Source organism: Carassius auratus, chromosome 44 (genome assembly GCF_003368295.1).
Source record: "Carassius auratus strain Wakin chromosome 44, ASM336829v1, whole genome shotgun sequence".
NCBI classification, from domain to species: Eukaryota; Metazoa; Chordata; class Actinopteri; order Cypriniformes; family Cyprinidae; genus Carassius; species Carassius auratus.
In genome coordinates, this window is record NC_039286.1 from 15,403,632 (window position 1) to 15,547,810 (window position 144,179).

General features: G+C 37.6%; 2 protein-coding genes and 1 pseudogene across 2 annotated transcripts in view; all 3 read right to left on the reverse strand.

The window, feature by feature from the left end:
* Positions 1–7,315, reverse strand: part of LOC113062651 (carcinoembryonic antigen-related cell adhesion molecule 5-like) — a 12,964-nt gene extending 5,649 nt beyond the window's left edge. The window contains exons 1-7 of the mRNA XM_026232649.1: positions 7,160–7,315; positions 6,913–6,966; positions 6,167–6,451; positions 5,314–5,595; positions 3,313–3,582; positions 816–1,094; positions 1–183 (exon numbers count right to left, since the gene is read on the reverse strand). The exon at positions 1–183 is cut by the window's left edge and continues 72 nt beyond it. Coding sequence (XP_026088434.1) covers positions 1–183; positions 816–1,094; positions 3,313–3,582; positions 5,314–5,595; positions 6,167–6,451; positions 6,913–6,966; positions 7,160–7,208 — 1,402 coding nt within the window. The 5' untranslated portion in view covers positions 7,209–7,315. The remainder of the gene's footprint in view (positions 184–815; positions 1,095–3,312; positions 3,583–5,313; positions 5,596–6,166; positions 6,452–6,912; positions 6,967–7,159) is intronic.
* Positions 7,316–14,139: 6,824 nt separating this feature from the next.
* LOC113062652 (glutamate receptor ionotropic, kainate 5-like) lies at positions 14,140–91,528 on the reverse strand. The gene is made up of 20 exons (XM_026232651.1): positions 91,344–91,528; positions 58,534–58,707; positions 57,435–57,599; positions 55,722–55,819; positions 55,051–55,216; positions 52,946–53,124; positions 52,419–52,472; positions 49,045–49,206; positions 48,239–48,391; positions 44,373–44,477; positions 43,903–44,010; positions 42,627–42,830; positions 39,728–39,841; positions 38,674–38,783; positions 38,400–38,573; positions 35,126–35,291; positions 30,051–30,276; positions 21,181–21,309; positions 15,868–16,034; positions 14,140–14,959 (listed from the first exon to the last, which is right to left on the reverse strand). The coding sequence occupies exons 2-20, from the start codon at positions 58,655–58,657 to the stop codon at positions 14,348–14,350; spliced, it is 3,216 nt and encodes a 1,071-aa protein (XP_026088436.1). The 5' UTR covers positions 58,658–58,707; positions 91,344–91,528; the 3' UTR covers positions 14,140–14,347.
* Positions 91,529–130,560: 39,032 nt separating this feature from the next.
* The window catches only part of LOC113062653 (glycogen synthase kinase-3 beta-like), a 19,082-nt pseudogene continuing 5,463 nt past the window's right edge, over positions 130,561–144,179 (reverse strand).

Consider the following 144,179-nt stretch of genomic DNA (forward strand, 5'->3'; position numbering starts at 1 on the left):
GGCCACTGTTCGTGATCTTAGCCTTGTTAATTGTAAGGACTGCATTGCTGGAGTTCATCGATGTACCGTTGTGTTTCCATGAGTATGTACTGGGAGGAAAAGACTCTGCAGAGCAGGTTATTTTTACAAGTTCTTCAAACTTCACATTTCTCTTCCCATCAACCTTCACGTTCTCTGGACCATCTGTGGGACATCGGAGAGATTGGCTCAGTCACATTTACATCACAGTCGGTAACAACACAAGCAGAAAGCAAACATGATAGGCTCATGTTTAGACAAGACAACAAAAGAAAAGTGATACAGGAATCACACATGTCTCTGTCCCCCAAAGTGAAAGACTTCCCAAAGTGATGAAATCTCAGCCAATCAGAATGCTTCATTTTCAGCAATGAATATAACAGGTGAATATAACAGGTGGATTTATGATCAATGAGATTTCAGTAATACAATCTGAGAAAACATAAAATTATACAAATTTTGTAATAATAAATATTTAAACTTAAAATAAATTATATTATTTTATATCTTTAATTTAATCTAATTTAATTTAATATATATATATATATATATATATATATATATATATATATATATATATATATATAAACAATGTATTAATAAAATTAAATACATTTATTAATTATAAAATATAATGTATACAATACAATGTGTGTAAATTTAAACCTTTTAAAATCACGTCTGGTTGAGTCACAGTGAATTCATGTACAAATAGATGTACTGTATGAGCGATCACAGTGAAGAGCAGATCACATAAACTGTATTACTATTGAAACTATCCTCTCTTGGATACTTACAGATGATGACCATCTTATAGGTGCTTTCGTCTTGGTTGACTTTGTTCTTCAGCTGGCACTTGTAGTCGCCCGCATCCTCTCTAACAACTTTAACGATGGTCAGAGTTTTCTTGTCGGCTGAGAGAATGACACGGTCACCAGGAACCAGAGGTTTGTTGTCCTTCAGCCATTCCACGCTTTCGGCTTTTCCAGTGGCTGCCGAGCAGGAGATGTTGACCGCGCTGGTGCCAGCGATGAGAAGTGATGAGGAGCTGGAGATATTTGTACCAGACAAGGCCTCTAGCAGAACAGAACAGACGAGAAGACAAAAAAATAAGTGACACTGTCAGATTATGGACCCTCAACGACAGACATAATGTGAGTTAGCAGGACAGAATAAAGTTTAAGTTATTTCGCTCACCAAAGCTGCATTTATTTGATTAAAAACAAATGTTTGCTATTTGAAAATATTTATAAAATATATTCAAAAATATATATATAAAAAAAACAATCCTGGTTGGGATTTCTAAATTAACTTTGTTTGCCCATTATTACCTGAAGTTAATTAATTACTGACAAGTAAACTGACCAATAGCAGGGCTTGCGAGAAGGTGGGATCTACAGAGAATGGTTAAAGCAATAGAAATACAATACATATCATGTATAAGGACTATAGAGAGCACATCAATTAGAAAACAAAGCCAAACCTGGACATTTTAGGCAATTAAGATATCTGGCCACCCATAGACATATCTTATGATCTGGCTGAGTGAGATAACCTCTCAACAGCTTCATTCACCAAAGCATTTACAGTACTTTTTAACCATGGACTTTGTTCTGGCACTATCCTCTTGTTTGTTCAGACATCATTACTGTGGAATGTACCAGTCTGATTCAGACACATTGCATTCAGCGAATACCTGCAAAATTACCGTTCAGCACACATTGTCTTCCTCCTTTACCGCCTGTGTTTTTAGTTTCGGGTGCAATGCAAACAGCTGCGAATTAACTACCTCAATTCATCTAGAAATACTTTCGAGAAATGCATTTGTAACCCAAGAGAATTCTTCAAATAAGATCTTGTGAAATCTGATTTGCATGAACGGTCTGCATTTAAATTTTAAACAAAATCAGTGAAACAAAAACACATTGCAGTTAGAAATTTAAGATGAACCTTGCACTGACAGATCACTTCAGTATTCTGGAAGTGAAACCTTAGCCGAGCGGTACCTGCCTTAAAACGTATGTGACTTCAGACGGTTTGTACTCTGCTTTCTTTAGACTGTGGTTTTCACACATGTGGAAACACCTCAGGGGAAGACAGTTCTTTACAAAAGCCACAGAGCCTGAGACCACAGGTTCAGACACCGGGTAAAATCAATCTGCCCTCAATCACAGAAAGCAGAACATTCCTGAATCCTCCACCCACTAATGTGAGCGGATGCAGACCTCAGAGTGAAGCAGTTAAACATGTTCATCTTTTAAAAGCACTTGTAAACCAGGAAGCCATTCTTGGTGTTATTAAAATTATAGTTCACCCATAAATTAAAATTCTATCAATGTCATTCCAACCTTGTATGACTTTCTTTTTTTCAGTGTAACATCAAAAAACTAATTCTGAAAAGCAACCAGCTGATCTTTTTTTCACGCAATTACAATTAATGAGGACCTGAAGCTTTCAGGCTTTTCAAATGATGAAAATGCATCTTGATCTTGATTGATTAATAAATTGTAAAGGACTATTAAACATTTAAAGAAGAGCTAAGCAATATGTCAAGAATTTTGGGAGTCTCTGCTTAAATTTCTATCTGCTCCTCATTTCGAACCTTCCCACTCGTTGTACAGTAATTGCATTGGAGAAGTGCAACTAGCAGCAATTCAACTTTTGTGTTCCAGGGAAGAAAAACTTGCAGGACTGGAATGACACAAGAACTTAATAACTTAGAATTATGTAAACTAACCCTTCATTATTTAACAGAGATCTCAAATCTCATTTCAGTCTTGTTTCCATCATCCTTTCAAGGCCAATATACTTGTTCCTCTTCCAGAGTACTCACATTTTTTTATATTTTTTAATCCTTATCTCACTTCTTGGCAATGAAGACACCGTGGTAAAGCATGTCTATCTCTGTTCTGCCCCACTGCTAATCAAAAGATTTCAACGGGTGTCTTTACTAACTTACACTCTTAAAAACAATGGTGGTTCTATGCAGACTCTTAACAATTAATTTTTTTTACTGGATTGTTCTTTGCAGAAAAAATAAAGTTATATTTTAAGTAAATATGAAAAAAAAGTTGATCATCATCAACTTATTGTCAATGCGATTTGAGAATAAAAAATAAATAAAAATAATTCTCATTGCTTCTTATTGGAACCTATTTTTTAATAGTGGACTGTATGCATTTGCATTTATTCAAATAGCAGTAGTAACAGAAGCAGTAGAGAAACAATGCATGGTTGATGCAACTTCCGTTTGTATACAAAGCATCTGTACATGCCTTTAGACTTCTGACTTACCCATAACAGACACCACAGCAACCGGCGATGAAATGTAGCGGTTGGTCTTCGCATTGTAGGCCACACAGCTATAGTTTCCACTGTTTGTCTCATCTAGATTGGTGAGGGTAATGCTGGAGGTGGTCTTCAGAGGCATCTCCCCCCCATTAAACATCCACTTGAGCTGAGCAGGAGGGTCAGACTGGGCAGAGCACGCCAGTGTTAAGTTAGAGCCTTTCTTAAGAAACGAATCTGTTGGCGTTTGTGTCATGATGATTTTCTCTGGGCCATCTAGACAAAGGAAAAAAGAAGAAAGAAAAATGCTGATTGAAAAAAAAAAGAGGCACAAGTAAAGGTTCATAAAAGTACTCGCTTTAGAGATTTTTGATAATTTTAAGATTTTAGCAAATACAATTTTAGTTTTTGAAAACAAAGGCTTAACAAGAATTTAAGTTTTTACTAGAAGAAAAACAAATGTTGTGTCATGTCACAGCATTTCACATCCTCCATTTTATCAGGAGAGTGTAAATGTTATCTTTAAATCAGGAGGATGTATTTTGACTATCAGGATGTGGTTACAGTTCAAATTTTGGCCATTGAATCTTTCTGCAACTCAAAAATGTTTTTAGAAAGCGTTTATAGTCTAAGACTCCAGATTCTGCTGCACTGCATTCACTTCATGACCAAACCATGCACGTCAAAGAGATTTAATCTGGATCCGTTTATAATCTAAATGCACACATCCATAATCAAACACTATTCGAAAACATTCATCCTCTTCCTGCGGTTCACAAGCTCATTCACAAACATATTTTATCTAAGCTCAGGCTGCATATTTTCTACACCTGCAACAGAACTTGTCTGAACTAGAAAGTATTTTCTGATCTCTGATGTTGTGTGCTTTCTAGTGCACACCATCTGCAGAGACAAAGATCGTAGACAGTAAAACAAAAGACAACCTTAACTTATCTGCATCAGTAGGTGTATCAGTAAGTTTCTCTGCAAGTGTTTGTTTGTGCAGACATGTGTGAATTTGTGTGAAAACACATAATCAGCTTCATTGTAAAATCAGGTTCATTATATAACATTTCCATCATTGTCTTAATACAATAGTTCAGCCCAAAAATTTAAGTTGTGGCATTATTTACACAATAACACAAAGAACTCGCCTTCGCCTTTGGAAGAGAGCGAAATGTAAATCCTGTTTAAATTATAATCTTCCCCTCTGCTTAATCTTACATTTATCCCATATTCACAGAGCCGATCCTCCCTATGCGCTAAATATGCAAGCTGTGTAGGGCCCCCGAAACACCAGGGGGCCCCTTGCTCTAAAAGATGCTTTAATTTTTAATTTTTGTTTCGTTTTTGAATTTGGCCAGTGGTTATGAAAACATGAATGATCATTTCTTCAACAACCAATGATCCATTCTACATAAAAATCAGTCCAATCATGTAACGTAAATGTCGTACAGTTTTGCGCGAGATTTAAAAAAACGAGGTTGAAGAGTTTCTCAAGCACTTTTCGCGAGTGTGATTCGAGACAGACAAATGTGTTTCATCCATTCTTTCACAACCAATCATAACCCATGAAAAAAACCATCCCGCCTCGTCCTGCCAACACAGTTTTGCGTAGGGCCCCAGAAGTCCACGATATTGCATATTCGTGCTGAAAAAATGGTATGTTGTGTAACCTGGACAAAAACTAGGTACAAACAAGAGGATTTTCAGTTAAAAACAACTAAAATTGTAAACTGTTCCTCACACAATGCTATAGAATGGCTTCTAAATGCTTGTAATATAGTGCAGAAGTTGTATGCACCACTTACAGTGCTTATTTTTCTTTAGACCTTTTTTTTGTCATTGGTTGGAAAGTATTGCATAAATGTTAAAGATTACATCATGTGGGGTTGGAATGACATAAGGGTGAGGTATCAATGACAACTTTTTGGCTGAACTGTTCCTTTAAAGGCATTTGTGTATTTGTCTCAGACTTAGCATGTGTGGGTGTGATCAGGTACGTACAGATCACGGTGAGATTGAAGGGAGCACTCGTCCCTGACTCCAGTGCGTTCTCTGCAATGCAGAAGATGGGTCCTCGCAGATCTGTACGGCGAACTTCAGCGATATTTAGCACATTGCCATTTGCGTTTAGCTGTACACGTGTGCCATCCACCACCAAAGGGTCGGAACCGTTCTTCCACTTGTATGTAAAGGAGCCTTTGGCAGAGCAGGTAAGAACCACGGTGCTGTTGAACTCTACTGCTTCCGGTACATTCGATGAAATCTTAATGTCAGTTACGGGTTCTGGAGAAAAGAGAAGAAAACCATGGATTGTGTTCAATCAGAAAAATCTTTGTTCTTGCTTAGACTTTCCCAAGGAATGAAACCGTAGAGAAATCTGAGGTTAAGTGCCTTGCCATAATAGTGACAGGTCATGACTTGCTTTTTGGGGCGATCCAACCAACATCCTTTGGATAACCAACCCTGAGATTTGACAACATACATCAAGAGAGCCTCCTAGACTGATCTAAAATCTCTGTCAACGTTTGATCTTCACTCACTGAATGAATGTCTTTAAAATGAATCATGTTACAATCATAAGTTAAAATCAAGTCATAAAATGAGTCATCACTACCATCCACCAGGGCTGATTCAATCATATCATTCATTGTTCTCAAGGACCAAATACAAACCATTTTAGTTATTCTGTGCAACTCTTTGAAGAACTACTGTGAAGTTCACTTTTAGTATTTAATTAATGCTCTTAACAAATTTGTGTGGGACTTGAACCTTCTTCATTCACCTGCTCAAACATTCACCACCATAGAGTCTAGTTTCTCACTGTAGACCTTTGATTGCACTGGACAGTACTTACCAAGAACCACAAGATCAATCCGTCCATTCTGTTGCTTTCCCTTGAGAGTGACTGCAGTGAGAGTATATTCCCCTGCATCCTCCTTCACCAGCGGCCCGAGCTGAAGCTCACATGTCGTCTTATTGTAGATGACTCTGCCTGTGTATTTCTCATCAATGTCTTCGGTGTTTGATGATAGAACGTTTGTGATTATTGGTGTAATTCCTTCAACTTTGTTTAAATTCCATGCTATGGTTACAAAATCCTGTGTTGAGGTGATGGTTGTCTTGAAGGTCACATTTTTACCTGGTCAATGAAGTAAAGAGAAATCTAAACACCTTTGCTAAGTTCTTAGAAATGCATACAAGTATTTAATGAATAGGTTTATTTAATTTTTTTAATTTTTAAATAATATTTTGATTTAATGAACCAATGGTGATGCAACCATCTATTGAAAGTATGCTCGAATACTATCCTTACACCTTGAATACACACATGAGTACACAACAGGTTTTCTTGTCACATAACAACAAAATGGCTTGGTTATACCACATTGAATTTGATTTGGCAGACTTTTTTTTTTTTTTCAAATAATTTCCTAAAATAAATAATAGGCTATACAATAATAATTGTGGCAAACTTCTAAACTACAAAATTACTGAAAGCATTATTTTTTCCCCCAGTTTTACAGACTATTTAATGATTAGCAAAATCATTTTAAAATAAATAAAAACACACCACAGACCATAAACCATAGATCGACTCACCGACAACGCCGTTCATTTTGTCGGTGACCAGCAGACCTCCCTCGGAGCAGCATCCTATAAGAGGAAGCATTTTCAGTCAGGACACGAATAAAACTACACCTTACACATCAAGTCCTGGTGTAGGCTACGGTTTAATATCTTTAAATGAAATTTAGATAGAAAAATTTTAATTTTGGAAATTTAAAAATAAATGTCTAAAAGTGCTAAGTGACATTTTTATCTTTGTTAATTAGTGTTTTTAGCTTACCGAGAGCGGCCAAAATGAGCAAAGGCAGCCAAAAGTTAGAGAAATCCATATGGAGAGATGCGAGTCCCTGGAGAGACAGACAGGAATGTGAGACGGTGTGAACTCTCTGTAAGAATTTGAGAAAGCTACCACTACACGCCCAACCAGTTGATCAGAAAATCCCGCCCAGTTCAACCTGTAGTGGGCTACTCTTCTGGTGTCATCGTTTACTGTAGTTCATTAACATTGGGAAACATTGCCCTCTAGTAGGCTACTCATTTGTCATTGGCATTTTGTTCCTGACCACAAACAAGCGCACAGCATGTGCCTATTTGCATAAAATACTGAATCAGTGAATGTAAACAAACTGTCAGTAGCCTATAAATAATAGGCATTAAATACGAAAGCACGCAGAAGATCAGGCTAACATGTTAACATTGAAATATGTGCACGTAAGAAAAAACATGTAAAAATAAATAAATCAAATGTATAGCAATATAGGCCTGCAAATATAAATACAATTAATAATATATCAATTCTATATAAAATATGTAAAATATACAAATAAATGTGAATAAAATTATATATATATATATATATATATATATATATATATATATATATATATATATATATATATATATATATATATATATATATATAACCTGCTTCATACCCCTTGTTAGGAATCATTGCATTAGACAACTTAAAACATTTAACTCCTACAGTATGTAATTTGGGGATGAGGAGTTGTATTTCTGGTTTCTACTGACTCCTAGTGTCAAAATGAGACTCTTCATGCTTGCACATAGGAGTGGCATAAAAAAGGAAAAGCCAAAATTCTGTCCTAAGTTAATAACTGGCAATAGTGATCTGATTGTTAAAAGCTTAAAGGAGCTAAAAAAACAGTGATTACATTTCTTTTTCTCCATCACATGCAGCATCTTAGATCAACACATTTATATCTGTTCTCTATTAATCTACCACCATGGCATCATGAGATACAGTGACAGACTTGTCTTTTACCTAGTTGTCTCTTTGGACATGCACTCCGAGATATTGATAAATAGTGTTTTGGGACTTCAAATTTCTTATTCTTTGATAAGAAAATGTGATGATTCATCTGTGAATTCTATATTGCATTTGCCCACCTGCCACATGCTGCAGTTCTTCCTCATCCATCCCTCAGTCAAAGGACACGCAGCTGTGCTTGTGTGGCTCTGCAAGAACACCTTACAGACACAGATGCCCGTGAAATACACAACCGTCTAGGAAGCTTTACAGGTGTTCACACTTCTTCCAGGATCCCCTGGAGAGATGAATGACATGGAATAACACTGCTGGCAGTGGGTCTGCTCAAGAGTGAGCTGAAACTGAAAACAATCATCTGAAGATAACATATTTTTGTACCATTTTCTGATTTAAACGGGGAAACTCTCTTTAATGACTTAGTTCTTAGTTTTTAAAGCAATTGTAAGATTTCAAGTAGTCCAGTGGGATAATATACCAGTCAAACTCCACCTTAAGCTTATTGTTGCATCTTGTAATTAAAAAGGGACTGAATATATATACAGTATTGTTCAAAATAATAGCAGTACAATGTGACTAACCAGAATAATCAAGGTTTTTCGTATATTTTTTATTGCTACGTGGCAAACAAGTTACCAGTAGGTTCAGTAGATTGTCAGAAAACAAATGAGACCCAGCATTCATGATATGCACGCTCTTAAGGCTGTGCAATTGGGCAATTAGTTGAATTAGTTGAAAGGGGTGTGTTCAAAAAAATAGCAGTGTGGCATTCAATCACTGAGGTCATCAATTTTGTGAAGAAACAGGTGTGAATCAGGTGGCCCCTATTTAAGGATGAAGCCAACACTTGTTGAACATGCATTTGAAAGCTGAGGAAAATGGGTCGTTCAAGACATTGTTCAGAAGAACAGCGTACTTTGATTAAAAAGTTGATTAGAGAGGGGAAAACCTATAAAGAGGTGCAAAAAATGATAGGCTGTTCAGCTAAAATGATCTCCAATGCCTTAAAATGGAGAGCAAAACCAGAGAGACGTGGAAGAAAACGGAAGACAACCATCAAAATGGATAGAAGAATAACCAGAATGGCAAAGGCTCAGCCAATGATCACCTCCAGGATGATCAAAGACAGTCTGGAGTTACCTGTAAGTACTGTGACAGTTAGAAGACGTCTGTGTGAAGCTAATCTATTTTCAAGAATCCCCCGCAAAGTCCCTCTGTTAAAAAAAAGGCATGTGCAGAAGAGGTTACAATTTGCCAAAGAACACATCAACTGGCCTAAAGAGAAATGGAGGAACATTTTGTGGACTGATGAGAGTAAAATTGTTCTTTTTGGGTCCAAGGGCCACAGGCAGTTTGTGAGACGACCCCCAAACTCTGAATTCAAGCCACAGTACACAGTGAAGACAGTGAAGCATGGAGGTGCAAGCATCATGATATGGGCATGTTTCTCCTACTATGGTGTTGGGCCTATTTATCGCATACCAGGGATCATGGATCAGTTTGCATATGTTAAAATACTTGAAGAGGTCATGTTGCCCTATGCTGAAGAGGACATGCCCTTGAAATGGTTGTTTCAACAAGACAATGACCCAAAACACACTAGTAAACGGGCAAAGTCTTGGTTCCAAACCAACAAAATTAATGTTATGGAGTGGCCAGCCCAATCTCCAGACCTTAATCCAATTGAGAACTTGTGGGGTGATATCAAAAATGCTGTTTCTGAAGCAAAACCAAGAAATGTGAATGAATTGTGGAATGTTGTTAAAGAATCATGGAGTGGAATAACAGCTGAGAGGTGCCACAAGTTGGTTGACTCCATGCCACACAGATGTCAAGCAGTTTTAAAAAACTGTGGTCATACAACTAAATATTAGTTTAGTGATTCACAGGATTGCTAAATTCCAGAAAAAAAAAATGTTTGTACAAAATAGTTTTGAGTTTGTACAGTCAAAGGTAGACACTGCTATTTTTTTGAACACACCCCTTTCAACTAATTGCCCAATTGCACAGCCTTAAGAGCGTGCATATCATGAATGCTGGGTCTTGTTTGTTTTCTGACAATCTACTGAACCTACTGGTAACTTGTTTGCCACGTAGCAATAAAAAATATACTAAAAACCTTGATTATTCTGGTTAGTCACATTGTACTGCTATTATTTTGAACAATACTGTATATATATTTATTTATATATATATATATATATATATATATATATATATATATATTTGATTCCAAAAGAGAAGTTTTGACTTACTGTCCCATAATAAAAAAAAGCACAACAATTTCTGTGGAAGTCGCAAACTCAATTAGACTGACCAAATTGAGACATCACATGCAAATGAATTATTTTTGCCACAGCGTTTAGACCAACACATTTTTACCTAAAAAATTTTCGTTTTATTTTACTTAGGATATTGATTAAAAACCCACTTGACTGTAATGTCAGGGAGCACACAAGGGGAACAACACATTTGAGGTCAAGTATTTTAAATGCATGATTACAGCATCTATCTCTCTGTAACGTTCTGACCCTTACACTGGGACTAGAAGACATTGTTTAAAAATAGATTTTCATTTTGTCCTATTATGTAATTTCCTTTAAACCAATCTTGCTCTTTTCACTTGAAATAACGGTCTGTGCTTCTTACCATCTTCTCTCATTTTGCTGCCCTAACTTTACCCCAGACACCCAGAAAATCACATAAAACACTGCACTAGCCTGAGAATATCTCAATGAAGCCACTGTCCGTGGGTAATGCTTCTGTCAACCACTGGAAGGCAGGTTTGTTCAGATTATTTCACTCTGTTGCAAAGCAGTTTAGTCATCTTCAAGGGTGGACTTAACCATTAGGCAAAGGTTGGCGACCGCCGTGGGCCCTGAAAAGCCAAGTGCTCCCTAAAATGTTTTTCATACACGAGATACACATTAAGCTCAGACACACAAACAGTTGCGGTTATTACCACGACAAAAATATGCGTATATGCATTGAACCTGCTTCTTGTGTATCACCAGTTTTGTATTATACTGTATGTTGATTGTTTTAAATGCTGCTTACTCATTTATGAAAAGGACCCAAATTATTTTTTTGGGTTGAAAAGCCTATAATCCTTAGGTGTATAAATGCATACTTTCCTTTTCACATTTTTTTTTCAGTTTCATTTAAACATTTTTAATAAAATTAAATGTATTTTATAGAAATTTGATATTTTTCCACACTTTTCTCATTCTCACTAATTCAAGATTTTATATGAATGAATCTGAACGGACCCACTGTCTTCAGAAAAGTTTTCATGGTATTTACATTTTATCTAATAACGTAGCTTATGAGCGCAGAACTGCTTTGTTTACTGCTATATTTCTGATGTTCCAGAGGCGCCTCCTACTGGCTGAGAATGAATGTGCATTTTCAATAATCCCATCTGCAATTTTCGAAGAAAAAAAATGGTTTAAAGGCTCAAATGTGAGGTTAATCAATTTATAATTTACTTTGTTTTTGTGAAAACCTACATTTCAACTGTAAATCAATTGCCATTTCTTGGTCTACAACATGAAAGAAAGCCATTGATAAAGGAACATGAAAACTGTCAAAACACTGGACTCAACTTTGGGGCACCATTGAGCATCACAACAACAACAAAAACACCTCAGGTTGATCCAGGTAAATATGTGCAAAAGTATAGGGCCTCATTTCTATATTTTGCCTGGGGCCCCCATATTTACTAAATCCGCCCCTGATCATCTTATCATTTCCCTTTAGCTGCCCTTATGTAATTCATAACCAAATGTCAGGTATACTTGAGAATGAGTGGGAATGATTTAACATCATTAAATAAAAATAAAAGTCATGTTTGTATGCCAACTCTCAGGAGCAAATAAAACAATTACTTTAATATTGTACAATTAAATATTTTTGGTTTATGCTATATACAGTATTTGATCTATACTGTATATAATATAAAGAGGAAAATTAGGTTATGTGGAGTGTGCTTTTGGACCAATAAGATTTCACTATGGGCGGTGCTCCATGGCAGGACTTCTTAAGGATTGGTTGTTGGAAAGGATAAAAGGATAGAATATAATTTTACAGGAGAACGTAAAAAAAAAAAAGTAAAATACTGTCTTAATTTCTAGATGCAGCATAGAAATGAAAATGATCAATGAAATTCATTGCATGTCATGGTTACAGGTTAGTCTAACAAATCCATAACTAACATTGCAAAATTGTTCCAAAGTATAACAGAATAAGATAGAGAGAGAGAGAGAGAGAGAGAGAGAGAGAAAACCTAAGCAGTTTATAAGCTAACAGAAACAAACAAGGGTAAAAGTCACAGTTTGAATCACCGTTTTATTCCAAACATGTGTCTATATAGTTAACGAAAGAGGGCAACAGTCCTCCTACATAACCCCACAGTTTTATTGGAATATGAATAACAATATAATCTGTATCATTTGCCTTATTTTCTTTACTGTGGGTGTGATTCTTCAAGCACTGGTATAGAAATCTTTGAAAATTAACGAGAAATAAAAAAATCACCTTTAATTAAAAGGAAAAAAAAGATTTTCACATTTGTGTCTCTCTTTGACACATACACACTCATTCTCACACACAATCATAAAGCACCAAAATATGAATGATATAGTGCTGCAGATTCTACACAGGGCTGCTATGTTTACACTTTGGACATACAGTAAATGGATAACTGCATCTCACAAGCACCCAGACAGCAACTTCCAGTGCACTTCAAAAAACCATTCATGATAGAGGCTCATTTTGTTCGGTCATGAAAAGCATCATTAACCGTCTTCTCACATAAACAGATAAATGCCCCTTCAGATGCAAAAAGGCTTTTCTGTCTCATCTTATTGTTGTTGTCACTGTTTCTCCGTGTTCTTGAGAATTGCAAAATACTGAGGGAAAGCTGGTTAAAGTCAACATGAAATCGAAACAGATCCTATTTAGTTTCTTTACACACATTCCTGGTCTTACTGTGAACAATTCCCCAGTGCATGTTAGGGAAAATGCTAAAAATTGTAACTTTCTTGTTTAGTTGACATCTTCGAGGTTAATAATAACCAACTGCCAATTTGGCATTAATATAGAGTACTGTATTAAGTACAGTAATGCAGCCTTTTTAAAATCTTGCCAATAATTAGCTCAGTAATTCAGTGATGGTTAACAATAATAGAATGGAGGTTATGGCAAAAATAGCAAACAAGTGTTGATTTGGAAAGCAGTGTTACCAATGGGATTTGCTGAGACGGTCTAAAGGGTGAATCTTACTGTACACTCCATAATCCAATGACATTCAGGACAGGAACACACACTTTTGGAGTTTTTCATCCCGTCCTACATTCCCCTGCTTGAATATCCTGTTTTGACTGGAAAGGTGTCACGTTATGGAAGTAATCTGGGTTTTTAATGCCTTTCATGTTTATTTTAACCTTTAACAGTTGGTGTTTAAAATGAGAGACGGAAACCAAGTGAGTAATCTTAGAGGTTGAAGAAGAGGAAAACCAATTCCTGACCACAAAACCTCCCCAAAAAATCTATATACTTTATCCTCCGAGAAATTAACAATAGGGAAAAACAGGTATAGTATTTTTTTAAAAAAGGACTGAAAGAATTAATTCAAAGAAAAGCTAGAAAGGAAAACAAGCAAGAGACATTCAGGCATAAAAATGAATAGTAACCCCAAAAAGAATGAAGAAATAAAATAAAATGAATTTGCGTTTCAGTTCAATGTGCACGTTTTAGGTGCAGACTCCTCCGGACTCTCATAGGAGCGTAGTCCCCCATTAAAAAGCATGAAGAAGATCCACACTTCTATGCAAAACGAATAGCTGCCCTCATAGTTTTCCTCCACCTTTCCCTTTATGACATGTTGCATAGCGTACTTTCACAGGATATGCATTACATAGTCTCAACAGCGTGCCAAATCTCACTGGCCTTCTGAGCACTTCTGCAAGATGTGGTGTTAAAACCAGACACTTGTACAACAAGCGGTTGGCTGAATCATCTCGCTCTCACTCAGTGTAATTTTGCATCCAAAAATGGCCTTTATTTGCAGTATCCCAGAGGTCACTTTGACAGAAGGCGTGGGCAGAGTGTTTCCGTCTGTCCTCCAGCACTCATTTACATTATATTTTCGTCCCGACAAAAGTTTCCTTACTCTTGTTCTCAGTCCTGCTGGCAGAGGAGATCAGTGGAGGGAGTTTTAGTGGGCGGCAGCGGCCTTGGAGGGGGTGTGGGTTTGGCCCTGCGTGGGCTGTCTGAGCCTCCTCCCTCGCTGTCAGTGTTTGTATTAGAGGTGGAGGTGGGCGGCGGTGGCAAACGAGGGAGAGAGGACGTGGCGGAGGCCAGTGGTGAGATGCGTGAGCAAGACGACGTAGAGCGGAGGCTCTGGATCCGTCGGCACTCCTGGCACACCCTCACGTGTGTGCAGCCGCGGGGCACCGCCGTGGAGACCAGAGCAGGTGTGCTACCGGGGACACTGGCGCCGAGAGGATCCTCCAGCAGTCGCTGGGGGCCAGGGCCCATTTCCGCAGCGCCCCCACCAAGTCCCGGCCCTGCTGCGGCGCCAGTTAACGGTCCTGTCCCGCTGTAGAGTTTGCCGTTGCTGAGACGCATCTCCCGCACGAGGCGCATTTGACGAGGAGCTCCTAAAGGGAGACGGGCCGGGTGCCGGAGGATGCCCTGGGACGAGAGGGGTCGCCGGCGCCGCAACCGTGAGTTCTTTTTACAGGAGATAACGTCTCTGAATTCAGTCATCATTTCCTGACATACCGACACCTTAGCGAGGATCAAAGAGGAACAGAGCGGAAAGAGTCAGGAAGGACATATATAAGCAGAAAAGACAAAAAGTGAAAGCAGAACATCATTTTCTGTGTGCATCACTATTCGCATCTCATACGGAACCCTTCATTGCGCCCAACAATATTTGAAGGCCCAATAACACCTACTCGTTATTTACTTGATAATATAATAAAATATATTTAAATACCCATGGAATTATAAGGTTAATAATTTACATGACCTCCAGTTCTATATTAAAATTAGGTGACATCACATTTTCTGGTATTTCAATAAAAATGAATTCTGGATCTTCAAAGAGGGGTTGAGTTTTATGTCTTATAAATCATTTTGAGTCATCCTGAGGCCCCCTTGGAAGTTTGCTGAGGCCCCATAGTGATTTGGTAGAAAGCGACTTACAGTGCATTCAAGATACATACTGTATATCAGTAAAGTGTTTGCTGTGGCTAATGGCATGCTTTACCACTTGATCTACAGAAAAGATCTGCATTGAAGAACGTTTTCATAGTAAAGTCTTCAATTCAAGAACTAAGTCTTTATTTTTTCCATCTGTCTAGTTGCATGAGCAAACAACAAAAAAAAGTTTCCTTTCCTTTTTCTTTCTCAACTTCAGTCTTAAAAAATTAAAATTTTCTATTTAATTGAATTAACATACTAAAAATGGTTTATACTGTAATAGCATTCATGCATAGTCCAAACAACTTGTCCCCCTTTTTCCATCCAAAGCAACTTACATGCATTTCGGGGAATCAAACCCATGACCTTGCTGCTGCTAAAGCCTTGTTCACTGTTTGAGCTGCAAAAATACGAGCAGCAAACTGACTGAGAGCTATGGAACGGTTACATCACAAACACAGATGGCGTAACTGGGTGGTGTTGTGACCTACTCGTGAGTGTCTGTGGTTTCGGATGGGGCAGGAGTGAGGGCGTACCTCATCTGTCTCTGCCGAGCGGCGTGTGGACCACACAAACTCCATAATGGCTACAAAAACAGCTATTATGAGCCCACATATCAGCACAACAAATATCCCGCCGATATTCTCCATACCTAGACCTGAAAGAAAAACAAAGAAATGTGAGCAACACACAGAAACGTCCTTCCATACACACACACACACACACACACACACCCATACACACACACACACACACACACTGTGGATCTGATTAGAGATCTGCATTCCCGCAGGATTCCAGAGGGATCCTATTAAACTATAATTCAGAGATGTAGGTGTGTGCAGGCGCTATTCCTTAGAGTTATCAGTGGAAGCATGACGCCAGGTGGTTTGAGAAGTACAATTTTTTATTTATCTTTAAAAATAAATAAATAAATAAATGTCTGAAATGATATTTTTCCAATGAACTGATTAAAATAATAATAATAATAATAATAATGAGGGAATGAGACCTAAAATGTGCAGGACTGTGTGGAAAGAATGTCATTAGCCACTGGGAGTATAAAAGGAAGGAGAAATATATTTAAAGAAGAAGGAATTAATTTCTATTTGATTTTACACAATAATCAACTTTCATTCTGTGTTGGGTCACTGTTTAAATTTTAATCTTGAAGCAACAACAGCTGAGAACAGACAGGGATTGTCACCGTCTCTTAACCAGGATTCAAGTGGTTTAGTTGCCAGTGATACAATTAATTAATTCACTTACAAAGAAAAAACTCATTAAAAAACGTTGTGTGAGCAAGAATAAATGGAAACCCAGAATAACTCTGGGTTTAGCAGTACTGAATCACAAAAAACAAAGCTCATATTATTTGACATTTTCTTGCAGACCTGTAAATAACCCTGAGAGACTGTAAATGTCACTTTCTGGTGAAGCTTTGCGAACCACAGAAATTACAAAGACACACATGTGTGTTCATGTCTGTGCACCAAATAGCTACCATTTTCCCTCCAAAACACATGACTCTACAACATACAGAATGCAAATGTCACTAGACCACATAAATAAACACTCACAGTATTAGCAGAACTAAATAAAAAATTTAATTAATGCATTTAGCAGACGCTTTTATCCAAAGTGACTTACAGTGCATTCAGGCTATCAATTTTTACCTATCATGTGATCCCGGGGGAATCAAACCCCCTCTACCAATTGAGCTACAGGAACACTGAGAAGCAACTGTTATTTGAATCAGATTGATGTAGTATATCTTATATACATCATTAATTACATCATTTATTACATCATTATAAAAATATAGAGAGCGACAGGAAATCAAATCCACACCGCCAATATTTGTGTGTTTTGAGGAAAACTTATTTTTTATATATATTTCACAAAAAAAAATAGATGTTCATTTGAAGAGCAGGATATATTTAGGCAGGCTAGGGAAGGCTGCTGCAGGTAAACAAACCACACCATGCAGACACTACATGGAGAATTCCCACACTTTATGACCAATGAATTTCTATTATCCATGTTTGTTTATAAAAATCATTTTGACATTGCACTCACAAATAGTCATTTATAACCAAATGGAAACTTCAGAAATGACGTAACCTTGACATTTTAAGATTTTCATTATTTCCAAGAGGAATTTCCAAGAGGAATTTCCAAGAAGAAACAGTCGAGCAACATAGAAGGACAGCAGCTTGTGAGTGTTTTGTCTTGTTTTCTCATCAGACTAGTGTGTGATCATCATTGCTAGGAAAGTTTTTGGTTTAAATTGTGTGTGTCTTACCCTGGTTAAATACGTGCTGAAAGTGGTGCTTGGTTTAGCGTTTGCCTATCGCGGGACTGCCTGGTTTCGATCTGCTAAATAGTGAGGCGTGTCCAGCTGACTTCAATTACAGGTAATCAGGCTAATACAAAGCACTAGGTTTCACCGCGGCAGCGGTCGCGGCAACCCTCGTGTGAACCCTCCTCGTGTGAAGACCGACGAGTGTAAAGACAATCGACTCTACCTGCGCGACTCCACCGAGCAAGGACACCGACTGGGCACTTGAGTATTGCTTTTCTCTTTCTTTACTTTTTGTATAGCCTCTCAAATATATCTTACACTTGTAGTCACTATGTGCTTTCAGATCTCTACTATCACTACTAACACTCGGAGAGCACGCTATGTATGTCGCAGGAAGGCCTGTCTGACAAACTTACGCCATGTCCCTCTGACCTCTACTACTATGCTCTCTATTCCAGTTGGTCTCTGGAACTGCCAGTCTGCAGTTAACAAAGCAGACTTCATTTCTTCTATTGCTACTCATTCCGGTCTCAACCTCATGGCACTGACAGAGACTTGGATCAAACCTGAAGATACTGCCACCCCTGCAGCCCTCTCCACTAATTTCACTTGTTCCCACACTCCTCGCACCACTGGGAGGGGTGGAGGTACGGGTCTCCTTATATCCAAAGAATGGAAATTTGATCTTCAGCCATCACCTACAGGTACTGGTTCATTTGAATCACATGCCATTACTGTAACCCACCCTGTTAAAATCCACTTTGTGGTCATTTATCGTCCCCCAGGTCAACTGGGAAACTTCTTGGAGGAGTTGGATGTGCTGCTATCAAACTTTCCTGAAGATGGTACTCCTCTGGTACTGCTTGGTGACTTCAACATCCACCTAGATAAACCCCAGGCTGCTGACTTCAAAACTCTGCTCACCTCATTTGATCTCAAGCTAGTGTCTACTACAGCAACTCACAAATCGGGCAACCAACTGGACCTCATCTACACACGCTGTTGCTCTGTGGACACCTCTTCAGTTGCTCCACTGCACACCTCTGATCACTTCCTCATTACTGCTAACCTAGCACTTACTCCTGAAGTGGCACACACTCCAACGCAGGTCACCTTTCGACGGAACCTACGCTCACTCTCTCCATCTCGCCTATCTGCTGTGGTTTCATCCTCTCTTCCACCACTCTCTCAGTTTTCTGCTCTGGACACGAACAGTGCTACGGACACTCTTTGCTCCACTTTAACATCTTGCTTGGACAACTTTTGCCCACTGTTGTCTAGACCAGCACGCACTGCCCCATCTGCCCCCTGGCTGTCCGAGGTTCTCCGTGAACATCGCTCTAAACTAAGGGCTGCAGAGAGGAAATGGCAGAAATCAAAAAACTCTACGGACCTCAGTGTGTATCAATCTCTCCTCTCTTCCTTCTCTGCAAATGTCTTCACAGCTAAAACATCCTACTACCACAACAAAATTAACAGCTGCAGTGATGCTCGGACACTCTTCAAGACTTTCTCTTCTCTTCTTAATCCGCCGCCTCCGCCTCCTCCATCGACTCTTACAGCGGACGACTTTGCAGCTTTCTTCACAAATAAGACAAGATCCATCAGTGACCAATTCTCCACACCGCAGACCGAGGACAACTTCACAATGACGGATGCACACTCTTTATCCTCCTTCTCCCCACTCTCAGAGATGGACGTCTCCAAAATTCTCCTGTCCAATCATCCTACTACTTGTCCACTTGATCCAATCCCCACTCACCTCCTTCAAGCGATCTCTTCTTCAGTCATACCTTCACTTACTCACATTATCAACTCCTCTCTTCACTCTGGAACATTTCCCTTAGCATTCAAGCAGGCTCGGGTAAGCCCACTGCTCAAGAAACCATCTCTAAATCCAGCGCTTCTTGAAAACTACAGACCGGTATCCCTTCTTCCATTCATTGCAAAGACACTTGAGCGAGCTGTGTTCAACCAGCTTTCTATGTTCCTTGGACAGAACAACCTCCTGGACAGCAACCAATCTGGCTTCAAAAGTGGCCACACAACTGAGACTGCTCTGCTCTCGGTTACTGAAGCCCTGCGACTAGCAAGAGCAGCTTCAAAATCCTCTGTACTCATCTTGCTGGACCTGTCTGCTGCTTTTGACACTGTTAATCACCAGATTCTCTTGTCCACCCTCAGAAAGATGGGCATCTCTGGAACTGCTCTCCTGTGGGTTAAGTCCTACCTCTCTGACAGATCCTTCAGTGTGTCTTGGAGGGGTGATGTTTCAAAGTCACACCACCTTGCTACTGGGGTTCCTCAAGGCTCAGTACTTGGACCACTTCTCTTCTCCATCTACATGACATCTTTAGGATCTGTCATTCAGAAGCATGGCTTTTCTTATCACTGCTATGCTGATGACACCCAACTCTACTTCTCATTCCAGCCAGATGACCCGACGGTAGCTGCTCGCATTTCAGCCTGTCTGAGTGACATTTCTAGCTGGATGAATGACCATCACCTTCAGCTTAACCTTACAAAGACTGAACTCCTGGTGATTCCAGCTAACCCATTGATTCATCACAACTTCTCTATACAGCTGGGCTCGTCAACCATAACTCCTTCGAAGACAGCCAGAAACCTAGGTGTTGTGATGGATCATCAATTAAGCTTCACTGACCACATTGCTACAACGACCCGGTCCTGCAGGTTTGCCTTATACAACATTAGGAAGATTAGACCCTTCCTGTCAGAGCAAGCAACCCAACTTCTTGTCCAAGCTCTCGTTCTCTCCAGACTGGACTATTGTAATGCTCTCCTGGCGGGCCTTCCTGCATGTACTGTCAAGCCTCTGCAAATGATCCAGAATGCAGCAGCGAGGGTTGTCTTCAATGAGCCAAAAAAAAGCTCATGTTACTCCTCTCCTCATCAGGTTACACTGGCTACCAGTAGCCGCTCGCATCAAATTCAAGGTACTGATGCTTGCCTACAAGACGACCACTGGCATGGCACCAACTTACCTAAACTCACTGGTTAAATCGTATGTGCCCTCCAGAAGTTTGCGCTCTGCAAGTGAACAACGCCTTGTGGTGCCATCCCAAAGAAATTCAAAATCACTCTCACGGACCTTTTCCTGGACTGTGCCCAGCTGGTGGAATGACCTCCCAATCCCAATTCGTACAGCTGAGTCTTTACTAATTTTCAAGAAACGTCTAAAGACTCATCTTTTTCGCCTGCACTTAACCTACTAACACCAGTACTTTTCCTTTTCTTGTCTTTGTTCATTTAATTAAAAAAAAAAAAATAATAAAATAAAATAAAATAATCCTGGCTATGCGTTCTATACTAGACTAACTGAGACTTGTCATGGCACTTGTATACTGTTGTTGTTCTCTTGTTGACCTGACTGCTTCTATTGTTCTCATTTGTAAGTCGCTTTGGATAAAAGCGTCTGCTAAATGATTAAATGTAAATGTAAATGTAAATGAATCCAGGACCGTTAAATCTCACTCACCTTTGGCTCGGTGGTCTTCTTCTTTAGGACACTTTCCACCCTCCCACCATCGACGCTTTAGGATTTCTAATCTGTTGTTCTCTTGCAGCTGCAGTATGCCTAATGTAATCTCATCTCTGAATGGTGAACCTGCAAGAGAGAGAATGAAATTGGCTAGTTTAGATGGTCAATCTACTGGACTCCCAGGGTTAACAGCTGACAAGTGTCCAAAACCACTCTATAACCTTATGATTCGAGTTCCAGAGAGGTTAGATTAGCACTGATACACAAAAAGTAAACAGTTTAGCAAATAACACATGCATAACACGTTTATAAGAAATGAGCCAAACCAGTGTTGCCCTCTTAGCATTCTGGTTTAATGTGTCAGATTGCTAACTGCTAAGACACGATAAGTATGTCTTAAGTCAACTAATGTTGTGCAAATGAGTTAAATTAGCCAGTGTCAGAATGAAAATGAATGTTATGATAGGTTAATCCAAATTATTTAACTTGTTAGAATAACATCAGCCTTCGTTAAACATTACTGTATCACAACTAATCATGTCACGCTAATGACGATGTGATGTGGTAGGATGTGTTCATCAAATTAAAAGATGTTAATTCAAATTAAACACTGCAGATATGCACTGTTCTGGATCAGCTGTCACTGAATGTTACTTTATTTTTCATTCAAAGGCTGGGAAAATTAAGTACCTTACAGGTGCACATCTTTGCACCCTAGCATAATAAGCTCAAAACATTTATTAAATGAGTCAATATCACTTACATCAAGCCCTGTGTTTAAAATTGCAATTTTCTCATGTCATGTAAACTTAGAAATATACAAGCTTTTATAAAACTTTTGCTTTCTTACCAACCCTTTTAGAAAAAACCTGCCTGTGGCATTGCTTCTTTCATGTTTCACACTACTTTCAAAAGTGAGCTGTCCAGTGAGTGGTGCTGAAAACATGTTCAGTTTTATCCTACCATGCCATTTTAGTATGCTTCTGCAAGTCTTTGAGCTGTTTTATTGTGCTGTGCATCACAGGACTCGTACCCAAGTGCTCTGCGTCAATTAACCAGGTGAGCTAGCGAGCAAGTTTACATCAGAAAAACAATATGGAGCTAATTAAGTGAGGCAAACTTACAAATCATGCAATATGGTAAAACGTGCAAAAAAATGTACTGGCTTACAAATCGTGCAATATAGTAAACGTGTTTTGAGGTCAAACCATAATATTGTGCAAGGCTATTTTTAATTGATAATCTCCCCCTGTAATAATTTGTGAGAAAAGAATACAAATTGTTGGTGTTTTCCGCTACTAGTGATAATTTCAGTTGTAACCTGCAGTGGATTGTTATTTATAGTTAAAGGGGGGGTGAAATGCTATTTCATGCATACTGAGTTTTTTACACTGTTAAAGAGTTGGATTCCCATGCTAAACATGGACAAAGTTTCAAAAATTAAGTTGTACGTTTGAAGGAGTATTTTTGTTCCCAAAATACTCCTTCCGGTTTGTCACAAGTTTCGGAAAGTTTTTTTCGAGTATGGCTCTGTGTGACGTTAGATGGAGCGGAATTTCCTTATATGGGTCCTGAGGGCACGTCTGCCGGAAGAGCGCGCGCTCCCGTATAGCAGAGCACTGAGAGCACAACAGACTTCACTGATCAGAGCGAGAGCATCGCGAAAAGTCACAAAAGAAGTGTATTTTTGGCTGCCAGGGCAAGACAACCCTGCACAGATTACCAAAGAAAAAACAGCATTAAGGGACCAGTGGATGGAGTTTATTTTTACAGAGCATCAACAGAGTTGTGCAAGTGTTTGTGTTTGTTCCCTGCATTTCGAAGATGCTTGTTTTACAAACAAGGCCCAGTTTGACAACGGATTTGCGTATCGTTTATTTCTCAAGGATGATGCAATCCCAACGAAAAAGGGTCACGATCGTGTGATGGAACCGCAGGCGGTGAGTAAAACTGCTTCAAATATCTCTGCCTCCTTGTTAGTGCGTCCGCCTCCCATGCCGGAGACCCGAGTTCGAGCCCCGCTCGGAGCGAGTCGTTGCTGCTGCTGCTGCTCTCGTTCAGTTTCAGCCTCGGGATCTGATTCTGGATCATAAATAAACGGCTGAATCTGACTGTAAGCCATGGTTTGTTTTGGATGATGGTTTTTCCCTCACGATAATGTCACAGCTTCCACATGCTCTCAACGCAAAAGCCTACTGGCGCTCGTGATTCTTTAGCTCCGCCCACACGTCACGCCTCCAGCCGGTCGTGTTTTTTCCGGGAAAAATCGGAACAGACTATCTTTCTCTTATGAATATACAGTGGTGTCAAAAGTATTCACATTCATTACTCAAGTAGAAGTATAGATACTAGGGTTTAAAAAGACTTTTGTAGAAGTTGAAGTATCAACTCAAGCTTTTGACTCAAGTAAAAGTGTAAAAGTACTGGTTTAAAAAAACTACTTAAAGTATAAAAGTAAAAGTAATGTAAGGGAAAAAATGCCATTAAGAACAAAAGCTTTGGCCGTGCCACAGGGGCCTATTGTAAACTACACCACCTCCTCAAAAAAAAAAAAAAATAATAATTTTCTAAAGGCCATAATGACTATAATGTTATATTAAAATGTTCATGTTAAAAAATTTGGGATGCACTAGGCTTCCTGTTTCAGCCGCATAAATGTCCATTGAAAATGAACGCATTTTAGTACAATGCAAATACATTAAAGGACTAGAGATATGATGACTAGTTGCCAATAAGTATTGTTACGGTGCAAAAAGTCAAACTTCAGAGGCATGTCATCAATAACCTTTAATGGAATGTAAATGTACATCCAAGCTTAGCTGCAGGAATCTGCGATGGCAATGGACAAGAACATTAGTGCAGGCTTAGTAACAATTACATTATAGTGCTGTCAAAATTAATGATTAATCCAAGTGATTAATCAAAAACTAAAAATGAAAAATAACTCATAATCCTGATACATTCTTGATTGATAGCTTCTTGTATTTGGCACATACGTCTGCTATGTCCAGTGTTCGGGAGGTAACGATTTACAAAGTTGGTAAAGCCTAGTTATCACAACATTGTCAATCGCATGATCAATCGCAAAATATGATAATTTATTCAAACGTCTCGCTACCGAACTACCTACAGTAGCTTCATTTTTGGAGGAGGAAGAGAAAGCACCCATTTGGTAAATGAGCCAGTGAGAAATAAAAACTTTTAAGTAGGGTCCAGTGCCTTTTTGATACTTTTAAAACAGTACCGGTGCCTAAACGGTGCTGAACCGATACTTAAAAAAAAAAAGAACCTAAAAAAAAAAACTATGGATAACTTTAAAGAACATTACAAGTATTTTAAATAAATCCATAGCTTTCACCTTGGATGCTCTCATTTCCCAAGTTGTGCTTCACTTAATCTAAGGTTAATAAATGTATTTCATGATCTGGGTCATTATTTAATACAAAACCATACATTATGTTTCTACTGTCTCTCTGTCACTCTCTCTGATATTTAGTTAAGATGAGTGCTGTCTGTCACTGTCTAATATCAGTTCTGTGAATTACTGTATGCTCATTCTTTATAAAGTAGCAACAATGTCGTTTTTAAAATACAGTACTGTGCAAAAGTCTTATGGAAAAGAAAAAAAAAATAGTATTTTAACCCCAAAAAAGTTTGCCATTAGTTTGCGATTTTGAATGCACAAGCAGTTTGACAACGGTGAAATGAATGTTTGGAAAGGTAAACTGATATTTTCTACTGACACACTACAGCAAAATATATAAATAGCCGAACACCATTCTTTTAAGTGGAAATACTAACGTGCCTAAGACTTTTGCACAGTAGGCTATATGTATAAAGTACGTATGATTAAATTAAGTATATTTAAATAAGTGTAATTAAAGTATGTGTTCGTTCATATGTGTTAAGGTCTAGATTTTCGCTGGAGGAAACGGCTGTGGTGTGATGAGCAGTGACAAGCGAAAACTTTACAGTAGATGAGAAACCGACTGCTTCTTCGTGACCTTTTGTAAACTGTATTTATGACAAAGAACTGTCTGCAAAGATACGGATTCTAACAATCTATCGATAAACACACACCTTGAGTCCTCTGTCTCTGTTTGAGCTCACGCTGCTCCGCCGCAGTCTGCAGATTGAACAGCGCGCTGAAAAGACGGGGAGGAGACCGGTCTGACGCCGGTTTCATATGAAATTTAAGCGGACTGACTCTGAGGCGATCGGATACCGGTTCCATACCCAGCCCTACTTTTAAGAAATATATTTTTTGATAAACGAACCAAACACTGGCTTTGTCCTTGCTAGAGTGTGATTTGTTTCATGTGCAGGTGTGATGGATCGTGTACAAACCAATAGGGTGTCAGAATGGTATATGTTTATACTTCTCATCCAACCACAATCAAATTCACTCCATCCGGATGGCGCGATTTATCTGGATAGGTGTTTTTTTTGTTTTTTTTTTAATGATGACAAGGCGGAATGAAAACAAGCCGAAATGAAATAGCAGTAACGAAGCTATTTTTAAAATGTAAGGAGTAGAAAGTACAGATACTTGCGTGAAAATGTAAGGAGTAGAAGTAAAAAGTCGGCTGAAAAATAATTACTCAAGTAAAGTATAGATACCCCAAATTTCTACTTAAGTACAGTAACGAAGTATTTGTACTTCGTTACTTGACACCTCTGTGAATATAATACAACTAAAGACTTTTTGGAGTTATGAAGGATGCAGTACTACTCTATAGGTACTCAAGATTAACAGGATATTGAGTGAAAACGAGCATTTCACCCCCCCCCCCCCTTTAAGATTTTGAGTAAGTAGAGGCACGTTTTTCCAACAAGATTATGTCATTGCTAACCTTATTGTTTTATATCTTATAAAATTAGTTGCAAATACGTATGTTTGTTAACAAGAATAAAGCTGGAATTTAAAACAGCATGGTTTTGAAAGGTCACCAACTGGATATTGCATTGCTTGGTTGTAATTACATTCTAAGCTTGTCATCTCAGGTTATAAGGAATTTCTTTCACCTTCCAGTACTGACATTTTTTGAGAAGTTTAAATATTTGTTGTTTTATTAGAAAATTATCTCACCGAACCTCACTATTTAACCTGACTATTCATCACAAAAGCATATCCAGGACATTAAACATGAAAAGGTATCCACAAACAACTTTACTACAATAATGCAATGAACTTTTTGACTGAAATAGTATAATAATCTAAATAGAATATCTATCTATCTATCCATCCATCCACCCACCTAGATTTAATATCTAATATGAACTAAAATAAATGAATTTACCAATATATTCAAATTAATATTATACAACATTAATAAATGCTTAACTTAATTTTTTTTCATAGTTTATATAACTAATCTTTAACAAATTGATCCTAATTGTGAGGCGTTATAGAAGGAGGACATTCGTACTGTACGGGTGTGAAAGAATAATCAACTAGTCACTTTCATGTTTTACAGTCTGACCCAGTCTGAGGACACTGTGGTGACACCGTCTGCACTCCAGGTTGCTATGGAAGCAGATGGGGGGTGTCCATGTTGACCAGCTTCTTCATGAATGAGAGGATGAGAGGGTTTTATCACTTGGCAGCAGAACTTTGGACGGCGACCTGAAGAGATGAGTTCATACGGGGAGGAGGGAATGAATGTTTGAGCTCCTGGAAGACATTCTATGACCTGGAGGTAGTCTTTGAAGACGGATGCTGCTCCTGGGCACTCATTTCAAATCTAGTTACGGGATCATGCGATTACAAGCGTATGGTGATATTTTGGAGGAGGGTTTAGGCTAGTGGTCATGAGGTTGTTGGACTGATCTTCCTGGAAGGCAGAAGATCAAAAACCGCAAACAGCACTTCCAGTTTGCTCAACACATCTATTCACCTACTGTAGGTACAAGTTCACCACTGAGGTTTGTGAGTATTCATAAGCATTCCTGCTTCATTATTCCTGTCTCATACTCTCATAATCTTCTCTGCTAAAACAAGATTGTCCTCTACTACTTCTCAACATTTTGGAGCCATCATTTCGTTTTTTCATGCATAATGGGAGAATTTGAAATGTTGCCTTTGCAACCACCTGAGTTTATTTAACTAAGTTTAATTTGAAGTACTTAAGTTAAATTGCTTAAACTGAAATGAATATAAATTAAACGAAAAGGATATACAGAAATATAATATAATATAATATATTAAACATAAAATCACATAACATTTTTTAAAACAAACTGAAATTTAAATAAAAACTGAAAATATAAAAAGAAAAGTTCATCCAAAATAATTCTATAAAATATATAAATAATGCTAAAATAAGAGTGTTGGATGTGCACTGCTCATGTATTTTATTGCTTTATTGCTCGCAGTGTTTTCAATTTCTGTCCAATTAGATTTTCCACCATTTTAAATCCTTCTACAGGTTTCATCAGATTTCATCAGAAAAGCCACAGAGCATGTCAGTAAAGAGCTATTAAAAGGTTTCTGATATACACGGTTCACGTGTAACACGTCAAATACATGAAACAGTTCTTGACAAATCTTAGAGACATGAAACTTGATGTGGCAAGAGCATTTGGTGACAGCTCCACCGACTAGTCAAGATGCGAAACATGAACAGGGGCTCTCTTTAGGCAAAACTTTTGCATGTTGTCATGAGGTAAAAAAGCATAAACAAAAAAACTATTTTACTAATGAGAGATTCAATTTTTTACAATCTAAATTCTAAATCTGGAACACATATTTTTTAAGCACTTCTCTCTTTTCTTACAAATGTCAAATGTAGCAGGTGGGGATCCAATACAGGATAAAAAGCAATACAATTAACTGATTAACTGTACAGACAACAGTAGAAACAAAGACATTTTGCATTTAAGAAATTTGCTGATCAGATTTTAAAAGAATGCTTAAAAAAAAAAAAAAAAAAATCTAACAGATTAGCTTGGGGAATTGGAGCAGCAGGCCTGCTGTGTGAAATCACCACATGACGCCAATAACACCTTTTCGGCCTATTTCACGTTCACAGCTGGATGAAAGCTTCATAAATTTTGACTTGACAAGCCCCTTTGCACTCAAGCCCTTCAACATTTCCAGTGCATACAGTGGCTCAATAGAGTCCATTTACTCACCCTGCCCAATTATTTGAGATTAAGACCCCACGTTTTCTCTTTTCCAGTCTTTTCTTTCTGTAACACCCACTAGCAAGTATTAAAGAGCTCAATGCAAAACACATACGCCATAAATTGTTCCTCTTCTCTCCCTCATATCTCTGTCTGTCAAAGAATAATTGCTGAAAATGTCAAATGTAAAAGACAAAGTCAGAATTGCTATTTATCAAGCGTTGTGGAAAGTGGCAAGCCATCTATCCAGGGGAAGAATTAGAGAGAAATGTGCAAAATCAGAGCGTGTAGAGATGCTATCATTGTCACAGCGGCTTTCTTGTCTGCGTGATGTTCTCTGAGCCATCATAATGTTTATTTCTGTCAGAACTAAAACACTATTTTACTTTTAGACTTTTTATGCAGAGGGATAATGGAGAGAGAACAAAAGAGGCGTTGAATATAAGAAAAAAACTACGAAGAAACAACAAATATATTTCAATATATAACAAATATTTATTTATAATTTATGTTTTTCTCACTATAAATTAAAAAATTACTGTAAAAGTAACAGTGATGTACGTGATGTGACGTAAGATCGATTACATTTATTCACCATATAGTAAGGAAAATTACTTTTAACCAATGGACAGGTTTTTACAGTAGCATTTTTACAGTAGTCTTTAAAAGTTGCCAGCCACCGCCAGCATTTTTTATGATTTTCACTAAAATTAAATGGCCCCAAGAATATTTACTCTTAAACAATAAAAGTCGATTTTATTCTAGCTTCAAGCTTAATTTAGTTTTTCATCAACACTTTAATAAAGGTAAGTTTTATAAAAAAAAAATTTAATTAAATTAAAAAAACAACATTTTGAGCAAAAAGCTGAGAAAATCAGTTTTATCAAATGCCACATCTGGATCATATATTATAGGATGGTCAAAGCAAAGATGCAGTATATCGACTCAACACCCATCAACAGCACCCAAACGAGCCATTTCGCTCGGTACCATTAGGCAGTTTTCCATTGTATGCTGTTTATTGTTTATGATCACATTGTTTTTCATATGCACATGCATACATACGAGATCACTCGCTTCTGCGTCTTCCTCGCATGTGTTTTTGATTCAGATGCACATTCTGGACTCATTCCCACTCGTATAACAGCATGTTCATGATCATGTCATTTTTTAAATGTTTAATTAAGTTTTTTAATTTTCACTGATGCCAATAACAAATTACGCCAATACCCTGACCAAGCAAACCCCTTTTCATTTACATTTATGCATGTTAGCAGACACTTTAATCCAATGTAATTTACAGTGCATTCAGGTTGTAATTTTTTTACCAGTATGTGTGTTCCCTGGAAATTGAACCCATGACCTTTTGCGCTGCTAACGCAATGCTCTACCACTGAGCCACAGGATCTCATCTACAAAAACACCTTTCTCCATTGAGGCCTATTCAACAGAATCCTGTTGCCATCTCAGAGTTTATCTTCTTTCTGAGATAAAGTTCAAAATAAGAAATCAAAAGATTTAAGAGTCAAAAATAATTCCACCATTTGCTGCTTTTACAGCTTAGGTTAATGACTGGCTTTCTTCAGATACTGCATTAAAGACCTCATGCTGGACACTTAACAGTATTTCTACTTCTATAAAAAGGTTCAAATCAGGCTTCAGTTTCTCTTAAACCTTTCCATCCCACCTGAAGTATTTCTCTCCCTTTATTTCTTTGTCACTTCCCATTCCTCTCTACTCACCCAGAGGCATGCCGATGCCGTAGCCCTTGGTGTCCAACAGGCCTCCAATCTGTGTGAGGTTGCAGTTGAGGCGTCGGTGGTACTCGTTCATGGTGCTTTCCAGAAGAAAGGCGTACCTGGAGTTTAAAACCCGTGCTATGCCCTCCTCCGTGCTCTTGACGAACACGCTGGGCTGCTTGGAGTACATGTAATTCCACATGCGCTGGTACGTCTGGTAGCGCGAGTTCTGAGTAGGTTTGTCATCAGCGATGACAAAGAGGCGAAAAATCAAAGATGAAATCATATTTGCAGTGACATAGTGAAAGGTGAATGAATAAAGAGACATTTTATTGACAGACATTGAGAGTGAACTAGATTAAGGTAACAGATTGAAAGAAAGTGAACATGTGAGGCAAAGACAGATGAATAATGCATTATTAATGCAATAGGGGAAGTGAACTTGGCCACCAGTGTGAATATGGATGTGGCTGTGAGTCACTAGGCCAGTTGCTTACTGCCATAAACAGGACATGATGCATTAACATTAGTCCAATCACATGCACAGACTAGTCTATTAGTTTTACCTCAATTAAAGGATTTGTTTTGACTATTTGTGCATCACATGACTTTATCTGTGCTTGTTTTATATGTGGTGCATATGGAGCATTTCGGTTTGGCTTTTGATTTTTCAGCCCATATTTTATATTAATAACATGAGGTCAACACTGACCCGCAGACTAGTTAACTACTTTTCTAGGCAAATAAATAAAATGAGTAGTTGAGAAAGCTGTATTGTGAATGGATTTATGAGCATGTAAATATTACTTATATTATATATTATTCATAATAAATATTATTAAATAAAATGGATATTATTATTATTATTATTATTATTATTATTATTATAAGCATTGGTATTTATTAGTAGCAACAAATTAGTAATAAAAATGTTAAAACATTTTAATATTTAAACTACCATTCAAAGGTTTGGGGACAGTATTTTTTTATTTATTTATTATTTTTTTTTATTAAGAAATTAATTCTTTTATTCAGCAAGGACCAGGGGCGGATTCAGCAACCCCAGTTGGCAGCAACGAATTAAAGGTTATGGCCAAATTGAAAATTTACGAGCGCGAATCTTCCGTGATTCGTGATCCCGCCGAACTCCCGAACTGACTCAAATGATTCGCGAACCCGCTCCGAACTCCCGAACTGACTCAAATGATTCGCGGTCCCGCTCTGGACTCCCAAACTGGCTCAAATGATTCGCGATCCCCTTAATTGACTCAAATGATTCGCGATACCGCTCCGAACTCCCGAACTGATTCAAATTATTTGCGATCCCCAAACTGACTCAAATGATCCGCGAACCCGCTTTGAACTCCCTAACTGACTCAAATGATTCGCGATCCCGCTCCGAACTCCCGAACTGATTCAAATGATTCGCGATCCCCAAACTGACTCAAATGATTCGGGAACCCGCTCCGAACTCTCGAACTGACTCAAATGATTCGCGATCCCGCAACGAACTCCCAAACTGACTCAAATGATTTGCGATCCCATAAATGACTCAAATGATTCGCAATCACTCTGCGAACTCCTGAACTTAGTCAAATGATTCGCGATCCTCAAACTGACTCAAATGATTCGCGATCCCGCTCCGAACTCCCGAACTGACTCAAATGATTCGCGATCCCGCTCCGAACTCCCGAACTGACTCAAATGATTCGCGATCCCGCTACGAACTCCGGAACTGATTCAAATGATTCACGATCCCCAAACTGACTCAAATGATTCGCGATCCCGCTCCGAACTCCCGAACTGACCCAATCTGCCTAGGGCACCAACTCCCAGAGGGGGCACCATCCCAGTTGCTCCAAAAAAAAAAAAAAAAAAAAAAAACTTCCTCCATTCACATCCGCGCTTGCACCTCATGTTTGAGGCTGAATTTTCATAATTGATGGATGAATCCAATCCAGCAAAGAGAAAGGAAAACTACACGTTAAAAAAAAAAAAAAAAAAAAAAAAAAAAGACAAAGTTGGCTTGACATTGGACGAGTCTCAAATTTAGGGACCTTCTCTAAAGTTACATGCGATATTGGTTTACACTTTTCTAACATCAGTAGCATTTGAGGAGAATCACTTATAGTCATCAAAACAACTGTAATTGTTCATGTAGGTGTCAGCTATAATGCACAATTGAATTAAATGTTTGATATTTATTAAAATAATCTGTAAATCATATGTAAATTATGCTACTCTTTTACATGGGCTCAAACGCAAATTTAAAGCTGAATAGCATTTGAAGAGAAAGACTTGCAGTCAAAAAACAATTGTAATATCAGCTACAATGCAAACCTTATACATTTTTTATATATATTAAAATAAAGTATAAATCATTTAGGTAAAAATGAGGCCCGTTTATCATTTTCAGGCACAATCCTGTGAAAGTTTTTTTTTTTTTTCAGGTTCCCTTACGAAAATTACCCATGGTTTTAACAATAACACCACAAATCATTGTTTTTGTAGCCATGGTAACTGCAAATTAACCATGGTTTTGTTGCTTCAAATAATAATTGACAAAGTATTAATATACTGTAATATTTTTTTGTTGTTGTCGTTGCTATAAAAATAGACCTAACCCATCAATAGCCTTTAAAATGACTTAAAATGCATTATATAAAAAATAATGAGGCAATAATGATTGGTTAATAATAACACTGTTAAAATACATAATGTAGGCAAATACAAAATAAACAATTTATGTACATGTTATTACAAATGCCACGTGATTGCTGCTGTTACAATTACAGGACAATCAAATCCTTGTTTAGGCTACTGACCAAACATTTAATTTAAATATTCACTAAATCTTTCATTTTTGGACACCTTTTTGCTATAGATGACACAGTCTTTATAATTTCTTCAACAAAAAACATGCACATCACAACCCTTACAAAAATAAACCATGGTTTTATCATAAAACTGCTTAATTTCCTTTTGCATGATTTCTGAATCCTTGAGACTATAAAATAAATTAGAGTCATAATAAAGTTATAGCCATAGGTAAATGTCGAGAGCTACAATTGTGATTTGTAAATAATACAATTTATTCATTACGTTTTTTTATTTGATTAAAGTTCTTTTTTCACCCCTACAGTAGGTGTTTTTTTCATCATCTTATTTGAGGAAGGGGGGCACAACAATACAATCCTGCTTATGGGCACCCATTTGGCCAGCAACGGCCCTGAACGTGTTGTTATACACGTCTCTGGGAATGTGTGCTCTACTACACACACACACACACACACACACACACACACACTGAAGCACGCGTGGTGTTTTCAGCTCTTCACTATATTGACACATGATGTAGGATACACATGTGCACGTCAGCGCGCTATGAGAGGATTTCACCATTTCATCTGATAAAAACTATCATCATTCATTCGTATCGTATACACAGACTGACTGAAATGGCAATGTCTTTACGACAACCTGTCAAAATAAAATCTCGGTATGACTTGAAGAAATTCAAACAGAACTATAGTACTATTTCACAGTAGAGTATGCTATACTTCAAGTAGGCCTAATAGCTAATAATAATAGTTTATTAATAAACACACAGAAACTCTGTCTACAACTCACCAAAATAAAAGTTTGGTCTAACTCGAAGAAATTATCTAAGAAATTGCACAGTAAAATATAGCCTACTTTAAAAAAGATATACTAAAACATTATTTTAAAGGAATATCACACAAGTTTTCATAGATGTTTTAATTTAAACTTGCCAAAACAATAAAACCGTATTTTTCAAAAACAATTTCTAAAAGTACATTTGTATTTGTGCCTATAATGTTTATTTGTTTATTATTGTCAGCTAATAAAACCTATGCTTCAGGGACCATATTCATATAACATCTAAGGCTAAATGTAGCTCTTGACTGGTTGAGTTAGATGGTGATTAACACTAAACAGTAGAAAATCAGTTGAGTCTCCCCAGCTGGAAATGTCATTGGCTGTTAAAGTCTTGTGTTTCTTATAATAAACTGACATATTGATAACACTGAACCTTTTATAATGCTCTTAATTACATGTCGATGCATACTGTATGCATTAGTGAGTGTGGTGGTGTTTATGGGGTATGGTCACTTATTCCTTATATGAACTGTTTCAAATACAAGACATTGATTGCATGAGATTAAGTTTGTAAATGATAGCCTGTGCACTTTTGTAGTGTGCACATATATTTATCATCAAACTGTGATAACTGTGACTAAATTCAGTATATGTACGTCTGCCATATGTTGCCACCCCTCAAAAATTCCTGCCCCCTTCTCGCCACCCCATCAATATTTTTCTAGATCCGCCCCTGGCAAGGACGCATTAAATCAATCAAAAAGATCAACAAAAGATTTCTATTTCAAACAAAGGTTGTTCTGTTTAGCTTTCTATTGATAAAGTAATCTAGAAAAAGTTCTCATGGCTTCCAAAAATATTAAGTACCACAACTGTTTTAAGCATCGATATTAATAAGAAATGTCATAGATGTCCAGATCAGCATATTAGAAAGATTTCTGAAGGATCATGTGACCCTGAAGACTGGAGTAATGATGCTGAAAATTCAGCTTTGTACTACAAGAATAAATTACATCTTAAAATATATTAAAATAGAAAATAGTTATTATATATTATAATATTATTACTGTTTTTACCCTATTTTTCATTTAATAAATGCATTAGTGAGCATTTCAAAAACAAAAACAAATATTATACAGATCCCACAGTTTTAAATGGTAGCATATAAATATTGTCAATATTATTAATATAAAACTGAATACTAACATTATTGAATATTCATATATGCACGCAGGCATTGGTGCATGTGTATAATTTTGTGAATGAACGCTGTTTCAGTTTTGTCGTAATCTGATGCTTTTAGTGAATTTCAGCCGGCAGATTCTATGTGGGCCTGAATGTGAGTCACTATTCCAACTGCTGCCATTAACAGGAAGTGATGCAATGTGACATGGTAGACCAGTGAAACAAATCACACACACATACACATGATTTCACACAAACGAGCACACACGTACCATGAAGAAGGTCATAGTACTTCCTCCGTGAATAGTCCCATACTGGATGTTTGTCTGATCGGCCAAGTCGTCAGCAGATTCGATTGGCACCTCCATCCTCTGGACCGTCAAAAAAGCTGCAAGGTTCGCCGTGTAGGAGGAAATGATGATCAGTGTGAATGCCCACCTGATTCAAACACACAGAAACACATGGTTGTTTCTTATCAGAAACTTGAGCATATACATACATACTGTAAGAGACATATGTTTGCATTAGACACATCCGTGTGCAGATATGCTGACACATACAAACATCATTCAATGAAACACGAAAAACACAGCTATGTGCCCATGGAGTCTAAATTAACATTATTGAATATTCATACAGTACATGCAGGCACTGGAGCATGTGTATAAATTTGTGAATGAACAGTCTATCTAAACTTGCTTGAACCAGATAGAAAACAAGCCATGCTCTTAGTCTTGTGCACAAATCATCTGTGTGATATTACAACACATACACACACTTTTTTTTCAAAAAGGAATATTTTGGAATATTAGAAATGTCTTTAAACTGTCACTTTTGATCACATTGATGCATCCTGCTGTATAAAGTATTGATTTCTTTAGAAAAAAAAAAGAATGCATTCATTGTGGTTATGAATGTTGATTTATGCTAAGTAGGAATTTCCAGTAGGTAGTTGGAGAGCCCTTCCCAACACAAGCATGGAGCTCTTCATCGCGATAAATCATGGCCAGATGAAAGAAAACTCCTGAGGTCCTCAAAGAAAGAGCTTTCACGAGACTGCGGACGCATTCGGAAATTAAAAAGACTGGCTTCCAAAAAAAACACAAACAGACAGATAAGTTACTTGTCATTTAATAAAAGCTCTTTATCAAAATTGAAAGTGCATCAATCGCAGACACACGTCCCCCAGAGCATCATGGAGTCGCAGCGGAGACAGACGCCAGCTCTCTGCTTTCTGGGTCACCCCTGTGTGGGATTAGTTGCATCTATTGTGTTTATTCACAACACAGGTGATTAAACGTTCGGCTTCCGCTGATCGAATCATTTCAATTCCATTCTTACTCTTCCTAAACGTGGTTTTTCAACTTAAATGACCTCAACAGCAAGGCACATGACAGAAACTGAGGGATGGAACAGAAGACAGCTTGACTTGATAGCAGAAAGAGCAAAATGAACTGAGAGGTACATGATGAGGTGGGAGACTAATCTAGAAATACACAATGTACAGTATTGGGCACACAAAACAAACATGCCCAAACAAACTTGAGAAAAATTAGAAAATACACCCTCTTAATGGTCTCTTTACACAAAGAACAGCTTTTTTTCAGATGTTAAATTGAAATAATGCATCCCCATGTGTGAAAATCTGCCCTGCAGAACATTTTCTCACCAAGGAGGTCATTTTAATGTTAGCTTTGCCCAAAATAAATTAATACAATAAAATCCTAACAACACATAAAATATAGTATGTGCGATTATTCCCAAGAAGTGCTTGACATGAAATCTTGAAAAATGTAATTTCTTCCAAAAATATGTTATTTCTGTTTAAATGTTTTATAGATAAAGAGCTGATCTTGGTGTTGATTCTGGTCATTTGTACGTGTGGATTTATGTACTTGTCCTTGCTAACGCCAGACAGCAGATTGACGAAATTCTAACCATTTCAGAATCATCTTCTACATTAAAAGAAAACTCATTAAAGCAACAATACACATAATATAATGCTATTATAATCTTCCTTTAAAATAAGGATTGTCTTCTAAAAATCTTTATAAATATAAATATATATATTTTTTAATAAAAAAAAAATCATCTGTTTACAGAAATGTTCCAAAAACTGAATAATCATTTCATTCTTTCACTTTTAGTTGAAGTTTTAGTAATTTACATGCTTTATATATAGTGCATAAAATATATATATGTGTGTACACTGTATCTATTTTATTTTAAGATATAATGTTTTAAATACTTTTTTTTTCAGGTAGTCTAATTTTAACATTTAAAATTTTCTAAATGTCAACTAAAAGGTGTTTTTTTGTCTATTTTTTAATCTGATCTATATGATTATATTTGTTTTATTTGCAATTTATTTCAGTTACCGAAAACAGTCACTTATAGTTTTAGTTTTAAGGTTGGGATACTATAAATAGCTTTTAAAATCAGAACAGATTTTAAAACATTAGGCATCATATACTTAGCAACTTTGGAAATAGTCACATAGGAAAAACAGGCCATAAACGACTGAGGATCGCACACTACCAGACCTTAAATTCATTCAGATCACAACAACAAACTCATACAGAAACATGTGCCTTGTTGCTAGGAGATGCTTGACAAATGAAAACAATGAGTTCTAAAATCAGCTCAAAATTTCGAACCTGTTTGATCTCCTCAGACTGAATGGAATCATAGTCTGAAGCTAAAAAACTATAATCAACTGTATTTCAACACCCGGGTATATGCATCCATTCAAGGTTATTAATTGATTTATGTTCCTTTGGTTTCTCCTGTGTATTTTTATTTGTATTCATTTAATACAATAAATTACTTTAATTCCTTACTTAAAATCGGGCTCTCATTCTGTTCACAGCTGTGGCTGCTGTTATTCTGAGGTAAAAGAATTATGAGCTAAATTTATATTTAGTAAAAGATTTACAAGCTGTCAAAGAAGGCGTGATCTGCGAGCAGCTGACTGAAGTCTGCTCTGAACTGTTAATTCAAACAATGTAAAAACGCTGACGAAAGCGGTAAGAATAACAAAAAACATCGCCAATCTTCGATCAGTAGAGTAGGCTCTTTACATTTTTACGCTGTGACAATGTCAACATGGCGGATGTAGTACGTTCGAATTTCATTCATACTATATAGAACGTACTTTTTTAATGGTCGAGTAGTATGTTCAAATTAAAATGTAGTACCTAGTAAGCAGTGTGCGATTTCAGACGAACTCATAGCCTGAAGCTAAAAAAATAATCGGAGTCTGTAACCATCATACACCACACGGTTTTCTACTAAATCTTTCAACTCAAATCTACTAGCTATGACATTCAGCAACTAGTGTCAACTTCTCCAGACTGTAAACCCTGCGGCGTATTCCAGACTTTAGTTAAAAAGCTGTCACCCATATAAACTCTTGGATCATGTGTGCAGAACCAGCTGGTGTTGATACTGAAGCACTCGGCGTGAAGGAGTGTCTTTAATACTCACACACACTTACTGCATGGTCTCTTACACCTCAATGGAAGTGTGAAACATCGCCACACTCACCAAACGCCGCTGACACAGCGTGTGGACAGAGCCCGGGGCATGATCTCTGAGCCCTGCTGCATGAAACCACCGATCGGAAACCACAGGCTGTTCCCCAGTGTGTACTGATTCTCCAGAAGGTCCCTGCGGTCCCGCAAACATGGGAAGGGGTTGTACCACTCATACGGACTCAGCCTGATGGAGGAAGCGAGAAAACAAACAAAGAAGCAGAGTACTGTGAATATAATGATATTTAAAAAAGATGTGTATGTAGTATTGAGTGATAGTGTGGTACCTGGCAGCCAGGAAGAGCACACAGCTAACAGCCAGATAGGCTAAAAGCATGAATAGCCAGACAGCTGGCGAAAAGGGATCCAAGAAGGAGAAATAACCTGGCTTCCTGCCCTGTAGAAAGCACATAAACAATTCAAACAATGCTTTTCACCACTCCTAGAGCCAGAGACTCTCCAAACAGCTGAAAGCTTTTCCCGATACAAGCGGTTTCTGTTTAGTGCATGCTTTCATATGAAGAGGCAAAAGTTTGGTTTTGATACGGACAAAACATTATGCACAATTTTTCATGTATTCATTTATGCATTATGCATCAGGCAGGTGCTTTTATCCAAAGCACCTTACAAGCACCTTCTCAGGGAACTGATGCCGATATACTTGCATCATGGTTTACCATTTGAGCTACAGGAATGCAAGATTTTCAAGCAAGAAATGTTAAATAATAATTCAACCTAACAAAATCTTAAGAAAATTCCTCACTAAGCACCAAGCGGTAAATTCAGCACGGCACGTCCCATTGGATTTAACAGGAGATTTCCACAAATGTTATTTTCAGTATATTTTCAGATTTTTTACTAGAGAAAAAAGGGGTTAAACTTGAATGGATATTTATTAAATGGAACTTAACCGTCTCAGCTATTAGCTGAATTAATTTCCATGTTGTAGCCATTTAAGAAAGTGTATTTTCTTTATATTATTTGTTTAAATATTATTGGTTTGTGGTTTATTTAGTTCAATTTACTAATTAAGAAATTGTAAGAGCAAAACTGAATGGCAGAACGCCGGAAGAAGGGACCACTTTTTTGACCACTTCATATGTTTTGTTTGTAGAATTCTTTTCCTTGGAACAAATTACGTTTGATATATTTTGTATCTTAATTTGAATGCGTTTTTTGTTGGTCGTTTACTTACTTTACTTTTTACGATTCTCTAAATGAGGTGCGTTCAGAACGAGGCCCGCTACCATGCTTCCGCGGCCAAAACTAAGGCCGAAACATCCAATATATAAAAAACAATATAGTATAGTCACAATTCAGTTTATTACAAATGTGTCTTACTATGTGGACGCGGTACAGGATACTGATGCCAAGGTTCATGAAAGGTTTGGAGAAGTCGATGACCTTCTCCCGCTCCGATGTGATGGTAAATCCAGCCACTGCCAGATCTGCTTTCTGTAACAATCAGAGAAAGAGAGAAATGGCATAACTAGTTTGATATAATGCACTCAGTTATTTTGCTGTCCGATACAACAGCAGTTTCTGATTATACTGACACCCGTTTGGATGCAGCATCACGCAAAAGCATTCAAACCAATACTAATGTATTGCAGAAATTACATTTGCAAAGAATTTCAGCAGAAGACACAAAAGCCTGTTCTGTATTTGATTTATTTAATACCAAAACTAAGTGTTCTATTCATAGATTAGCTTATATAAAAGGCTTCGAAGAAATGGCTGAAGTCTTGCTGTGTAAATTCAGGCATACATGCACGTCCTCTATAATTTGAAACCAATTATATTGAGCGACTTTCAGTTCATGAAACTTTCTAAAGACTAAATGCAGATTAAAAAGTATTATAGAGATGACCTGAAATAAACCTGATGGATTTCCTGTACACCCACAGTACGCTTCAGGGCTCATACCACACTGAGTTTTACTGAATTTACTCTGTTTTACTGACAGATACTAACTACCAAGCCTCTCTGTTGTGGTGATAATTTAGTGATGCTGCTAAGCACTCATTAGTATACTGCTGTGCCAGTTGTTAAATGCTTGACTGCAAAAAGCCCTGTGATTTGGTTTCATGTTGTTTGTGCTCCACGTGTGTTCCCACGCTAAACATTGACCTTGCTTTCAAGGAGCACTCGAGAAGAAAAGCATTTGACATTATCAGAGCTTCACTGATGAAAACAAGGAGTGGCAGAGAAAAGAAAAAGGACATTTAGCACAAGGAGAAAGAGCAAAGAGACAGGCGAAGAATTGAAAAGGGGAAAGTCAAGGCTGGACAGCTGGATGGATGAATAGACAGATAATAAAAGGATGTAAGTGCACTGGAAGAAACCTGGGTTGATGAAAGAATTCGATATGAGAGTCCTTGGGTAAGAGGAGAGAGATTTATTTATTACGGGGAAGGAGAGAGATAAAAAAAACGGGTAAAGAGTACAATAGAGTCCTATGAAAATGGAAAGAGAGGGGGAGAACTAAAGCGCTGGTCATTGAGAGAAGAAACAGATACAGAAGGGGCGATGAGAAGTGGTTAAGAACAGAGAGATGGTAAAGACAGGCTTCCAGCGAGGACACAGGGAATATTGTGCCCCTGAGAGATGAATGGATGAAGGGATACACATGAAAAATGAAGGGGGAAAGAATAAAAAGCACTAGAGTGAAAGTTCCTGAGGAAGGAAAAGAACAATAATTAATTAAAAAACCCCACTGTGGCGTAATTTCACCCGTTTTCTTTCCTTCCTCGAGGAGGAGAGGGGCAACAGTGTTAACTAAATTAAAGCAGTGAGGCTACTAACTAAACTGCATTTTTCAGTAATGTGACAGTAGATGAAAAAAAAACTTTTAATGTAAGTTACTGCTTTTATCAGAAGCTAATATCTACCTTTGTAAATCTGAACTATTGGAAATGATGAGTAGCTTGTAGTTTCAATATTCAATATAATAGATCAATATTAGTTTATTCTGCTTAAAAGAAAACTAAGTGTACCTTACATATCTCTCAATTTCTGCCTAATTGATTACTGAGCGATAGCTTTGTAAACCATCAAACACTGGTGTCAAGCAAAAGCTGAAGTGTGCATCCATGGAGAAAGATGTTAGGTTTACACACAGTACATCAACAAGAGCCAACTACACACTGACGCTAACAGCTGTAATGGTTTAGTGCCATAGAATAATTAGACACAGAAGGAACTGATTAGTATGTGTGTGTGTGTTGGCGTTTTTCTAAAGGGCTTTGCCGAGACCTGCCCACACTGGGGTTAATAGAATGACATTACTGCTGCCATTATTTTTAGCATTAGTGCGAATAGCGCTAATATCACTAATCATTACTCTAATGGAAACATCAGCTGGCAAAGGTCCAGTGTGGAAACCCAGCTAGCTGTATCCAAATATATAAATATATAAAATACATTTTCATAAAAAGCATATTTGTGTTTTAGTTTGGGAATTCTGATTTTAAAATCAGGTATATGACATTTTACTGATATATAAATTCATTCTTATATATATTAAATATAATAATGTATAAGATTGTTAAATACGTTTTGATGAATGAACACTAAACAAATAGATTATGCAAGCTGTATTAAAAGCTAAAAAAAAATGCTGTTGGCAACTCTGAATAATTTTTATACTGTTTATTAATATTAATGTATTTGATGAATTACTAAACATTGGTGCATTTGATCATATTGCTGTTGCTGCAGCTTTATTACAGCAATTAATGCATGTGTATTTTTCATGGACATAAAAGCCCCAAAATAAATTGTTTTAGCGTTGGATTTTTTACCTAATCGATTCTCAGGAATATAAAATTATTAAATTAACATTAAATACTATATATTATACATATAATATTAACTATAAATAGTTGAAGGTTATTTCAGACATTGTGATGAATTAACAATTAACTAAACAAATCGTTTTTAACTCTTAAATTCCGATTGTAGAAGCTGTGTTGAAAAAATGCTGTTGTTTGGCGACTATAAATAATTGTTTATTCATATTGTCAGTATCAATCATCCATTTAATTACTTATTGAACAGAGGAGCATTTTATTATATTCCAGCTGCTGCATTTTTATTAAAGCAATAAGCCACAAGGCATCCATTTTCAATGTAAATAAAAGCAAATAAAGCCAAAGATTTTCATTTAGGGTTGGTGTGGCTGGAAAGTGTCTCCCTTTCCACAGAGCTTAATTACAGAGGTGCGAGCAGGCATGCATACCCTGTTGATGAGTTCCCCCACCATGCCGGTCCATGAGCCATTAGGTTCTGGAGCTCCATACAGCCCATCATCCACCAGCTTGATCCGGAAGGAAAACTTCAGCATGGCTGCCATCTCCCGCAGCATATCCACACAGAATCCCTCATACTGATCGTTACCCTGAAAGTCCTGGTAGTTCGCCTTGCGCTTCACGTATGGATCTTCCTATAAAACAGGACAAAGGTAACATTTAATGCTCTAATATTCCACTCTCAATTTCAATACAGTGAAGTGCCATAAACTCAATGAAAGTCAATTGCCATGCAGTTTAAGTGGCATTTTGATTGGTGTTAAGCCATGAAATGGCAGTAATGAAACCTGGCCTTGACATGTGAAAGAAAGTTCCTTTTTGGCTGCAGCTTCCGGGTTTTAATGTATTATATATTCTATATAGCAAACCTGTTTTCTTCATTTTACAAGCACATGATGCAAATAAGACGGTTAATAATGTCTTGGGATGACTTGGTATTCCATGTGAATTGCTTAAATGTGTTTGCTGCCTGGAAGCAACATTGTATGATAGTGGAATGAATAATGACGCATTGAATGTGGATGTGGATGCTATCAACGAAGCTTCTAACAACATCATATGTTGTTTTTAATTTACATTCCACTTTACTTTCATAATTTGACATATTTCAGAGTGAAATAATACATTAAACGAGTAGAAAATGCAATGCTATTCATCTGGAATTGATAGACTGCTGAGATGTAGGTGTTATATACCAGAATGGCATGAGACTGAAAGCTGGTATAGAAATTATTGCTAAAAACAATGTTTATTAACATCATCTTGGTTAATATCATCCAATAGCCCGAGCTAGAAAAATGTGCACTGATGAATTTTCCACAATAAGACTAAGAAAGAGCATTAAGAAAGGAAATAAAATCAATTTTGATTTGATGTTGATTTTAACATGTCTTTAATAATGCATCCGATGGAACAATTATTACACTATATATGCTCTGTGTAGACAAGCAAGGCTTTTTAATTCCTTGCTTTAAATAATGCATTGCTTTTACAAACATCTATAGAGTCCATAATAACATTTAAGACACCTTAATGCACAATAGGGTTTAGAGAGATGTTCTAAAAAGATTTCGCCTGATCATGGAAAAGCTTGTACCAGCTGAGTGCCAAATCTGGAAAACCCCTATAATTCACAATTCTCTTTGGTCTGAAATGCTCCTGCCAAACTCACAAGGCCCATGGAGCCATATCTGGAGAAGTTCTTACCAGTATTGTGGTGACGATGAGCGTCTTGTTAGCTAAAGTCTCAGACGCGTTGATGTCTAAAGACGTGGAGTTCATAGCCAACGTGTTATTGGAGTACCAGACACCGATCTGCAAATGTGAAGGGAAAAAAAAGTTTTATTTTAATAAAGACTAAGCACAGTTAGGACTACTTTCTTGAACAAATCTGTGCTGAAAGAGCTAAATCATATCAAATCATTTGCAACATTTAAAAACATATTTGATCTCGGGGAAACCGGTAGGAATAAACAAATAAGACGAAAGGATGAAGGAGAGAAAAGAACATGAAGCGAGGGATCAATACTATAATCAAAAAGAGGGGAGTGAAGTGGTGATTACTCCAGCTACCACCCATTCATTAGACCTCACAACCTCTCCCGTGATTCTGGATAAAATCCGGAGTTAGTGTCCATGAGAATGAGCTTGTGTGTGTGTGTGTGTGTGTGTGTTACCTCTTTGTGACCCCCCTTGAATTTCTCAAGAATACGCAGTGTGTAATTGGTCCTCTGGCCTTTGCTGTTAAACTCCACGCGGCCTGTTAAGCCATCATACTCTATCTAAAATGAAAAAGAGAGAAAAAGGGGAACCAAGGGTAACAATCAAGAACTGACCCACAATATTAAGATAGAAATTACGGCGGAGGCGGAGAAAAAGAGAGAGACAGCCAGAGGACGAGTGAGAGGAAAACTCTGAGATGATTAAGAAAGTTAAGGTGAAGTGTCACTTCTGCTCCACCGGCATCACCAAATGCAATCGCAACAATAATGACCGTTTTCATTATTATTGGCAAGGGAGGGAAACACTTGGAGTTATGGAGACAAACCGAGAATGGAGGATGAGAGGAGGTGTGGAGATGGTGCCAAATGGAGTGCTGAAATGATGAAGTGATGGACAAACTGCAAAACAGATGGAGGGACACAATGAATGAAAGAGTGCACTTGTGACTAGACAACACAAACACCATCAAGGATCTCACAGTGTATAATAGCTGCATTAAAATAATGAAATACAAGCAGACCTTCAGACAGGTTGTAATAAACAATGCACATCTGGTGTATGGGGCACGGTTAATGATTGCTCTGAAACTAATGTCAGTTGTACAATTACTGTGGCTGGGTTTAATCATCACAGAGGACATTAAAGTCATACTGCATTGGTCATCATCAGGGCTGTTGATGGACAGCGCAACGAGGAACATTGTCCTGGGCTCCGTGACAAGGGCGGCCCATTAAGACCCATTAAAAAACACATTTGTTTTAAAAAACAACATTAATTTGTTGTATAAATAAATATATATTTAGTGGTTGTAGTAGAATAGCCTATGGAGCCTGTGAATTCAATTCAGCAAGTTTCTAATTGATTTAGAATTTTATTATAATCATTTCATTAGAATTTTGGTCACACAATTTAACGATTATATATATATATATATATATATATATATATATATATATATATATATATATATATATATATATATATATATATATATATATATATTTTATGTTGGTTCATTATTTCTGTTGTTATTGCTGTTGACTGCATAGTTTCACAGAAATTGTTCTAAATTTTTCTTGATGTTAAATGATGCTCAGCGACACTTAAAGGGATAGTTCACCCAAAAATTTAAATTTGATATTTATACTACCATGGCATTCAAGACGTAGGTGACTTCGTTTCTTCAGTAGAACACAAACTGAGATTATTAACTGAAACCTTTGCAGTCTTATCAGTCTTATAATGTAAGTAGATGGGAATCACGCACTTAAACATACAATAAAACAAAAAAAACATACACAAACAAAACCTAATTAAACCCCGCGGCTCGTGACGATACACTGATGTGTAAAGACACAAAACAATTGGTCTGTGCAAGAAACTGAACAGTATTTATATTGTTTTTTACCCCTCATTCATTGCAATGTCCGAACTGTTTGAATTCTCCTGAGCACGTTCTCAAGCGTTCTCAACTGAGTGAATGAGGGGTAAAAAACGATATAAACTGTTCAATTTCTTGCACAGACCAATCGTTTTGTGTCTTTACACATCAATGTATCGTCAAAAGCCGCATGGTTTAATTTGGTTTGTTTGTGCATGTTTATTTTGCTTTTATTGTATGTTTTCGCGCGTGATTCCCATCTACTTACTTTATAAGACCGATAGACTTCAGCAGTTTCAGTTAAAAATCTCAGTTTGTGTTCTACCGAAAAGGCAAAGTCACCTATTGTTCATCTTGGATGCCCTGGGGGCAAGCTAATAAACATCAAATTTTCATTTTTGGGTGAACTATCCCTTTAATGCACAGTAATTGAAAAATTGATTGAAAAGCATCTGTCATAAACTCTCTGAATCTCGTTTATCGATGGCAAGAGGCTGCTGCAAAGATATATACAGTATTGTTCAAAATAATAGCAGTACAATGTGACTCACCAGAATAATCAAGGTTTTTAGTATATTTTTTATTGCTACGTGGCAAACAAGTTACCAGTAGGTTCAGTAGATTGTCAGAAAACAAACAAGACCCAGCATTCATGATATGCACGCTCTTAAGGCTGTGCAATTGGGCAATTAGTTGAAAGGGGTGTGTTCAAAAAAATAGCAGTGTCTACCTTTGACTGTACAAACTCAAAACTATTTTGTACAAACATTTTTTTTTTTTCTGGGATTTAGCAATCCTGTGAATCACTAAACTAATATTTAGTTGTATGACCACAGTTTTTTAAAACTGCTTGACATCTGTGTGGCATGGAGTCAACCAACTTGTGGCACCTCTCAGCTGTTATTCCACTCCATGATTCTTTAACAACATTCCACAATTCATTCACATTTCTTGGTTTTGCTTCAGAAACAGCATTTTTGATATCACCCCACAAGTTCTCAATTGGATTAAGGTCTGGAGATTGGGCTGGCCACTCCATAACATTAATTTTGTTGGTTTGGAACCAAGACTTTGCCCGTTTACTAGTGTGTTTTGGGTCATTGTCTTGTTGAAACAACCATTTCAAGGGCATGTCCTCTTCAGCATAGGGCAACATGACCTCTTCAAGTATTTTAACATATGCAAACTGATCCATGATCCCTGGTATGCGATAAATAGGCCCAACACCATAGTAGGAGAAACATGCCCATATCATGATGCTTGCACCTCCATGCTTCACTGTCTTCACTGTGTACTGTGGCTTGAATTCAGAGTTTGGGGGTCGTCTCACAAACTGCCTGTGGCCCTTGGACCCAAAAAGAACAATTTTACTCTCATCAGTCCACAAAATGTTCCTCCATTTCTCTTTAGGCCAGTTGATGTGTTCTTTGGCAAATTGTAACCTCTTCTGCACATGCCTTTTTTTTAACAGAGGGACTTTGCGGGGGATTCTTGAAAATAGATTAGCTTCACACAGACGTCTTCTAACTGTCACAGTACTTACAGGTAACTCCAGACTGTCTTTGATCATCCTGGAGGTGATCATTGGCTGAGCCTTTGCCATTCTGGTTATTCTTCTATCCATTTTGATGGTTGTCTTCCGTTTTCTTCCACGTCTCTCTGGTTTTGCTCTCCATTTTAAGGCATTGGAGATCATTTTAGCTGAACAGCCTATCATTTTTTGCACCTCTTTATAGGTTTTCCCCTCTCTAATCAACTTTTTAATCAAAGTACGCTGTTCTTCTGAACAATGTCTTGAACGACCCATTTTCCTCAGCTTTCAAATGCATGTTCAACAAGTGTTGGCTTCATCCTTAAATAGGGGCCACCTGATTCACACCTGTTTCTTCACAAAATTGATGACCTCAGTGATTGAATGCCACACTGCTATTTTTTTGAACACACCCCTTTCAACTAATTCAACTAATTGCCCAATTGCACAGCCTTAAGAGCGTGCATATCATGAATGCTGGGTCTCATTTGTTTTCTGAGAATCTACTGAACCTACTGGTAACTTGTTTGCCACGTAGCAATAAAAAAAATACGAAAAACCTTGATTATTCTGGTTAGTCACATTGTACTGCTATTATTTTGAACAATACTGTATTTTTTCATAACATGCACTGATGAACTGTGTGCAACGAGACAGGAAACGAATGTTGAAAAAGTAAATAAATTCAATTTAAATTTCATGTCGACTTTAAAAGCCAATAAGCAGCGGCAAATGGAATCACATCAACATAAAAACCAGATTAAAACAAGGACACTGATGATTAGGCTTCTACAGCTCATCAGAGACGACACAAGCATTAAAGTGACACACAGTAACAACAGCCGTAAAGGCTAAACACTAAAATCATCAAACACAGCAGCCAGAAAATGACTGCCAATGGCACGTACCATGCGCAGGTAGTTCATGAGACTTGTGCCGTGCTGCCAGATGAGTGAAGACGTGCAGCTCAGAGGCTTCACTCCGATCTCCTGACTGCGGTTCAGTTCTCGCACTGCTCCGACCACCACATGCACTGCATCGAACATCAGCGCAGATGACAACTGTAGGTGGACAGAGAGCATGAAGCAAGATACACCGAGGCGAAGATAGAAAGAAAGAAGGAGAAAAAGAGAATAAAGGAATGCAGAATTGAGAAAGACAGCAAATTAGATCATTAGGGGGAGAAGGAGACTTCACGTCTGTTATGGCCCTACAGCAACTGTCTTTCTAACAGACGTTCCTAAATTGCTTTGTGTGGCTCACATCCTATTTGGACACATTCGAGAAAAAAAAACTTCTGGCAGAAATAACATCTCATTATTCTATAGATTTAGAAGTTACTACGGTTTACAGTTCACAGTGTTTGCCCTTCTTAGCAAATCTCAGCTAAATCTGGTTTAAATAATGCAAAGGAATGTCAATCAAATTACTGAAATTATGGAGGCTCTTGAAAATTGAAAAGCATTTTTAGATGCAAATGCATATACATCTCCCGACAGATGAAGGCTTAATTGCTTGATTTAAAAAATGTAACAAATTCATAACCTCTCACACTTAAACTAACACAACAGCTTGTTTGTACTCAAACAATGAAATTCTGTCTTTTGACTTATGACTCATGTCCTAAGGCTGAATTGCCCCTGAGTAATATATTTGGGAGTTGCAATGTTTCTCATATATTATTTTGTGTAAAAGTACATCATTGTAAGCTCACCGCTGGACCAGGGTAGGGGCTGAGCTCACATCCTTCCCTCCACGACAGGTTTAGACTCCTGATGAACTCTAGGTAGAAAGGATGACTGCTGTTCAACATGGAGAAGCCGACGATATTTGACTGATCACCGACCACATCATCCAACCTCAACAGAGGGAAATCCTGAGAGAGAGAGAGAATAACACCTTTATTTAATACTAAACATTCCCGTTACAAACCTCACATCAATTTACTTAAATTCTACAACAAAAAGTATAGCATCTTTTTCAGTACAGCATTTTTTTTACCTACGCTCCAAACCTCCTAGTTTTTCCATATGTGAATAAAAAATTAATTTGTGTTTTAATCTTGCCTTTATAAGCCCCACAAACGACAATTCAAATTATTTTTTTTACTCTCATAAACAATTATGTTTCCTAATGTAGACTGCCATTTTGGCTTGACCTAAAATAGAGTTTGACAAAGGTCATTTCTTCTTTTTTTTCTTTTTTTTTTATGTTGCAATTTTTTAATACTAAAAATAAAAATGGGGAAATTACCAAAATAAATAAATAAATACTGTTGGCACAATGCTGTGGTTTTGGCATTAAGAAAAAGTTAAATGAACCCTTTAATTAACATCTACAAAAGTGCAAATTCTTGGTATTGAGTTAAATGAACACTTTTAAGATCACTAACACTAAAACAAATTACACACATCTTTTCCTGTGAGCATGCGCAGTTCTTTCCTCATTAACTAAAAAACAGGCGCGGAGTTCATTTACTTACAGCGTTACCTAGTCAGTGTTTAACAGCTGTTAAAGTATAAAATACTCCGGGTTTTCTCACAATATTTACTAGAAACCATCACTTTGTTCAAACTGTTTTTTATTTATTTATTATAAAATCTCACTGTGTATATTATTTGAAAGTATTATTAAAATAGTAAAAGTGCTGTAAAAGTTTGCCTGTTGGAGAGAATATAGTTCAGATTTCATTTATTGATGTTTTATAGGCTACTGTTGAAAATATAAGAATCACTGAATATTAATAACTTGTGGTTTTAGACTATCCTAAGAGAGTCCTAAGAACTCTTAAAGTAAAATGCAAATATATGTGTGACTTATTTGCAATGCCATGACTGAATTTTTCCAGAGATTTGTCTTATAGTGATGTTGTGTGACTTCAACCCTCTGAGTTTGCAAACTTAAACATTCATTTTAAATAAATAATTTTTCAACCAATTTAACTACTAATAAACTTTAATTACCCATTTCAAAACTACTGAACTGATTTGAAATCTCTGCAAATCTGGGTAGAAATGACAGAAATGGATGCAAGTGACATTAAACATAATAAAACAGTTTTTGGTCCCACTTTATATTAAGTGGCCTTAACTACTATGTACTTAAATCAAAAAATAAATACAATGTACTTATTGTGTTCATATTGTATTGCAACTTTTTTTTTGCTGCTATTGAGCTGGTAAGGTTAGGGACAGATTTGGTGGTATGGGTAAGTTTAAGGGTGTGTTAAGGTGTAAGGGATGGGTCAACGTGTAATTATACATGTAATTACAGAAGTTTATTACAGATGTAATTATGTGCAGATATTTTTCAAATATAAGTACAATGTAAAAACATGTATGTACACAACAAGTTCATTGTACCAAATTAATAATTAAAAATTAACTACAGAGTAGTTAAGGCCACTTAATATGAAGTGGGTCCCAGTTTTTAAATTGCATACTACAGTATTTACAATATTTACATATCATGATTCTGAAAAGGTCTGTGTTTTGTTTTTTTAATAGCTACATTTGCCTGGCCAGTTAGATGTTTTACAAAAATACCGCTGCTCCCTATGGGATTGGAAAAACCCTCATTCATAAATAAACAGTAATTTACTGAAGGCAATATTCAACCCAGCTAGAACTCCACTCAACGTAAGTGGTGCCCACTGGGAACATTCAAGGAAAACATAAAAAATTTGGCTCAAATTATTTTAGAAAAGGCATTATTTTAACTGTCCTTGAGTATCAAGCCTTTCATCTTGTCTATCAAATCATTCAGCTCTTGTGTTCTGTTATTTACCGGCAAGTGGATAATCTCAAGAGGTACAGTAGGCAGTGAGTTTGTCAGTGGTAATGTCGACAAAGTATTTTTCTATAGTCATGTAGGAAAGCTATTGGTAAATCCATCACTTGGTGCCTGAGCATAGCAGTTTTTAGATTATTTATCTCAAACCGCTGCCATCTATATGGCAGCTGAAGGAGGATCCAACTCCACCTACGGCTTCCCAATAAGTCTACATACTTTATATTGATCCCCAAGAAGATTCCCAACACTTGAAGACCTTCTAGAGTTCAGATGCATTTCAAGCGAAGCCGTATGTCCTTATTCTGTCATTGACCCCGTCAGCAGCAGTAGGCCTTTTGGTTCCTCCTGAGGATGCTTGTCGCCGAGTTTATGAACGGAGCTATGACAGATAACATTACTGCCTTTGAAAGGCTCGATAATGGGAAGTATCTTTCATCTTCCATCTGCTCTCAATTAGATTGCTGACAATGTGAATCTGACAAGAAGATGACCTTATTCAAGACACAGACTTAATTTTAGAGACTGCTGCTGAAAGCCATCATTCAACAGCCACCAAGGAATCTAGGATACATTTGCAGTATTGCCTGCATGTGTCCCTGTTCCCAGGAAAAAGCTCGCCAAAGTCTTATTAATAAAAGACTAAGCTTGAATTCGAAAGTTCAAATGAGCGGTTTTAAGAAAAAGACAGAATTTCATTTCATCACACTTTATAAAAAAAATGCACATAGACATTTTTTATGTCATAATGATACTTAAAGATGGTGCATTACTAAATGAAACATTCACAATAAAATGCAATTCAGCTCATCTTCTTTCATACTCCTATTCATGTATCTTAAGAGTTTTTTTCGTTGACACACTTTCAGCTAAATTGCTGCCTTACTGCAGACTGAACTCTGGCTTCCTCCCAAATCCAGGAAGAAAAATAAATAAAATCGTCATAAAACATGCAAGTTAAACATCTGTAATCTCTAAATGTTTTAAATATGAAATATTTGCCATTTACTAATACAATATGCTTGGACAGTCCCAAATCTTATGTTCCATGAACTAATGCCTGTCAAGGTCAAATGCTTTAGCCTACTTCACTTTTACTTGTAACAGTCGTATGCGATTTTAAAACAAAGACATAATCCAGCTCATCCACGATGATGATGAGAAATGTCACACATGTGATGAGCATCTGTGATGAGCTGGTCAGTGGCCAGGCCTGCAGTCGCTGTTACTGGATTAAAGTGGGTTAACGGGAGAAAGGGTAGTGTGTCATTGGTCGAAGTGAAAAAAAAGGTTGTTTACCATTGTGGTGAGGATGTACTTGTAGAAGGCTGACATCATGCCTAATTCTGACGCCTGGAGAGAGGAAGAAACGGCAAGAGATATGTACAGTAGTATATCAGAAATCTAATCATAAGTCAAACTATTGTACACTGGCACAGTTGAGTCATGCAAGATCCGTTTTTCAGTTGTGTTTAATATAAAAAGTATTAAGAAAAAAAGATCAGGTATTTAAAATCCCATTTAAATTAAATATAAGTATTTTTACAAATCTAAATCAACGATAAAAGTAAAAAAAAAAAAATACACATTAAAATACATTTGATAAATATATAGGATTTTTTTTTCACAACTCATCAAATTGTATTTAAAAACATTGAAATAAAATAAAATAATATTAATTATACACTGTAAATATCCAAGATTTTCTTTCACTGAAACTAATCATTAAATAAAACTGGAAGAAAAAAAATTAATTCAGAAAAAAAAATTAATAATAATTTTGTTATTGGCCTCTGAGTTTTGGACCCCTTTATGAGCACACATACCTTCTTTAATATTAGTATTGACACTGATGCATTGGCATCGATGATAATAGTCGCAACTTTGTCATCACGGATTTCTTTCAGCAGCGGGGTGGGGTCCAAATTTTCATCAAGCATTCTGACTGAAAGTGTGTCCCGAGATATAAGGAAGTGACGCACAAGCTCCTCCAATCGCAGCAGGCCTGAGATGTAGCATAAAATCACAAATCATTATACGACTCCTTTGTGCAAGCATTTTAAAAACATTGTCTGTGCAAAAAAATTATAAAACTCTTATAAATATTATTAGAATTGTTTTACAAAGACTGCATACCAGAATGAGCATTCAGCATAAATGTGTCATGTTGTGATCAAAATAAATGACATTTAACCATTTGAAACTTTTTAACCACTTTCAAAAACTGTCAACTGCAGTAAACCTTACCTTTCTTTACACACTGCTCCTCCGTATTTAAGTCAGTGACTATCGAATTAAGTGACTTTGAGAGCCAATAAAGTTAATCCCGTATGTACATAAATTTGTGCTCTAAGCCACCGCAAAATCCATATGGTGACTCCATTGATTTTGGACGGCAGTCAACAAGATGCATGGCTAACGATAACAGCAGGGTAAAGTGATGAAAGAAAAAAATGAAATAAAACAAACTCAGCGAGGTGGTGTCCATGCTCTCCCGTACATCCACATCGGTAAGGAACTAAGTGTAGATGAGCACATCCACGCATGCTAATGCACGCAGAGAACTCAAACACATCTACTCCGCACAAACAGCCACCTGCATCTTAAACACACAAATGCTCACTGACACAGTAACATGAGCAGAGACCGTGATAATTATATGGAAAAGGATGAGATAAGTGCAGATATAACAGTGGCACCATTACCCAGACCACACCAATCAAACGAGAGCTGCTCGCATCAGCAAGTCACGAGAGATCAACTCGTAGTCAGCAGCTCGCATATGTTTCACTCTAGTGCGCAAACTACTTCTCATTAAGCGGAGTCAACAAAGTGCGACAAACACAATGTTTCTTCTTCTTTGTCTGCATGTTGACACAATCCTCAACATGATGTCCCTCAGATCAGGGAATAGCACTGAATAGCGCTTTTCTTCTGAAACACGTACCTTTGCAGTATTTTCACTTACGATCATCTGACATCACCTGAAAGCCAGATGTGCGTTTTAATTAAGAAACAAAGTACTCAAGTGTTTCAATCCCTTCAACCGTGACTATATTAACAGTTAACCCCTTAACGGTCACTCACGTTTTTGAACATTGTCTTTGTAGTGCACGATCCAAATTTAAATTTTTTATAATTCATGAATGAAAATATTTTGTAACATGATATTGATGTGCGATTTACATGGTAATGCAATGTCTGATTTTAAAATGGTTTTTAAAGGATGAATTTTGCGATTTTAAGTTTTCAGTCGATATATAATTTCTGATGATTTCTAAAATGTGATAGAGAATAGATATTTTTTTTTAAACGAAGGTCAAAACTCCAGCTAAATTTCGATTTTTGAGGGTGCACTCTTGTCATAAATTAATCTATTACTTTTCCTACATAATTTTTAACAAAAAGCATTGGTAAAATATATTTTTGGGAGTCTTAGACCTTTCCAACGATATATAGTTTGTAAAGATTACATTAGATTTTAATTGTAATATAGTAAAGTAAATGTAGGCATCCCACAGAGGGGACGGGTGACAGTTAACAGGTATTAAACATGGTTCCATATGGTAAAATCCCAAACTACTGGTTTCATATTGACCTTTATTCTACTTTATTCAGTTTTTTTTTTAGATGAATAGAAAATGTTGTAAATCATTCATTTTTATCATTATAATGCAGAAAAATTAATCCACATGTGTAAAGCTAATAAAAGGTTTAATCTTATAAAAATGTGTAATTTGCTGAAGCAGTGTCACCGATGTTAATAACGTCATATAATAGGCACAGAGCCTAGGGATAATGCACTTATGTTAAAGATGAAATGAATTGCAGTGTGAATCGGCTGCTGTGAAATGAATTATAAAGGGTGCTGCGAACAGTGTGATCTACAACAGCAGAATGAAAGAACGGCCAGTTCATTGTCATGACTTACACTCTGCTTTGGCACAAATCAAGCTGGCCGTGGGATAACTGAAAGAGCGCAGGATGGCAACAATGGCCAAGCTTAAGTCCTCGTTGCTAGGATACAGCGTCACTGAGGCAAAGCGCAGATACGGCAAGCGTGGAGTCTCCTCAGGACCGATCTTGATGTGAGGGATCTGAGAGGAATGGACAATAGAAGAACAGATTTTGGGATTGACCAACATGGGGTTTTCATTGGCTGATGCCAATATCTAAAGCAGCGGTTTTCAATCTTGGTTGCATTGTTTTATTTAGTCATTTCCAGGTTTAAATTACAGTATGTTGACCATTTGGTATTAGAGTGCATGTGTATAAAGATTATACAATTTAAGAACAATAAATTAGGCGTGCACGAAATGACAGGAATTAAATGCACATTCATTTTACACAATATCAAATTGTTTTTTGCCTGAGTGGGCACCAAAACAACCAGATATCGGCCAATTAATCATCCTGGCTGATATATCATTCTATCTCTAACCATGAGGAAGGAGACGAGAGAGAAAATATGGGAAATTAGGTCAGACGGGGAGATGCTTTTCAAAGGCACGCAGGAAATAATGGCCTGTGGCTGAGGAGCAGTGTCAATTTATCATTTCAAGAAATGCTCTCCCAGACACATACGCTCCCTTTCATTCTCACCTCTTTTTCCCCACATATATGACTGACGGTGGATCCGGAAGCGGGACTAGAGGCAGGACCGATGACGGAGACCACTCCCTTTGGCAGGATCTGACACACTGAGAGATGTAGCATTAGAAAGAGACAGATAAATAGAGGAACCACGAGAGAGAGAGAGAGCGAGACAGTGACTGAATGAGAAAGGGACAGGGTAGAGAGAGACAGACATTGCAGTGGACAGAGAAAAAGCCAACATCCTGGACACCATCCAGTTCTGTGTCTTGTTTCTAGATGCTATATCAAATTAGGAGTCAATGCAAAGCTCTTTTTGATTAATTACATCAATAAGCACAACACAGATTTATGCTCTGCCTATAGGAGATTGCTTCTCTAATTCAACACAAGAACGAGGGAGAGGGAGAGAGCAAACGGTGTGTATTTAGATGAAAAGATTTTTTTCTCTTGCTTGCTTTTGAACTGTGTTGCATTGAAATGTTCAGGGCACTGTGCATGTGTGACATGGGTATGCAATTCATTTTGAATCAAATGAAAATCTTTTATACTGTTACATTCACATGCTGTGAGAGTGTGTTATCAGTCCATTTCAGTCCAATGGTTAAAGCAAACCTGAATTAAAAATTGACTATTTTATTTTCTTTCTTTACCCGTGTTCCTGGTTTTATTGTGCAGACTTCAGCAGTAATTGTTATTAAAAAAAAAAAAAAAAAAAAAAAAAAAAAAAAAAGGTTTTCATCAAAATTGTATAACTTTCTCGAATGAAAATAATGTTAATCATCAGACAAATGGCTCAAAAATATTAAAGAAAAACAAAATGTAAGCATTGTTTTAAATACTGTCACAGGTAATCCAGGCTTTAACCTTGCCAATAGTTAATTTAAATTTGATCACAATAACAGTATAATATAATGTCATATAATAGCTATTAATGAATAATATTATGATTATGAATGGATGAAACGTCTTTGAAACATCTTGAGTCGCGCTCACAGAAAGAGCTGGAGAAACTGTGTCTCTTCCATGGCTCAGTACGCTTTTAACTTTTTAATCGAGTAAGACACTGTATGACATTCACGTTACATTATTTGAATGGTTTATACGTAGAAAGGGCGACAGCGCAATGCATTAAAATAACTGACATAATCAGTTTTCATAACCGCTGGCCAAATTAAAAAATTAAATTAAAAGTAAATCAATTTTTGAGAGCAAGGGGGCCCCCTGGTGTTTTGGGGCCCTACGCAGCTTGTGTACTTTGCATATAAAGAGGATCGGCTCTGCTTTCAACCTTGACCTTTCATTCGAAAAGCGTACTCTAAAATGCCCAGTTTTAATAATTCAAATTCCGATGAATATATATATATAAAAAAAAAGACATTGTTTTAAATTTTCATTAACAATAATGAAGAAATCTGTAATATAATATAATATAATATAATATAATAGCAAATAAAAATAGATTCAATACTAATAGAAAAATAAATCATGCCAATTTGACCTTCAGCCTTGACTTTCCTTTCAAAAAGCATCCTCACATTTGTCAATCAAATTCCAATTAAATCTTGTCCCACCCTACAATTTGTTCCTGCTGGATTTCCATTCAAGTTTCATTCAAAACACTTCACATTACAGAAGTGAAATTTGTGAATGCCGTTTGATGTGAGTACCAGTGTGTGTGTGTGTGTGTGTGTGTGTGTGTAGTCGGTTTGTTGGACTCACTTGTGTCTGTGGTCTCGTACTGAGAGTCTCTCTGCAGCTCAAAGATGTCGACCTCCACGCGAGCTCGTGCCGGACCCTCCATCAAACTGTTGATGTTCTCTCGGGCCAGAGCCAATGCCAACCGCTCTCCACGTCCACACGCTGACTGATCATCTAAAATAGCAGCTGAAGAGGAAAAAAGAAAAAGCTCTGTGTTTTGATTCTGCTCTGGAACTTAATCGAGTTTTCTGATGCTGTTGACTGAAGTTGTGTTTGTTATTGCAAAAAGATGGAGCCATCATAACTGAACAGAAACAAGTTTGCAACGAATGTCCCATGTTGTGATGTTAACTGATTAGATTGTGCTATTGAGCGCGTTTCGTTTGGAGGCTTGCCAGAGATTAATTGATGCTTTATTATTGCCAATAATCAAGACGAACAGGCAGATGCTTGCAGCAATCAGTCACATGCTGTGAAGCAACAGCCGAGGACAATACACTTTGAAAAAGTCTCCTGCTTGAAACCGATAATATTGTCTAATTTTGCCTGAACTCTGCTCTAAACGGATTCAAAGTGGATTAATCGTATTTTTGAAAAGAAAATTGAAGTTAAACTATCCTAACATACTTATCTGTGATTATCTCCTCACGCTCTCTGTTCTGCATAACAGGTGTTTAGTTGAAAAAGATTAAGCCCAGTGCTTCAGAAGATGGGTTTAAAGATTAAATCAAGAACAAGCTTCAAAGACACTTTAAATGTGGGCTTCACGTTGATTCTTGCTGCCTTCATTACAGAAACCAAAAACAAAAAAACATTTGGGTTATTAAGAGATTAATGCAACTGAATAAAATAAAAAGTGTTTTATTTTTTATTAGTACGGGAACTAGGCTGGTGCCACAGTTGCATAGGTAAAGCCATGCAGTACTATTACTATTACACCTGACACTGACACCATTCCCAACACTTTTTCTGCTTCAGAAATGAAAGATACCTCAAATTATGCTGCTTTTTGAGGAGGTTTTCTTTTTGACTTGCAATACCTAGAAACACCCTAGAAAGTGAATGATGATGCAAAGACGCACTTTTGTGCATTTTCTAACAGGAAGTGGTGGACTCTCACCCATCCTGACAGCTGCGAGAGCGGGCGCCTGGCTGTGAGAGGACGGGGCCATGGTCAGCAGAAGCAACAGCAGGAGGAGGAAGAGGAGGTGAATCGACAGCAGCAGCGCTGGCAGAGCCGGCATCTTCCACTGCTCCTCATGGAGAACGGTCGTCTGGCTGCCTGCACCGCCACCTGGAGGACAGGTACGGAACTACACATGAGAAATCATCCAATGACGTACAGAATTAATGAAAGAAACTAGGGATGCACAATATTAAAATTCTCTCTGTTATCAACAAGCAGATAATGATTTTCATGCTATGGCCAGTAGCCAATGAATGTCTGATATGCCTAAATATAGATGATTTTGGCTACATAAAAATTTATTACAAATACAAAAAAATATAACATTGTTATGTGAAATGCTACCAGTGAATATGGACATCAAAACATTACTGTACAAAATGAAAAAAGGGAGATTTTTTTTTAAGATTGCATAAATTGTTTTATTTATGCTTTTCAACAAGAGAGACAAAAAAAGGGGAAAAGACAGTATCAGAATTTGTTTCGATATGTTAAAGTTACTGTATAGGTAAAAAAAAAATACACAACATAACGATAGAATAACCAAAAACCTCCTAGATAACTATATGCTAGAAGTTAAATTAAATATGCAACTTTTTAATACATCATTCATTGCAATCATTGCAACATAGTGAGGAAATGTGAAAACAATGCTGCAAGATGGCACACTGAATAATATTCATCTCACGTACATGTATATAATACACAACTTGCAGTAAGCTTTATAGTATTATTCCATTCCAGACGTAATTCTCGATTTTGTTTAACTTGGCTGTTGTCCACACCACTCTGTCCATGAGTTGCATCACCCACCCGCTATTAAAGGCTTCCTCATTCACCATTTTGGTTCACAAGCAGCACAAACATTGCACTTTTAAACATATCACATCGATTTTTTCAATGCCTTTCACTAACACGCATACAAGCATAGGTATATATTCCCATTCACACATTGAGATACCCACACACACAAGATGCCCAGTGCTATAATATGCTGTATGGGATGCTGTGGATGTGATAAAATATTCAGGACCATTGCAAAAGAGTACATTGCTGTCTATTAGCACATGTAAACATATTTGCAGCAGTTGCAGTGACTAGCTAAGGTTATTAACTGGAAAACCAAAAACTGCATTTTTTAAACTATGATGGATGATTCAGAATGGTCATTTTGATAGATAAAATATTAAGGTATCTGGTCTATTGTGTTTGTCTACTTAACATTGATTCACATAGTAATTCTGGGATGGTCTACAGACGAATAACATGAGCGTACAATGGGTGGATTTGCAAAGCTTTTCAGTCAAGGAGGAAAATGTAGATGTACGTTTTCAAAAGGAACACTTATATGTACACTTCAGGTACTAATATGTACCTTTAAGGCACCAATATGGAATTATTTATGTACAAAGGTGTGTCTTTTTAAAGGTTCCGCCCCAGTGACAATTTTGTAACTTGTTTTCTGAGAGTGTATGTCATGAGTAAAATACCATGTGCGTGATATTTCACATACGCTGCTCACAGATAAAGCAATCTCAGAAGAGGTGCATGAATGGAAAAATGAGCACGCACACAAATGGAACAGTAAACGAATTACCGGGGAAATCAAAAATGTACAAAAATAGACCATGACAGATATTTTACAACCCAGTCCATCAAAGTGACGTATAATGATTGTTTGTGGCACAACCTCGGCACAGGCCACACGCTGCGATATAAAACAATTCACCACAAGAAAACCCACAACAGAATACAGAGAAGCCGAGAGAATTGAATGCAGCCAGAAGAAACAGAATCAGAAATGGCTTTGGGAGACAAAGAGGAGAGCGAGAAAGATTGAACGCTTGACGAATGCAGCATAATGGAGCCAAAAAGACTCCGGTCTGCTGTGTGTGTGTGTGTGTGTGTGTGTGTGTACATAGGCCGCACAAAACAGAGACACAAGTCAACCTAAAGATCAAGAGGCTCATCCCTAAAGCCGCCGTCAATCCTGGGCTGCCTGTGTTTGAGTTCGTCAACAGCTTGATTTGAGTTGGCCTTCCCCGGCTCCTTGAAGTAAATGTTTATCTTTCCTGCCAATAAGGCCCTTTGAATGCATTCAAATTGAAGCCCGAATGGAACCAAAATGAAGTGAGCGAACCAAAAAGGGAGGAGAGGACAGAAGAAAGACAGCCGGGATGAGATAAAGCAGAAATAGCGTGGAGAGAAAGATGAAAGTAAACCGAGAGGGGGAGAGTGTAGTATTAACATACACACAAGTAAACACCACATGAGGTGCCAGCATGCTGAATGAGCAGAAATTCAAGCTAGGCCGTTTCTGTTATTTAACTGTTAGCTTTCCTGTATGCATGCATTGAATTTAACAGTCAGTGTAATTGCCTGCAGGCTCGACTAATCAATGGAGCGCTGCTCTCACTCTTTATAACAATACAGAATGTGTTTAACATCCAAAGACTGATGCGTGAACATTCACACCTTGTTAACGTTTACAAATCTCAACAGTGACCACCATCTTCTTGGTCCAGTGGCCTGTGTGTTTTTATTAAATTATGAAGTATCACACAAGATGTTGTACAAAATATCAGCATGGCTGTTGAAGCAAGCAATCTAACTGGAAAACAAATTAATTCAATAAAAATTAAACACACAAAAACATACTGACGTTTCTGCACTTTTATGCACGTCTTTGTCATTTTCTATCTCTTTCATGTTACCACAACTGGAGCCCAATTTTAGCAGGTGTGCCATCAATGCTGGTGTTCGGCAGAGATGAGGACTAAAACTTTGATCCGCATCGTCTCGGTTAATTATGTCAATATAACATACAGTATGATGGGATCCCAAAACAATCAGGAGAAAGTCATTACATGCACGTTTTTAAATCAGAACATATACATTTATTAAATCGCCAGTGGCAAAGTCAGCAAAAACCTCACTCACAAATTAAATTTTTTGGGTGCAAATGCGACCGTTTTAAACGTAGTCTGCAGCCCTCTGTACATATGACTAGAAACAAATCCTGTTCTTAGATGGGTGGATGACAAATGCTAAGCATCAGACCAGTGATAAAGCATAAGCAATTCCATACATCTACTATTCTTAACCTTAAAGAAAGTTGTTTTAGTGCCACCTAATATCTAGATGCTGTGTTGAAAACTAAAGGCTCTGCCCTTGCTTGGCTTTTGATCAAAGGCAAACCTAAAACCCTGCTTTTGGGAGTCTAAGTACCAAGAGGCTCAAACCAAATAACACTACAAAAATTGTCAGGTATTCAAGACGACAGGTTTTCGACTAGACTGCTGAAAATATTCCATGCAGTCACTGCTCCCGTGTTGTCAAATCCAATATCCTAATTCTCACATTGCACCTCAAACGCTGTCCTGCGGTTTCATTCGGATTTACTTTGGAACAGCCACTCCAAGCCAGCTGGCTGTGATCCTTCTCCACAGGCTGTTAGAAGAACAACAAAAATGTTAAAACAGTGTTCCTAATATGCCTGTCACACTGACTGTAATACATATCTGTGTTCGGGACATTAACATGGCTTATCCTGTGAGGTTGAGGCAAATAAAAAGGTTTGTTTGCCTCAGAGGCAGCGGTGGCATACTATAATGAAGGGATAATCCTCTCATTTAGCCACAGACAGGGGATATCTTTCGCTCTCTTTTTGTGATGGGTGAGGTGTGTGGATATAACGGTGCATAATGCAGAAGAAGAATAAACATTTATACACTAGCAAGATGAAGGGGAACAGCTTGGGATGATTGGACGTGACAGAAATAGACAGAAACACAAAGCGTCATCTGGACACAGGAGTTGGTTGCTTGTTGAGTGAAAGAGATTATATAAAAATATAAGCCTGAAGCTTTCGAGCTTCAAAAATACAAACCATTAAAGCAGTCCAGACATTAAATTGAGGAGTATCTTAACGAGAAGAGACATGAAGAATAAAATAGGATGATAAGAGGAATAAGTCGGAAAATAATAAGTTTGTCATTGACCTCAAGAGATGGATTTCCAAGCTGCTCATGTTTCAGCAGAGGTGTGCGTCTTATTTAGCCAGTGCCTCAGGCTTGAGCTCGTGACCATCATCTCGGGTTGTGAAAGGAGCCATCATCTGTCCCAACACAAAATGTCAGTGACTTCACCCCTTCTTCTTCTCTCTCGACCACTGTTTCTCTCCAGACTCTTCCCTTGTCACCTTCACAAATTGTCAGCCCACGGCTACACATGCAATGCACACCCCCTCAAACATGCTAAAAATGGTTTTAGCATGCTAAAAATAAACACCCATGCAGCTAACTAACTGTCCTCTGTTACAGAGGCTCTAATATAAACTGGATATTTTTATCAATCTTTTATTCATTTATCAATTTTAAAGAAAAACTCTGGGCTTTCAGCTTCAATACTCCATCCAAACTGTGCACCACCCATTGCGCCACAGCTCTGCATTTCAATAGTAACAGCAAAAATCATTAAATTAGCATGCGCAAGCAAACTTGGATTTTCAAATGAATTTATTCTGGATTATTATATGACCTAAAGAATTGAGGAGGCAGTGGAGATGAAGCACAGAGTGCATTTAAGTGTAAAACAAACACTGGTAACTAAACAGTTAAATATAAAACACTGACAATGCAATATTTTAAAAGTAAATGGTTTACATACAAAGCAAAATGTGTACACTGGGTAAACACTATGTGCTTATCTAAACAGTGCCAGATATTACCTTAAGCATAATGCAAGGGGTCCTTCACACAGAACTAGTGGAGTATAAAGTACCTGAACGTCATACTCAAGTAAAAATACAGATATCCTACAATAATGTACAGTATTTGAAAAATAATGTTTTTGAACATGAAAGCAACATATACTGTTACTCCAAATAAACAAAATAATGATCTTTAAAAAAGCATCATACTGTATGACCCCTTTAAAACTAAAAAAATAAAGGAAGCCAGTTACAGCAAGTGAATCTTAATAAGTGAGTCATTGAGCTTCAACCGATTCATTCAAATAAAAAATCTGATTCATTCGATAAGTAAATACCGTCCATTGCTCAGAGACGCAAAACAGTGCTGTGATCTTTGTTCAGAACTATTTTCGTTAGCAAAAACAAGCAATATTATCTCTAAAAAGCCACTTATTGCTTTAATGAACTTTAACATGATTATTAAATGTGTTCATGCATCTGCTGAAAACTAGCCCTACATGAAATTATATACATATAAAAAGCGTAAGCATTTTTGCTGTCTACAATTTAGAATGCCTGGAATATTGAGTTTTAATAGACTAATAAATTAATGTGCATGCACTCGGTGTATGATTTGGTGATGTAGCCTACTGGATAACATCAGACTGCAGATTATTAAAACAACACCTTCCATATCGCAGACGATGCTGTGTATCGCCCACCCCAGCCTCAAATTGAGTGGGAATGAAATCATCCGCGGTTGTGTGCGGCACACACTTGTTTGCACATGAGCAAAGATGTTTTGCTTTTGTCAAAAAAAAAAATTCCCTCTTAAAATTTGCCGTCTAGTGCATGTTTAAATATGAAAAACAATGGAAAAGTATCACACTGGAATAGAACGCCTCTTTAAAACAAAGTTATATTTGATAAAGAGCTATTTCCGGTCATGTAAGTACAGTATCTGCTAGATTAAAACCTATGCAACGGTTTGTCAATATTATGTTTCAATATGTTTCATAAATCAAGAAAAATTTGGGACAACAGAAATATTATAAATGTTCCTTTTTGAACTCAAATCACAGAGGTCCAAATAATACACGTGCATTCAATTCCAAGAGCAGAATAATTTCGAAATGTGACCTATTGATATGTGTGTGATGAGACTGTCCCTGCAATATACAGTCTCTAATACTACTGAAACCACACAATGCAGTAAATACTATTTGAGTTTCAATCAGTAAACAACAATGTAGTCTAAAATGGATTTATGTTCTCTGAAAACACTTTATGTTCCCCTCTAAAACTCGGTACTAAAACTTCAGTAGCCTCCTGACTGAATCACAAAATCACAGCAAGGAAGAATAGGGTGCGCAGGAGGGCAAGAGGAACATTTCAAAACAAGAGTATTCAAGGCTTTGCGAAGACAAAGAACAGACAGAATGAAGCACTTGATGCCGAGAGATGCTGTGTTCAACATGGTTGTTTGTCATACCATTTTATGAGCTGTTTAACATTAACCATTTACATTCAGAGTCACCACCAGGGTGCCAAGGACATCCTTTTCTTTTAATTAACTTTCCCACAGAAAAATGACGGGATGTTTAGACATGATTAGACAATATAGCTTGTCTCTGATAGTGCTGAAAGCATTTATGGATAGCATTAAAGCATGTCCCACTTGTTATTTTGCTCCTTTGTTTCTAGAAAGTGCTCCTCCGGCTTGCTTCTCCACTCAAACAATTTACTAATCCCTAAGGTGGACGGATGATTCAAAATCTGAAGTGGGAGCCCCCGTTTCAAGTTTTTAAATGAGCGGCCTCCCTCATTTGAGCGAAGTCAGGAGGAGGCTGATGGGACTAAAGAAAGAAATGCATTCAATTTCCCACCTACAAATAATGTCCTCCCTTTTCTTCCTGTGAGGAAACAGTCAGATGTTGCTCCTAAATGCCAGCTGTGCATTTAATCATTGTTGCTGCAATTATGACACACAAATGTAATTATGACACTTCAAATGTCCTTTAAAGTCAAGCTTTGGAGTCATCTGTAAAACACAAAACAGATAAAGATCGCTTCTCTTTATCTTCCCAGGAAATTTTTACAACTGGAGTCGACTTTCCACTGCTTGCAATTAATGTTGCTGAAGCTGTAGTTAGGCAAGTACATGGTCATTATCAGACTGATACAGCACATTAATCAAGATAGAAAACAGATTAAATGTAATTACATTCATGCATTTGGCAGGCACTTTTATCCAAATCGACTTACACTGCACACCAAGCATGCATTTGATCAGTTTCTTTGAGAATTAAACCCATGGCTTTGGCGTCACGAGCGACATGCTCTACTGTTTGAGCTACTGTATAGGAACTCAAACACACTTCACAGGCAAACCTGCTGACAAGATGACAACAGAAGACATTCAATTGAACATTAGAAAAGAAATTGAAAGAGTGGATAAGGCTCATCTAGTAATACATCGGCCAGGTCTATTTTTAGGCCAATACTTGGGCATTTTGAGATCATTGCCATTGGCCCAATATTAAAAATGAAGCTTACCCCTTGTGTCAGCAACACATCTTCACTCCACCAAAAGATGGATCCTTGACGGTTCTTTACATATAGTATCACCTGCATCAGACAATCAGTACTGTCATTTTGCAGGTACACACTTTTATCACTTGTCACTTTAGACTGTAAATTGCCTGCTGTGTAGACAATGTGTAACAATAAACTCACGTGTGTTGGTGGGGAATCAGCTGGTTTGGCGCAGTGGGATGTGTTGTAAACATCCCCTTCATATCAACACTTTAGATACTATCAACACTTACAGCCATACATCCCTAAGCATGGCCGATCTCGTCTGATGACTCAACTTCCTGAAGTCGATAGAAGCAGATGGTAATGATAGCGTGCTACAGATGCACTAGCTCTTAGCAGTCACACTGCCAAGACTGCAGGTGTATAGGATTCGAGATTATGACACCAATGGTAGATAAGCGGCATGATTGTGGATTACACATGTATCAGCGGGTCCCAGGTAACAAAGCCGGATTCCAAACATAAAGCCAGATTACAAAACATAAATCTGAAATGGCAACATTAAGCCAGATTACTAGCTTTGGGAGAAATAAATCAAGAGGTGCTTTCATTGCAAGCTCTGTTAAATCGAAATATAAATGTTATCATTTTTGATAGGGGTGGAAAGCAATGTATTTTGTGATCGGTTCATAATTTGAACACTTCTACTACCTTCATCCTGGTACTATACTTGTGGTTGAGTAATAACATCTGTCGGTGGAAGTGAAGGGCATGCTTGAAAGCCTCCATTGATTGACCAGTGACGCTGATGTGTTATCGTTACTTTCAGGACTGTTCTCTGACATGACAAAGAAAAGAAATTCTGTTCATTCTCATATTCACTCTTACTCACACGGTTAGATAATACTCCCCGGACCTTTTAGTGAGATCTCCGAAGAGCTCAGGTCTCTCTGCTGTGAAACCTCTAGAACAGATGGCAATGTTTCTTCAGAGGCACTACCAAGGACATTTCCCCTTCTAAATATTGGTAGCTGCTCAGATGTTCAAGCAGTACAATCTTATTATAATACTTTTTTATCACTACTAGCTTGTCATTTCCTATCATCTTTTTCTTTGTTTTTCTCTGCTCCCATCAAAATCACTGGAATTTTATATTATTTCTCTGCAGGGCCGGATCTAGCCTGTTTAGATTGTGCAGGGTGTGATGTCCTCGTTTCCTGTCATCGTTTGGAGCCCCGCCAAAACAGAAAAAAATAAGCTTTTCTTCAGATTTATTTCAAAACAGATATATTCATAAAATTTATTTTGGGGACTATAAGACGCACCTTAGTATAAGTCGCATCAGTCCAAAAATACGTCATGATGAGGGAAAAAACATAAGTCGCACTGGACTATAAGTCACATTTATTTAGAACCAAGAACAAAGAGAAAACATTACCATCTCCAGCCGTGAGAGGGCGCTCTATGTCTTCAGAGTAGACTACAGGAGCACTAAGCAGCATAGAGCGTCCTCTGGCGGCTGTAGACGGTAATGTTTTCACTTGGTTCATGTCAAATTAATTTTTATAAATAAGTCGCACCTGACTTTAAGTCGCAGGACCAGCCAAACTATGAAAAAAAGTGTGACTTATAGTCCGGAAAATACGGTATATATATTCCCCCTCTGGACGTATGGATGGTGGATGGATCACCGATGAAAAATGACGAACTATCCTTCTGTAAATCTCTGTCAGCCACTCAGAAATGAGCAGAATAATCATTTGAACACTGCATTTAAATTATGCTTAAAAACGTCAACGCTGGAAGCATGTGAGGAAAAATGTGTGCTAGCAAAGCCCACCCCAGCACTTTGCTAAATCTGGCCCTGTCATTTATACGGACATCTGTAGAGAATCTTCTGGACCAAATCTGCTGCTAGACTCATTAACATCAGCCTCTCCATCCTCTCACCTGTACCGTCCCCCAGTTGTTTTCTTCTTTTCTCTCTCTCTCTGTCTCTTAGTATGGTGTTAAAGGTGTGAAAAGGGTGCTCTGAGGGAGATGCAATGACAGGAAGAGGTCAGACAGGCCAGGCGGGACACTGTCGGATCTGTTTCCAGGCATTTCTTTGAGAGCAGGTGGCGCTGAGGCTCGATGCTGACTGCTTGTCTGTGTGGCATACGTCTCTCTCACCTCCCTGAATGCACTAGTTTAAAATCTTAACAAATGCCTCTGGTTAGTATTTATATTTGCTTGTTGTGATTGAGTCTTCAGCATCTGTTTTTTTTTTTTTTTTTTACTGAACAATTTCAAGTGCATATCGACGTTTGGTGTTCTAAATAAATAATGCATTAAAGATTGGAGCATTTTGTGCATCTACTCTGTGATTTTCTGAGCACTGCGCCAATAAGCACTAAACTGCCAGGCAATCAGTGGAGTTCTTTTGGGAATCGTCTGCGCTGTATCGAGCGCTGTCCTGCACAGCTATTTTCACTTGTCACTTTGACAGTGGTGCTGACGAGCTTCATATACGCCTGGAGTCAAACCCTTCTCCCTATCACCCCGTACTCATCTAAATGCTTCTGGTCTTCAGAAAATCGCTTTGTGTGTGTACTCCAGAGGCGAAGCTGCATAATCGACTATGCCTTTATTAGTCTGTGCTGTGATGAAAGCCTTATAGCTAATTGCAAATTATAAAACAGTCTGATTGTATATGCCCAATTTTGAGTCGTATAGTTGATCAACTGAACAAATCGGTTTCAAAAACTGAACTTTGATTGGCAACCGTCTGCAGAATCAGATAATGAAATCCTAAGCAGAAGATTTTTTTTATTGTTGTGATTATCATTTAATAATACATAAATTTATCCTATGAACATCTGTGTCTTTCAACATATTGCCATATGCCATCATAACAGCACAGTTAATGTCTGTTGCATCATACCTGAAAGACTTAACAACGGTGTAAAACATTGCATTTTGTGTTTTGTTTGAATGGCTCTGTTCCAAGACATGCACTAAGCTACCTTATTACCTACATAGGGAGCTGCCTTCTAAGTAAAATTACATAATTTGTGCAGTAACTCATCATACAGTAAAACACATGGACAACTCAATGCACTGTCCATTTCAAAATAAAATCTAACTAATCAGATTATGAGCATTTAAAAAATGTTAATATAATTTGTATTACCGTTACTTACTTGGTGAGTATGCAATCCAGTATATGATCAAAGTAATCCATTATATATACTGTATATATACATAGAGAGAGAGAGAGAGAGAGAGAGAGAGAGAGAGAGAGAGAGAGAGAGAGAGAGACACACACACTGCAACAAGTGTGAAAAAAATAAATCCAAAATTGCATATTTGTATAAATATAATTACAAATATTATTATAATTCATTCAATTTTAAAACATAACTATTTTAAAAGGGCCAAACCATTGCCATCCCTTTTGGCACAAGTTAAGAGCGATTGCACAGTATGGTGCCCAAAAATGCTGCTTAAAAATGAAACAGCAGCTCATTAGATTTGGAGTAAATAATTGATCGTTTCATGCTAACTCACAGTCATCCTGTCTCCAATAGTAACGTGAATGCTGCTGCACCTGATGGACCCTAGTCTTCCTAATTGCCTGTTACATTTGACCATTAAAAGAATAAGAAGGAGACTGTCGACAGTTTGAGCACCACCTGCACGTGCCTTCAGCAGAGAGGTTAAAGGAGGTTAATATACTGATCAATGCGTGTGTCCCTGAGGCTTTTACTCGAAAGGTCAGTCACTAGCACTAAAGATGTGGCATAAAACATCTCTTCTAGCATCTCTTCTATTTTTTATATTATTTTATCTCAACTGCACTTATGACATAAAGATTTTGAAGGTGATATTTCACCATCCAAAGCAAAACCCCTATTATAAATGCGTAGCAATTGAAAAATACTGTACATATCAAAATGCTGCAGTGGCAGCACAAACCTGTGACGCTTGCGATAAATTTCAATAAAGCATTTTCTTCCACTATGCTCAGTCTCCACAGAAAGATGAGGTCAGTTTTCAGACATTTACAGTACCAGATGGGCTTTTGATAAAGCCACTTTCAGTATAACCGTCTGCTCCGATTCATTGCAGTCAACATGAAATCTAAACTGACCTTATTGACTGTCTAAATACATATCAATGTGTTGCAAATAAATTGTGTTGTGAATGCAGCAGCATGTTGACTTTAAAGACTCCTTTCTGGTAATAAATAATTTATGATAATTTGCACCTCCTGGCTGACATAAGTGACCCCAAGATGTTTTATGTCTTAAAATAGGGTTACTAAATGGAGTCCTTTAAGGGAAAAGGGTTCTGCATGTTATTCATTCTACCCATGAAGCACAACATTTGATCTGACTAATTAGCTAATGCCTTAAGCCAAGGAGACAAATGACTCATACAGCGCACTGCTTAGAACAAGTGAAACAGACGTATGGCCAGCCTGGTTCAGCCTTTACAATAGACATACATCAGATTAAGCACTTAAGGAAGTCTTTAATGTGACAGTGAATCTCTTCCAAAGCTTATTTAAAAGTGCTGTCAATCAATACAAAGAAATTAACTTATTGCAATTTTTTTTCTGATATTAACTGCAATTAATCCAACTTAACGTTTTTAACTATACTTTTATATTGATATAATTTCACATTCTTAAAAAGAGGTGTGTTCAGGTGCATTGTTGGTGCATTGTTATTTTGAGGAACTGAAAATAGACCAACTCAAACCTGGTCTAAAGTCTGGTGCGATCATTTTTCTTTGTTATTTAAAGAGAGCGTTAATAATATGTGCCTATAGGTGAGTACATAACACACACACATACATTCTGCCATGTAAATATCAAGCTGATATTTTCGAGCACAACTCCCATTTAAAGGAGATGGGAGATGAGACTCTTTTTTACTGAAATATGGCCATTTGTGTCTCAATTTTTAAGGCTGTATGCTAGCGTCACAAAGCTCTTTGTTGACTACACCGTTATAATAAGTAAGATCATTACTTGGAGCCAGTACATCAGAACTACGCTGTTTTATTACTTCTGAGCAAGTGCATATTGCAAGAGAAAGTGATAAAAAGAGACTGTGTTATTTTTCCCTCTCACCCTGTGTAAGAAGGGAACTTTTCGATCTTTATGGCTCCTCAATGTGATTTGTAAGTGAGCCACAACCATCTTTTCCTTTCAAAAATCACCAGATATCCCTCAAGAAAAGCAAAGAGGGAGGATGGAAAGCTACACCCACTGCTTTACAGCTATGTTCCTTGAAAACAGAAGAGAGATTGATTCCTGGTGAATGATAACGTGGAGATGTGGCCTGTAGTTTGCCGAGTGCAAAGGAGGATGGAAACCGTGTCTTGAATTTGGAGATTTTAGCAGTGAAGGTACTGTGTAACAAAGAGCCACTGTATGAGACCGTAGAACATAGCAAGTGAATGCAGACAAGAGTGGCCTTCAACATCCTCAGTACAGTGATGTTTATCTTCAGGGGTTAATCATGACTGATCAGGGGTCAGGCTTTTGCTGTAAGATTATGCAAGCGGATGCATTCAGAGCGCTTGCAGTGAGAAGTCTCATGGACGAGTGATTGAGCATCCATTATTAGACTTACTGCCATGATGTGATTAGTTTTGCTGTCTGTCAGTCAGACGTATAATGCACACACTGTCAGATCGCTTCAATCTGTTTAAACACTGACACTGGTTCAATAAAAGGCCATTGTAGTCCTTTAAATCAATTCTAAATCCCACGTCAGGACAGAATTAAAAGGATGTTTCTCAAACCCTTCTTTCGTCTGTCACTTTACAGTCAAACTGTTAGAAAAAGTAAACGTGGACATTTTAAACACACTTATATAGCCACTTTATATGTGCTAACATGACATAGAATAGCTTATTAGCCTCACTGACTGTCTGTTGGTAGAAAATTCAGGAAGGATTTTATTCAGAAAGGATGCATTAAACTGATCGAAAGTGACGTTACACAAGATTTCTAAAAATATTACGCAGCACAAGTGTTTTCAAAACTGATAACAATTAGAAATGTTTCTCTGAGCATCAGATCAGATTTCACATTTCTGAAAGATCATGTGACACTAAAGACTGAAGTAATGATTTTTCCCCAGAAAGTTTTTACTGAGTAATTAATGTAACATGTAACTGTAATAAACAGAAATTATTGACTTCCATCATTACTAAAGTCTATCTGTTTCTGTGGTAATCACATTTATGCCTCAAATACTGAACTTAAAACTAATCCACTTGTTCAAGAAAACCAACAAAAACTGAAACTGAAATAAAATTCTCTGAATGGACAACTAAATCCGTCTTAGTACAGAAAAGACCAGTTCCTGGAAAAGCTTCATGTCAAACCCTACATTTAAAAAAAATTCGATCAAGCACAGATCTGCGCCCAAAAACACAGGTGTGAAACACTTTCCCAGGATCCACCATTTCGTGGTTTTTCTCTCAAATTCTGCTCCTAAAAAGTATTCGGTCTCATAGGATGTACTTAAAAACCAACGTCATTGCATTAGACAACCAAAAGGCCGTTGTACGCTTCTTTGTCTCATTATCTTCCTCTCATGTGAGGTGCTGTGTCTACTGTTCTGGCAGGATCGGCGTTACGCATCTCTGATCAAACAGGGAGGGGGTCCTTGGGAGACGTCCCCAGGGACGGTCGTTCCCGGGATGTGGGAAACTCGTGCATGTGTGCAGACGGAGGTTTGTGGGAAGTGCTGAATCACAGACACACAGACGGCTCATTGAGATCCTGCGTTGAACACATACACTCATGCATACGCACACAGGAAAAACATGGCTGCAAAAATATACTCCCATGCGACACCTTTTGTCAAATCAGCCATAAAGTAGGACACTTCTGTAGTACAGACCTGCATTGGCTGAAGACCAACCCCTCTCTCTCTCTCTCTCTCTCTTTTTAGCTCTCTTTAATTGTCATTTGTCGTTTAATTAGCAAATGCATTTGCGCTCATTTGTGCGCCCATAGGCTTGCTGGTCTAAAAAAAGAGGTGTGTTCAGGCACATTGCTGGCACATTGCTATTTTAAAGAGCTGAAAATAAACTGCGGCATAGACCAGCTCAAACCTGGTCTAAAGTCTGGCGCAATGTTTTTTCTTTGTTATTTAAAGAGCGTGTTAGTATAGGCATACACGTTGCTTATTAAACACAGGGACGCACAGCATCACACAAACATGCCAAATATTAAAAATGAAAGGATTGCAATGCAAAATAATTTTTTGTAGGCTAATTTAATATATCTAAATATATATATACACTCATTACGCAGTAAGATAATACGGACAACCCGTTTAGACCATGTGCCCGGACACGGCAACCGTTTTTCCATTGTTAAAATAGCAAAAGTAGATTTGGACATGCCCTGAGTGCACCTGCACCTTGCGCTTTACAGTTTGCGTATAGATCATTGAAATAGGGCCTATATGTGACAGAAATGCTACACACACATATAGAGAGAAACAAATTTGGCCCTGTTGCGGCAAGAGCAGAAGTTGTATTTTGATTTTAGTGATGAATAGAATAAATGCATAATAACTTTGGACTACAGCCCGGCTGCTGTAGTATAATTACACACTTAGATGACTCAGTTCTCTTCCATCTGAATTCAGATATCCAGACTCATTTACTCATCGTCATACTACTCCAAACCTGTACACTACTTTTTCTGAAGAAGAAGAAGGAGAAATGAAGACTTCAATAGAGCAAGGATACATTCAAGATCAAAAGTGACTGTTAGGAGTTTATTTAAATAATATATTAATAAAACTTGTTTCTTGAGCAGCAAAATAGCATATTAGAATGATTTATAAAGGATCGTTAAAGTTATTGCTTGAGTAATCGCTGCAGAAAATAATTCTTAATTCTTGACAGGAATAAATTATATTTTAAAAGGAAACTGTTACTGTTACTTTAAGATAGTTTAAAATGTATTAACATATTTAAAATTGTAATAACATTTCTTAATATTACTGTGAATACTGTTTTGTTTTTTTTATTTGTATTATTATCTTACCAACCATAAACTTTTGAATGATACTGTATGGCTTTTCTTCCATCCATGAAACAACATATTTGGCACAAGTGCTCTCAAGCTGAAGAAAAAAGAAAAGAAAAAAAAGGTTGAAATGTATCAAAGTATCCTGAAAAGTTTCTGAAAATATTTTCTCCTGTTGTAGATCTCATTTTCAGGTTCACATTCATTCTGGCGTGTTGTGATAGGTGACATCAAACCTTAAACAACTGAATTAAATTTGAGGGATAAAGCACATTTTCTGTTAAACAGAAAAATAGAATAAAATTTTGATCTGTTCCACACAGAAAGTTGTGTTATGGCTTTATAAGACTTGGAATATAGCACAAATTCATAGAGTAGGATCTACTTTATTATGAAAGAACAGTAGATTATTCTTAACCTCTCCCAAAAAGTATGGGCTACATGAGAGTGAGTAAAAGAGGACAATTGTGATTCTAGTTTGAACTATTTCTGTAGCCTTATTAATTATAACAACAATTCCTTTTATAGTGTGTGTGTTTTCACCATCCTCATCGGTGAGGGATGTAGACGATGGTCATTTATAGCATTGGTCTGTGGGGTTAGGCACAATGTTCAACAGGCTCACTTATAAACACACAATCACACACAGGAGGAGAGAGGTCAAAATGTATCAAAGTACTCTGGGTACATTCACACACACACTAAAAAACACATTTGCCACAATCCAGCTTTCTCACACACACCCTTCCCTTTCTCTCTCACACACACACACACACACACACAGCTGCCAAGCCCTGACACCAATCTCATCTCTGAAGCTTCTGGTCTGCTGTTGCCACCACGACAGCAGTCAGAGAGAGAGAGAGAGAGAGAGAGAGAGAGAGACAGAGAGAGAGAATACCATAAAATCTAATACCATATTCTATTTTATTTTATTTCTAACTTATACATTCACATACACTAATTCACTTTGCACTACATGGTTAATACTTTTTATATATTTTATTATTACTATTATTATTTTTCTTTCTGTTAATACATATGTGCACTATTTGTAAGCAGCCCAGCTGCAACTGCTTTGGTAATACAAATGTTCAGTTTCTGTCATGCCAATAAAGCACAACTAAATTGAAATTGAAAACTTGAGAGAGAGAGAGAGAGAGAGAGAGAGAGAGAGAGAGAGAGAGAGAGAGAGAGAGAGAGAGATAAAAGAGGGAATGAAATGCAAGTAAAGAAGAGGATGCAAGTAAATAAGGGAACAAGTGGATTCAGAATTATGAGAATATTGCAGCATAAGAGAAAAAGTAAATGAATACCTGCTTTTAAAGAACTAAACAACTGAGTGATCAATGGAAGAATAAAGGACTGAAAAATAATAGTGCTGTCAAATGATTAATTGCAATTAATCAAATCCAAAATAAAAAAAGTTTTTGTTTACATAATGTGTAAATATATACATGCATGTGTGTATATTTCTATATACATAAAAATATACACAGTACACACACACACTATGCAATAGAACATTAATTTTGGATGAGATTAATCAATTGACAGCACTAACACACACACACACACACACACAAACGTGTGTATATATATATATATATATATATATATATATATATATATATATATATAGTCACGGGAGGAGCACAAGACAGACACAGTGGGCGTGGCGTCAGGCCTCGGAGAGGCTTTTATTAACACAAATCAAATAAAACAAGGGGATAAAAGGTGGCCAAAGGGGAAAGGTGTCCAAAATAACAGGGAATATGGTGTCCTCGTCGTGCTGCAGGGTTCGTGTGGGTTGGGCAGTGTTCATCGAGGAAGGGTCCAGGTAAGGGGCGGAGTCCGGTGGCCGCACGCGCTCCCCTCTTCGGTCCGGGGCGCGAGGGGCGGCGGCTTCCTCTAGCGGCCGCATCACTCTCGTTGGCCGCGGCGCTGGCAGGGGATGGACGGCCCGGCATCCTGGCCCGTCGGCCGTGTAAACGGGTGCGGTTCTCTTCCGGATCGCGGGTCCGGCAGCTCACGTCTCTTGGGGCGCGGGAGTCCCTCAACGCACCCTTCCTGGACCCACGAGGACACCAGCGTGCATGCACGGGGAAGAGACCGGTCTCCCGAGGAGAGGCGCGTTGGGCTTTTAAACAGCGGCGGTGATGAGGCTCCATTCCCTTCAGGTGTGCCCCATCACACGCCGCCAGCCCTGACTCGTCCAGCGCCCCTCCTCTCACACACCCACTCCAGTCGGGAGCCTGGTGAAGGGCGGCGATTTAGGACGGGGTGCCGGTGACAATCAGGGAGGAGGCAGCTGACTCGTCACTATATATATATATATATATATATATATATATATATATATATATATATATATATATATATATATATGGAAACAATAGAAATGATACAAATATAAAGATATAAATAAATTAATGTAAAATAAAATAATATAAAAGAAATACAAATAAACTGAATAGGTATATAAATATTGAAACAAGTCAATGACAGCTAACAGCAGTGTGATTTTGTATAGTCTCAAATGTGTTTATATGTGAGTTTATGTTGTTAAAAATACCCTCAGTCTTGCTTAGCATCTCTCTTTTTAAGGGCATCAATCGGTGGTCAGTGTTTCAATGCGTGACATTTTGTATAGAGGATCCATCGTACATGACGCTCTTTTTTTCCTCTCCTTGCCACTGGGGGTCAAATATTGGCTTTGTTTTCCTTTGACCGCAGCAAGAGAGAAGCTGCCTGTTACTACACACACTGATCAAAGGAAACCACGTTGTATAGCACAACTGATGTTTGTACTTATTTTCTCAGTTCTTTCAAGCTGAAGGTGCAGGCCCTCTCCCTGTGCGCATGTGTCAGTTCTGGTCCAATCCAGCTGTTACGAGCAACATCTACATGATACAAGAACAACAAACAAGCATCTGCAATGACACAGCTAAGCAAACAGTTCTCTGGAATCCAAATAGTTACTGCAAATTAGACCTGATGTTCATTCTGTGCATCCACCGTTAGAAGAAAAAAGCTTATGGGAACGCAACACAATAAAGATATTGTTCAAATATAGCCCGTTTAGTAAACTTTCTGACATAAAGGAGTGTCATGTATGTGACCTGCTGAGCTGATATACTGCCAAAAACTTGTTTAAGTACATATTTATTCTCATTTACAAGTTTGCCCCATCTGTCCCCCAGCATTGCTCCATTTGGCTACTTTCTCATTGATTTCTTTATTTCACATCCGTTTTTGTGGCTTCTTTTTAATTTTATTTCTGTCCCCAAAGGCTTCAGCCAGCACTAATCCTTCTCTTCTGTTTTCTCGCCCTCCCTCAATCTCATTTCTTCTTTCTCTCGCTCTTGCAGTGTTGATCATTAAGATAACAGATTTAGCTTGTCTCTCACTTATAATAGATATCTCCAGGACAACAAGCTGCATGCCAGCTCTGTCAAAAACGGACACGTTTTAGACCCATGTGCACACACACACACACACACACAGCTGATTCCAGTCTGTCAAAGATCTGCTCACAGACATTGAGTCTGTCAGTCATTTGTGTGGAGCAAACCCCAAGCTGTTGCTGCTGGTAAAGACTGGGACGATGTCCACAAAAATGTTTTTGATGTAAAATACCAACAACAACCAACAGAAAGTGTATTTATATTTGAATTTTCATTATAATGCAAAATGCCAAGGTGATGACAGAAGCGTCATTCTGGTGAATCACAGGATCTCAAAACTGCTTTGCCATGTGCAAATCCTCAGATCAGATCTAAGGCTTTAGAGTATTCATAATTTTTGCCTTGTCTTGAAATTGGGTCTCAGTGTGGCTTGTCATGCCACAACCAATTAATCTGGGAGGAACTGCCAAGAGGAATCTAGCTCACAAAGTAAAGAGGCAAAAGGAGGTAAAACTGTCTGTGGACAACCGGTCACATTCTGCATCTTCACTCTCAGGGGTTTTATCTTGACAGCATTCTGAACTTTGCTTAAAAAAATAAATAAACCTGTTCTTTTCTTTCTTTTTCTTTTAGTGGTCTGCAGGCCACAGCAGATTATATTGTAAATTGGATATAGTACACAGCATGTAAAGAAATAATTCAAAAATGGTGTTTGACAGACATTAGTGTTCGGATAATAAATTCTTGCCATTGTAGCCAGTGTCTCACAATTCTCTCCACTTGGTTAATGCAACTAGTTTAGTAACTAGCACTTCATTTTCTCTTTAGTAAATCTGCTTAGTCTAAATGCATGTGAGAGGAGATCAATGACTGACATTTGACATTTGAGCTGATCGCCTTCTACAAAACCTCAAGTCAAGCTTAATTATGATTGAAAAGCTTCTTTTTTTTCACCCTAGATGAAATATGTTGCCTCAAACGTGATGCATTATTTAAGTCTACCTCTTTTGCACTAAAATTAATGTATGCATGGTACATGCATAACAGATGTGACAAGCAACATGAGCACATACAGTATGTGATGGATAAGGCCTGCGGTATTCCTGCTCATACACCTAAAACCCATTTCAGCTGGTGTTAGAAGAGGTTAGTGAGCTTTTGCACTCTTTTCATGTGATAAAAGTCTGGAATAAGACTCTTGATATAGGATCACAAGACTGGGGCTTTTCTAGTTTCCCTTTTGATGGCAATAAATGAAGGGTAACCAGTGGCTAGATCCCAAGCTTTGCCCCTCATATTGATCCAATCAACCACAATGACAGTTGAACACCATGCTTTCAGATCTTTACTGAAGAAAAAACACTTTTAACAGAGATTCTTCACTTCAGAGAAACTAAACCCAAGACACTTGATCCCTAGGATTCGAGGTAAGGACGGCGTTTTATTATACGAGATATTCGTGACGGTGGGGGTGCAATGAACCACTCAACTCATCAGAGTTTGTAAAGACCACTAAAAGCTCCTCTACTGAACAGAATCGATGCAGAATGTCCGCTACACATGTTCATTGATCTGATCATCACATGGATGAGTTGAGTTCATGTGAAGCAAATGAGATGATCTCCTAAAGATCTGATCTCCATCGACTCAAGTCTGATGATGTAGCTCTCATCAGCCTAACTTGCAGAACATTATTCATTGATTAAAAGCCATATTACATTCCTATGCTTGATTTCTCAAAAACAACATGAAAGTCACATGCAACACACGGTGTATCTGGACAAATTTTAAGTGAAAAACACTCCATTATGGAAATTTGATTGTGCATACATCAGTGCAAGCATAATGTTGAACACATATTGCATGTCTGATTGAGGTTATTACTGTAAATCTTGTATTCTGTGTTGCATGTAATGCATGACCGCTAATAAAACTAGCAAAATGAATGAAATAAAATGTCATTTATCAGAAACTGCCCTATGCTATTGATGCATACTGAAGGGAAATAAATGATCACCAAGACTGCATTTATTACAAAAAAAAACACAGTATAACCATGGTGTAATAAAATAGTTTTATCTTGGGCTGCTAATATTCATGCATGGCAAAACAGTAGGAGTTTGTGTAGAAACTTGGAAAGCAGTGCCTCTGTCAGTGTCCACTGAAAATGAACTGGAAACAGTGTAAAATGACCTTAACTGACTGGCTTTGACAGCAGAATAGAAATTGGAACAGCCTCCTCATTGATTTTTTTTTTTCATACTGAAAACAGTACAGCAATTTTTAGTGCCAAATCTTGTTTTAGCCCCAAAACACTGATGTACACAACCTTCACAAGTGCTTCAACCCCCTGCTTGTGTCCCTGGTTCGAGCTGCTTCTATGCCAAAGGCAAACTTTGCTCATGTTTATTTATGAGACCCCAAGATGGAGCACTTCAAAGAACAGTCCAGCCGTATAAAAAAAAAAAAAAAAAAAAAAAAATCAAGATGTCCTCCCTGTGCCCGTTACGTACAAACAAGACTGAAACCCGCTGAGCCAACTGGCCATGTGTCTTCACACAGTTTCTGCCACCCACACCAGTAAATAGGCTTTGAAACTGTGGCAAACTGTTGAAGACCCCAGCGCATGAGGAAAATGCCATACCACACTAGTCGACTAAGGCAGCTAAAATGTATTTTGGTGTAGCCTGAACCAACCACTGGAGGCTTAGAGTACCTTTGTTTTACAATTGCATTATTGCATTATACTTAGCAAACCACACTATGCCTGCCAAATCATCACAGATGCTCTGACCAGAGGATCAGTCATGTAATAGTTTGTAATTTTGCTTCAAACAACTTTTAGCCCAAATGAATGGTATAAGAGAAAAAAAATGCATTTTAGTACCATGCAAATTTCTTTCCAATTTAATTTGTCCACCTCATAATGTAATGTAATCTATTGTCTTTGTGTAGGGAGTGACACTATTGAGGCTACACTGATAATGATATGACTTACAGATAGCGGGTACACTTTTAACTAAGCCCAAAGGTAAGAAGCAAACAGAGTGTGGGGAATATAAAACTAACACTGAGCAAGTATGACATTTCAGTGGCTTGTGAGAGTTAGACACTGTCATCAACCAAATCAATTACTTTAGCAAATGAGCGAACGGTGTAGCACATTAATATAAGGGGCTTGTTCATACTAAACTGTTTACTTTGTCTTCATTGACCTTTCCAATCATATTATTTACACAGCAATGTAAATGTATTAAATTGTTTATGCATATTAACCAGATTGCTGTCTTGGGCAACCAAAGTTTGATGCTTGTTTCCCTGGCCTCGACTGTCAGTGATCTGGTAATTGAATCTGATCTGAAAATTACTAAATTGGTTAATTCAGTTCCTTTACAAATGCTACTAACAACACTGTTCTCTACAAGCCTAAAAGCATTAAAAATACTAGATCTCTATAGACTGGAATTATAAAGATTCTGATTCTAATTGATTCCTTAACAGCTTTAACAGTTCCGTTAATGATTCCTTCATGTGGGGAAACAAACAAAAGACAATTCTGAGTTATCTGTTGCCAAATGAAGTCATTTTAGATCTTAAGAATCTTCAGAATCAAATCCAATCCCTATAATTGTGGAAGTAAACAGTTTGTAATTTATTTTTATGTAATTTGCTGACAAACATCATTGGTTCAGGAAACAGAATACACTAGTAGCTACACTGAACTGTCCGAGTATTTTAGAACAGGGTTTTCTCTGCATTGGTGTAAAAATACCTTCAAAAACCAAATGTCATGAAAACAATCTGGTTCAGTGCCTTTCAATACTTGTTTCTTCTTGTAAATAGATTTTCTAGTAATTCTTTGTTTAAAATATATTGAAATAGAAAACACTTATTTCACAAAGTAATAATATTTCACAGTTTTACTGTATTTTTAAGCCTTGGTGAACATAAGAGACTTCTTTCAAAAACGTGTTAAAATCTTACTGACACACTTTTGAACAGAAGTGAATGCATTCGTAGTCAGCAGAATTATAGAAGAAAAGTGTTGTACGATCACAACAGTGACTTAAACAGCTAGAAAAACACTGTTGAACAAAGAGATCATATTCAAAGAGATGTCACAGTGTACCGTTTCTACAGTGCAGACAGACCTCTTAAAGAGCACAATTACATAAAAGACCTGTCAGTTGTACTCTGACATTTAGATTTCATGTAAGAGTAGGAAAAGAGAGAAAAAAAACTGTCTATATGTAATCATACTTCACATACTATCTTTATAAAGTACTGTTGTTGTTGTTGTACAGTAGATCAATTTTAGAGAGGAAGCACTTCAAGTCCCCTGCTGAAAGCTGCTGTTTTTAACCTGACCTGAGAACGGTCTTCCTGGTCTTCAATCATGCCTTCCTCAAGTCTGAAGCAAAGCTAAATCTGGGCCCAGGCCTGTGCTTCTACTTATTCTCCAGCTCATAGCTCAAGCTGACAGCAGATCGATGCGTTTTGATTGGGTGCCATCATGGCTTCACCAGGCCCCGGCTTAAAGAGGTCTGTGGCCACTGGGAAATTCGCTTGGTACTGAGCATCCTTGGAATAACCTCCCCAGATTAGAGCCGTGTGCCGCGGGCTGTCAGAGCACGCTATGCTTTATGAGTCTAAAGCTGGAGATGAGAAAATATGAAATAAAAGATTAACTAGCAATCCCGGTTATATTTTTCAAATTGTACAAATACTCGAGCAAACCTGAGGTGGATGAGACGAAGGAAGAGATTGGGATCCAAGGACTACCATCCAGTAGGACTCAGGTCTGTGTCCCAAATTACTGGGGTGTCACTGGGGAGAAGCCAATCTCTCTAAATCTGTGCGTCTGTGCTGGATAACAGCAGGCACTTTCAATATATCTGAGTGCAAAAGGCCTTCTAAAAGACGCGGCCTATACAGTAGATATGGGTTTATAATGAGGGGAAACTTAAATTATGTAATGAACGCAGAAGGTTAATTAAAATAAAGCAAGCCTTATTTCACAGAAACATGATATGAAAAAAGAACATATGAAAGCACACGATTTACTTTATAATGATTGAAGACCGGCAATTGTGTGCGTCTTCCACCGAAGGCATTTATTTACACCAGAAAATCGCTGATGGATGTGAAATGACCCATCATGGTGTTTTATAACGAGCTTCTTTACTCTGTGGTGCAGCGATGATATTGTCCACCGAACATGCTTAGGCAGGTGGAATTGCATATTTATAGCAGGCTAATATCCTAACAGTCTAATAAAAGGATGAGATTCCCTGCAGGTTTTAACAGCAAATTGTTTCCAGTAGGTAGTTTATAGGCCAGTTGTTTAGATTGTATGCTAAAGTTCATTTCACAGACATCAAGCATGTTTGCACAACCAAATGCCAGACATCAATGCAGAAGCACATTTACTGTACCTAAAGGACACTGGATATAATAGTAAAGTTGAATTAAGCAGTCCAAGCATGAATGTTTTGCTCAGATATGTATATGTTTTTTATTAATTTTATTTTTTAGCTTTGACAGCAGTGGTGCTTTAATTAGCATGATGACTTTGTGGGTTTTTTTCACTGCGCATATTAAAACTTTCTCGAAAAGTCGATGCACTTTCAAACAGATGAGGGTTTTTGAGCTCCCTGCATGTTTAAAAAAAAAAAAAATCTAAAAATAGTCAAACGTTTCAAACTGCCTCTAGAGACCCCTGCGTGTTTTTCCATTTGCTTGCAGTCCTTCTATAAATGTGTTTAGCTTCAAACCAGCCTAGTTACACATGGGCTCGCCTATCAATTAGCCACATTGGTTGTAAAGGCAACCTAAAGCTAATCAGTTATTAAAAATATGAAGTTTTGCAGATTCCTAATGTAGATCTTCCAACAATTTGTGATTTTTGCATTATAAAATATCAGATTGTTAGCTTGAAATAGGCCATAACGGCTGTTTAATAAGTTAATCAATATGGTAAAATTTCTTTGAAAGCATATTGTCGTATGCTTTATGCCCTTTCCCTCTTGTTTTGCTCAGCCTCATCGTACCCTCTTCCAGCAGAAACAAAGATAAGTCTTTTTGAGATCAAAATTAAGCCTCTGGGTAGGTGGGGATGGTCTCCCTGCTCGTGTATACATTAGACATCACATATTGATTTTTTTTTTTTATGCCCATCCCAAACGGCCTTTTCATCTCCATGTGTGGAAAGCAGATTGGGGGGAGAAATGTATTGTGCTCTCAGGCCGGTTTAGATGAACCTGTGATTGGCTGTGCTTAGCCTTGGGATCTACTGGTGTAATTAAAGGTGAATAAGATGGCCCTTAGTGCCTGTCCTGTAGAAAAACACATGTACATTCACCGGACCAAAAACTGAAAGGAACAAGATTCATGCTAGCTCTGAGCTATTTGAGGAGAAGTGAAGACTCGGTCATGGTAGAGATTTATGCAATGACCTAAATATAGATACGAAGACCATGACCTGACAAGGTCAGGAATAAATCTATAGAAGTACTGTACCTTTTTTTATCAATAGCAGTTTTTAATCTGTCAGTTGTAAGCAACTGAGACTAGACCTGTTGACTTTAGACAACTGGTAACTCAACCTGTGGACAAACTAGACGGAAGATATAAAGGATGTGTACTAATGAAGGGATGTACAGAGGTCAGCTCACATTAAGATGTATCCAAAGCCTTTAGTATGTGAGAGTCTTCTTGACAACGAGCAACTCAGTTGATTAATGTTCTTCATGCTCATTTCAAATGCTACATTTACAAATGCTACAAAAGGAAGAGTGCAGTATATCATGACACAAGCAAGTCACTGCCATGAAAATCTGTATTATTTACAGTAAACTACATATAAGTTACAGAATTCTTCCTGTACTCTCTTTAATAAAGTAGAATAACTCTTTTGGTGTTTGTGGTGATTAGCACTAAAGCAGATTTCACTGTTAAACAGTATGTAGCTCCAGCAGAGCAGGATTCATTATTAATAATGTACTTTGATATCTTACAAAACACTTTTGAACACCTACAGTCAGGATGTGGTTTTAGATCTATATTTCAGTTTTTATGCACACAAAACCTAATCGACTCATTTGAAGAGGTTACATTGAGTATAGTAAGTAATTATCATTTTAAATAATTTCCCCCCCCAAAAAACTGCACGTTGAAACAGATGAATTGAGCTATGAATTTCAACATTTATCTACAAGTAAAGCAAGTGAAAAGCTACTGAAGCATTTTTGTTTAGATTCCACTCAAACCACAGTTCATAGCTGCTGATATATATATTTTTTTAAACTATAGAAATTTTCATAACTGAGTTCTACTTGGACTAAAAACTGCTCCAAACTCGTATGACTTTCTTTATTTTGTGAAAAACGATAGGAAATGCCAGGCGGCTCTTCTCCATATACAGTGAATACATGCAGTGATTATGGACTGTCACTGGAAAACTTCCCTCGGTCATAACTCTCAAAATTCATTTGCCAGTCCACAAATTCATACGCATCATGATCAACCAGACAAGAACCAATGCCATCTGGTGTCAAACTTGAAGTGGCGTACTTGACCACACATGGACACATATGCGATTTGAGAGCTGCAGCAGATAACAACTTAGTCTGTATTGCATGGCTTCAGAAGAACATGCAGCGTCAGTCATGTGGACTACTTTCATGGTGTCTTCATGGTACATTTTTGTTCCTTTTTGTAGTTTGACAGCTCGTGGTTACTGTACGCTTTCACTGTATGTTAAAGTGCAGCTCTTTTGTGCTTGGTGTTTTGAGTGACATGAAATAAAGAATTTCCATATTTTGATGAACTCTCAACGCTGATGGAAAAGTGAGGAAAAACTATAATACTGACTGAAGTTTTCCTCTCACATTATAATCGCCACTGAAACAAATCCAGGAGGTGCAGGCAAAGCCTATTAAAGCAGGGCTTGAGTATTTGAACAGCATTGTTTTATACGGTGTCTGTGTGCTCTTCTTCTCATTCATACACATGACTGCACTGATGGATAAGCTCTCAAGCACTGGTCCTCCAGCTTTCTCCATCCCATCTCTCTGTGACCACAGCATGAATATGTGCATTTCTGACCCCTGTATTCTACATGGACTGGAAGAAAAAGCTAGACGGAGAAAGAGACCTGAAGAATAAAGGAATAGTCTTGCAAAGGCAAAGTAAGAATATGAAAGATGGGGAGAGGACAGGTGACAGAAAAAAAAAAAATGTATCACTCAATTGAACACTGTTGACTAAGAATTGCTTTTTCCAACAAAACCAGAATATCTGACCAAAATCCCCACAAAGCTACAGATGACAGATTTATTCACAAAATGTGTATATATCGGTAGCTGTTTGCCACAGGCATGAGTAATAATAATAATAATAATAATAATAATAATAATAATTTCCCAAGTCTACAAAAACATCCACTGAAATAAATTAACAATAATAAAAAAAACTGAAGGACAAAAATGAATGGAAAGATGGAGGGGGGTTATAGTAAACCATTTTTTTCCTGAACCATTGAACCATTTCTTTTCTATTCAAGATTCATGACTCAGAAGTGAATTGAAATGTCACTGAAATTTAGAAGTATGAAGCCATTTAAAAATACGATTTCCAGGCCTAAAAAAAAAAAAAAAAAAAAAAACGTCATGGAAAGACAAAAGAATAAATAATAATAATAATATTAAATTATAGATTCTGTAAAAAATACAGAAGATTTATAACACATTTCTATAGTAAACCATTATCTTCGACTAATATTTCTACTCAGGGCTGTGCACAGACCTTTTGAGGGGCATGTGCTGAAACTGAAAAAGGGCACCCCCCTCCCTTTTTTTATATCAAGATTATTTAGTAAGCCTGCATAAAAGGAAGAAATGGTCACATCTTCATGACAAATTCAATAACATAAAATAATAGTCTCAAAAGCTTTAGATTTATTCACGATTCATTATTCAACCATAATAATAATATTAGATAATTAGATAATATAGTTAAACAGGGTTTTAAGGGCTTCTTTAAACCTAATTACAAGAGCAAGCTTCTGTGAGCCATGTACCTGGCAAAAATTTGATACTGTGGTGGACCAGGGATGTTGGTCTCTTGAAGGTCTCTTATTCACTACACTTTCCTTAAAATAAGCCAGTAATGAAAAAATAAATAAAAATAGTGTGAAAAGTACAGTTGCAATGAAAAGCATTTCTGAAGGATCACGTGACACTGAAGAGTACTGACTGGAGAAATGATGCTTAAAATTCAGCTTTGATCACAAAAATAAATTACATTTTAAAATATATTCAAATAGAAAACAGTTATTTAAAATTGTAAAAATATTACACAATATTACTGATTTTGCTGTATTTTGGATCAAATAAATGAAGCTTTGGAATGAATCATGAATTACATTGTGCATGATAAAATATAAAGATTTCACAGTGATCTTCTGTAATATTTTTTTTTTTTTAGTTACTACTACATTACTGTAGTAAAACCATGTTTTACAACTAGGGGTGTGACGGTTAGTATATAACCGTGAGACCGGCGGTTATAGTTGAACACCGTCATTAGAACTCTATAACCGCCAAAACCGTGTCATTAAAATATTTTTTTACAAACATTTTTTTGCAAAAATTATTTTCATTTTTTAGACAGGATCATAAGATGCGCAATATATTTGGAGACATGGTTTTTTCCACTTAATGAAGTTTTGTAAATCGTCAGACATGATATTTACCACTTCATAAAATTTTGCTTTGTAGAAAACTTTCCTTAAAAACGAATTTCGTTTTGTACAAATCTTATCTTAATTTTAATAAATGTTTCATCAACCAATTGCATGTATTTTAATAAATAAAAAGCAAATATTGCAGACAATGATAACCGTGAGATGGAAGCACCAGCGCGCCGCCTTCACTTGCACTGCACTGTGAACTAGAGCGCATCTCATCGTAAATGAAACTCAGCATAGGCCTATGCCTCATTAGCATTAAATATCTTTGCTGCATCCTTTCTAGAACAGACAATGGCTTTTTTTGCGGCTCGCATCAGCAAAGCATTGCATCGCCATAGACCGCAAAATAATCCGCAGATGGCGGGCGGGTGTGGTTTTGAAATTTGCTCTATGATTTCCGCAAAGCAGAAAACGAGGATGGAATCTCGAAATCCAGTCATGAAAATGAAAGTTGCATTTTAATATGGACAGTCATGGAATTTGCCAAAGTTAGCATAAAATAATCAAATCAAATCTCCATATGGACCAGTATCTGTAAATGTTAAGCCGCAAAAGTTGTTTAAAATATAAATCCGTGTTCTGCGCGTCTCTGTGTGAATTAATGAATGGCAGAGACGTGCAGGTTTGTTTACTACATAGACTGAAGCGCATGACGCTTGCATTAATTTCAGCATCTGAGCTTCAGAGTTCTCTCTCCATCAAGCGATCTGAACTTTTCAGTTCATCTCAATGGACGCACAGCGCACCTGTATTTGATGCTCTGTTAACTCTTTGTGAAGGCGCATGACTCACCGTCACTTTACTGATAGCGCTGTTTCTCACACATGCAAAGAGAGAGAGAGCGAGAGTCTTACCACGCTTAAACAACACGCTATATGTAAACTATTCTTTGTTGTCTTCTCCTGTCAAAATAATGGAGTTCATTTAGAATTATTCATATTCATTTTCGAACAAGCAGAAGACATACCAGTTTCTCCGGTAGTGGGCGGAGCTAATGCGCAAATGGCAATGGCTTTTTTTGCGGCTCGCATCAGCAAAGCATTGCATCGGATGGCGGGCGGGTGCAGCTTTTTTTTGCTCAAAAAACGTTGCCGCGGATGATGAGTTTTGTGACAGATCTCCTTAATAAACGGAGGTCTGAAATCTCTGCCCCTTTACCGATCAGAGCGCCCCCCCGACGGTTATGTTATAAACCGTCACATTTGACTCACGTCATAATCGTCATCACCAATTCTGAAACCGGCACACCCCTACTTACAACATTTTATACACGTGAGGACGAGCGGAGACTATACAATAACATGATTAGCCTAAATGTTAATAAATTAAGTGTATCAGCAATCATAAATCAAAGAAGAAATTTCTTGGAAATCTAGGTGACGAGGATCACTCGTCGCTTTGTGTAAGTTCCAGTACGAAACAGCGCGGGGGCGCACCTGTTATGATTTTCCGATAGTAAAAACAAATTATATGTTGTTGTATTACTTATCAATATATTTAGTTTTTGACCAGCGAATGTGTGCAAATGTGATTTTTTTTTTTGTCCGTCATTAAAACGGCGCCTGCCGCTGCCAGCATCACATTACATTTTCATCTAACGTTACAGGTTATAAACTAGTTTTTGTAGCTATATAGACGGAGCGCTCAGTTTTTCCTGTGGTAAAATGTATTTGGCCAAAATAGTATATTGGCTATGACTAGATGGCAAATGCTAGCCCTCTCTCTCAGGCGACGTCCCACATGTCTCAGTCAGTGAGTCAGTCAGACATCAAATAAATAAAATATGAGTCTTTATAGACATAGTGTTTAGTAGTACTTATTCAAACAACAAGATATTTATTTACCCTTCACAAAACTTTGTTCAGCTCAGCTGTTCAGCTCAGCTGTTGTCTACTGTGCGGCTGCTGTGGAACTTCAGTTAATTCAATGAATATGGGGGGGCGGAGTTATCAGCTTACTGACAGCTTGAGGATCGAATAAGATTTACACAAGCTCGTTTTAAGAACTTTCATTTGCTTAATATTTGTAAAACAGACAGACAGACGTAAAGGGTGACCAATAGCATTGATAAAATAAAATAAAAACACCACCAAAAAAAAAGGGCACTTCAGAGTGTAAGGGCAAAAAGGGCATGTGCTCTGCACAGGTTGAGCCCTACCTGTGCACGTGCCTGTTTCTACTAATATTCTAGTGGCATTAGGCTGCTGCTTAATCTGTATAAAATTATTGGGACACTTTTTTTTAAGGTCCAATTCTCACTATTAACAAACCATTAACTACAACTTTTGCCTCAAACTCCTAATCAGAATATATGCTTCAGAAATACTAATAAATACACTAATAATTCTAATAACTAACAGGCATACTAATAAGCAACTAGTTAATAGAGAGAATTGGTCCCTTTACTAAAGGGTTACCAAATATTGAAATTAATTTTAAAAGTAATCACAAATGATTGTAAATGTCATGGGAATTCATTGGTCAAACGTGTGGAAACTCTGATATACACCAGCTAGTTATTTATCAAGACAACAAAAAAGTTAAACCAGTCACCATGCAAGTGGATAGCTAAACTTATAGTAATGTATAGATAATATATCACTTTTTATTCTATGGCTTCACCTTTTGCTAATACAGTTCTTTAGATATAACTGAACAATAATTCTAGTGAAAAATAGAAAATATACAATATGTATTACGATACATATTGTGACCTTTATTATGCGTTGTGCATTTATACTGCAATATCTAGATCTTTTGCATGAAGAGTTCTCTGGATGAGTTCTTTAGAATGAAAGAGCAAAATATGAACATGCAATTTGCAAGCATTATAACCTGGACCTGCTATGATCAAGAGTGCAACAGATGTTGACCGGTGATGCAGCAGCTGACCTGTGCAGTGCCAGGACTACAGATAGAAACACATGGTCTTTTGGGAAAGGGCCCACTCTGACTGTGAGATTTACCAACCTTTCCACACTTCCAACAGGAGGCAGCAAACCAACAGGTGTCATTCCACAGGAAGCACATACTGTAAGAATAAAGCCATTTAAAAAGCTTGCCCATCATCACACACACAAAAAATAAAAAATAAAAATAAACTACACTTCCTGTAGGAGCAAAACCTCCTTTTTAAATGATTAAGAACAATGTAGGTGGTGAATCACATCTCGAGCCCTGGTCTAAAACAGTTTCTTCGAAAGGAACACCTCCACATCAGCACTATTTTTTCAATTCAATTCAATTGACATTTTTAGATGTACATCCTCCTTGAACTGTGGCCCACCACACAAAACGCCCAGTTTTGTCCGTATCGGTGCCCTGTCAGCATCATTTTTCATCTCCCCAAAGCTTATTACCAGCCAGGCAACAAGTCATGGTCAGCCCACTGTAAACCACGAAACCTTCTAGTCATTCTCAAGCCCAGCTAACAGCACAAAGAGGATGCTCAAACCTAATGTGTTTCACAAGCACTTTTTGTATCCCACTCCATGCGATTAACTGTAAATAAAAGTGTATTTTTTCCCATCTGTCTCCCCCGAGCAGAATATCAATATAGCTTTTCAATTATTGGCCGGCCCCAAGTGAGGTCCAGACACTGATTGAGCAAGTGATGGGAAAAAGGCTGAGAGAAGAGAGAGACCACAGCTGTTCAATCTGGGAGCAAAGCAGGAAAAAACAATCATTTCTCAGCGCAATAGCATTGTCAGTCACATTTATCATGAATAGCTTTCGTCACAGCATACTCCATGAACCTCTCCATTGTACATAAACTTCACGCCGAACGCACATGCATTAGTGCAGAGAATAAATATGCTGCTCTATTGAGCTTGTTTCATGAAAAAGCATTACACAAAATGATTGTATCTTCCACCGGGTGTATCTACATCAATTTGCATTCATTAGAGCACAACCTCTGGGAACTAATCATGGTCTGGTGTCACCTTATAGCCAAGAAGGTACATGCACACAAGAACGTTACGCTTGTGACACCTGCTACATACGTGCCTCTACAAACACGCTGTATCTGCAGCAGAACATATATTTGTCCACTACGGAAAACAAGCGATGCACTATTTGCAAGAGTAGCCCAGCAAAGAAGCCTGTGCCATTAACCTTGACTCATTTTTACATTCGCGTAGCGTACACATCCAAGTTAAACACCCACCCAGACGTACACACATAAACAGACGATAGATAAGCACAGCTACACGGGGGATTGAACACCATATGGAGCCAAAGTCAAACACACACACACACGACTGCACACACTCACACAGACAGGCGGAGAGAGTGCGATCTACTCACAGAATGAAGCAGACGACACCGGGAGCTAATATCAAAGGATTGGCATGGATACAAGCTGGCTGCGTCCCGTCGGGAATGCTGACAGATTCCGGGGAAAAAGAGGAAGGAATATCCGAGGACACCTCTGAAACTGGATGGGAAAGGGGGGTGGTGGTGGAGAGGGGAGGGTTAGGCTTCAGAAGATTTCCGTCTCTTGTTCTCTCCTTGAGGAATCTTTTTCCAAACGCTATCAGGTTCCTGATTTTGACTTGAGATACAACTGCATTTTGTCTGGGGTAAACAGGAGTACAGGAGAAAAATCAGTCGGGAAGGCAAATAAAAAAAATTCCAGCAGAGATGAAATAACTCAATTCTCTCCTTTGCTCTCCCAGAGGCATGGAGGAGGAGGGGGGGGGTAAAAACAGAGATGGAGTGACAAGATAAATACCTAAAACTGCAAAAATGAGAAGCTCGGGGGGAAATAAAGCTTCTCTCTCCTTTTCCCCACCCTATCTCAGTCACTGCAATGTGTAACGATCTCCCTTACAGGCTTAAGGGTCATCTGGAAGAAAAAAAAGAACAAAACAAATCTAATTTTCAAGATGAAAAGATAAAAATGGAAAAAGAAGCTTAACTTAACAAAAGGTAGGAGTTAGCAACGATGTGTGGCATCTGGTCCCCTCCCTCCCTTTTTCGCTTTCTTATCTTTCAGTTTACCTGATTCTGAAGAGTAAAACTAAGATATGCAATACTTTATTTTATTTTTTGCCCCAGATTGCAGAAGAACAGCCTTGTCAATCCAATGCATACTATCAGATCTCTCTTTATGTTTTTTCTTTCTAGACCTACACAGTAAACTGTTGAATGTTAGTCTAAAAGTTGAGATCTAATTGAGGTCTAACACATGACATTCCCAAAATCAGTTCAATTGTCATATTTCCCTTCTCAGAACTGGACAGAACAAGAAGTGGGGAAAAAACACACCAAACGGTACAGATTGCTAGAAGATCGCCACCAGAACTGGCCTGAAATCTGATTCTGAGTGGTGGGGTGCTTGAACGTGTCCACTTGAACCTCTAGTTCTTCATTTTCAGCTGCCTGCCAGGCAGGAAGTTCAATTATCTCCCGTTGAATGGTATCGCTTAGGATCCACTCGGTGCGAAATAAAATCAAAGGATCTTTGTGTGATTGGATAGCACTTATTCCTTTGGCCCCTCAGGGTTCCATTCCAACTTAAAACGCCGGATGGTTTTGGAGTAGTAAATGTCAAGTGATTTCAATATATATATATAAAAAAAAATCCCAATCAAGGATTTGTTCTTTCTTTTTGGTCCTATGTCCCCAGCTGGCTCTTTAACACAAGATATCCTCAAGTCTCTGCACTCCTGTCACCATTCCTTTGCTGGGAGGAAAGTAGGTGCATTCTGAGAGCGTCTGGGGATGTATGGAAGAAGAACTTGCTGTCAGCAGGAAGGAGCAGTAAGCCACGTCAAGGGTGGAGAAATGGGCCTTTACGAAGCAGGAAACAGCCTGAAGCCGGAGGAACAGACAATTAGGAACATATAATTAAAGTAGGAAAAGACACAGTGATGTAGAGTGGCTCAAAATGGTCTTTTCTCCATTACGTGCTCATTTTATAAGTGCAGTGGCATCATCCACACCTCTTACTCTATGATGTCCTTGCACTGGTATTCTCCCTCCTTATACCTTTCCCAAGTCCCTTCTTTCAAACATGCCCACCTTTTTTTTGTCTCCTTCTCTTCTTAAACTACTATTTCAACACAATCTTATCCAACATATACGAGCTTCAAGCACAATTTTCACTATATGAAAAAAGTAAGTACAGCTGCCTGTCCTTCAGATCAAGTGAGAAGCCAAGGCAAATCCTTTAAACAGAGAACAATCGCTGTGACTATATTTTCACCGAGTTGAAGTGGTGTTACGAGTGACCGTATGTAAAATGTTCCATGGTAAATATTAGTGAAACACTGGCTCCTTGCATGCTTGAATGTTACGTAAACCCTGTTAGCCGTAGCTGGACTAAAGAGAGAGGGGAAGGCGGTCAAGTGGCTGCCATGTTTCTAAATCTGTCAATCTACCCATCTACTGTGCTTTTAAATATGAACACTCACAAGCTTATGCTGTTTACATCACTGAATGAGAATCGAGTGCTTAACACTGTAAACACATTAATCCATTAAAATGCATTATGCTTTGGCTCTCAAGTTCAGTTTGATTTGTTTTGACTCACAGAGAGAAATATAATTAGGTATTTACAGGCCATGCTTTTGGCTTGCTTGGCAAACAAAGTATTACTTTAACAAATATGTAGATGGATTTTAATCTTGATTTTGGGATCAGTTGCCCTGGTTTCTGTGTGACAGCTGTGCTAATGCGTTTTACATAAAAAAACAATTGAAATGTGGCTCTCTAGAGAAAACATTCACAGTGCATTTGTCCTTGAAAAACATGGCATGTCACAGGTAAATCACTGCACTTTTTTTAGGGATCATGCATGGAGCCAAACCAATCTGTTTTTGCCTACTGAAAGCCTTATTACACCATGTTATGTTTAATCAATAGGTCTGAGCCCTAGCAGACATCAAACTCCGTACCTTTCAGCAAACATATTAACAAAGACTTCTGCAAAGGGCGCCGAGATCACATTCTGCACTTTTCTCTGTGTGATCTAAAGCTTCCGTGAGCGAGTCAGAGCATTGTGCCAAGAAACCAGGCGAAGGTGAGAGGTTGAAAACAAGATTCGTTTTTCTCTCGCACTTGGCACAGGGAAACATAATTCGGTCTGCTTTGTCATCCTCTATCCTGCCCCACTCTGTCTGAGCTTGTGGAACAACTCTGAAGATTTCCCTGATAAAGCCGACGCTTTACATCATCTCATTTACACAGAGGAAGAGACAACAACAGTATTTCACTCAGTGCTATTTCACGGTACTTTAAAAATCACATCAAGCGTTTGATAAAGCGGTTTTTCCATTTGGTCTCCATTTAATCTTATTGCTGTCTAGGAGAAAAAAGTGAGATATTAAAGAGATCTCATTGGGATTTTTTTTATTTTGCGCTACAACTACAAGTTTGGGCACCATATAAATGTAATGAGCATTATGTGGTTGTATGCTTCCCCTTCTTCCCAGTTGCTAAAGTTAAATAACCTTCACACACACACACACACACACTCAGATGCAATGGTAGCATAGCCAGCCAAAGCATAGCATCGTGGGTAAGCTGTCACAATCCCCATCAGTCTACACCCTCGCTGCCTTACCCATGAAATACAAGCAGAGTTTACCAGCAGATGCATATACAGCCGTGACGATATGAGAGTACTGCGTGTGTGTTTGCGAAGCATGTGTGAAGGATGCGTTTGACCCGAGCGCATTGGTTTAGGTTGAGCGCTCCTGTGACACAGACAGTTGAGAGACGGGCAGATGGGGGATGATGGGGGGAGTAGAGGGGGGACTGTGACAGATGAGAGAATGAATGAAAGACAGAGAGAAAGAAAGAGTATGAAGAGACGAGGAAAGGGGATAAAATAGCTGACGGATAACAAAAAAAGGGAATTCAGGGGAAAAAAAGGGGGTGAGGAAAATAAGTGCGGTCAACTCATAGTGCATCATGCATGGAAACGAGGGATGAAGAAGAGCAAACAAGAAAAGCGAGGTACACTCACCCATGGCTCTTTTTTTTCTTCACTTGCGACACTGCAAGTCTACTGTGCTGGTAGAGAGAGAGAGAGAGAGAGAGAGAGAGAAAGACCGTTAAACCTCAACAGAATGCCAAAAGGTCTGATATAATGAAAAAAAAGAAAAAGAAAACGAAGAAACATCAGACCGATATATCAAATGAGCTCAAGTGTCTGAGCGTCTGGCATCATAAATGCAAAATGACTTGCTAATCGGAGTCCTGGAGAATTACACATGCAGCAATAAATCAACATGTCAGCATCCATGCACTCACACACACACACACATGCACGTGTGCACGCAGCGGCATGAGCAGGCTCCACAGGCGCTACCTCAGAGGATGCTAGGCTCTCCCCTCCTCCTCTTTTTCCCCCGTTCTCTCTCTCCCTCTCAGCCTCTTCTGCGGTTTCTGTTTATTCACCACAGATCATTTCCCAAGAGAATGCAACGGTGGTTTCTCTTCATTTTCTGCGTCCTTGCCATCCTCCTGTTTCACACACCCCCAGTTCCAGTCCGGCAAAACTGAGCTTGCTGTAATTTCTGGCAGCTGGGCTAATGTGTAAACTGCATTCGTGCCCTCTCGTTCTGTCTCACTGTGTCTCTGTGCCTCTTCAGCACTGCCTCCAATCCAATCAGAAGCACCTCTCTCTCTCTCTCTCTCTCTCTCTCTCTCTCTCTCCAGCTCATACCTCTCACTCCCACAAATACTGTAAAATCTAAATCAAAATGTACATTCATCACAGTCACACTGGTCTCCTGAGCTTTGTCCACCATCAAAACACATACACCCAATGTCAAGGAGGATTTCCACACTGTACTTTACAATTCTTGGCAGAAATGATAGATTAAGACATTTAGAAGTTACTACACAAGTGTACTGACTTTATTATCCTTACAGAAAGAAGAATAAACTACTGACACTATGATCTAACAGTGTAACTGTCCTTTGTTCCAGGCAAACAATGTCTTTAAGTAGTTTCATGTGTCTCAAATTACTCACTTTTTATCAACTTAATAATCCTTGCATGATTAAAAATAATAATAATAATAATATATATCATTGCAAAAATAAACCTCTTCAAGATAATGCAAGATATTATTATCAGGTACAGTACATATTCTCGAGCACTCTGCTTGGTTTATTTTGTGAGAGTGACATTTATCCCTTAATTACATAATGTATTTTCAGCCTTAAGCCGAGGAATTTATTCACACAACAAACCAGACGTGATGTCATGCTCTAGGGCTTCTGTTTATAGTAAACAATAAATCACAGATAAGAATAATAATAATGCAATATACAGTACCATCTTCTCCACTTTCTTGCACGCAGTATAAACGGAAGTCAATGGAGTGCAAAGTCTAGTTTGACTGTGACTTTACCCTGAAAAAATCATGTCTGTCCCATACAGTAACTGGAAGACATCAAGAATGTTCACAGCAGCTTTTCATGGATGTATGCACATATAACATGCACATACATCAATTCTAAAGCAATAAGCCATGAGACGCTGTGTTATAGTGAATTTACCACTGCTGAGGTGTACTATGTCAGTCACAACGTGAAGTGATTGGTAAGTGCATTCACCCTCACACTCTCCTCCAGCTCAGAGCGATGCCCTGTGGGGAACTGGTTATTGTGAGTCCCTTGTCTGTCTCACTTTCCCATGGATGTTTCTCATGCAATCAAACATACTATCGGTGACATTCAGAAATGCACCACAAACGGAAGCAAAACAGTGTTTTGATTGGATGATGTACCTGATTTATTATCATTAGCATGAGCCATCTATTCTGTTCTGGTAGAGTCAGCTCTCGCTGTGGGAATGCTGGGACATTGGTCCGCACGGATGACAGCAGGAAATGAGATCTCACAGCAGGAACTTATTGATGTATGTAATGCATGGCCATGTTTTCACCTGAGATTAAGGCAGCAGAACGGAGAGGGGGAACATGGAGCGCAGGAAGTGCAGAAAAATGAAAATGCCAAAATGGCCATTGAGATGAAAGGTTAACTGCCTTCACAAACTATTATCGACCCCAGAATATTACATTAGAAAGGTGTGAGTTGCCCTTTTGGTGACTTGTACTACCTGTATCAAGTAAGCAAGTGTTTTCTATTGAATACTCTCTTATATAAACCAGCAGCAGATTTACAATTTATCTGAGAAAATGACACAGAACTTGGAACACAATAACCTTAAACAATTTGGGATTGGCACACAAGTGAGATTACTGTATTTGTTATTTTAATAACACAGCTATGTCATAATTTGCTGTTTTTAAGTCACTTATTTGTATGATAGGGATCAAAATTGTCTTAAAATACAATTAAGCCTTTAGAAATGCTATTAGGAAACAGGATTAGCTTGAACTGTTACATATACATAAACTTAGCCCATGCATGTGTTAAAGTCGAGTAGCAAATTGCCAAGCCTTTCAAAATTGCCTGATCAAAAAGGAGGACAAATCAGTTTAATGCAGAGTACTAGACAAGTACAGACTTCATGTTGGGGCATCTTGCCAAATGCCACTCTTGACCATGAAGAACATAAGACTATCTTGAACATGTTCAAATTCATTTGGCTACACCTGTGGAGTTCTGGAGGAATGTTTTATGGAGTGATGTGACCAAATTGAAACTATTTGGACCCATGGATCAGAGGTATGTCTGGTCCAAAAAAAAGGTGAGGTTTATGAGCAGAAGAACATCATGGAGGTGGACCAGTCCAGTAATGGGGTGTTTTGCTGCTGCAGCAAGTGGAAATCTTGAATGTATAAAGGCCATCATGGATTCTTCGAAGTATCAGGCCATTTTTGGCAAATATTGTGAAGACTTCATTGCAGAAACTGAAGGTAGATGATCAATGGAATTTCCTGCAGGACAGCCATCCCAAATGGGGTTGAATAATTTTGAATGCAACTAGATATACATGCAAACATATTATATAATTTTTTTATGCCACTTTAATTTGCAATGTAACTGAATTAAGTTCAATTGAATTAAATCAAATGCAATAAACATAAAATCCTTCACCTGACTGAAAAACAAGACTATAATTCAAAACTTAGTGAGGATTTAAAAATTCATGCGAGATGCAGGTATCACACTGCATTAAGTCATTTATAGGGTCACATGTGCTGACAGTAGGCTTTGCATAAATATCATGTAGGATTATGTATATCTAGGGGCTTGATAGTTATATTACAAAAAAAAAAGATGAAACAAAGAGATCAATCAAAGTCCTATAAGCACCTTACAAACGACAGGCCAAGCACAGAGATGTGAATGTGATGCCCTCAAAGCAGCCTTTGACTGCTGCTGTCTTTTCATTCATTTTAACATCACAACAAAATCATCAATCTTAATAAATGTGGAGCGTTAGATCGCCCATCATCAGCTGCGTTTGTTAACACAAAAGCAAGATCAGCTGCAAATCATCGTCAAAGCAGCAATAGTAAATCAAATGTTAATTAGCAAAGACTTACACAAAGGGCCCTGATTTAGGTGTGTGTTAATAAAAACACGAACGCAGCGGCACTTAAATATCCAAAATAATCTAGAAACGTCTACTGATGATTGTTTTTAAGGTGTGCAACATAGCACATCTTGCCAGTTTTATTTGACTAGTTACAAAACACAGCAAAACACACAGCAAAGCAACTCTTCAGACAAAAAACAAAGCGGCTGATCATTGACATTTCCAGCTCTCAACTTAACTACTACACAATATAAAAATCATCCCTTAAAGTCTGACAGATTCATCAAATTATAATTAGCTTGCAGTACAGATTTTGCTGAGACTCAATTAAAGTAATCATGTTTTACATACAGTATCAAAGTAATTTTTCTACATGGCAGGTAAAAAGAATAGCTAAAAATGTATTTATATATTTAATTTATATAGTTATAGTACTACCACTGCTGTCTTTTTAAATTCTCACTATTACACATGCAAAAACATTTTGTTTCACTACTCACAGAATTTTATTTTTTTGAAAAGCTGTCACTGGGGAGGTACCTTTTAAAAAGGTATTACCTTTTTAACCTCTAAACGGTGTATATTAGTACCTTTTGAAGTTATTACTTTTTAAATATATATAATTAGTAGTTAGCTTTAATTAACATCTTATTACTGCTTGACTAGAGAAGAGCTAAAGGAGAAAAGTGGCAGAGCTCACACTCTCTCCCCAATGCCAAAAAAAAAAAAAAAACACAAGTGATCCAGGTGAAATGAAACGTAATCAAGCGTACCACTATCTGGCCCTATATATCTCAGCTGGACTGAAAGAGAAGACGATGGAGAGAGAGAGAGAGAGAGAGACTCATTCTGTTCTCCCACAATTGACTGTGTGGTCCCTCTGTTCATAGAAAGAGAGAGAGACAGATTGACATTCTGTCCCACAACACGACCTCATCCATAGAATAGTGATTAGCCAATCAGCATTCGGGTCACATGAGCGCCACTATCAATGCGCAAGTGAGACAGAGCGAGAGATGGTGAGCCATGTAGAGAGAGAGAGAGAAAGAGAGAGAGAGAGAGAGACAAAGTGGGGAAGGGTGGGCTGCAGGTTCGATAGAGAGTGGGAGGGAAGAGCAGGAGGAGGAGAGGCAAAGTTAAGCACGGGCAAAGTGATGTCAAATGTGGAAATGAAGCATTAAGCATGACTGATGAAGATGTATGGTGTGCACACACACACACAGTCCAATCCACAGGACACCTGTGAGGCTTCATACATGTAAATTCATGCACACTCACCGCGTTGACTTGTCCTGACTCACAGAAGGAGAAGACGACAGGTCCACACACATTCCCTCTCCCGTCCACTTCCACTTGCTGGCAGTCACTGCAGGGAGAGTCACCTTCACAAGGCCACAACATACTGATATAGAGGACTGTGTGTGCGCTGGAAAGAGCTGGAACAGAGGGCAAAGGTAAAGAGAAGAAAATGATATGAAGAGATTACTGAGGTCTTGTTCTCAGGAGAAACAGTCTGAGAAGCAGTCAATGTCTCTATTTGTTTTTCATTGCTCTCTAGTGTGAGAAGAAACCATTGAGATATTAAATAGATTCAGTTTTATTTCCTATAGGAGGCCAGAGACTAAAAGAGGGACAAAATGAGATAATGGAAATAAAAAAGGCACTATGATGTGAGAAAAAAAATGACGTACTGGAGAATGAGATGAAAGACAACAAGGAGAACATGAGAAAGAGAAAGGGAAGATAGAGGAGAGAGAGAATGAGGAATTAGTTGAAAGAAAACAGAGCGAGAGAATATTGTAAAAGTGATATTACAAAAGAGGAATAAAAGGAGAAATGCATGAACAAAAAACAGATGAAACAGGTTTGAGATGAAAGAGAAAAGATGAGAAACAATTAAAGAGAAATTTAAAAAAAGAGACAAAAAAGAGAAAGCAGATAGAAAGAGTATAGATGAAAGAAAGTAGAATGAGGCAAAAGAGAAACGAGATGACCTGAAAAAGAGGGATGCGATCAAAAGAAAAGAGACTGCATGTAAAATAATAGATGGAACGAAAACGACAAAAGAGGAAATAGATGAGATGATAAAGATAAATGAGATGAAAGAGACAATAGAGCAAAGAGATGGCATGAAAAAGAGGAGAAGAAAAATAGAAAGAAGAAAAAAAGAACAGAAAAAAGATGGGATGAAAAAGATTCTAAAAGAGGTAAGATGAAAGAGAAACAAAAGGAAAAAACTGAAAGTGTAGGAGGGATGTGATGAAGAAAAAACAGAGAGAAAAGAGACTGCATGAAGAAATGACAAAAAACGAGGGATGAGATGAAATGAACAGAGAGAAAAAGATGATGAAAGAGGGATGAGTTGAAAAAGTAAGAAAGAGAGGGGGAATCATCTCTCACAGAGGGAGTGTGCAGTGGGGATCCATCATTTGCTCTATATGAGCTCCATGCAGTGATCAATGTGATGATAGGAATCTGTGAGAGGAAAAATGATCAGAGCAGAGCGGGAACTCACAGCAGCTTCCCCAAACACACGCCACTGAAGCAGCACTGCAGTCCGGCACTGCAATTAATGAAGCGTGCAGCTCTGTTGTTCAAACCTGCCGCGGTACAAAAGTTCAGTGCGGATCTGACACGATGCGATGGCGTGAGTGTGCAGTCTTCCCAATGACTTTTGAAAGGATGAACTGAAACAAGAGCAGATCAATGTGAGCTTCGCCAAAACATGTGGTCATCTTCGAGGTGAGCATAATCACCATCTGGACAGCCATCTGCAATTATGTAATGTATTTCACTTCAAAAGCACGCAGTGATTTGTGGGATGGTGGGCGTCCAGCGCATCATTTAATGACATAACACTCTGGACATATGGAATATATTTTGTGGTCATGGACCATGTTATTGCACTCTGATACCACCACTATACTGTGGTACGTGCACAGTACTTTATTCTGTAATTAATTGAATAATTTATTATTAGTAGTAATAAGGTTATTATAACAAATAACACTTTTTTTTTTTTCACACCGCCGCTTTTACAGCACAACCCTACTCCAACTACTGTTTCTACTGTTCAATTGCAGCAAATATAAAACATGGGTTGTACAAAATACACAACGTTGCACCATTATAAACCCTCACGGAAATCTAGCTTGTCTTCAAGTTAATGCTGTCACAAACTCTCCAATCAATTTAAAATCCATCCGTTCAACAGTGTGCCAGTCTCACACAGTGTGAAATTGAGCTTTCAACACAAATAATAAGCCTTTAAAGGGTGTGCATCAACATAACTTAAATAGTATTCCTTCTCAGCATAATGTGAATAAGACATCAGCAATCAAACGCTCAATGCGGGGCTTGGCAGCACGAAGGGCAAAATATAAGATGGAAGCTATTAAGGAGAAGTGCATTTCAAGAGCTTTTAGGACTCTTTAAGAGTGTGTCTGTTAGCCTTGTGCCCCAGGCAGAGACTTGATTAGCTTTGCCATTGGTTTGTTTCTCACTTCTCTTTCTTGCTTCTTGGTATTTGTCTACGCCGGTGATCACACTTTAAATGCCGCAAGACTTTTCACTGCCACTGATGAAGTACCGTTAACTTTCCATGGCATATGAAGGCTCATTTTGTGCATAGCCCCTTTTTGCTTCTAGGTGACGTAGCTGAAAATGACACAGTGACCACCAGAAGCAGCACAACGAAAGCAGCAATAACAGAGGCGAAGAATTGGCTTGGAAATAATTGCACTCCTGTCATTCAAGACACCCACGCGCTACACGTCTACATAGAAGGTCACTACATTTAACCTGACACTTGAACTGTAGACACCTGGGCCCTCCAGGTCTGTATGAGGTTAAGTGCCCTGTCTCTCGTTTACCATCAACTTCTCCACACCACTGTCATTTAATTTACCTTTTTATTTAGGAATTAAAAGGTAAAAAACAAGGTGTTCCAAACCTGTGGGACTTTCTCAGAGGAACGTGTTTAATATAACATGCATTTGAGCTCTATAATATACATTCAGAAAACAGATTCTTATCATGCTGACTTTAGGCCCCAAAATGAACAAAAAAAGCACAATAAAAGCACAATGAAAGCACATAAAATCCACCCATATGCTGGTCTTCTTAAGCCATACGATAACTCTGGCACGTCCTCAATCCTCATTAAGTTTCATTATACTGAAAAGAGTGGCCAAGATATTCTTCAAGAAAAATGTTGGAAAATCCATTTAGTGTTTCTACAAAAGAAAAAGGTCATATGGCTGTGAAATGGCATGAGGGTGAATAGAAGAATTATCATTTAAATTGTAGCTTCATATTGACTTTTTCTGCAATATTAAATAATACATACCGTATTTTCCGGACTATAAGTCGCACTTTTTTTCATAGTTTGGCTGGCCCTGCGACTTATAGTCAGGTGCGACTTATTTATCAAAATTAATTTGACGAACCGAGAGAAATGAACCAAGAGAAAACATTACCGTCTCCAGCCGCGAGAGGGCGCTCTATGCTGCTCAGTGCTCCTGTAGTCTACACTGAAGACATAGAGCGCCCTCTCGCGGCTGGAGACGGTAATGTTTTCTCTTGGTTCTTGGTTCTAAATAAATGCGACTTATAGTCCAAAAAATACGGTATTTATTTATTTATATTATTATACATTTTTTTTGTCAAATGACTGAATATAACAATTATTGGTCTATAAAATCAAATCAACATCAAATGCAAATGCAAAAAGTGGCTTGAAATCACGCACAAGATATCATCCAAAACATCTGCTAGAACGCATTTGAATTTAACACCCGCTTCCTATATTGGATCATTTCTGACCTTGCTCCTCACCCGCTGCACCCAACCAAAGACTATCACAATGCCCCAGGCACCTCGGACATTTGCAAACAGACACGAGGCTCAAAGAATGATGAATTATCGAGAAACTGTCATTAAAACACACTAACATTAAGTCAGAGATTTGCAAGAATCAGCTTTCTGCGAGAACGTGCGTGGCCGAGGAGTTAGCGCCAAATATAACGTAGCTCTTGATAAATGCTGATAGTAGCAAAGAGTGATTGCCTACCTCACACCCCCGAGGACAGATCTCAGATCCGTTTCAAGAGCCTCATTTTGCTTGTCTAATTTGGCTGGTTGTCCATAATGTTAAGATAATACCGTTTGCCTGAAAAGTGGAGACTACAATAAATGTCGAAGGACCCTGTGGGCATCATGACAGTGTCATTGCATGCATGTAAACTCGCGTGTTTCTTTTTCCCACCCCTTCTGCCCTCCCACCTTTTCTTCCCCTGCATTGCAGACCCAGGCCTAAGCCAGTATCACCACACTGTGAGGTCAGTGTGCTGGGCATTAGGAAGAGGACAATGCTGGAAGACTGACACCATTAGAGTTTGGCCGGCGGTCCCCGGCAACTGCCAACTGTTCACATCCATTGTCTGGGCCATCCCATAATACTAATCCCGCTGCACATATCAGTCTCTATAACCTTTGTATTTTGCAAATCATATAACAAAATACACAACAGTCAATCATTTATTTTATTTTTTTTTTATAAAGAAATCTCTCATTGCTCACCAATGCTGCATGTATTTAATCACGAATACAGAAAACAAACATGCTGTGAAATATTACAACTTAAAATAACAATTTTGTATCTGAATACATTGCAAAATGTTACTTAATTTTCAGCATCATTACTCCAGTCTTCAGTGTCACATGATCCTTCAGAAATCATAATAATATGCTAAGGCCTTTCTAATTATTCTCAGTGTTGAAAACAGTTGTTCTGTTTAATATTTTTGTGGAACCTATTAATTATAGGTTATTATAGGTTATTTTTATAACTGAATTAACATAGCATTACTAAAAATATCATCAAGTCAGTTAACTCTCCAATGCTATTTAATGAGGAAGTATTTTCCAGATTGCCAGAGGTATGGATGTGGCTGTGCACATTTGTCTATGCCAGTGTTGAAGGATGACGGGTCGTAGGGCAGATTTGGAAAAGGAAAGCGCTGTGTGCACAGCATACGCAACACACAGAACAGAGGTTTGAGCCTGGAGTAAGAGCCAATGAAGGTCAAGCTCCTTTTTGAGTCACACAGAGATGACCGCATAGGTCTCAACCTGACCTTACTATTCACCCAGCACCACCAGCCATCTTCATCCTCATGCCAAGCTTGATTTCTGACTGACCTTCACTGCATGCTCACAAAACAGAAATGTAGACTTTTGACTCAGAAATAAAGATTCTGTTTCAAATAACAGCTATAAGACTTTTAAAAACCAATTCACTAGTTTAGAAGTTCATCACAAGATACAAGCAGAGAACTAAGAGTAAAATAACCTTAAAAAAGCAAAGTTCATTTTAATTACATAGTAATTTATTAATACAAAACAAGAACGATAACTATAGTTTTTATAATTTCTTTAAGTTTTAATTATCCTTTTAATTCTATCAAAATAGTGAAGTCCACACACAAAACTAAAAAGATAACTAATCATAAAAACTGCCAGGCAACATTTCTCATTTTCATTTAGTTTAACTCAATAATAAAAATGGTACTGAAAACAAAACACAAAATGAAATGAAAACAGAAAATATAATAAAAAGTATTCAAAATATTCATTGAAATATAATAGTATCTCGGTGATACTAAAGTTCTCTGCAGCTGATTAATGCTAAAAATAACTGAAGGTAAATCTGAATCCACCCAACTTTAAAGAGCCACACAGATGGGAAATAAAAAATTACCTGTATTACAGTGTATGATGTAGCTGTCCATCAATGTAAACAATGTGCAAATAATTAAACCAAAAAGTACACGATTTATAAAGTTATTGGCTTATAAAGTAAGGAGTCGACTCTGAATCGCTGAAACGAGTCGTTATAGATTTCAAATCTTTTGCCCATCTCTATGCACGTCACTAGGAACACTTTGCATAATAATCTCCGCCTACTGTGTTGGGAGAAACGGAACTCTGCGTTTGGCCATAAAAGAGGGTTCATTACCAACTTTATTTAGAACAACGAGCATCTCCGAATCACAACGCGAAGTATGATTATGAAGTTATGTGTTTGGTTTCTCCCGAGCGTCTTATCAGTATGTGTGCTGTCTGCAGCCTTTGTCTGCGCTGATCGTCATGTACAAACACGTTATTAAAATGAAGTGTAACTCCGTGAATACTCAACAAAGAGACATGAGAGAGATATCTATAGAAAGCTTGACATGTCTACTTTAAAACTAAACAAGTGCTGCCAAAAACAGATATTCTGTGATAAAGTAATCCATATGAAAACAACGTGATGTCTGTTTTTCATGTCTCCCTTCGTTATCTGAACGTGCTATTCAGATTCAAACTGAGGCGCGAGGCTTGAATACACCCACACAGAAGAAAAAGCAGCGAGACTGTTCAAGTTTTTTATTTTACTGTTTGCTTCGCGATGAGAGGAATAATTCACCCCAAACAGATGCTAACGCATAGTTTACCGTGGAGGTGTGTGCGGAACAACCAATCCAAACTGGTTATGTTAGTTGACCAATCAGAACACAGTATGCTACCGAAAGGTGGGGTTTAAGGAAACTGAATCTTTTGAACAGCTTCGCGTGAACCGTTTGGGGATCTCTGAGAATTGAGGTAATTTTAAAATGATATTTTGACAAAATGACAATGTTTTTTTTAACCTTGGATGGATTTAAACCTAATGTACAGGACTTATAAACAGTGATAGGAAGCTTAGAATTTTCATCTTACTGGCTCTTTAAAAAACTTGAGCATTTAAAGAGACAGATGATAAAATTGCAATGCATGTTTATAATAAACACTGGTGTGGACCCTAATATAGTTATTGTTATGGTTATCATTCTTGATGTAAACGAGCCTTAAGTTTGATAAGTTTCGTAGCACAAATGCTTCAAGATGAGATATTGCCCAAAAATGGCTTAGAAGGCATCACTAATAATTAATAAGCGTCTTTGAGTACCTTGAAAAGCACTCAATAAAATGTATTATTATTATTAATAATAATATGACAGCATTTCCTCCAAACTGCGTGTCAGCCAAGAAAACTACCCCCGACTGAGTTTCAGAATAATTTCTCACAATATTCTGAAACAGCCGACAGCGCTGCACCCTGCACAAACTTTCTTAATAACAATAACAAAGCAGGACAGAGATGAAGTACAGCAGCAGCTAACAGGACGAGCCGGAGAGAGGCAGTGGAGCGGTTTTGCACAGCCATCATGAGCTTTGGCAGAGGGTAGTGTGACGAGTGTTGCTCGACGTGTCACGCTCCACTGCATCTCTTCTTCATCTCTTCCTCTGCCGCTGCTGCTGTGTGTTCATCGTTTTTGGATGAGCGAGAGGAGGAGATCGCAGTTTATTAACACAATTCTGCCTAAAGCAGCCCGGTGTGAATGTAAAGACAACGTGACAAACGTACAAAGACCGGTAGAGGAAGAGAAACTTTACAAACATGTGCATGGAGGTGGACTCAGAAATAAACACGCATGTGATTCAACAGTAGTGATAAAATGAATTCAGTTTGGCTTAGCAGCACACGTTCCAGAAAATCAGATAGTAACTTCCACCGTGTGCTGTATCCCACATGAATAAATACATTCACAGGACGTGAATCATCTCCTCGGCCTCCAGGTGAAGCTTTTTAAATCCACAGTTAAAGGAATATTTCACACAAAAATGCTAATTATGTCATTTATTCACCATATTACTGTGGAAAGATTTTAGAGATTGTTTTGCATGTTTACACTGCAAAGAAAATGGTGTGGGGTTTTACTATGAAACCATTTTCACTGTAAATTTTACAGATAATTACAAAGAAATGTCAAGGTTGGGCTGCATGATGAATTGTCCTTTGAATTCCAAATTTATTAAGCATAATTGTTTTTAATATTTGCTTACTGGTTCTTTATCCTGAAAATGTTTAATTTAAATTTTGCATTTCCACTTTTTTTTTTTTTTTACTGGTAACAAGCCTCCACAACCTTTTATGGCTGCGGTTGCCAGATTGCCAAGTGTTAAAAATCCCCCAATCACAAATACATTTTCTGCCTAGAGGTTTACTTAATTCCAAATCTGGCAACCATGAGCACACCCTCTGAAACTGAAAACACCAGCAAAGATATTTTACTCAAACAAATGTATAATACAGTCAGTTGGTTTTCTTTAACGCGGTCGTTTGCTGCGATTAAATCTGCGAGGAAACCATGCAAGTTGATTCTCTTGGTTTGTGCTTAAAAGTGCAATAATTCTGATGAAATGTAAAATAACAAATAAGTAGATAAAATAAAGTTACACGAAAGTCTGGACTGGACTTTTCTAGTCATATGCCAGCTTTAAATTAAAATCATTATTCTTTAAAAATCTTCCATTCCTTTTCACTGTAACTGCATGAAAACAGGCACTGAATTCATCTTCAAAATGTTCCCCCACTGAAGAAATAATAACATACGCCATTTTCATTTGTGGCTGAACTATGCCTTTAAGGTGTATGACTCATTACTAAGACATCAGGCCGAACTATTTTTTAATTCTCTCTCCTTCAAGACTAACATGTTCCTTCTGACCTTGACGTAAGAGCGAGTGCAGCGGGAGATGCTCGTAGCGAGGGAAGGATTTATCACAGACCGCACTGGAATGAACACTGGTGTGTAACTCACCAAACCAATGCATCTTTAGCGGATATGTTAAAATTGCATTAGGATCTCTTTAAATCCCTTAAGGCAGACTGAACAAAAGTAAAGCCTGTATAGAAACATACCAATGGAGAGGAGGACATTGCTTAAATTTGCACCATGCACCAATGTGTCAGCAGACATTCTCAGAGCGCTTTATGTAATGTTTGAAGCTCAAGTAAATAATTAAACAAATCTTTTTGCAAACTCTTGCATCAGCACAACAAAGATGTGGTTTGTACCATACCAATTATTCTGGGGAAGCCAAAACTGCAAAAGGATTTTTACACTCTAATTCAGCCGCTTTGGCTTTAACTGCACAAGTTCATTATGTCTCGGTCATTTAAAAAATGGACTATAAACCAGTTAGGATTCATTTGCATCAAGCAGCCTGACCGATTCTCCAGCTATTTCGTAGACACAGGCTCTGTTACACCACTCATCTTTTTTTCTTTTCTTATTACCCTCCAAAACACGTCTACTAGAGGACACACAGCGTTGGGGCACAGAACTGCACTGGTGCAATCAGAAACCCCCTGCTATCACAGTTAAAGAGTCGTTTTGCTTGCACTGTTACTTCCGCTTGCACACCCTAATTTATGGGTGCTTGCCTGGCCTGTTTGCATGGCCAGCCCTGCCAATGTTTTATCTGCAGCGGCCAACTGAGTGTGTATGAGCGGAAGTTTGTGTGGGTGGTTGAAGGAGATGCCACTGTGGGGTGAGCAGCGAGTTTAAACTCGATTAGACCTCGAATCTGTCGCAGGTTATTGGTGTCATGTAACTAGGCCAAAGGAGGTTGAGTCATGCATAAACTGCATTCGTATACTGCGTTGGTAAAAGAAAGGTTGCAAACCCTGCAAGCTATGAGTTATTAAGATTGTGGTTTTGAGCAAAACTCAAAGGGATATTTCCTCCTAAAATGTCAGCATTTACTCACCCCTTGTGTTGTTCCAAAAAGAGTTGCTTTCGTCATGTTTTGAAAAATGGGCAGGGACTACAAAACTATTAAAAGGAGAAAAGGCATCATTAAAAACAGGTCCAGACAACTCTTGAAGTATAGTTTTTATTTCAGAAAACTGTTACTTCACTACATTTCAGAGCATATTTACTTTTCTTTAATAATTTACTTTTAACTTAACATCAACTTTATATTTGACATGCCTGTTATTTATTTTTTTCAGAAATTGACATTAATGAAAAGTGAAAGTAAGGACATCATAATTTTACAAAAGACTATTATTTATTTAATTTTCTAATTATATTCATCAACTCACTGCAAAATCCTTTAAAAAATGCATGACCGTTTTCACAAAAAATATTAAGCAGCACAACTTTTTTAACACTTAATAATAATAATAATAACAACAACAACAATGTTTCCTGAGCAGCAAATCTGCATATGAGAATGATTTTTGAAGGATCATGTGACTCTAAAGACTGAATTAAAGATGCTGAAAATGTAACTTTGTATCACAGAATAAATTGCATCTTAAAATATAATAAAATAGAAAATGGAAATTTAAAATGACTAATATTTAACTTTTTTAATCAAATAAACATTACCTTGGTGAGTATAGAAGACAGCTTTCAAAAACATTAAAATACTGAACCCAAACCTTTTGAATGGTAGTGCACTCAAAAGTAAATACTTCTTGTACTTTTACTTAGAACAAAAAAATAATAATAAATGTAAATAAGTACTTAGAAGTACTGGCACATTTTTTCATCAGAGCTTTTTGTTCTTTAAATCAAGGTCAGGATTTGTATACATTGTCCACCACTGCATATACTGCAAGCATCTCAAATGATTGCATACTGCTTGTGTCAAAGCAGCTGAAATAATTAACACTTACATTATCATTAGTACAATTTATAATGTGACTGACACGAGATGATAATTGACATTACCGACCGACCCCATACATGTGTAATGACTTTCTGTAAGCCATTCTGCCAACAACGAAATCACACTGTGGCCTGTGAATAAGACTGCTGTCATATTGTTTGAAGTGACCTTAATCATAATAACAACCTCTTATTTCAGTCCTATTCATTAGTTTAATTACTGTTGCCATGGAAACTAAATGTTGAGTGAACACTTACTTACAGGCCAATGTTGTTTCTTCCATCCACTCTTGCTTTTCCTCAACAATATGCATCTTTATAGGGGAAGTCAGTGGCGGACCCGATCTCAGATTATAGGAAATGACCTATGGCACATCTCGTAGCAGTGAGGTTTCCATCAGCGGTGCATAAGATACTCGCTTGCATCACGGCCATGAAACATGATGAGATGAAGAGATACAGATACAGATTTCTGTGCTCTTTTAGTGGGATCCTCAAACATGGCTTCTGTTTGTCTTCTGACAGGTCGCCTCTCTCCTGAGGTGCTCTAATATACCTGGACAGTATCCATTAAACATTACCATCCATCACAATAGCAATTGCTCGGTTGGCCCTGACGTGCACAGCCTGGATGCCGGTTCCAGAAATAATTTTTTGGGCCTTTTTTGCAAAGCTACAGTATATATGTCATTTGACAGATCACTCTGCATGTGGCTCCATGCCACAGAAAGTGAAAAATATAAGTCTGCTTCACAATGTTAAAATCCTTCCAAAGAAATAATGGCACTAATTAAATATATGCTATTATTACTTTGTTCCTGATTTACACTCCCATTAAAAAGTTTCAGGTCCGTAATAAGAATTTTTTTTTAAGATTAATTTAACACTTTTGATGCAATAAAATACATTTCCATTTCAAATAAATGTTGTTCACTGAACTTTGTTCATCAAAGAATCCTGAAAAAACAAAATATTGAGACGCACAACTTCTTTGAACAATCTGATATAGTATAAAATATTTATATTAAAATTATTTATAAAATTATATATAAAATATTGATAAATAATAATAATAATGTTAAATAGCTCAATTGTTTCATCATTGATAATAATAAATGTTTTGAGCACAAAATCAGTATTTCTGAAGGATCAAGTGAAGCCTGGAGTAATGATGCTGAAAATTCTGCTTTGCATCAGAAATAAATTACAATTTATAATACATTCAAACAGAAAACAATATTTTACAATATTGCTGTATTTACTGTATTTACTGATTAAATTAATGTAGCCTTGGGGAGCATAAAAAGCTTCTTATTTAAAAAAATAAATATTTAACAATCTTATGAACTCCGAACTTCCAAACTTTTAACCAGAAGTGTGTATTTTGTGTGTAAAAACAACAAATCACATCCAAAATTGTGATTAAATTAAATTGTGTTAATACATACCTACATTTGAATAGAAACGTGCCAATAATGGCATCTAGCAGCAGGAACCGCAGAACTGATGTTATTCACGACATCTTAAAAATCAGTTATGTTCTGATTGGCTGTGATTGTCTGGCAGCACTTTCTCAGCTCTCTCCTGGATCCTGTATTGACCTCGGTCGTACTCCCAGAAAACAAAAAAGTACAAAAGCTGTCACTGGGGCGTTATGCTTTCAAAAGATACCTTTGTACCTTGTTTACTTCTAAATGGTACGTATTAGTACATTTTGAAAGGTTGGAGCCCCAGTGAGAGCTTTGAAGTTTTTTTTTTTTTTTTTTGAGAATGTAGTGGGTTTGTTCAAAATCCTAGGCACAGATGGAGCGGCGGTAAAGAACTGCAGCAGTCTTGCTCTGACAGACCTGGGCAGAAACAAACAGAGTCCTGTACTCCTGACAGCGGTAACGGATGAGAGGATGTGCTGAAGATAAACCATGCGCACTGTTTACACCTGGGATTAAAATCCGATCACAAGTGGTCAGGTGAGACCGATTTCTGTTTACACCTGATAATAACATGCACCTCCTGTGGCCACTACAGATACATAAGCATTATTAACTAGCTTCGAATCCGGTTTCAATGATCCTTTTGGACACTGTTCATACCTGTATATAGTGCTGTTCATGTCCACACTGACATCTTCGTTGACACCACTGTCAGAGATAATCAGCTTGAGGTGAATCAGGACTATGTCTGCAATCAACAAATCAAAAGATTTAGACAAGAATCTCAATTCAACTAATGCTGATGGCTCAAAAACTGCACTTGAGTTTTGACAAAGGTGTCGGACTTTATTATAACACAATAGCTGAATAGTAGCATGATTTGGTCTCCTTTTAGCCAGATTAAATAAAAGCAGCTGTAATGATCATTAATCAACTTAATTCAATTCTTTTCAAAAATGGAGAAAATGTGTGCTACGTTCACATCCGCTCCATTCACAAGGGACTATTCACAAATACATAAATGAATCCTAATAAACACTGGAAATTGCACTTCATGCCAAATTATGAGCAGGCAGGCTATTCCTTAATTAGAAGAAAATTCAGAAAGGTAATTGTGACAGCCAGATGCTCATAACACATAAAGACAGCGTGGGTAAAGAGCTGCTTTAAGTGAGGTAAAATGCCCTTAACTGTCCAGATCATGTCACAAGAGACAATAAACCTCACCACCAATGTCACAGTCAGCTCTAAAGAAAGTAAACCACTTTAATGAACATAAATATACATTAAGGGCCAGATTTACTAAACAGCAAATTAGCGTGACCACTCAATTCCCAAAAAAGCGCTAATGTGAGTGGAAATTTCTGCAGGTGTTTTACTGACAATGCGCAAATTAAAGAACAGATGCAGCCAGATCATTTCCATAATGGCCAACGCAATCTACCAAGAGCAGCGCATATTAGCTTCTGCTTTAACACATGCTTTTAAGGAGCGCAAATACCAGTAATTTGATGATTGCAAACGTTAGTAAATCGCATTGTGCGATTCATTTTAATACTCTCCTAACATAAATTGTGCGCCTGAAAGGGAAACTCCTGCATATTCAATAAGGTCAGGCACAAAAATAACTGTCAATTCCTTTTCAATGCTAATTCTTTAATAAAACCTGACAGTACCATTTTAACGCCAAAAGACGGTTTGTGTTGGCGGAAGCTGTTAGCAATTCGGGCCTGAAGTCTGGTAAATGACACTTTATATCCAGTTACTTTAATATAACTGTATATTAAGCATAATTTACTAGACTTGCTGGTAATTTACTAGAATTAGCTTGATATTCAGGTAAAGAACTGAAAGTAGCCAAATTTGTTACGTAGAGGTTATCATTAGCAACATTTGCACAAAAGTTGAATTTAAAATGAATGTGCCAAGTTTTTAAACAGCTCACAGCCAGTGTTAATTTTAAAAGTTTATAGGGATAATTTTATTAACATTTTATATTGCCGTCGCCACTATTTTGCAAAAACAGTAAGCTACGTGAGTTTGTGAGTTAAAGTGATTTAATTATAGCTAAGAGGCTTAACAACTCCCCTTGAATGTAATAAAATCAGACCATTTTACCTTCTCTTTACCTCTAGGATGCACACAATTAGCTATATTAAAAGTCTGAAAATACAACTTTCAACAGATCTTTGTTAGATGTTAATTCTGATCACACTGGAAAAAGTGTGGTTTTTCTCAGTGTTTTTGACTCATTTTCCAATTAAAAGAATCAGTATACATTAACTAGAGAATAAATATGACATAAGATTTTCTGAGAACAAGAACAAATATTTTCCGAAAGGCTTGAAAAAATCAGTTGAATTCAAAGGGAAAAGAAAAGTGGATTTAACCCAGTGACAGATATTAGTTCATGTTTCAAGCATAAACTAACATCATTTTGTTCAATTTCTCAGAAAACATGACTTCATCTCATTTAAATGTAAATCTTGATTTAAGGATGTTTAGACATTTCAACCGCAAAACACAATTTCCATCTGGGACAAGACAAAAATAACGAGGAAGATATTCATTTTTGCAGTGCAAAAAAAGACTGTGGCCTGTGAGTAAGAAAGAAAGACTTTTAGGGTCATGTTTAAGAATTGTAAAGATGTTTTAAGACCCACAGAAACCCTGTTTAAAATCATTATTCTGATGTTTCAGAGGCTGAGCAGATGTTAAAGAGCCCCATTATGATACTGGTATAAAATAAGTTACATGTGAAATTCCTCCAGGGATTCAAACAGCTGCCAAAAGTTGAGGGGAAGGAATTATCATCCATCCCTGTGGACCTGGAAACACACACACAAACAATTATCCAAATACAGTGAACATGAAAGTAATGCGTGAGAGACAGCGATAATGATTACATGACACACATCCACAAAATAGGATTGGTTTTACGAGTGCTAAATACCCGCTATCATGCTACGCACACGTTCAGTGAGGATAAACGGCAGCTTTTTGGTGACACTATCCAAACCTGAGACATGTCTGCGCTCCCTTTGGAGTCTCGAGGTGTGAAAGGCCTCCTGTGAATTACATTGCGTTTCTTAATGGATTGTGTGTTTTGACAGACATCACAGACAGATGGCCGTTTTGCAACGCTCTGGCGGTGGACGAGGCTAACCACCCCCGCTAGCATATGTACAGCGAAGACAACGACAAGCAACATGAAAACAAAAACAAAGAAATACTTGTGTTCTTCTGTCAGTCTCACTTTGTGAATCCCGTCATACTGAATCAATAGATCAGGTTAGGTTGATCTTATCTTCCTGTACGATTGACTGCCGCGCAGAAACACCAGATTAAAATGAAAGGCCTCGTGGTTGCAGATACAGGTGTAATTTCCGTAGTCAATGTGAATGAATTTAATGAACAACATACAATAGACAAACACAAGAGAGATCTTAGATATGGGTGCTTTTGTTGGCGTTTTTCCATTGTGATCCGTAGCGCCGCACCAGGGGCGGATCTAGAAAAATATTGATGGGGTGGCGAGAAGGGGGCAGGAATTTCTTACATAATTTCTTTGAGTTAGATCAAACTTTTATTTTGGTGGGTTGTAACCAGAGTTTCTGTGGGTTTTTTTTTATTAATACTTGAAGTATAGCATACTCTACTGTGCAATAGCACTATATTTCTGTTTGCAAATCATTTGAGTCAGTTCGGGAGTTCAAAGCGGGTTCGCGAATCATTAGAGTCAGTTTGGAGATGGCGAATCATTTGAGTCAGTTCGGGAGCTCGTAGCGGGATCGCGAATCATTTGAGTCAGTTATGGGGATCGCGTATCATTTGAGTCAGTTTGGGAGATCGGAGCGGGTTCGCGAATCATTTGAGTCAGTTTGGGGATCGCGAATCATTTGAATCATTTCGGGAGTTCGTAACGGGATCGCGAATCATTTGAGTCAGTTTGGGAGTTCGGAGCGGGTTCGTGAATCATTCGAGTCAGTTATGGGGATCGCGAATCATTTGAATCAGTTCGGGAGTTCGGAGCGGGATCGCGAATCATTTGAGTCAGTTATGTGGATCGCGAATCATTTGAATCAGTTCGGGAGTTCGGAGCGGGATCGCGAATCATTTGAGTCAGTTATGTGGATCGCGAATCATTAGAATCAGTTCTGGAGTTCGTAGCAGGATCGCGAATCATTTGAGTCAGTTATGGGAATCGCTAATCAGTTCGGGGATCGCAAATCATTTGAATCAGTTCGGGAGTTCGGAGCGGGATCACGAATCGCTAGTCAATTTTCAAATTGGCCATAACCTTTAATTTGTTGCTGCCAACTGGAGTGGCAGCAGGGGTGGCAAGGCTTTCTTTTAATGCCACCCCGGTAGATCCGCCCCTGCTCCGCACACAAATCCCATATTAGAGAAATATATCTGAGAGCTGCTTTGTTGATTTAAACAACGATGGGTTTTTAACTAGAAGAGCATGTTCGTAGAAATCGACTGATAGCCTGCCATGACCCACCTTCTTCTCTTTCTCCCATCGGCCTGTTTTCACTAGAGAATGAGAAACAAGAAAGCATTTCATCTTGCTTTCCTTTCTCAGGTTGCCATAACAATGTTTATGAACATAACCACTTTAGAAAAAGATAAAAATGAACTTTGTAACCATAGCATCAACCAAAACACCATAGTGACTAGCTGTTATTATTACGATGTGATAACTTGTGATAGACACCAGTACCATCTACAAATTAATAAAGATTATTTTAAGAAAGTAGAAAATTTTCATTTGACTGGGTTCCCATGTTGTTACATGATTTAAAGGCATACTATATTATTGCTATGACAAACATTAGTAATACTTATTTCTTATGCTGAAGTGATGGATTTGAAATAAGGGTTCCAAAAGGGGTTTATTTCCACAATTATGCAATGGAAGAACTATTTTTGCTTCCCCAAAGAACCTTTCAGTGAACAGTTTATAGAACAAACATTTTCTTAGTGTGCAGAAGATTTTAATAAATTATAGTACCTTTTTTCACTACAAATTTCTATTTGTGCAATGGAAAAGTTCCATTAAAGTTAAAGTGATAAATCACCCAAAAATGAAAATTCTGAAAACATTTAGGCTACTCGCTTGAATAGCTGATGGTAGCCATTGACTTTCATAGTATTTTTTTTCCCATGCTATGTTAGCCAATGGATACCGTCAATAGTTTGGTTACCAGCATTCTTCGAAATATCTTCTTTTGTACTCAGAAGAAACAAAGTCATGCAGGTTTGGATAAATAACAGAATTTATATTTTTGAATGATTCTTCATGTTACTCTAGGCTCTGTTTTCACCAGGTATTAAGATGTATTTTCAAGTAGTCAAATGAGGTCTTGTGTGCATTATAATGAGTCTCTTGTGACCAGTTGTGTTGGATTTCGTCTAGTATTTTGTCACAATCTACATCACTTTCATGAGAGAGCTGAGTGCAGTAAACACGATTAAATGAATCTGACTTGCCATTACGAAGCTTACGAGCGACTGGGAAAGGAAGCAAATGGAAAGGATACGAATGGTATCCTTATGTATTTCGGCACTACAAAGTGAAGTTGGAATTGGCTTTCTCAAAACACATCCCACAATGCGCATGTGTCTGATCAGTGCAACATAAAAATATATATATATGATCTGTGTGTCATGCCAGCTTATGTTTTTAGATTACTTTAATTTATCAAAATAAGTGCATGCAATTCAACTTGACTTTAAGTTGGTTTAATGTAGTTTATGTGTAGAGATGATTATAATAAAAAATGTAAGGTATCAACTGATCTGAAGTTCAAATAAGTAGTTGGCCTTTCGTGACTATTCGAACACATGCACCCCACATGAAAGCAATTGAATAAAAAGCATTTGTCTATACCTCTGGACAAGCTCAAAATGTTTTATATTACCATTTATACCTGTATTTAATGTCATCCACTTATGACTGGACTGACAAAGACAATAACCAGGCAATAGACGCCAATAAAGAAGCTTTATTTTAAAAGTGTAGTGTAGTGACAATAACAGCCTTTAGTCCAAATCAAACTCAAGTACACTTAATGTTTGCAGGCTAAATGTGTCCAAAATCAGTTTATTACAAAAGCGCACAATGCATTCTCGGTGTCTCACACTGGGTATTTGCATAACTGACCATGTTTTACAGTAATGTTTAAGCAACATGCTAAAGAAATAAAAGAGCATGTTTCTGGCCTTATATTTATACTGAATGAGGGACCATATCTACAGAGCCTTAAGTGAGGGATCTTCTGACTTTGGCCATTAAACAACCACCAAACACCAACCAGAACATCTTGGTAGAAGCATAAGCATTCGCAAAACCTTTAAAAACTTAAAAACTTCAAGTAAAAATTTAGCTATGGTCGTAATGCTGGATAAACCTGGATAATGCTGCTTGTTAAATAAAATCATTAGATTTAAACCACACAAGACAACCATTTACACTCACTATCATTGAAGGCTTATAGAAGCTTGCAATCCAGCTACAGCTAATATCTGAAGCGTGGTGTATATTAGACCAGTGGTTCCCAAAAACTCCTAAAATTAAGACATTAAAATAAGCTAAAACTATGAAGAATTTTATGAATTTAGTTATGAGAAGATCTGAAATATTAGTAGGAAATGAGTCAAATATTTGTTAAAAAAATAAAATAAAATTAAATAATTGGGCCTTTGAATATTGTTTTAGACAAAATGTTGAGAACCTCTATAATCGATGATTTAGCACGTATAACAAATGATCATAATCATTTAGACCTTTTTGTCTTTTCTGGTGCATCTTTAGTGGTTGAAATCCAGTGGTGGACGAAGTACACAAATCAAGTACTTGAGTAAAAGTACAGATACGTATAATAAAATATTACTCCAGTAAAAGTAAAAGTACTCCTTTTTCAATTTTACTCAAGTGAAAATACAAAAGTACTAGATTTTTTATTTAAGTAAAAAAAGTACTGAAAGATAGATGTTTGCAATTTTATATAGGCTAATTTAATTTTATATTAGCACTTTTTTTTTTTTTATAATCCTACTGCTCAAAATACCTGGGATTTTCCAAAATAACCACTATATGGAGTCAAGATATATTTTTGTTGTTGATATGGACTATGCTGATGAGAGTAATGTTCACTGTGAAGCTTACACTGTGATATACCTGAGAGAAAACAGAGATGACCATCTGATTTTCACCAGTAAGAACAGAGTATTTTAAAGTTTGTTGTTTTACAGAACATCACAGTTATATATGACATGATAAGAAGGCCTGAAGATTTTAAGGAAAATATTATTATATTTTCATAATGATTTTTTCCTTCTCAAACCTTGTCTGGGGTGCATCCTGGCCAAACGGGGTGCATCTCTTCCCCTCTTTGATAATTACTGTAGTAACCATGTTCTGAACATCACATCGTTTCTTTTCTCCCCAGATGTAATATATATATATATATATATATATATATATATATATATATATATATATATATATATATATATATATAGGTGGTTGAATAAAAATATTTGGACATTATTTATAAAAATTACCTCTAGCACCAGCAAGCTTGTTAACTAGACAGTTAGCATCAGCTAACAATATTTACTTATTTTCAGTACGGTTATGAATAACGTCCTTAATAACAATGGATGAAAAGTTTAGAGCTCTACTGATGATTAAGTCTAGAGTGTGTCCACCTTTGTGTGTGGGTCCATGTACATGCTGAATCGACAGGTAAAAAAAAAAAAAGCCTCAAGTCCAAATATTCATCACCAATTAACTGTTTGACAAACACTTCCTGCTTCGATGTCCAGATCTGAATTAAAAAAAATCTCAAACAGGCTCCGAAGTCCCGATCTGAATCAACCGAGTCGCGAACAGGCTCCGAAGTGCCGAGCTGAATCAACAGAGTCGCGAACAGGCTCCGAAGTCCCGATCTGAATCAACCGAGTCGCGAACATGCTCCGAAATGCCGATCTGAATCAACCGAGTCGCGAACAGGCTCCGAAGTGCCGATCTGAATCAACCGAGTCGCGAACAGGCTCCGAAGTGCCGATCTGAATCAACCGAGTCGCGAACATGCTCCGAAGTGCCGATCTGAATCAACCGAGTCGCGAACAGGCTCCGAAGTGCCGATCTGAATCAACCGAGTCGCGAACAGGCTCCGAAGTGCCGATCTGAATCAACCGAGTCGCGAACAGGCTCCGAAGTGCCGATCTGAATCAACCGAGTCGCGAACAGGCTCCGAAGTGCCGATCTGAATCAACCGAGTCGCGAACAGGCTCCGAAGTGCCGATCTGAATCAACCGAGTCGCGAACAGGCTCCGAAGTGCCGATCTGAATCAACCGAGTCGCGAACAGGCTCCGAAGTGCCGATCTGAATCAACCGAGTCGCGAACAGGCTCCGAAGTGCCGATCTGAATCAACCGAGTCGCGAACAGGCTCCGAAGTGCCGATCTGAATCAACCGAGTCGCGAACAGGCTCCGAAGTGCCGATCTGAATCAACCGAGTCGCGAACAGGCTCCGAAGTGCCGATCTGAAAACTTCGACCAAAGAATGTAAAAAAATAACTTTATTCCTCTAATAACTCTACTCTAATAACTGTACAAATCTATGAAAGACTCAGATCACGTATCTAAAAATAAATCGCTATAGTAAAAGAGAAATAATAAGAGGAGTGAAGTTTCCTACCGTTCTGCTGTGTTTGGTCCTCACGCGCATCTGACGCTCCGCAGCACGTCTCCGCCCCTCACACGCACCTTTACAGCGCTAAATTAATAATCTTTGCTAATTATTATACATTTACTTCATTGTCAGCTTGAGGTACTTCATTTATTATTGTTCAATGAACTGTTTGAAACAAAAAAAGGTTGTATTTCAGTAATAATTCTAAATTATCAAAATAGAATATACAGTCTTGTTCAAAATAATAGCAGTACAGTGTGACTAACCAGAATAATCAAGGTTTTTAGTATATTTTTTATTGCTACGTGGCAAACAAGTTACCAGTAGGTTCAGTAGATTGTCAGAAAACAAACAAGACCCAGCATTCATGATATGCACGCTCTTAAGGCTGTGCAATTGGGCAATTAGTTGAAAGGGGTGTGTTCAAAAAAATAGCAGTGTCTACCTTTGACTGTACAAACTCAAAACTATTTTGTACAAACATTTTTTTTCTGGGATTTAGCAATCCTGTGAATCACTAAACTAATATTTAGTTGTATGACCACAGTTTTTTAAAACTGCTTGACATCTGTGTGGCATGGAGTCAACCAACTTGTGGCACCTCTCAGCTGTTATTCCACTCCATGATTCTTTAACAACATTCCACAATTCATTCACATTTCTTGGTTTTGCTTCAGAAACAGCATTTTTGATATCACCCCACAAGTTCTCAATTGGATTAAGGTCTGGAGATTGGGCTGGCCACTCCATAACATTAATTTTGTTGGTTTGGAACCAAGACTTTGTCCGTTTACTAGTGTGTTTTGGGTCATTGTCTTGTTGAAACAACCATTTCAAGGGCATGTCCTCTTCAGCATAGGGCAACATGACCTCTTCAAGTATTTTAACATATGCAAACTGATCCATGATCCCTGGTATGCGATAAATAGGCCCAACACCATAGTAGGAGAAACATGCCCATATCATGATGCTTGCACCTCCATGCTTCACTGTCTTCACTGTGTACTGTGGCTTGAATTCAGAGTTTGGGGGTCGTCTCACAAACTGCCTGTGGCCCTTGGACCCAAAAAGAACAATTTTACTCTCATCAGTCCACAAAATGTTCCTCCATTTCTCTTTAGGCCAGTTGATGTGTTCTTTGGCAAATTGTAACCTCTTCTGCACATGCCTTTTTTTAAACAGAGGGACTTTGCGGGGGATTCTTGAAAATAGATTAGCTTCACACAGACGTCTTCTAACTGTCACAGTACTTACAGGTAACTCCAGACTGTCTTTGATCATCCTGGAGGTGATCATTGGCTGAGCCTTTGCCATTCTGGTTATTCTTCTATCCATTTTGATGGTTGTCTTCCGTTTTCTTCCACGTCTCTCTGGTTTTGCTCTCCATTTTAAGGCATTGGAGATCATTTTAGCTGAACAGCCTATCATTTTTTGCACCTCTTTATAGGTTTTCCCCTCTCTAATCAACTTTTTAATCAAAATACGCTGTTCTTCTGAACAATGTCTTGAACGACCCATTTTCCTCAGCTTTCAAATGCATGTTCAACAAGTGTTGGCTTCATCCTTAAATAGGGGCCACCTGATTCACATCTGTTTCTTCACAAAATTGATGACCTCAGTGATTGAATGCCACACTGCTATTTTTTTGAACACACCCCTTTCAACTAATTCAACTAATTGCCCAATTGCACAGCCTTAAGAGCGTGCATATCATGAATGCTGGGTCTCATTTGTTTTCTGAGAATCTACTGAACCTACTGGTAACTTGTTTGCCACGTAGCAATAAAAAAATATACGAAAAACCTTGATTATTCTGGTTAGTCACATTGTACTGCTATTATTTTGAACAAGACTGTATAAAATAATGGTTTCTATTTTAATATCCTTTAAAATATAATCTATTTGCTGTATTTTCAGCATCATTCCTCCCGTCTTCAGTGTCACATGATCTTTAGAAATCATGAAAATATGATGATTTATTATTAGAACTATTAATAGTTGTGCTACCAAATATTATTTTGGAATCTGTGATACTTTTTTCAGGATTCTTTGATAAATAAAAAGTTAAAATTAAATAAATAAACTTGAGTAAAAGTACAGATACGTATAATAAAATATTACTACAGTAAAACTACTCCTTTTTCAAATTTACTCAAGTGAAAGTACAAAAGTACTCAATTTGTTATGTACCTAAGTAAAAAAGTACTGAAAGACAGATGTTTGCAATTTTATATAGGCTAATTTAATGTTTTATATTAGCACTTTTTTTATTTTTTATAATCCTACTGCTCAAAATACCTGGGATTTTTTCCAAAATAACCACTGTATGGAGTCAAGATACATTTTTGTTGCTGATATGGACTTGTGTTTTAAAGTGTTTTAAAGTTTGTGGTTTTACAGAACATCAGTTATATATGACATGATAATAAGGCCTGAAGTTAGGAAGAACATTTTAAGGAAAATATAATTATATTTTCATAATGATTTTTTCCTTCTCAAACCTTGTCTGTGGTGTAAAAACACACCTGGCCAAACAGGGTGCATCTCTTCCCCTCTTTGATAATTACTGTAGTAACCATGTTCTGAACATCACATCCTTTCTTTTGTCCCTATCTAATCTTGATATATATATATATATATAGGTGGTTGAATAAAAATATTTGGACATTATTTATCAAAATTACCTCAAGTTAGCACCAACAAGCTTGTTAGCTAGACATTTGAATAAAACTGTTAATATTACGGTAGCGGGGAATTTGGACATGCATGAGTTATTTTATTTAATCTGTGTCAGTTTAAGGGTATTTTACTTTATTTTTTAACCTAAAACACAGAGACGCTGATTGATGTGTCTGCATCGTTTGCACTGGAGCATTTCAGTGGGCTTAAACAGATCACTCTTTACAGCGGATTTAGTTCCCAAACAACTGACAATTTTGACCTAAATATGATTTTCAGTTACAATAATCAATCCTAAATTTCGACATTAATAACTTAATTTTACCAACATCAGACGCACGCACGCTCACAAGATCTCCCGGTTCTTACTTCTGTAGACTCGCACTAAACGGTTCATTTGAATCAGTGAGTGGCCGACTCCAGAACAGCTGCAATCGGATCATTCTAATTCCTAAACGAATCGTTTGGTGCGATTCGCGATCCGATTAAAGTTTATTTTGAAAAGACTCAGTTCGTTCATGATGAATCAGACACCGCTTCTGCGTGTCGGAGCACGTGATATATTATAGGGATTAACGATATGTTTTATGAAATGTAGTGAAGTTAAAAGTACGATCTTATGCTTTGGAATGTAGTGAAGTAAAAGTTACTCAAAATAAAACTACTCCAGTAAAGTACAGATACTTGAAAAATGTACTTAAGTAGGGGAGACCAGGGATGGTTGTAACACTTTTTTCTTCAGCGCCTAAAATTACCCTTTTCTTTTGCCTACGTCTAAAACTTCTAGGCAAAGTACCCACATGTTTATACTACAAATGGCAACATTTTAAATTTATTCAACTATATCACAGACTTTGTGAGATGATGACAAATACAAGGTGGTCCTTTGTTACAACCTACCCCACTACTGGGGTAGGTTGTAACACATACTGGGGTAAGTTGTAACAGGTAGACAAAATATACAAAAACTAAGGGTACTCCAAGTGATATGCCAGAAAAAGTTTTATTTTAAATGAATGGCTGGAACAATAAATGTGTGTGAATATGGGGAGTGTATGAGCATATTGTGTGTTTTTGTGCATGTGTGCCTTTGTGTGTGTTCATGTCTGTACGTGCACATTCATGTGTGTGTGTGTATGTGCTATGCTATGTATACAGAGTGCTAACTCTGTATAATGACATGGGTATGACACAGGTATTACAAGGAGAGGGTGACTTATGAGGACATAACCCATGTCCCCATTTTTCAAAACGCTTATATTTTTTGAGAAGGTAAAAATGCACAAAGTTTCCTGTGAGGGTTAGGGTTAGGTGTAGGGTTGGTGAAGGGCCATAGAATATACAGTTTGTACAGTATAAAAACCAATACACCTATGGGATGTCCCCACTTTTCACAAATTGTGTGTGTGTGTGTGAGAGCAAATTAACAGACGTATGTTTATCCCCACTCCAGAGAATGAACAAATGAAATGCATTCTTTACCAGTCACAATGGTGACAAGAACAAAAAAAAATAAATAAAAAAAATCACTGAAAGTCTGTGGTTCCGCTTCATAAACAAGCCAAACCAATCAGGCCCTGCCTTTTTCTTCTCTGGCTTATGACAAAGACTCCTCCTGCTCCCTGGTGAAGACCTGGTGAGGACTGTAGTATCCTACACGAGGAAGGTCCCTCAATCCCTGGTCTTTCAGTTCTTTATATTTCTGCCAATATCTGTTCAAGTTTACATGGCAGATTCCGTGGGATTTTGCCACTGCTCTAACAGACTTTCCTTTCCTAACTTTCTCTGCTGCTCTTTCTAAAAGACTAGCATCGACTCCAATATCTGTTTTTCCCAACCAAGTTCTAGGCATTGTGTAGTGTTGTTAAACTCACAAAAATGTTCTTGGTTGTATGTAAGGGGATGGTTGTAACACTTTCAAAACACGTGTTACAACCTACCCCTTCACTGTCACCCATTGTTTAGCTAGCTGCATGGTGCTTTGAAATTGGCTGAAGGTTGATACACCATTCTTTACTAGAGAAACTACAGTTTGACCTGATATAACTCATACAACATTATCTACAACGGTAGAAGTACTAAACAAAATATTATCTTGTTATTTTTTTTTACTTTCTAACCTCAGAATTAGATTTTCTGCTGTAGCTTCAGGAGAGATAGCAACACAGACTGGAAAACCTCCATGTGGGATTGTAAAGGAAGCCTGATGAAACTGAAATTGTCACATGACTCCTATCTTGTCCCTGATTCATGGAATTGGTAGTGTTACAACTCTCCCCGTGTTACAACCATCCCCGGTCTCCCCTACAGTAACTAAGTAAAGCTACTCCGTTACGGTCCACCACTGTTGAAATCCAGCAGACAGCCTGTTTTCACAAGCACCTAGCCATAACAATCAAACAAGACACAATTAAAACACTTAAGATAAACATACATCACAGAAAGCTTCATTTGACTCAACAGAATATATGCGTGCGCACACACACATTTCTGTGTGCTTACTCAAAAACTATCAAACTAACCTTGACTGACATTTTTCTCTGCCATGTCTTATATCTTATGATATGCTTTGATTTAAAATTCAGAACTTTGCTTTCAAATGTAAATGTTCCATTGTAAACAACAACATTCCCATCAGGATGTATTCATGTTATCATTGTTCAAATAAATGTTTGAAAGATATTCTTTGATGCGTCCTATTATGACAAATGCATTTACAGTCCCTTGTCTGTGGTTTCAGAATAAAATACTGATGGGCGAGTGCCACATCAGCAACAGTAAAACAATTCATCAGGAACGGACAGTCGAGGTGCGGTCTGGAGTCACGATCAGGACAGCATTCTGAATGAAAATCTGCAGGGTTATTTAAAAAAAATAATATATATTATTAATAACACCCACCAAGAGCTCACACTATTTACACTAATAAGGCCAATGTGAAATAAATCATAATAAGAAATCAATGATTAGTGTTGTATTTTAGATTGAGAGCAATTTGCATAATTCTACAAAGCATGAAAAGTACGCCGATTTTTAAAGATTGAACAACACAAGCCAGTTGTAGCATAAAAAGGATGTACAGAAACAATTGAAAAAGGTATACGATCCAGGCACCTTTGAAATCCTGTACATCATCGTCCTGCATTTACTTGTTTCTTACTAATTTTTGTGTGCAGATTCCAAAAATATTGCTTGTTTTTCTCAGACATGTCACAATTTCTTACAAAATATGTGCATTTTGTAGCATCTGTCTTAAGATGTCTTGCCACACAGACATGATTCCTATATTCCTCTGAGACTGATTATTTGTTCAGCTTTCAATCGATTTTCACAATGTTTCTGAACACATTACCACCTTGTGTTTATTTCTGATTTCAAGGTTAGAACAGTGGCCTGTGGGTGTTTTACTACATATACAAACAGTGACAGAAAAGTAGTCATCTTTGTTAATTTAAGTTAATAAAAATACAGCTGTTCAATGTCAGTTCATGTTAACTCATGTCTATTAAATAATATCAAAAGACAACTTTTGATTTTAACAATACATTAGTAAATGTTGAAACTGACATGAACTAAGATTAATAAATGCTTTAGAAGTATATTTGTTAGTCCATGTTAAATAATAACTGTAAATATTTACATTTTGTGTGATGGAAAGTTTTAATTGATATTTTTGAACTTTTGTCATAAAATTTGGTTATTTTCTGCAAATAAGTATTTTTTTTTTTTCAAGATGCAGGGCTGTTACATAAAATGAGCAATAAGTATTCTTAACATTTTGCAGGTGACTTCAACAAATCATATTTCATTTAATATTTTTCATTTAATATAATTCATTGAATATCTGCACTGCTTTGATATGCAAATTAAGCAAATTTCACAAAATGTTACACACTGTATTTTACTTTTTCTGTCCTGTCATTTACATAATATAATTTAAGAGGTGAAAGGTGTGGTAATAAAGCTGAAATCAGTCACTGCGGACCAGGACCATGTAGTGTTTGTAATGATAACAAACACTACATTTTCACATCTATTCATTCAATGATCAACTGCATTCATAAACCTCACAAGCGAGTTTATGCTCATATTTTCTGATAGAGAAACGGCCACTGATAACAGGCCGGACTGACGTGAAGTGATTTTGCTAAACAACATCAATTGGTGTCAGATAGAGCTATACTGAAGCTCATTTATTTACACCGTTGTTAATCTCATTAGTGTGTTTCTTTCCTTAGAGGTCTTTCATTAGACTGCTAAAGTTAATTAATGACTCACTCCCACACGGCCTTTTCTTACGTCTCGGAATAACAAATACAAAGGATCCACTGTATTATGGACGAATGCTTTGGCAAAACACTTTCCACCTCCACTTCCACCAAATTATTCCTCGTGCACTTTGAGCTGTGCACTTCCTTTCTTCGGAAGAAATCCGCGCCGAACAAGGGAGGAGATATTCAGCAACTTTTTGCTTTCATTTAAGATAAAATATTTTTCCTAGACACCTGACTATTTTTCTTTCACACAGCTCAGAATATTTTAAGTGGGAGGAACTTGCATGCATTAGCCTCCAGTGCCAAAATATTTCTAAGCTTTATAAATGTCTCATTCAAATACACTGTAAGTAAGATGCAATATAGTTAAAGGCTCTCCGTAAAGCAAAATATGATTTCAGAGTACAATTTGATTTTAGGTGAAAAATCATGTTGATGTAGAAAGCGAGAGAGGTATTGGGTTGAAACGGTCAACAAGAGCCCACATTTCAAATCCTATCTAATTATTTGCACTACAGGTATTCATGTGTATCTTCAGTATATATTAAATGTCATACTAACACATGTAGTGCAACATATAAATACAAATACTACATTAATAAATAAAGACAAATCAGAATCCCACTAAAAGAGACTCATCTGAAAGGCATGACTTCTATTCAAACATGCACATTTGCCCATTTAATAATGTATAATAATATGCATAATAGCAACACTATGAATGCAAATTACATTTTCAGTCAATTAAACTATAATTTTCAATGAAAAGCAAAGATGTCTGAAACGCATATGGAAATACTCAATAATAACCCACTCAATTATAATAAGCATGACATTTTAAAAATAACACTATAACAACAGCAACATGTCACTTTGGACCTTACTGTGGTGCCAATACTGGGAGGCCCATCTTACCCCAAAATTCTATTTTATCCTTCTTCAATCAAATGCTTGGCCCTAATCCTCTTCCGTAATTTTCAAGAAAAAAAAAAAGAGAACACACACTGAATGCATATTAGAATTCCCTGATGTCAGCATGCTTACTCAGTTCACAGTATTAAACGGTGAAAGAGAGTATCAGATGCATGATGGGTCAGTGCTGTCAGTAATGGCCAACAGCTGAGAGCTGGACACGGATAGAAACACAGATACAAATGTGAAAAAGGGCCGTTTCCCCCGGGAAGCTGAAACTTTCCCTGACTTTCCATTCATTTAAACTGACGCCACCTAGACAAGCACCAGCGAGTCGATCTTTCGGAAAAAATTACACTGAATTATTGGAAATGTTGCCAATTAATGTGCAGGTTGTTTCCTGGCAACAGTCTCTTAAGGCTCGCGCACATCAGACAGTGATAATCTGGAAGAGCCAGAGGTGGCTGAAATTATTAACACAATCAGCGTTGCATGCTAATGCGTGCGGTGAGGCCAAGATTTGATGTGCTCGACCGCGCATCAGACTGGCAAAGTTCCTCAAAAATCATCTCCATAAACAGAATTGAATGGAAGCATGTTTATTGTTGACTATTTCCTACATTTGTGCGATGATGCCCTCTGGTGCATGCCTGTTTTTATTGCTCATTTACAAAAATGTGTTTTGAAAATGTTTTAGGCTGGAAGGTGAAACAAAAATATTTTTAAACTCTTTGTATTGGAAACGGAAGATGGCTTTGCTTTATCGATTAAAGGCATATTTCAAAAAAAAAAAATTTTAAAGTCAAAATTTACTCTGATTCAAACCTGTATGATTTTTAAGTTACAAAAGAAAAGATGGATTACACAAAAGACCACCATATGTGGAAATTATAATGAGATTATAGAGGTTTTAAGGTCCTGGTTTGCTCGTATTATCTGTGGGAGACTCACAAAATTCTCGTTTTGTTCTCCTCCGAGGAAAGAAAATCATGCAAGTTTGGAAAGACATGACGGTTAATGGACGATAACAGGTTTTAGTGACACTAACTTTAGAAATAAGGTCCTGTCTAGCATGTAATGTCCTCACCCTCTGCAACAAACCGCACATGGAAAATCTGACAAAACAATACTGTGAAATACTGTACTCACCGTTTTTAATTCCCTTGAGGATATTCCTTCACACCAGGTCACTTCCAGACTGCCGGTCCTGTATTAAAAGCTGCTTTGGGCAAGAAAGTATCTGCTAAATGACAAACAACCCTTTTAAAATTAAAAACTAATTAAAAATTTACCAAATATATATTTCAGAGACTATACATTCTGCATGGTTCAAAAGATTAAGAACAGAATTAAAAATGTATCTGTTTTACATTTTTGTATTATGTATTCCCATTAGCAAACATAGAATTTAAAATTATGAAAACTATAAGTTCAACACCACTTTTGCATGTAGTTTCCATTACAAAATAGATTTGCAAATATGTAAATTACATTAATAATTTAAAAATCTGTATTTATTTGAAAAGTCAGACTAAAATTCTAAATAAACTTTTAAAGCAAACAGATTTTGCATCGCACGTTTTCAACGTAGTCTCACACTTCGGGACCCACCAGAAATGTATTCAAATAGATGGTAAATTAAAGTCATGCTAAACAGAAAACGCATGTAAAAATGAACTTCCAGCAAACACACACCCAGCACTGCCTCTGAAACGTTTCTGAAATGAGTTCAATTTATTCTGACAAGCTCTCTCCATCTCTCTTTGTCTCAGGACATGATTCCCCTGGGACAGAACGTTGAGGCAGAAAGTTTTAGGGTTATAGGAAGATACTTTGCAGACTGGTCTCAATTCATTTAACAAGCCTTAGAGGGGATATCATATTTTTCTAACAGTACATGCACTGTACATGATGCCTTGGGTTTGATTGACAGTTGTCATATTAAAGAATAAACACATTCCACTGTCTTTGAGGCTTCAAGCCAAATTGGCAAAACTGCCACAAAGCAGCCGATTCCGACCGGACTGTTCTTTTCATGAAAAACAGAGCATATGAGCATGAAGGCACCTTTGCAAAAATATGCTCAAACTGCCAGGTAAAGAACAAAGCATGACCCTGTCGGACATGCACCTCAAGTTTTATTAAAACATTTAAACCTTCACCGATCAAGTGCTGAGCTTATGAACTGACATACAGTACGCTAAACACACACAAAAAAAAGTTAAACTTTCAGCCCCAACATTACAGTGCAAAACATTGAATACTATAAATGCCAAAGAAAACGGACACCGAGCTCTTCAGGGCTACGAGAAGAGAGCCCAAGAGACAGATGAAGGGAGAGAAAGACATCAACGAAAACACAAAAGTGGTACAGCGTCGATATTTACATCTTACACAGGGCTCCAAAACTAAAGTATATTTACATACAGGTGTGTGAGAAACCTGGTCGAACCACACCAACTGAACAACATGAAGAACAGGAGAATAGCACGAGCATAACAGAAGATTGGAAGGAGGAGTAGAGGGTTTATTGAGAGGCTAACATATGTTCTCAAGAAAAACAAAAGATATCAGTCATTTCGGACAGTTTATGAATTGATACAGTTGACTGAGAACATTTGACGTTACAATTTTCAACTTGTGTGCAGATTCACAAACACATTCTAGAACTGTTCTACCACAAATCCTTAGGAGTAGCTTAATCTACTGTAAAAATGGCATAGACGGGAATGTTTAAACTGAAACGAAACACTCAAATATGACGCATGGTTCAGTCTTCAGACCTGACATCATCTAAAAAGTGAGACTGAACGAATGAAGACTAATCTCACAAGCATAAATTAAGCCTAGACCCAGAGCATCATCAACAGTTAATGAGAAATAAATACCTGGGAATATAAAGTCACTTCAGTTCAGTACAACAATATTAATAGGCTATTATCTTGCATACCTCTTTCCTTTTCTTATGGTCAACAAGAGCTTTTTTTTTTACCTTTTCCATACTGGCTTCTCTTCACTGGAAACAACTGCAGATGCTTTCTCAAAAGTCCATTCAATTCATCATCTTAAAAGAATAAATATATTTACTGGAAGGTAAAAGCAAGATATTATTCTCGTTTTTTTTTTAAATACAATAAAACAGTATAAAACCACCACAGTTGATCTCGCATCTTTTCCTTGACATTTACAACAAGAAACACCATTTACCGTGACTGCTTGTTCCCTAAGAAATGTATTTTACCTCTGATGGGAATATTGAGAGGGATGAGAGTGTTTCTTCTAAAAAAGTCAAGGGAAAACATCCACTGATAACTTTGATTTAAATAAATTAAGAAAAAAAAGAGAGAGAGACAGAGGACCTGCCCCTAGCTACTGAACCAATCATAATTGACCTCCAAACACGTGTGGTGTTGCATTATGGGTGCAAGGGCGCTTTTCTACGGACGTAGGCAGCCAGAGATGACTACCACTATTATCTGAAGCAAATACTAGCAGTATAACTTTGTTGTTGTTTGTTGCAAGGAAGTGTGTCGGAGTGTGTGTGTGTGTGTGTCCTGTACGTTTCTCAGTAGACTGAAAGTTTGTTTAACAGTCAGCAAACTAACATCGGGTTTCTGCAAAGCGTGGCCCCAGAATCAGTCGGTGAATAGGGTGGAGAGGCCGTGTATGAGGTAAAGAGTGTGTGTTTGTGAGGGAGAGATGTGTGCGGAGAAGGCTCAGATGCTGTGGTGTGTAAGCTTGTTTTCTGAGTCTCAGCCTCAGGTGCTGTTGGTCAGCGTGGATCCGGGCTGTACAGAACCTTCAGAGCCATCTGGCAGAGAAGAGAGAGGACCAAACAAAAAGACGACATAGAAAAATGACATTTGTCAGAGTGATCAGCAAACACAAGACATAGACCAACGCTACTTTTGTGTCATAGAAGGGTAACGCCCTTTTTTGGGGGAAAACAAACTGATTCCTGATACAGAACTCACTCCAGGGACCTTTTGTTTTTCATTGTTTCTGATGTGTACAGGCCTTTCAGACACAATTTCAAACAGATATGGTTTAGTCCTAGCCTGCGAATATTTCAAACGTAAAATCAGTTAACAGCCAAGGTAGCGTTCCTAATGAGAGCTAACGTTAATCACGTAGCTGCTAGCAGCTTCGTATTTCTAACTAGTATAGCTAGTCGACAACAAAACTGTCAATAGCTTAAATCAAGTGAAATATGATCCAAGTAAACCACCGACTCCTCTTGACATGGCCCCATCGTCTAGGTTATCATACTATGAGTGTGTTAATGACAAAAAATAGGCTACTTGGTGATTCCACGAGATAATGGTAACGTTAGACGTCCACTGCGTGGGGTTATTAATCCAGTTTTCGATCATTTCAAAGGGAAACCTCTGTAAACACCGTATCCAGTAGCTTCTTTAAATACCTCTCACGGTCCTCGGCCGGCAAAGAGAGTGTGTGTGTTTGTGCCATTTTTGCTATCAAGAAACTATAGCGAGTTCTGTATCAGGGGAATGCGTTTGTTTTCCCCCCAAAAAGGGGCGTTAACCTTCGATGACGCAAAAGTAGCGTTGGTCTATACAAACACTAAATATGTTACAGTCTTTAAAAGCTTGGGGACAGTACTTTGCACTAAACTGATCAAAGGTGATGGTAAAAACATTTATTATGTTACAAAAGTACTCTCTCAAATAAATACTGTTCATTTCTATAAATCAGAGAATCCTGATTTTTTTTTTAAACCCAGTTCCAAAAAATATTATGCACCATATTAGTAGGATTTCTGAAAGATCATGTGAAACCGAAGAGTGGAGTAAAAGGGCCTTTCGCACCGCTTTAGTTCCAGAACTAAATGTAAAGTATTACAGTACTGGGACGATTTTGCACGAACTATTTCCCAGTACCATTTGAAGGGTTGCATTCGCACTGGACGTGTGTACTAGGACGTGACGTAATCCGGTCGACAGCGATGTCATTTGTGCGCAACGTTCAACAATATTAACAAAGAAGAAGAACGTTAACAACAGGAGGATGGAGGATGCTGTGATCGGAGCGGTGTTTTTGTTGTGTCTCACGGGTTTCTCAATAATGGACATGAAATGACGACGTATATGTAAAGCGACTGAAAGAAGGGAATGGAGGATTAACAATCTCCAATGACAACTGGCAGTGCTAAATTCGCTACAAGTGCCTACACTTCAGCATCCGTATATTTATCGCTGTTCATCATACTTGGAAATAAGCTGGCACAATGTTTACAATATGTTACACAGTGTTTTAAATCATGACGGGTGAGGGCGTTTTCAAGCAGGTCTGGCCAATCAATGTCTACTTAATTCCCAGTTGAGCTGGTTAGACCCTGCTCCGGAGTTGGAGCTAATCTGGTTCTCCAAAAAGGCACTGTGGTACTAAAATCACACCTAGTTCCTGTGGTGCAAAAGCGCCCAAAAGTGGGTAGTTCCACGTTTAGTTCTGGTACTATGAAAAGGTTCCTGCGCTGTGAAAGGCCCTAATGATGCTGAAAATTCTGCTTTGCATTACAGGAATAAATTCAATTTTAAAATACATTACAATAGAAAGCTGTTATTTTTAATTGTAATGATATAAGTTTTTAATGTGTTTTGGTTTACATAAATGCAGCCTTGGTGAGCATCAGAGAATTTTCCAAAAAATAAAATTTATTTTTTGTATTGAATTTTAGTTTAACAGGAGTTAAATGAATACCCAGGAAGGGGGTTACTACATCAGAAAAGTAATTTCAGAAGCAGGGAAAGTTATTATCTATGAAAGATAATGAAACGAAGCATTATCCTCATGAATAATTGTGCACTATAAAGAACAGGAAGGCTTTATAAACTAAGTTAATAAAGTGAGCTTTGATTTAATGTTTTAACAGAGCAATCAGTGAGAAGGATCACAGCATTACCGTTGGATGAAGCTACGGTCTGAGCGCGGGCATGAGGTGGAATGAGAGAGGAATTGAGCTGCGGCTGAATCATCAGCTCTGAAATAAAGAGAAACACACTCTGCTGACAGACCTCGAAGAAGAACAAACATCACATTTTAAAAGCAGCAACATTTCACACAAACCATCTCTGGGTTGAATGGTAAAAATAAAATAATACATAAACGTGCAAGTACTGCTCCAATAAGCAATAGCAGAGAAAACCAAACCCATAAAAGAAAGAAAAGCAACAGGATCTTTTGGAGGGACTGAGCAGAGTGCTGCTGGTCTCCTCTCAATCGCTTCTGTAGGATTTCATTTTCTTCCCTGAAGTTCAATTATGTTAGTCAAGGTTTCTAGCATCAAACCTCATTGTAATTTAGCATTACATGACCATTTGCTGCCCTCTCTCTCTAAGCCTCAGAATTAAAGGAATGGTTCATCCATAAATTAAAATTGTCATAATTTATGCACACTCATGCCTTTCCAAATTTGTATTACTTTATTTCTTCTGCAGATCACAAAAAGAGATTTGTACTAATGCAATTAATTTCCATTAAGCTGTCAAGCTCCATAAAGGATGTAAAAGTATCAAAATGATTATGAAGTGCTCCACAGGACTCCCTCTGAAGTCATACAGCATTTGAAACTGAAATCATTATTCTGATCAAAAGTGTACAGAAGAACGTCATACACAAACATGATGGTGAGCATTCAATGACAGATCTTTTTTTATTTTATTTAGATACACCACCTTTAAAAGTCTGGGGTCACCCAACAGTAATATTAAAACAATTTATAACTTTATTTTGACAGATTTTAAAATGTAATTAATTCCAATGATGCAAAGCTGAATTTTCAGCACCATTCCTCCAGTCTTCAGTGTCACATGATCCTTCAGAAATCATTCTGATATGCTGATTTGCTGCTCAAGAGACATTTATTATTAGTATCAATATTGAAAACAGTTAAGCTGCTTATTATATTTGTAGAAATAAATGTAGAATATAATTTTTTTCAGGATTTTATCAATAAAAAGTTCAAAAGAATAGCATTTATTTGAAACTGAAATCTTTGTGGCATTACGAATGTCTTTACTGTCACTTTAAGACCCCAAACTTATGAATGGTAGTGTATGTAAATAATTGGCTAACCTCTACAGACTGGGGTGTATACGCTCATTCATCATGGCAGGCGTGGATGAGGTAGTTTTATCTTACTGTGTGACTGCTTCAACTCTGTACAAGCTGTTCCTGCAGAGCAGTTTTAATAAATGGTCTGAGTGCACTGGGGAGGGATTTCTCATGTCTCCAATAAATGATTCTCACAGCTGAACTTACAGTAAAGGCGGGTTAAATACCGATCTAGATCCTTGTTCTGAGATGGAATAACATCAGGCTAAAACTGACTTTAATCCCACAGACATCAGTTTTGTTGAGATGACATCTGGCCGCAATCATTGAGAGGTTTATTGCAAAGGATACGCATGAAAGGCTCCTGTGCCTCACCTGTGGTGCTGAAGTTGAAGAGCGGAGGCAGCTCTCGACCGCTGGGCAGACGGGTGCCAGGCTGGCGCAGCTCGTCAAAGAAGGCATGAGCGCAAGCCTGGAGCGGAGTCAGTCGTGTCACTGGTGTGTACTCTAACAGCCGAGAGCACAGAGCGATCGCCTCAGGCGGAGTTCGGGGTTTAAACACCTGTGGAGGAATGACATAAGAAAGAGAAATGTTACACGAAAAGAAACGGAACTTAAGTTATCAGACAGCTGTTGGACATCTTTTGAACAATCTCCAGTTGAATGCTGTCTATCAAAACATCAGCCAGTTGCTTCAGAGATGTTGAAGGAGCTTGAATGGGCTTCTCGCTCTTCTCTTCAAAACGGTTTGATAAAATGCAAGTCAGGTGATTTGTCAAAATTCATACTGGTGCTGCACCGGTCCAGGTTTTCTGATCACGGCACCATATTTTTCATATTTAGCATTGACATCTGTGATTAAAGAGCACCTATTATTCCCCTTTTTACAAGATGTTATATTAATCTAATGGCTCTCCTGAATGTGCCTCTGAAGTTTCAGCTAAAAACACTGTACAGATCGTGTTGAAAAGTGTAATTTTTGGGGCGGGTCTAAAAAGTGCTGTTTCAGCGGTGTGTTCATTTACATGAAAATGAGCTGCAACTTCCTGTCTGACTCCAAAAGGGGGCAGAGACTAGACATCTCTGCTTTGCGTATGGCAATAAACAGAGAGGAGAAGCAACATGAGCGAGATGACTAGTATTCAGCTGTACATGTACGAACCGGACAGCAGAAGAAACAATATTTAACTCGTTTGAGATCAAGCGCCGATTCAAATGAACCAGAAGGTCTCGAAATGGTAGTTTGAATCCTTTATGTACTTGTATATAATATACTTGTATACTATACACAGCCGATCGCACACAGACAAAATGGCACACGTGGCACAACACTGAGCTGAGGATATGGTAATATGTGCCTGTCAGTCAATAGCAGTGGGTGGAGCTACCACAATATGATGTCATATTGCAGACATGATCGAAACCACTCGTTTTTTGAGCCTGCTTTGTTTTTTTTAATCATTCTGGCTGTTTCACACAATTCCAACACACGTTTCTGTCCAAACACCTTGTAAAAGTGGATTTTGCATCATAAATGAGCCCTAATTGCAGCTCTTTTTTTATTTTTTATTTATTTATCCACCGGCTTTTTTGGATTTCTCTATTGGTTTTTTGAAACAGGGTCTTGAAAAGTGAATACTGAGGTTTGCTGTCACTTTACTGCAGTAAATTTGTGTCGTTTAGACACAAACCTTCATAGTGTTTGATGGTCCCTATCATTCACCTTCAGTTTTTGTGCTCTATTCCTCTTCTCTGAGGATGTCTTGCCATTTTTTGTGTACACAGTCAATAATGAAGACTGTTCTTAAAACACCAAACAATTGGACTGTTAAGGTTTAAGCTGATACTGCAAAACGTCCTTTTTGGATGTTTGACAAGTCAGCCATTTTCCTCACTGCTTATACTAAACATTGCTTAACACAACTTAAGACTACACCGATTTAGAAACTACAGAATATAGACAATGATAAGATAAATAAACAGTAACTGCGACTGCTGAATTTGGAAAATTTAATGCAAGACATTAAAACCGTTCCTTTACATGTCGGTCAGATGCTTTCTTTCTGTCTCTTGGACAGATCAAGCAGTAAACTTGCAGACTGTCAAAAGTTTTTATAAGCCAGTTTTGTAACACTGCTAACTGATACCGCATGGCTTTGGCTGTAGATGCGAGTCACATATTTGTGAGAGATTTTACCTTGGTCCATGGATGTGCTTTGATCTGTGGGAATTTGAACTCCGTGTAGTTCGGGTTCATTTCACGGATCTGTTCTCTTGTGGGTGTTCCAAGTATCTGAGCGGACACACAGAAACAACTGTGAAGAATGATGGGTTAAGGTAAAAAAAAATAAAAAAAATAATAATAATAATACATTTTATTAAGAAACTTTATGATTGATTAAAAAAAAAAAAACTAGCATGGATTTTTTGGGTTTTTAAAAGAAGTCTGTTCTGCTCACCAATGCTACAGTTATTTGATCAAAAAAAAAAAAAAAAAAAAAGGAAAATTGTGAAATATTGTTACAATTTAAAATAACTTTTCTATTTGAATATATTATATAATGTAATTTATCCCTTTAATGAAAAGCTGAATTTTCAAGCTAAAAATCATTCTAATATACTGTTTCGTTGCTCAAGAAACATCTTATTATCAAGGTTGAAAACATTTGTGCTTCCTATTTTTGAAGAACCTTTGATACAATAATTTTAGGATGCATTTGTAAGTAGAAAGAACTGCATTCATATTCACTTTTTAAAAATCTTGCTGACCCCATACTTTTGAACAGTAGCCTAAATAAACTCAGTTTGATGCTGATTAAGTAAAACTAAGCCTTCGAGGACATCATAAATCTTCTTGCCTAACAGTGTGGAATTGAATCTAAAAGTACATCTCAAAAGTAAAGGGTCAGTTTTACCTTTATGATCTCCACTAGCTGGTCCACACCACTGTCTCCAGGGAAGATGGGCTGTCCCAGCAGCAGTTCGGCCAGCACACACCCGGCCGACCAGACGTCAATGTTAGAGGTGTAGTCGGTCGCACCAAAGATGAGCTCAGGGGCGCGATAGTATCGTGAGCAGATATAAGAGACGTTGGGCTCACCCCTCACCAGCTGCTTTGCACTGAGAGAGACAGATTTGAATTACAAGAAAAACTTTAATCAGACAGTCAGTATGAAAAAAATAACAGATTTATACTTCCTCAATAAAACAAGTACTTAATATAGCTCAACACCATACAAATCTCCCTCCATCATCTTCTTCTTCTTCTTCTATTTTATATATTTTTTTTTTTTTAAATAAAGCGGGTAAAAATGAATGGACTAAAAAATTTCTGAATCAAATAACTGCAGGGAAAACAGCTTCTAAATTCAAAACAGCTGTTTCACTTTCAAACAGAGTGATGTGCATCTCTCCACTCAGCCAAATAACCATTTTCAAGCCTTTGAGTTGCCAAATTATTCAATTTTTACAGACACAAAATGCAGTGTTCATGAGCTCTCAAAAGAAAGCCTGAATGCCATCAAAGACCTTACATAATCACAAATTAAATACTTTAAATTGCAATAAATTAAACAAATGTGGTCTGGATAACAGTGGTAGACATGTCTGCCAATCATCCAACGGTTCAAGTGGTTCACATGAAAACAGCTCTGAAAAAAGACGGAGCAGCTTTTTTGAGTTTGGCCTGGAGGACAAAGGATCACATCAAAGAGACCATCAGATCGGCATCATCAGCATCTGGATGCATATTACTTTTGTCAATGAGCCGTGGACAAGAACAATGGCATTTGCTAACATATTTAACAATGCACTATCAAAAAACAAACATGATTTACAAAGGCCGAAGGCAGGGTGAGATAATGCATCCCCAATTCACATCAAATATAGACACCAACTAAGGCCCACACTTACAAAATATAATGACTATTATAGTGTAACACACATTAAAACTGAACATAATGTTGAGTGGTGGACAGGAGGACACATTAGAGAAGCCATCAAATCCACCCGCTCTCTCTCTCTCTCTCTCTCTCTCTCAGCACTGACCTGCCAAAGTCACAGAGCTTGAGAACAGCTGTTTCTGGGTCCACCAGAAGGTTCTGTGGTTTGATGTCTCTGTGACACACGCCCTGGGAATGGATGTAGGCCAAACTGCGGAAAAGCTGATACATATACACCTAAGAGAAAACAAGAACAACAAGCATAAATCTCTTTATATTAAAGAAAAAGGCTAAATCTTAATCAGTCTCCATTGTTATATTATTATTCATTAATATGTACATTCAACGTATTATTATTCACTAATTCAGTATTATTCACATTAACCCATTCTGGCAAATTTAAATATACATTTAAAAAAATACCAAAACAAATTCTAACGATGTGACTAATTTCAAAATCAGAATATTAAGTGGGATATAATATATGGTGGGTTGTGGGACTTTATTTTATCCATGATGACTTGACCGGACTGTCGAACATAGGATGTAATATTTTTTTATCTAATATTTATTTCCTGTCCATATGGCTTTGGTTATGTCAGCAAAAAGAAAAGTTTGCTCAGAGGTGTTGAAAGTTATTATTAAAGCAATAAGCCTTAAGAGGCTGTGTGTCAGTGATTTTTTTTTACAGTGGGATAATAAAAGACACAATAAAAGAAATATAATAAAACAGCAGACAATAAAATTTATTTAAAAATTAAAATATTTTATTTTTTTTAATTTACATTTATTTATCATGATCGAATTAATTATTCTGCCAACTAATACAATTCTAACTGAAGTAATTTTAGCCTAACTGGAAGCTGCTTGTGTTTGCATATCGACCCACATATTGTAAATATAGTTCACCAACAGCATTGTGGATTATAAGACTAAAACATTTTATAGTGAATAAAACTGGTAAGTTTTGATTTGTGTTGCCTTGTCGAAATGTTTGTTCAGTCAACTTTACCTTCACAAAAAAGATAGGAATAATGGTTTTAGCTTTGCTGAATTGTCGTGCCACCCTGTAGACCGTCTCAGGCACATAGTCCAGCACCAGATTGAGGTAAACCTCATCCTTCTGTGGAAAGAAAGACACATGAGCCTCTGATGACAAACAAAAACCTGCCCAAAATACATTACGTGTCCAGAACTATGAAGGAAAATCCTTGTATCCCTATTTCAACATTTAACCAAAATACTTCCCAGAAGTGTGGAAGCAGTTATAGCAGGACAAACTCATTATCAATGTCCATACATTCAACAAAGAACATACTTCTGGCCATAGAACAGTCTATCAGAATGGAAAGAGTCACCGTTATTGTTTTAACTACAACAATTTGAACCTCATTCAGCAGATGTTCTCATGACATTAGGGATTTAACAATTATCGCCGGTTGACAATCGATTCAAATATGTGACTGTTCAAATCGGTTGATATGCTAAACAAATCGTGATTTAACTAGGGATAGGAGTTTATATGAATATATATCTGAGGGGAACTTACGCTCTTTAGAAAAGTTTCGATGGTATTTTTTCTTTGCATCTTGCCTCTGTATAACGCATAAAGTTCATAAGTGCAACGCTGCTTTGTTTACAGCGGAAACCAAAGGAAACGCTTTAAGCTCCACCTGCTGGCAGAGAGTGAATCTGCATCTCCTTCAGCTCGTCTGCCGTTTCTGTTTCATGCAGATATTTATGTATAGTTTCACAAAACTGAAGTCAAACCAATCTGTTTTTGCTTCAGATTTTGAAATGAAACAATCTAATTTCGATTAAAATCTGCTCATGTTGTGTGTATGCAGCATCTTTGTTTGGATCATGTTTAAAATGCAGTGATTGTCTCTCATTTTAAATGGAAAGAGCACAGACAAAACTTTTGCTTATATGAAGAGATTTATTTTATTTGTGTTATTTATTTATGAATCGGGGCTTGTTTTAAAATTTCTATTTAGTTTTGTTATTTACATCTAAATTATATTTAAATTTTGTTATTTAGCAGACGCTTTTTATCCAAAGCGACTTACAAATGAGGACAACAGAAGCAATCAAAACTGACAAAAGAGCAATAATATGCAAGTGCTATATTAATATATTTCTATAGTGTTATATCTCAATTTCACAAAGAAATGTGCAGCATTTTGTCCAAGCAATAATAAAAGGACACAGTCTTAGATCTCATTTTGTAAAAAAAATAATAATAAAAAAAATGAATTGAATCGAACCATGAAATCTAAAATAAAGTTAAATGAATCGTTACATCACTACATGACAAACATGACTGTTCAAAAGTTTAGGGGTCAAAAGTTGTTTTTGAAAGAAGTATCTTGTGCTTAATAAGGATGCAATTATAACAATACTGTAAAAAAAAATATTATAATTTTAATTATTACTATTTAAAATAACCGTTTTCTATTTATACATTATACAAAATGCAATGGGAACCAGGATTCTTTTCAAGATTCTTTGATGAATAGACAGTCCAAAAACACAGCATTTATTTGAAATAGAAATCTTTTGCAAAATAATGAATGCCTTTACTGTCACTTTTGATCATTTCAAAGCATCCATACTGAAAAAAAAAACAATAATAATAATAATTGACCCCAAACCTTTGAACAGTAATGTATATGTTGATTTCACTTTAAAGTCACAATATAGATCAACAGATGCAACAACTGTCACAGTTCCTTTACCTTCTCTCCACTGCAATAGAAGAAATAGCGCAGCCTCACTATATTGCAGTGGTCCAATTTTCTCATGACCTGAAGTTCTCGATTCTTCATGAACAGAGAAGAAAGACTGTTAAGCACCTCTCAAGAATTAGAGAAGTCACAATATTTACAAGCAAGTAGTCACGACATTACAATTCCCCTACAGCAGCCTGTGTTAAAGTGCCTAATTCGAGGGCACAGTGTTTGCTTTGGTAGTGGAAAGCAAATGTGGGTCATGGAAATGGAAATATATGGTGGTGTTGGTCGTATAACATTCTTGTGAGATATTCAAATCAGAATACAGAGTGAAAAGGTCTCTTAACCCAAGACTGCTTCCAATTACCGTATTTTGCGGACTATAAGTCGCACCTGACTATAAGTCGCATCAGTCCAAAAATATGTCATGATGAGGAAAAAAAACATAAAAGTAGCACTGGACTATAAGTCGCATTTATTTAGAACCAAGAGAAAACATTACCGTCTCCAGCTACCAGAGGGCGCTCTATGTTTTCAGTGTAGACTACAGGAGCAGTGAGCAGGATAGCGCCCTCTCGCGGCTGCAGACGGTAATGTTTCCCTTGGTTCATTTCTCTCGGTTCATGTCAAATTAATTTTGATAAATAAGTCGCACCCGACTAAAAGTCGCAGGACCAGCCAAACTATGAAAAAAAGTGTGACTTATAATCCGGAAAATACGGTAGTATAAAGCATCAGTTGACTGTCAGGTAACATACAAAGAAATTGGGAAGGGAAGCCATGGCCTAATGGTTAGAGGGTTGGACTCCCAATCGAAGGGTTGTGAGTTCTAGTCTCGGGTGGGGGTAGTGCATGAACAGCTCTCTCTCCACCTTCAATACCATGACTTAGGTGCCCTTGAGCAAGGCATCGAACCCCCAACTGCTCCCCGGGCTGCCCACTGCTCGGGTGTGTTCTCACTGTGTGTGTGTGTGTTCACTGCTCTGTGTGTGTGCATTTCGGATGGGTTAAATGCAGAGCACGAATTCTGAGTATGGGTCACCATACTTGGCTGAATGTCACTTTCACTTCACTTCAATTGACACTTACAGTTTAAGTAATACATTGTGTTTTTAAGTAATCTTTACATATACAACTAGTGGATCACTAGTAAAAGGGTTAGTTCATCCAAAAATGAAAATGATGTCATTAACGACTCACCCTCATGTCGTTCCAACCAAAATGTATTTTCGATGCTTCAACAAATTCTAACTGACCCTCTGATGTCACATGGACTACTTTGGTGATGTTTTTCTTACCTTTCTAGTAGGGCTATGCGATTAATCGAAATCGAAATAAAATCGCGATTTGAGTGTGCGCGATTTCTAAATCGCTTTATAGCACGATTTTCCGCGGCCCTGACCTCAGTCAGTATGTTATCCCGCAGTATGTTATCTGAACCAATCAGGATGCAGCGCACCTGAGTGGAGCGCGAGAGCAGAGCACTGAGAGCAGACTGGGCATATGCCTAACTCCAGGTTCACACTCTGTCTGTGATGCGCAGCCTTTTTGTTTTTCGAGCCATGTTAACGGATCAGAACATTCACACTGCACGCAGTAAAAAGATGAGAAAAGAAAAGATTATAAATAGAAAGGTGCGAAAAGACTTAATATCTTGCGCGTGAGCACAGAGAGAGTTGTGAGTGCACAGGACGCAGGTTGAATGAGAGGAGACACGTTGCAAGGCAGCATATATCTGAGCCTTATACGGTCTATGATCTGAGCACGCGCATCTGGTTTTGTTAACAGAGCAAAGGAAATCTGCGTGCGAGTCAGTGATGCGCGGGTGCCCGCGGTTACGAGTCATCCAAAAATATTTTTAATGATATTCGGCTCGCTGTCGGTCGGATCCTTTGAAAGAAAAATGCCAATTAAACCTTTGTCATTTATATAGTACTAAACACATTTTTGAAATACATAGGCCTACACTTTATTGGCTAAATAACTGGCATGAAGATGACGCACGAGCTCAGTCTGCACGTAGAGATGGAGGCGGCAAAGAAGAATGCACGGGGAGCAACGTCGCTGTTTTTGGTAAAACATGATTTTGACGACTTCATTAAGTTTTGTTTTATAGAAAACTATTTTTAAAAGATTTTCGTTTTGTATAAACTGTATCTTAATTTTGATCAATGTTTTATCAATCAGTTGCTCGTATTTAATAAATAAGAAGCAAATTTATAGCCTAGCAGACAATGTAATAAGGCGCCGGCACGATCACTTGCATTGCATGTGAACTAAACTCAGCGTGTGCCTCAGATTTGAGAAATATAGGCTATATATTACAGAAAGCTTGAAATGTCTTCTTTTAAACTAATAAATGGGCTACTCTATGATGA

What these genes read in the sequence shown, in the direction of transcription:
- LOC113062652 (XM_026232651.1), bottom strand. Translation starts at nt 58,657, where the DNA reads ATGCCGGCTCTGCCAGCGCTGCTGCTGTCGATTCACCTCCTCTTCCTC. An exon ending in CAATACTAATATTAAAGAAG is followed by an intron (nt 52,473 to 52,945) that starts GTATGTGTGCTC and finishes TCCTCTCTCCAG; the next exon opens with GCGTCAGAATTAGGCATGAT. An exon ending in GCCCCTACCCTGGTCCAGCG is followed by an intron (nt 48,392 to 49,044) that starts GTGAGCTTACAA and finishes GTCCACCTACAG; the next exon opens with TTGTCATCTGCGCTGATGTT.